Here is a 144,179-nt window from a genome sequence, read left to right on the forward strand (position 1 = left end):
ATCATGATCCAATTGCACTATTAAATTCGTTGCAATTAAATCTTTAAAACAAGACTACACATGGATATATTCCGACGAAAACTTTTTTAGCTTATTATTGAATTATTTTTAAATGTTGCACGTTGTTGCACCAAGTATATTGAAATTGTTTTAAATCGAAAATATTTCAATCATTTAAATCGGGCGCCGTTTCACCTTATATAAAAATAATGTTTCATCAAATAGCGAAATAATGTTTCAGTTCACTACAACATTTGATCCATACATAATGAAACATTATAAGTACACTAGGTGAAATATTTTTTGTGGAAAAAAATGAAATGAATTCGGTTTCCATAATATGTGGGTGATTTGTTGCAAAAGAATGTTTCAATCCACTGCAGCATTAGATCTATACATAGTGAAACATTGTAGTACACTAGATGAAACATTTTTTGTGGAAACAAACTGAAACGAATTCTCTTAATAGATGGTTTCTAAAATATGTGGGTGATATATTGCAACGGCGTGTGTGCTAGGGTGTGTGGTGGGGGCGGCACCTGAGCTAGAGGCTTGCAGCGCGCGAGCTGGAGGCGCGATAGAGGCGCCCGATTTTTCCTGCTGATTCTCCAATAAAATTGCAATAACTACTTATAATTTGCAGCGCACTATATAGGAAAGACCACTCTTTTGAGTATTAAATCAATATTTATTAATCTGAACCATGAGCAGTTAAACTATCTGATTACATGTTGTTATTACTAGTAGAATGCATGTGCGTTGTAACATGCGAAAATAATTTTTACGATCGATAAAAACTCTGCTAATTTAAACGATAAACTGAAACAAGAGAAACAAAATAAAGACAAAACAAAATCAGAAATTATATATAGTATTGAACTAGGTTGTGTTCGCTGCATGCGTCATTGTGTACACGTTTCTATAGCCTCACAAATCGATCGGATGACTATTTCAAAAGTTGACGTATGTGTATTCCGTTATACGTCATTGATCAAATATTAAAATTTTGATTATTCAATTAGTAAATGTTTTTACATGTAGGTGAAAAACATTTGCAAAGAAACAAACTTTCCCACATACACATCCGTGTCAGCTCTTTGCTGCTGTGGTCGATGAATAAGATGGAGAAAAGGAGCCGCTGTCGTCATCCCTTCCTTCCTTGACCGGCGACGTGGTCGGGTCCAGTGGCGGCGGAGCAGGAGGCTTGATGATGAAGAGTCATGTCCACAGATCCAACACATCGTCTCAACGCCCAACGTTGCATCCTCTCAGGATCCGATCGACCACCCTGATCCACAGCGCCGTGGATCCCTGCATGTGCCGTCAACGGCCGCTGCCGCATCAGCCTCTCTTGGGAGGAAACATGTGGGGAGAAAAGAACTTGCCGGTGATTGCTCGAACCTCGGATACGACTGACCACCCGATCCGAGGATCGATCCGACGCGCATCGCGAGTCCGACCCCCAACGACAATAAATAATAACCACGTTAATTAAAGACTCGTCTCGACTCGATAATCTATGTGTTTAGTTTAACGTTAAAATTAGAAGTTTGACTAAAATTAAAAGTTTGAAGAAAAAAGTTGGAAGTTTATAAAAGTTTGAAGTTTATGTATGCAGGAAAGATTTGATATGATGGATAAATTAAAAGTTTAAAGAAAAAGTTGTGACCTAAACTAGGGCAATACCAAATACCAGAGTTACGTCTCCAGCCGACGCCGACGCCGATCCATCCTCCCCTCACCGCGCCCTTCTTCGCCTGCACAAAGGGAGAAGCTACGTCTAATCCCCTAATTCGCCGGTGTCCGATGGATTGCAGCGGTGGGATGGAAAAGCGACCAGCCAGCCAGTTCAATAAGTCACAATCGCCGCGGGGAGCTTGCGCCTCCACCGAACCAGCGAGAACCCAGGCGAAACGCTCCCGCCCCACGCCAGCCGGCGGCAATGAGCAGGCGGTGGCGGTGGTGGTGCCCAGGCGCTCGCTACCAAGCTCTATCAACCACAATAGCAAAACTGGCACAAGGGACTGGACGAACCTCGGGGACGGGCCGGCCGGCAAGATCGCGGAGCTCACCCTCGCCAACGACGTCGCCGATTACGTCCGCTTCCGTGCCGTGTGCCGCCCGTGGCGGCTCTCCTCCTCGCTGCACCCGCGCCCGCAAGATGGTGGCCTAGACAGCCGCTTCCTCCCTCGTCACTGGATCATGCTCGACAAGGCCCACCACAATAAGGGCACCACTGCCGCCGCCACCCACCGCCGCCACCGCTTTCTCAACGTCTCCACCGGCGGGTGCATCCACACGGACGACATCCCGGAGCTCGCCGACCACACGATGCTGGCGCTCACGCCGGAGGGCCTCCTGCTGCTGCTCCACGAGCCCAGCCTCCGCCTCCACCTCCTGAACCCGCTCACCCGCCACCGCACCGACCTCCCGCCGGTGACAGCGCTCCTGACACCGGAGTGGCGCCGACGAGCGAGCTGGCGTTTGGGCGCCCATGGCGTGGGTCTTCGCGTGAACGCCGCCGGTTTTGTCGTCGAGGATGCCTCCACAGTAGTGGCAGTCGATTTCTCCGATCCCACGGTGCGCGCCATTGCCAAGCCTGGCGACGAGAGCTGGACCGTCATCGACGACAGGCTCAACACGATAGATTGGATTATCACATATGGTAGAGTACATATAGGCACATGCCTTCCATATCTAGCAACCGATTTATAGAAACAATATCGGAGAAGATTAAGGAAGGATGGCAAGGGATAAACACAATCTAACACCCCCCGCAGTCGGAACGTCGTGGGAACGGACATTCAGACTGGACCGAAACTCCAAGAAGATGGCACTGGGCAACCCTTTGGTGAAGATGTCGGCAAACTGTGACGTAGTAGGTACATGTAGCACTCGAACAGATCCGGCAGCGACGCGATCGCGAACGAAATGTAGATCGATCTCCACATGCTTAGTACGCTGATGTTGCACCGGGTTAGAAGAGAGATAGACAGCACTAACATTGTCACAGTAAACCAATGTGGATCGGCTCGGAGGGGTATGGAGCTCATGAAGAAGCTGTCGAAGCCACCACCGCGTTGGCCACGACACGATATTCTGCCTCGGCACTGGAGCGCGATACAATAAGCTGACGTTTGGAGGACCAGGAGACCAAGTTGTCGCCAAGGAACACAGCATAACCCGAGGTGGATTTCCTGGTGTCCGGACAACCTGCCCAATCAGCATCAGAGTATGCACTCAAGTCAACAGTGGAGGAGCGGCGGATGTGAAGACCATAATCAACCGTGCCATGGACATAACGCAAGATGCGTTTGAGAGCAGCAAGATGAGGCTCCCGTGGATCGTGCATGTGAAGACAGACCTGCTGGACAGCATAAGAGATATCTGGCCTGGTGAAAATCAGGTACTGGAGGGCGCCAGCAAGACTCCGATAGTTCGTGGGATCATGAACTGGGGCACCATCAGCGGCAGAGAGCTTGGCGTTGGTGTCAACAGGGGTAGCACATGGCTTGCAATCTGTCATGCCAGCACGCTCCAGAACCTTGAGGCAGTACTGGCGTTGACTGAGATGAAGGCCAGAGGACTGCCGAGAAACAGAGATGCCCAAGAAATGATGCAAGCTGCCAAGATCCTTCATCGAGAACTCCGACTGGAGAGCACGGATGGTCCATCGAAGAAGTGCATCAGAGGAGGCTGTCAGAACAATGTCATCAACATAGAGGAGCAAATAAACCGTGTCTGATCCTCGATGGTAGATGAACAAAGATGTATCTGATTTTGCCTCAACAAAGCTGAGTGTAAGGAGAAAGCTGGCAAACCGGCTGGACCATGCCCGTGGGGCCTGCTTGAGACCATAGAGCCGCATAGGCCGGCGGGAGGAAGGCTTGCTGCTGGGCCGGCGCGGGCGTGGTGGTGAAGGCTGTCCCGACGAAGTTGGGCCGCACGCCAAGGAGGCCTAGACCGGCCTGGCCCGGCCACATGTGGATTCTCCCTGTCCATGGGTTGTAGGCCGTGGGCCAGGCCTGGTTGGCCCGTGGTGCAGTCTATGCGCCAGGGTTGCCCTGGGCGCCGCCGCTGTGTGCTTGTCCGCCGCCGCCACTTGCGCCGCCGCTGCCATTGCTCCCGCCGCCACCACCACCGGAGCCATGACCACGGCGTCGGTTGTTGTTGCGGGAGTTGTTGTTGGAGGTGTTGGTGGAGGTCGCCGAGCGAGCGGTGGTCGAGGAAGCAGCGAGGAAGGCCGTGGCAGTAACGGGCGGCCGGTGGCCTTTCGTCAGCTCATCGAGGAGAAGCTGTGCGCGAGCCTTGGCGAACGTCGGGAACAGGACTTGCAGAGGCAAGAGGGACTTGAGGTTGTCGAATTTGTCGTTGAGGCCGCCGATGAGGGTGAGGATGAGAGACCGATCCTTGACAGGTTCACCGACGTCGGCGAGGTTGTCGGCGAGGACCTTGAGTCACCGGCAGTAGTCGCCGATGGAGAGGTCACCCTGCTGCAGATGATGGAGCTCGGCGGTGAGGTTGACGGCGCGCCGCTCGCCGTTGCCGAGGAACTGCAGCTCGAGGTCGCGCCAGACGGAGCGTGCCGTCGCCGTGGGAAAGAGCACCTCCTGCATAAGAGTAGAGGAGATGGAGCCGTAGAGCCAGCCGAGGACGATGCAGTCCATCTGTGTCCAGTCGGCGTGATCGGGGCGAGGTACGTCGGAGAAGACATGATCGGTGAGGGCGTATTTTCCAAGCGCGATGAGGAAAAGGCCTCGCCAGCGGGAGTAGTTTTTGGCGTCGAGGTCGAGGGTGACGGGGACGAGCGCCTTCACGTTGAGGACGGCGACGGCTTTGCTGTGGAGGTTGGCAACGGCTTCGGCGTCAAGCGCCGCCGGTGGCGCGGCGGCGTCCTGCGTGGGGGCGGCCGGCGTCGTGGTGATGCCGAGACGGGCGAGAAGCGCCAGGATCTCGGGGGGAAGTTGCGCCGCGGGAGCCGGAGTGGAAGCCGGTGGCGGCGGGATGGCGGTCGTCGAAGGCGCGGTCGTCGGAGGAACCGGTGGAGGCACCGTGGAGGAGTCGTCGGAAGGAGACCGAGGATAACAGGGGCGAGGGCCGCCCGGGCCACGGTCGCGGCACGATCGGTGGCGTCGCCAGCGACGGCGGTGGTCAGGGTGTCGTCGTCCTGACCAGAGGGAGCCTTGAAGGAGGAGCGGACGGCATCGGCGATGATTTTGATGGTGTCATCAAGGACGGCGTCGGCAGTGAGGGAGGAGGGAGGAGAAGCCATGGCGGCGGCAGGGTGCGCCGGCCGGCGGCTGGGGTGGAGAGGAGGCGGAAGCGAGAAGGAACCTAATCTGAGGACGCCCCCGTCGATCAACCCCAGGCCAGGAACGTCCCCTCTTGGCCACGTCCGTGTGTCCAGTGCCAGCGCATGTGCCATGCTGTATGACCACTCCCGGTCCACACCAACCATACTCCCGTGAAACCGCGAGAGTCAGCTCTGATACCATTTTGTAACGACCCGCCTTTCCCAGGCTAGGCCCACTTACATCTGGTAGCTTTCATAGGTCATAAGACTGTCCTCACAGACCAACACAAGTCTTTTCTACGCACTTTGTCCTCACTCATGCGCACTCGGGAAGAATTTTCTGGTCGGTCACCCATCCTTAAATTGCTCCAGACCAAGCACGCTTAACCTCAGAGTTCTTTAGAGATCGGCTTCCGAAAAAGAAGTTGCAATTTGTTGATATGAGTATTCTAGTAATCCTATTAAGCCCTAGACCGGGATGTTACACCCTCACCCCTTACAAAGAATCTCGTCCCGAGATTCGGAACGGCTAGAAAGAAAAGGGCATTGGTCAACTGCAGTCTATCTTATTCCATAACTATGATAATTATTCTAAGGCTTTAAAGAAAACTACTGCTGCTTTGAGACTGGTGGCTGAGCTGTAACACTTGAAGATGCAACTGGCACTACATTGGCTCCTGTGACGACAAAGATGTCGATGGGGTCTACTTATGGAGGCCAAGTCAAGTGGATCGAGGGACATGAAGATGATGGTCGAACTAAAGTGTCCAGCTGTCAAGATGGAATGAAGTTTGGATCCTAGCTTAGAACCTAAACCACCAAATTGACTTTGAAGAATAGTTAGTAGGGTAGAACGTTTGTTGCTTGCTTGTGTGTAGGTAAGGTTGCATTCCCATCATTGGTGTAGTTCAATGATGAGCGTGTAACTATATTAGGTTGCTTGCTTAATCAACTTAAACAATATAATGGTTTACACACACTAGATCAATGTTAACATGGTTAAGGTCTTGTCTTTAGTGTCACCCCTCTCCTTCTATCTTCTCCAAACCTATAGCAGATGGTGAACACTTGCGCTAGTGGAAGTGGAAACAATAACAATGATGAGAACCCAACTCTTGCTCAAGTTCTAGCTCAACAGACTCAGTTAATGAACATAATGATGCAGCAGATGCAGAACCAGCTCAACCAAGGGAACGACAATCCTCCAACGCCACAGAACAAGTTAGCTGACTTTTCTTCGTGTGAGGCCGCCTACCTTTTCTAGCACCACCAACCCAGTGGAAGTAGGTGATTGGCTATACACTATTGAGAAGAGGTTGGAATTGCTCCAGTGCACAGATCAGGAGAAAGTTGTTTTCGCTTCACATCAGTTGCATAGACCTGCTTCAGAATGGTGGGATCACTTCCGGATGAACAGAGCAGAAGGACAACCAATCACTTGGGAAGAGTTTACTGAAGGATTCAAGAAGACACACATACCTACAGGAGTAGTTGCTTTGAAGAAGCGTGAGTTCAGGACATTAAAGCAAAAGGATCGTACCGTGACAGAGTATCTTCATGAGTTCAACCGTCTAGCACGTTATGTTCCAGAAGATGTGCGTACTGACAAGGAAAGGCAGGAGAAGTTCTTAGAAGGCCTGAAGGATGAACTATCAATTACGTTGATTTCTCATGACTATGCTGATTTCCAAGAGCTGGTTGACAAAGCAATTTGACTTGAAGTCAAGAAGAACAGGATGGACAACCGTAAGAGAAGACTGATTGTTTTCAAGGAAGCACAGGGTACTAGCCAAAGGCAGTGTATCAAGCAATCCCAAGTTGATGAATCAAGTCTAACATCTCAAGAACAGTCGCAACAGTTGAACATCGGTGATGAGATCAATTCAGAGACTAATGCAAGCAATGAAGTTAACATCAAGCAAGCTACTCAATCAGTGCCAGTTCAGCAGAACCAGTCTCAAGAAAATAATAGTAGTGGAATGGAAGGGAGCAGCAGGTATGTTTCAACTGTTACAAGCCATGTCACTTTGCAAGAGAGTGTTCGAAGCCAAAGCATCAGCAGCCGCAAGGTCAAGTCAACAACATTGTCGTCACAGGAGCCAATGCAGTGCAAGTTGCGTCTTCAAGTGTTACAGCTCAACCACCAGTTTCAAAGCAGTAGTAGTTTTCTTTAAAGCCTTAGAATAATTATCAGACTTATGGAATAAGATAGACTGCAGTTTACCTATGCCCTTTTCTTTCTAGCCGTTCCGAATCTCGGGACGAGATTCTTTGTAAGGGGGGTAGATTTGTCACAGCCTGAATTTTCGTTTCAAGATTTATAAATTATTTAATAAATTATTAATAGAATTTATATTAAATGTTCATTAATTTACAAGTGAAGTGAAATGTGGGAAATCAAATTTCCTAATTATAAAGCATGGGTGGATTTAATTTTTATTAAATTCTCCATGATTAATTATACTCTCTGAAATTTTCTCGGATTTTTCGGAGCTCAATTATTAATTTTAATAATACAAAGAACATTTCAGTAATTATTCACATATTAAATTAATCATTAATGAGCTGGTTTCAATGTTTTTAAATACTTAGGGTGTCCAAGTATGTTCAAGATTTTTCTTGGAATTATTTGACCATTGGAAGTATTTTTAACAATCGAAAGATCATCTTATTGGTTAATTTATTTGGAAAAGTAATAAAATCTTCATCCTCAGCTTGGGCCCTTTTCAGCCCATTCTCTCCCTTCCTCTCAGCCCGCAGACAAGTCTGCTTTTCGTCCCTCTCGCTACAGTGTTGTCTTCAACCCCTAGACAGAGCCGACTGTCTCCAGCCCGTGCACAGTTGCCGCCGCCTCCTCCTTCCAAATCCGGCCTCTCCGTTGCTCCTTTTTCCAAATTAGTTGTGGGAATGGAATCCTCTCAATCTCCTCTTCCTTTTCCCCAAGAAATCCCCAAAATTTCTATGGAAATCCTTTCCAATTTCGCGGATCAATCTTTCCTTTTTCCGGCGAAGATCCTAAACTTTCCCGAGTTTTTCCCGTCGATTTGGGCCCGAACCCGAGCTCCTGTGCCTATATAAAGGACCCCCTCGTCGTCCTCTACCTATCCCCTCAAGTTCCATCTTCCGCCGTCGTCGGAATCGCTCTCCCCGCGCTCTTCTTCTCTCTCCAAGCGCCGGCGCCGCTCCAGCCGCCCCTAGCCGTCGCTTCGGTCGTCGCCGTCGGTCGCCGTCTCCTTCATCAGCATCGCGAGGTCGTCGCCGTCCTCGTCCCGTCCTCCGTTTCCGCCGAAGATCGCCAGAGCGCCGCTGACACTGTCAACCCGAAGCTCGCCGCCGCATTTTGATCTCCGGCGAGGCCACTGCTGCTCCTTCCGTCGTCGCCAAGCTTTGCCGTCGCCTCCATTGGATTCGCAGCTGCGAAGTGAAGCCCGGCCACCCCTCCGTTGTTGCCGCACATCGCCGGAAAGTCGTCGCCGCCGTGGACAGTACCTCGCCGCCCTTCGAAGCTCGTCGCCGGCCATCTTCCGTCGCTGTCCGTCATCGCGTAAGTGTTGGTAAGGACCGTCGTCTCGTGCTCTTCCTCCCGGTGCCCTCCGTTTGCATTATTGTGCCGTGGTTCGCCGGCAACCGCTGCCCCTATGCCGTTCACCGGTGTAGGTTTTTCCCTAGGGTCTTAATCCAACATAATCTAATCCGTGATTTGTCTAGCGTTGTCATCTCCGTGTGTTGTAGCCGGACCGTCATTGTCGACCCTTTCTCTCTGATCGCTTTGGTTCGGTGAGACTTCTATCCGTTCTCTTTTTTCAGTGGCATATTATTTCTTTTTAATATATGCCATCTACTAAATATAACCTAATCTTTTCTGAATGTTGCTTTAATCTTTTCTTAATTATAAATCATTTGTAAATTGTTTAATTAATTTGGAATAGTTTTTTCTTTAATAGGTTTAATTGGAATTAAATCTTATAAAATTCATAAGTAATTTATATGAAATCGGAATGAGGCCGTTCAAGTCTCATAATTCATCTAAAATCATGATCTACATGTTTATTTACTTTATATGTATTGTTTATTTGGTTTTTATTAGTCTTTTTCCTTGTTTTATGTGTTAGCTTGTCGTTTCGAAGGATCGTGAGTGCGTCGGAAGTGTTCAAGAAGATTAATTGAAGACCGAATATTGCAAGGCAAGTCACATAGATCCCAAACACAATTCCTTTGAGCATGTTGATCCTATATTTAAATTCTCTATTTATTTCAAGTATACATCTATTTTCGAATGTCACCGGGTGGTGTGAACCTATTTCTTTGTTATGGCCAATTTACATTGATTATCCTATTTCTTGATTACCTCGGGGTATAATTTGACTAGTTGTATTTATATATTGGTTCAACTAGATACATTAGATATAATTGCTTAGCCATGTTTAGAAACATTAGCACACTATTGGGATAACTAATGTTTCACATTTACTTAATGATAACTAATGTTTTGCTATTACTTAATGATTGGTTAATTAATTAATGTGCCAACTAAAACTTGATAATGGTGGGTTGTGAGCACATGATTTTGATGGTCGTGCTCATGACAATTAAGGACCGGTTCACGAGTTTCGGTTGTGAAACATTAACCGTGCCAAACACAAGCCAGCATAGGCAACGGCTGGACACTTTGTATAGCAAGGCTCATTGTGGTGTGCCAGACTGAGAAGTGGCGGAGATAAGCCCACGGGGGTCGCTGGGGAGTCTATGCCTTTGGTTTTTGAGGGGGTGACTACGATCCAGGAAAGGTGCGCTGCTTTGAGTTGAGCTATGCGAGGGGTCTTGTCACAACTACACAAATGGTGACATGTTCAGCATGGGCACATGATGATATGGTGACATATTATGGAGTTGTGTCTTGTGGGTACAGTGGTACACCTCTGGCCAGAGTAAAACTATTCGAATAGCCGTGCCCGCGGTTATGGGCGGGTCTAACAATGTCTTTCGTGATTAGTCTCACACTACTCATTAATAATAATGTGGTAATTGATGGTAATTAATTTAGCTCCTGGTTTGGAATGGTACATTCCTGGTTTAGAGATAGATCTGTACAGCCGTGTATAGTTGTTCAGGATGGTTGGGCCTGTGCAGCATGGGTGTGCAGTTCAGTGTTAATTAATATTGATGATTAATTACTCTACTGTTTTAGAATTCTCAAATGTTTTGCTAAATGCTGCTTTTGCAAATGAGCTATATATTATGCCATTCTTTGGTATCCTTGTGCACTTGCATATTTGTTGTGTGGCTTGCTGAGTATGTCATATGCCCACATTGCAATAATCAATCGAACCTCAGTTGAAGACAAGTTGCGAAGGAGAAGACGTTTGGCTTGTACCCCAGTTGAGCTACTTGTGGTAGTGGATGTCACGCCCTGAAGTTTCCCCCTTTTTCCTTGCTTTAAAAATTTGTTAAATAAATCGTCCGAAGAAATTGTCTTAATTAACCTAGAGCTAAATCCCTAATTAATAAAGGCATTTAATAATTGGAATTGGCAATGTGGGATTTTCCTTGAGTTCCACATGTCACAATACATTAACAGGATTGATTTTTAGTGAAATTTTCAGAGCCTTGGAAATAATTTTAACCAATTAAAAATCACCAAAGTGCAATTTTAAATCCCAGGAAAAATCCTTTCCCCTTTTTCCCTTTTTCGCTTTTCTTTTCCTCTTTTTCCATCTTTTTGGGCCGTCGGCCCAGTCCACCCCCCCTTTTTCTCCTACCCGCGCTCGGCCTTCCTCTTGTTGGGTCAGCCCATGCGCCCCTCCCTCCTCTCTCTGGGACGCCGATAGGTGGGCCCCACCTGTCGGTCGTCTCCCACCTCCGGCCGTTGGAGCCGGAGCTCCAACCGCTGCCGCCGAAACCGCCGCGCCGCCGCCTCCTCCGCTCCTCCCGTGCCCACGCCGCGTCGCTCCCGCGTCCTCCCCACGTCGCCGCCCTCTCCCCCGCATCTCCCGGCCCGCGCGCGCGCTCGCTAGGGGCGGGATTCGAATTTGAATCCCCCCATTCTCTCTCTCTCCACCCCCACGTCGCCGGCCAAATCGGCCACCTCCCCGGCCACGTCCGCCCCCTCCCGCACCTATAAATCGCTCCCCGCGTCCCCCTCTCTCGTTTTTCGCACTCGCTGCGCCCTTCCGTGCTTCCTATCCTCGCCGCGCCGCTCGCCCCTTGCGCCGCCGCCTACCGCCGTCTCCGGCCACGCGCCGCCGCCACTATAGCCACCACCGCGCCGCGCAGTCGCTGCCGTCGCGCTCACCGAGCCCGCCCGCACCTCGGCCGCCGCTTCGTTGCCGCAAATCACCGCCGGAGCTCCGATTCCCTCGCGTCGCCGGTGAGCTCTCCATTTTCATCCATCTCCGGCCGGCCACTTTGGCCGCCGTGGTCGCTCTCCCTACTCCTAACCCCTCACCTCCCCTTCTCTAGGTGCCGCCGCCACCCGTCCGCCGTCCGTGTCGCCGGTCGTCGCCGGCCGCCACCGCCTCCTCTGGTGAGGACTCCCCTCCTCCCTCCTTCCCTATGTGCCGCACGCGCCGCAGCTCTCTGTGCTCGCCATCGCCTTCGGCCGCCGCCGCCAGCCTGTGCGCCGTCCGCCGCCGCCTCCCGCACCGCCGCTTGTTGTTGCCGGCGCTCGCGCGCCGCCGCCGGTCGCCATGGCCGCCGGTCGGCTTCGAAGCCGAGCCGAGCCAACCGGGCACCCTTCCTCTCCTCTTGTGCCGCTGCCCGGTGGGGCCCACCAGCTGGTGGACCCCCCTTTTAGCCGCTGCCGGTGGGGCCCGCGTGCCGTCGCCACCTCCCCCCCTTTTAGAGCCGCTGACCCATGGGGCCCACTTGCCGGCGCCGCCCCCCTCCTTGGCTGACGTCAGCCCTGGGTATTATTGCGCAATAAATTGATTAAGGACTTTTTCTTTATTAGTAAAAACACAGTTTTATCTTCTAAAATTCATAAGTAATTCATCCGAGCTCCGTTTAAGTCCATTCAAGTCTCAGTAAATTCATAAAAATGCAAAGAATCCATTAAAAATGGTTTTGTTTCCTGTTTCATTAGTCTTATAGCATGTTTTGCTTGTGTACTTTGTTTGTCGCGTAGATTTCGGCCGTTTCGTCGATCCGCGGTTTCTCGAAGACGTTGCTGAGGTCTCATCAGTGCGAGAGCAACGCAAGTCATGCATTACAATTGATCATATTGTACCCAATTTACAAATATCCCGCATTTCTATTAAATGTCGCATTCTTTTACAATGTCATATGGGATGGGTCCTATTACTCAGCCATTTATTGTTTACCATATGCCATTAATAACTTGGGTATCAAAATGATTAGATGTTGGTTTAGGAAATGCTTAGCCATGCTTAGCTCCACTAGTACACAAATGGGGATCACATTATTACATAGACTTTGACTATGAGCATAGTTTTGGATTGGTGCCACCGCAATGGTGTTAGTTAATTAAAATACACTGAATGGTGGGCTGTGGGTGCATGGTTTTGCTGGTCGCACCCATGGCAATTAAAGACCGGTTCACGGGAAACCCTGGGAGACTTACCGTGCTTACCACAAGCGAGAGTGGGTAACTGCTTGATCTGAAGTATAGCTCGACCCTTTCCTAGGCACCGGTGGCGAGGGTGGGCGTAATGGAGTTGGGTCGGCCAGGGTGTCCGGTTGTCCAGCTGCCAGATTCACCGCGGCGCAAGAGGGGACCGCCCACTGCCCGTTGGGGGTGGAGGTGAAACCTTAGCGTGGTGTGGATGGTTAGGGGAGGGTTATGCGGAGGGTCTTGTCACGATTTCCCCCTTTGCAGTATTATGGTGATACTTCGGGGCATGGTGACATGTGTGGAATCGTGTCTTGTGGGTACAGTTGTACATCTCTGGACAGAGTAAAACTATTCGAATAGCCGTGCCCGCGGTTATGGGCGATCAACCAGATTCACCGTGATTAGTCTCACCCCTAGTTTAGCTTAATGAACTAGTGTAGTTCAGGTGGTTGGTTGGGCCTGTTGCAACGTGGTGTAGCGTTGGACAGTGATTGGTTAATATTGATTAATTACTACAGTTGTTTTACTGCTTTCAACTACTGCTTTTAAATGCTAGTTTTATGCAAAAGAACCCCTAGCCTCCTTTGGTTATATCCTGCATCATACCTCCTCTTCCGGTATGACTTGCTGAGTACAGTGGGTAGTACTCAGTCTTGCTCTCTTTTCCCCCACACCAGAGTTGAAGTTCTTCTCAGTTGGAGCTGTCTCAGAGGGGTTGGTTTCGTCGCTGCCGTCAAGGTTTGCCTATGGAGTGGAGTCGCCCGCTGCTGAAGTCAAGCTTCCAAGGCTAGCTCGTTTTATCTTTTCCGCTGCATTTGTAATCTTTTATATTTTTGTAAGACGTGGATCTGTATGTCAACAATTGTCGTTTGTGTACCCTGGCTGGTCCTGGACAGGGGTTTAATGCACATTCAGCTTAGAAATTCTGGTTCGTGAATTTCTGGGCGTGACAGTGGAGCCGGAGCTTCGCTAGATCGTTATTCCGCTGCTATTTTCTCTTTTCATTTGTAAGTATGTAACGTTGTATTATTGATGAATCTGTATATTAAATTGTCAGCTTGTGTACCTCGGCTGATTCCTGGACGAGGGTTTTATGCACAAATTAGTTCGGAAATTACTAGTGAATTTCTGGGCGTGACAAGTTGGTACCATAATAAATGGCGTCGTCGTCGTCTCCATGTGTTGCCGCCGGTTCACCGTCGTCATCTATTCCTCTCCGATCGCTTTGGTTCGGTGAGACGTCTATCCGTGTTCCCTCGGTTTAGTTTTTAATCTCTCGTTTGTGTCGTCGAGTAGCCGCCGCCGTGCCACGCTTAGCTGCTGCCCTAGCGTCGCCACTGCACTAGCCGCCTAGTCGTCGCTGTGCCGCTCCCTGCTACAGCCGTGCTGCTGCTGCTCGTGCGTGACAAGTCGCTGCCGTCCCGCTACCGTAGCCACCATCTGCCGTCGCTGTGTGTCGTCGTCGCTGTGATGTCGCCCTAACCCGAGCCGCGTGTCTCCGCCGAGTCACCGCCGCCTGGCCGAGCCAAGTCGCCCTAGTGCCGCCGTGTCGCAGCTGTGTGCCGCTTTAACCTAGCCGCCGCTTTAACCGTTGCTCGGTAGTCAAGTTGTCTAGCCGTAGGTGCATCCCTAAATTCCTACCGGCCTATCGTTTGCCGTACCGGGGCTTTACCGTGAATCGTTTCTAGCCCACCGGTTTAGCCGCAGCCATTGTTGAGTCGTTCGCTCGTTCGTTCGAACGAGGTGTTACCCGTGCTTCGTTCGTTTGTCCGTGTTGAGTCGTCCTTTAGTTTAGAGCCGTTTAGAGCCGCCGGTTCCGTTCGCCGGTTTCGGTTGATCATTTGGGTAATCCCGTGTCACGTAGAATTGACTCGTTGAGTCGGTATCTCGTGAGGCTCGCTTGCCAGATCAATCTAAGCCATCCGTTGAATCTTGGTCAACTCTATGTCAAGATTAATCTTAGCCCTCCAAAATCGATATAAATATGTTCTCTCTTTTCAGTGGCATATTATTTCTTTTTAATATATATCATCTACCAAATATAATCTAATCTATTTCCAGAGGTTGCTTTAATGTTTTATCTCAGTTATAAATCATTTGTAAATGATTTAATTAATGTGGAATAGTCTTTTTCTTTAATAGGTTTAATTGGAATTAAATCTTATAAAATTCGTAACTAGTTCATATGAAATCGGAATGAGGCCGTTCAAGTCTCATAATTAATCTAAAATCATGATCTACATGTTTGTTTACTTTATATGTACTGTTTATTTGGAGTTTCTTAGTCTTTTTCCACGTTTTGCGTGTTAGCTTGTCGTTTCCATCGTTTCGAAAGTCCGTGAGTGCGTCGGGAGTATTCAAGAAGATTAATTGAAGACCATTTATTGCAAGGCAAGTTACACAGATCCCAAACACAATTCCTTTGAACATGTTGATCCTATATTTAAATTCTCTATTTATTTCAACTGTGCATTTATTTTCGAATGTCACCGGGTGGTGTGAAACTATACCTTTGTTATGGCCACTTTGCATTGATTACTCTGTCCTTTGATACCTTGGGTTACAATTTGACTAGTTGAGCTTTATATATTGGTTCAGCTAGATATATTAGATATAATTGCTTAGGCATGCTTAGAAACAGTAGCACACGATTGGGATAACTAATGTTTCACTATTACCTAATGATGGATATTTAATCATAGCTCACGATGGCTAATCGTGATTGGTTAATTAATTAATGTGCCAACTAAAACCTGATAATGGTGGGTTGTGAGCACATGGTTTTGTTGGTCGTGCTCATGACAATTAAGGACCAGTTCACGAGTTTCGGTTGTGAAACATTAACCGTGCCAACCACAAGCCAGCATAGGCAACGACTTTACCTTTTGTATAGCATGGTTCATTGCGGGGCACCAGACTGAGAAGTGGCGGAGATAAGCCCACGGGGGTCGCTGGGGAGTCCATGCCTTGTTTATAAGGGGGTGATTATGATCCAGGAACGGTGCGCTGTGGTGGATTGTGTTGTGCGAGGGGTACTGTCACAACTCCTTTCAGAGGTACCGTGGTGGTATTGAGGCGCATGGTGACATGTCGTGGGGCTGTGTCTTGTGGGTACAGTGGTACACCTCTGGCCAGAGTAAAACTATTCGAATAGCCGTGCCCGCGGTTATGGGCGGGGTCTAACAATGTCTTTCGTGATTAGTCTCACACTACTCACCATAATAAATGATGCTATCACTGGTAATAATTCATGGTATCAGATTAGGTTCCTTCTCGCTTCCACCTCCTCTCCACCCCAGCCGCCGGTCGGCGCACCCTGCCGCCGCCATGGCTTCTCCCTCCTCCCTCACTGTTGACGCCGTCCTTGATGACACCATTAAAATCATCGCCGACGCCGTCCGCTCCTCCTTCAAGGCTCCCTCTGGTTAGGACGACGACACCCTGACCACCGCCGTCGCTGGCACCGCTGCCGATCGTGCCGCGACCGCGGCCCGAGCGGCCCTTGCCCCTGTTCTCCTCGGTCTCCTTCCGACGACTCCGGCCGCCGATGACGCCATCTCCTCCACGGTGCCTCCACCGGTTCCTTCGATGACTGCGCCTTCGACGACCGCCATCCCGCCGCCGCCGACTTCCACTCCGGCTCCCGCGGCGCAACTTCCCCCCGAGATCCTGGCGCTTCTCGCCCGTCTCAGCATCACCACGACGCCGGCCGCCCCCACGCAGGACGCCACCGCGCAACCGCCGGCGCTCGACGCCGCCGCACCACCGCCGGCGCTCGACGCCGAAGCCGTCGCCAACCTCCACAGCCAAGCCGTCGCCGTCCTCAACGTGAAGGCGCTCGTCCCCGTCACCCTCGACCTCGACGCCAACAACTACTCCCGCTGGCAAGGCCTTTTCCTCGTCGCGCTTGGAAAATACGCCCTCACCGATCATGTCTTCTCCGACGTACCTCGCCCTGATCACGCCGACTGGACACAGATGGACTGCGTCGTCCTCAGCTGGCTCTACGGCTCCATCTCCTCTACTCTTATGCAGGAGGTGCTCTCTCCCACGGCGACGGCATGCTCCGTCTGGCACAGACTGCACCACGGGTCAACCAGGCCTGGCCCACGGCCTACAACCCGTGGACAAGGAGCATCCACATGTGGCCGGTCCAGGCCTCCTTGGCGCGCGGCCTAGCTTCGCCGGGACAGCCTTCACCACCACGCCCGCGCCGGCCCAGCAGCAAGCCTTCCTCCCGCCGGCCTATATGGCTCTTCCTAGGCCGGCCCAGTACACTGCACCAAGCACGGCGCCTCCAACTCTTGTTGCCGCTGTGCAATCTCCATTCCAGTGGACGGGGCCCTCACAGTGGGACCCACGGGCCCTCGCCAACGCGTACAACACGGCCACATTAACTACTCCACCGTCCAATGAATGGTACATGGACTCAGGTGCTACTTCTCATATGACGTCTGACACCGGTACCCTCTCCACTTCCCAAAGCCCCACCCGCAATACTCCCTCTCATACTATTGTTGGCAATAGCTCCCTTCTCCCTATTACCTCCGTTGGTCACGCATATTTACATTACCCCAATTCTTCCTTTGTGCTTAACAATGTTCTCATTTCTCCTGAGATTATTAAGAGCCTTATTTCCGCACGCCGTTTTACTTGTGATAATTGGTGTTCCGTTGAACTTGACCCTTTTGGCCTCTCTGTGAAGGATTACCCAACCAAGATCGAGATCGTCAGGTGCAATAGTTCCTGTGCTCTTTATCCTCTCCCGGCAGATGCGTACTCCTCGGCGGCCTCCACTCGTGCCTTTGTCGCCTCCTCCACCAACACCGACCTATGGCATCGCCACCTTGGCCACCTCGGTCATGAGGCCCTCACCCACTTGGCGTAGGCGTCTGTTGTCACACCCCGAAGTTTTCCTCCCAAGCCAAATTGTAAATTACAAATGACCCCAAGAAAATGCAGAGGAAATCAGGATAAAACCCTAAGAAAACAATGCAAATAATAATCGGATTTGACATGTGGAATTTTTCTTGAATTCTACATGTCGAAATTCATTAACAGGATTTTTAGTGGAATTTTCAGAGCTCTAGAAATAATTTTAACCAATTAAAAATCACTAAAGTGCAATTGTTAATTCCAGGGAAAATCCTTTTCTTCTTTTTCTTTTCCCTCCCTTTTTCCTCCTTTTTCTTTTCGGATGGGCCGCCGGCCCATTCCCCTCCTTCCTTCCCCTCCCTTACTGGGCCGGCCGCAGGCCGAGGCCCAGCCCGACAGCCGGCCGCCCGCCTCCCTCCTCTCGGGGTCGCCGACAGGTGGGGCCCACCTGTCGGACCCGTCTCCCTCCTCCCGCCGATCCCGCTCGCGCCGCCACCGCCGCAACCGACGCCGCGCCCACGTCTCCGCCTTCTCCGGGCCACGTCGACCACGCCCGCGCGTGCGCCGCATTCCCCGCGCCCGTTCCCCTCTCTCTCCCGCTCGCGCCCGCGCCCGAGATGGCTGGGATTCGAAAACCGAATCCCGCCTCTCTCTCCTCCCCACTCCCCCACGTCGGCCGTCGAATCCCGCCGCTCCCGGCCACGTCCGGTTCCCCCATCCCCTATTTAAGCATCGCCGGCACCCCCTCTCGCTTTTTCCCCATTGCGCCGACCTCTCCCGAGCTCCCCAACGCCTCCGCGCCGTGCAACCACCCGCCGCCGCCGCTTTTGCTACTCCGGCCGCCGCTAGCCGCCGCTAGGCTCGCCGCCGTCTCACGCCGTCGCCGCCGTTAGCTTCGCGCGGCCGAGGTCCACCTCGTCCACCCCTCCTCCGTCGAGGTTCGTCGCCGGAGCCCTCATCTCCACGCGCACGGGTGAGCGCCACCTCTACCGCCGCCTTCGGCCATGGATCCCGATCGCCATGGTCCATCTCTCTCTCTCTAATCCCTCTCTTCTCCTTCCTTAGGGCACGCCGAAGCTCGTCCGCTAGCCGACGCCGTCCTCCCGTGGCTTGCCGTCGCCGTCCGCCATCGCCTTCCTCCGCGCCGGCCACCCTCGGTGAGGCATCCCCTCCCTTCTTTTCCCCTTCCTCTCCTCCTAGAGCCGCTAGCCGCCGCTTCGAGTCGTCGGCCGTCGCCTTCGACTGCCGCCGCCGTTTCCCGTGCCGCCGGTAGCCGCCGTCGTCGCACGCGTGCCGTCGCCGTTTAACCCAGCCGGCCGGTCGGCTTTGATGCCGAGCCGCGCCGGCGGCCGCATTTACCGCGCGCCCCGGCCGCGAGGTCCCCGTCGCCGTCGGTTCGGCCGCCACGTGGCGCCGCCGCCCCTCCTTTTCCCCGTGCCACTGACCAGTGGGCCCGCGCGCCGCCACCCCCTTTCTCTCTCTCCCGGTCGCTGACCGGTGGGCCCCGCATGTCGGCGCCGCGCCCCCTCGCTGACGTCAGCCCTGGTTAATATTGCGCAATAAATTATTTAAGGATTTCTTTTATAGTAATAAACACAGTGAATCTTCTAAAATTCATAACTAATTCATCCGAGCTCCGTTTAATCCCATTCAAGTCTCAGTAAATCAAGAAAAATGTGTAGAATCCATTAAAAATGGTTTTGTTCTCTGTTTCAGTAGTCTTATAGCCTGTTTGCAATGTTTGCTTTGTATGTCGCTAGATTCCGATCCCTCCGACGCTCCAGTGTACTTCGAGATAGTCGCCGAGGTCCCTCCAGCAGCAGAGCAAGGCAAGTCATGCTTGTCATTTGAACATGTTGATCCTATATTGCAAATGCTCTATTGTTTTCTTTCAAATATTGCATTGTTTTATAATATTACTATGGGATGGATACCTATTGTTACAGCCATGCTTTTGGATATCATGCTCCTTTGTTAGCTTGGGTTATAACATGATTAGACTTTGGACTAGGAATTGCTTAGCCATGCTTAGTTCAACTAGCACACAGTGGGGATCTCATTTAAAACCTAGACTATAGGTTTATATGATAATGTTGGTTTAATACCACCGCTCTGGTGTTGGTTAAATAAAATGAACCACATGGTGGGCTGTGGGTGCATGGTTTTGCTAGTCGCACCCATGGCAGTTAAGGACCGGTTCGCGGGATGCCCTGGAAGAATTTATCGTACTTACCACAAGCCAGCGTGGGCAACGGCTGGGCTTGTAGTGTAGCTTTCCTCTAGTCGACGCATCCAGGCAAGGGTGGGCGTGATGGAGCGGGGCGGGCCCTGCGACGGCCTCTGTCGCTTCCGGATTCACCTAGGCACGAGAGGGGACTGCCCGTCGCCCGCTGGGGACGGGGGTGAAACCTGAGGTGTGGTGTGCTTGGCTAGAGGGGGTTATGCGAAGGGTCCTGTCACGGCCTCTTTCCGGTATGTCGTGGTGGCATGTCGGCGCACGGAAACGTGTCGTGGGGCTGTGTCTTGTGGGTACAGTTGTACACCTCTGATCAGAGTAAAACTATTCGAATAGCCGTGCCCGCGGTTATGGGCGGTCAACCAGATTCACCGTGATTAGTCTCACCCTAGTGTAATCTGTTGAACTTGGATAGTTTAGGTGGATGGTTGGGCCTGTCGCAACGTGGGTTAGCGTTGGACAGCGGATGTTTAATACTGCTTAATTATTACAACCGTTTTCGCATTCAATTCCTGTTTATAAATGCTAGTTTTTATGCAAATGAACCACTCTAGCTCTTCTTTGTTAATTCCCTGCATCATACCCCTATTCCGGTATGACTTGCTGAGTACAGTGGGTAGTACTCAGTCTTGCTCTACTTTTCCCCCAACCTCAGAGCTCGAGTATGTGTCCGATGGCGGGTTCTCCGAGGAGTAGGCTTCGTCCGTGCCGTCGAGGATGCCTGTGGAGTGGTGTTCCCGCTGCAGTTCAAGTCAAGGCTTAGCTCCCGTTTCTTTTGTTTTCCGCTGCATTTCTGTAAGACCTTTATAATGTTTGTAAGACGTGGATCTGTATGTCAACATTGTCGTTTGTGTACCCCGGCTGGTCCTGGACGGGGGTTTTAATACACATTCTGCTTGGAATTCTATTCGGGAATTTCTGGGCGTGACATCTGTCATCCCACCACCTAAAGTCACTACATCTTTATGTCATGCTTCTCAGTTAGGTCGTCATGTTCGTCTTCCTTTTCCCACTAGCTCTAGTCGGGCCAAGGCAAATTTTGATTTAGTGCATTGTGATTTGTGGACATCACCTATTCCTAGTGTGTCTGGTTTTAAGTATTATCTTGTCATTCTTGATGATTGCTCACATTATGTGTGGACCTTTCCACTTCGCTTTAAATCCGACACATTCTCCACATTATCTCATTTTTTTGCCTTTGTGAAGACACAGTTTGCCACGACCATTCACAGCATCCAATGTGACAATGGTAGGGAGTTTGACAATTCCTCCGCCCGCTCCTTTTTCCTCACCAATGGAGTCTCCTTGCGGATGTCCTGCCCTCACACCTCCCCACAGAATGGTAAGGCCGAGCGCATGCTTCGTTCCTTGAACAACATCACCCGCTCCTTGCTCTTCCAAGCCAACCTTCCCGCTCCCTACTAGGTCGAGGCCCTTCACACCACCACACACCTTATCAACCGTCATCCCACCAAAACTCTTCAACACCACACCCCCTTTTTTGCCCTATATGGTGCTCACCCGTCCTACTCCCACCTCCGCGTGTTCGGCTATAAGTGTTATCCTAACCTCTTCGCCACCGCTCCCCATAAACTAGCCCCACGATCCACCCCATGTGTGTTCCTAGGCTATCCCTCCACCATAAAGGGTATCGGTGTCTAGACCTTACCACCAACAAGGTCATCACCTCGCGACATGTGGTGTTCGATGAGACATGTTGTAACGCCCCGATTTTCGTTCGGGAATAAAAATCAATTAATAATACATTTTCTAGAAATTAAATAAAAGTTAAACCAATTTAATCAAGTGGAATTATAGAGGAAATTTGAAATTTTCCTTTAAAAATCATTGGTCGGGAATATTTTGTAATATTCTTTGCGCCCTAATGTACTCTCCAGAATTTTCCGTGAATTTTCGGAGCTCGAGAAATAGTTTTAATAGCACAAAGATCATTGCATCAATTAAAATAAAAAAAAACAATTAAAATTCCACTTCCTCTCTTTGGGCCTTTTTCGGCCCAAGTCTTCCTTCCCTCCCGCGGCCCGCGCGCCCCTTTTCTCTCCCTCTCGGGCCGGCCTCCTCCCTCGGCCCGCTCGGCTCTCTCTCTCCCTCAAGTCTGCTTTACCTCCCTCGCCCGTTTTCCCCTCTCTCTCGTCCCACCTGTCATCTTCTTCCCTAACCTCCCGTCACCCCAATGGCCGTCATGGCCGCCGGTTTCGCCCCACGACGCCGCGGTTCCCGCGCTTCACCCCGCCCCACGAGCGCGTGGAATCGATCCCCTCCACCTCCTCCACTTTTCCCCCACTCTCCCCGCGAAAATCGGCGCCGGTTAACCCCTCCACCACCCCACGTCGGCGCCCCACTTCGCCGGCCGATTCCGCCACGTCCGGCCTCGATCCCGCCTTCCCGAGCCCATAAAAAGCACCCCCGTGCTCCCCTCGTCCATTTCCCCTTGTTTCCCGGGCCCGGCACTCTCTCCCTCGCTCTTCCCCACGCCGCTCCCGCGCGCCGCCACACTCCGGCGAACTCCGGCCGCCGTTTCCCGTCACTAGGGTCGCCGCCGCCCTGCTCCGCCGCCACCGCCAGCTTTGCCGCCGCCCGGGCAAGCTCGGCCACCGCTCCATTTCCCCTCTCCACCTCCGTAGCGCCGTAGCCACGCGAACCACCTCTCTCCGCTGCCGCCCCCGACTCCAGCCGCGTCGCGCCGCCGCTTCGGTCGACGCCGACCCGCGCCGTTGCCTCCCTCAGCTCCGCAAGGACGAGGAGGACCTCGGCCGCCGCCCCTCTTCGCCGGAAATCCGCCGGAGCTCCTCCTTCCTCGGTCGCCGATCGAGGCCGAGCCCGTCCGCCCCATCCCGAGCGACGCCCGTCGCCGGAGCTCCGTCGCGTCGTCTTCCTGAGGAGCCCCGTCGCCACCGTTCCTTGCCGTCGGCCGCCCCTTTGCCGTCGTGCATCTCGGTGAGCACTCCCCTCCCTCTCCCTTTTCCTCCCCTTCGTTGGCCGCTTCCCGGGCGTCCTCGCGACGCGCTGCCGCCGCCGGTGGCCGTCCGACCGGGTCGCTGCCGCCGCGCTCCGCGCTCCGTGCCCGCGCCGTTGCCGGTGGTGCCGGGCAGCCGGTTGCCGCCTCCCCCTTGCCGCCGCCGCGCCTTGGCTCGGCCGGGCCGGCTTCGTGCCGCGCCTGTGCCCCTGGCTGCCGCTCCCCTCGGCCGCCCGATCGGCTCAGGCCGATCTGGGCCATCCACGTGGTGGACGCGCACCCGAGGCCACGTGTGGACCATGTCCACCGTGCGCCCTCCCCCTTTGACTCGCTGACATGTGGGGCCCGCGTGTCGGCGCTGGCCGCCCCTTTGCTGATGTCAGCGAGGTCCATTTCCTCTGTAAAAATAAATAATAATTGCGCAATAAATCGAGTTTAATTCTAGAAATTCATTTAAATGGCTCAAAACTTCTAAAATTCATATCTAATTCATTCGAACTCCGAATTGAGCCGTTCAACTTGCAAAATTCATCTAAAATTGAGCTCTACATGTTTGTTTACTTTTTATGTACTGTTTGTGTCACGCCCAGAAATTCACTAGTAATTTCCGAACTTATTTGTGCATGAAATCCTCGTCCAGGAATCAGCCGAGGTACACAAACTGACAATTTAATATACAGATTCATCAAATTAACTAAACCGATAAATACTTACTTAAGAGGCACTTAGTCCTCACCAAGAAGAAAACTGCAGCGGAAAATAAAATCTAGCGAAGCTCCGGCTCCACTCCCACAGGCAGCTCAACTGGGGTATAAGCCAAACGTCTTCTCCTTCTGGATCCTTTTTCTTCAACTGAGGTTGATTGATTATTGCAAGGTGAGCATATGACATACTCAGCAAGCCACACAGCAAATATGCAAGTGCACAAGGATACCAAAGGATGGCATAATATCGGCTCATTTGCAAAAGCAGCATTTAGCAAAACATTTAAGAGAAGTAAAACAGTGGAGTAATTAATCAGAAATTTTAACCAACACTGAACAGCACACCCATGCTGCACAGGCCCAACCATTCTGAACAACCATACCCGGCTGAACAGATCTAACTCCAAACCAGGAGCTAAGCAAATTATTACCAGTTATAACATCTATAATTATGGTGAGAGGTGTGGGACTAATCACGAAAAACATTGCTCAACTCGCCCATAACCGCGGGCACGGCTATTCGAATAGTTTTACTCTGGCCAGAGGTGTACCACTGTACCCACAAGACACAGCCCCACATCATGTCACCATGTGCCTCAGTACCACCACGGTACCTCGGAAAGGGGCTGTGACAGTACCCCTTGCATAACACAATCCACCGCAGCGCACCATTCCTGGATCATAATCACCCCCTTATAAAACAAGGCATGGACTCCCCAGCGACCCCCGTGGGCTTATTTCCGCCACTTCTCAGTCTGGTGCTCCGCAATGAACCATGCTATACAAAAGATAAAGCCGTTGCCCACGCTGGCTTGTGGTTGGCACGGTTAATGTTTCACAACAGTAGCTCGCGAACCGGTCCTTAATTGTCATGAGCACGACTCTCAAAACCATGTGCTCACAACCCACCATTATCAAGTTTTAGTTGGCAAGTAATTAATTAACCAATCACGGTTGACCATCGTGAGCTACCATTAAATATAACCATAAGTGATAGTGAAACATTAGTTATCCCAAATATGTGCTAATGTTTCTAAGCATGGCTAAGCAATCATAGCTAATATCTAGTTGAACCAATATATATAAAGCTCAACTAGTCCAATTATAATCACCCAAGGTATCAAGGAATAAAGTAATCAAGAACAAAAGGGCCATAACAAAGAATAGGTTAATTCCACCCAATGACATTCGAAAATAAATGCACAGTTGAAATAAATAGAGAATTTAAATATAGGATCAACATGCTCAAAGGATTGTGTTTAGGATCTGTGTGACTTGCCTTGCAATAATCGGTCTTCAATTAATCTTCTTGAATACTTCCGGCGCACTCGCGAACCTTCGCAACGACGGAAACGACAAGCTATCACGCAAAACGAGGAAAAAGACTAATAAAAACCAAATAAACAATACATAAAAAGTAAACAAACATGTAGATCATATTTTTAGATGAATTATGAGACTTGAACGGCCTCATTCTGACTTCAAATGAATTTATTAAGAATTTTACAAGATTAAATCTATTTAAAGCCCATTTAAAAAGAATTAAATAAATTTAATTCAATTTATGGACAATTTTAATATGTAGATCTTTATTTTAAACAACTTTTGCAACTTGAACCACATTAAACTGAGTTAAGATGAATTAGATATGAATTTTTAAAGATTAAATCGGATTAAAACACTTAAATCGGTTTAAATTGAATTATGACGCAATAATGAATTATTTTTGAAAAGGAAAAGGGGATTATTGCGTCAGCGGCTAGGGTTTCGGTGGACCGGGCGCACGGGCGGCGGTTCACGCGAACGGACGGCCGAGATCGAACCAATCCAAAACGGACGGCCGAGATCGATCGGGTCCACGGCGGCTCACGGCGGACGACTCCGATGACGTCAGCGATGACGTCACCACCGGCGGCGGCGGCTCGGCGGCTCGGGCTCACACGCTCGCCGGCGAACGGCGGCGCGGCGGCGCGAACGGAAAGCACCGGGATGAAGCGGACGACAAGGCGAACTCACCGGTGACCAAAGGAACGGCGGAAAAGCAACGGACGACGCCGGCGACGAGGAGGAAGCGGCGAAGCTCTTCGGCTTGACGACGGCGACGGCGCTCCGGCGGTCAACAGCGACGGCGAAGCGGCGGACGGGGACGGCGGCGACTTGGCGATCCCGACGGTGGCCTTCCCGAGTGACGACGACGACCGTAGCGACGGCGGCGCACGGCTAGACGAACGGCGGCGACGGCGGCGCAAAAGCTCCCGAGGCTAGGGCGCTACACACGACGGCGGGCGAAGGCGAGGGAGGCGACGGGTAGAGGAGAGCTTGGGGGTCCTTATAAAGGGGCTAGCGAGCGGCGACGGAGGCCCACGGCGACCGGCGGCGAGAAGGAAACTTTAGGGTTTGGGAGAGAGAGGAATCCGATTCGATCTCGATTCCATCGAGTTTCCAAACCGAATTGACCGGAGATTCCAAAAGAGAAAAGGAAGAGGAGATCGAGAAGATCATTTCCCCTCTAAAGATTTCACCGGAGAAGGAAAGAATCGAGCGGATTTGGAAGGAGAAGGCGGCGGCGGCGCGCTAGGGTTCGCGGGCGGCGGCGGCGACGCGAGGAAGACGGATCCGACAAGCGGGGCCCACCTGTCAGCGACCGAACGCGCGCGCGCGGCTGCGGACTGGGCCGGCTGGGCCGAGGAGGGAGAGAAGAGAGGTTTTGGGCCGGCTTTCGGCCCAAAGCCAAAAGAAGACTTTTAAAACCTTTTTCAATTTAAATTATTTCTTAAATGCAATTCCATTTATTAAAAATACTTCCTTAGCTCAAATAAATCCCAGAAAAATCTAGGAATTATAGAATTAAGCAAAGTATTTAATGAAATTTTATCTAGCCCAATTTTATATTGAGATTTAACAAATTAAAATTAGATCTTCTCTTATAAGCTTTTAAAATCATTTCTAATAATTCCTTTTAAACAACAATTTATAATTTAAGGATTTTTAAACAAGAAAAGCTCTTAACAATTATAATTAGATCATTAATGATCAAATAATTACTGAACTGTTCTTTGTATTATTAAGAGTTGAGCTCTGAAAAATCCGAGAAAATTTCAGAGAGTTGACTTAATCATGGAGAATTTAATAAAAATTAAATCCATCCATGCTTTATATTTAGGAAATTTTATTTCCCACATTTTACTTCACTTGTAAATTAAAGAACATTTAACAAAAATTCTATTAATAATTTATTAAATAATTTATAAATCCTGAAACGAAAATCAGGATGTGACAGTTTGCTTGGTTTTTATTAGAGTTTTTCCTCGTTTTGCGTGCCAACGTGTAGTTCCCGACGTTTCGGAAGATCGCGGTCGCAAGGATAAGAGTTCGGAAGATTGTTTGAAGAAGCAAGGCAAGTCACACATTCCCCTTGAGCATGTTGATCCTAATTTACAAATCTTTTACTGTTTGCAAATAAATATGCATGTTTTGCTAATTACACGGGATCAGGGTTTACCTATCTGCTCGCTTGTGCCATGTTTACTTGATATCTATCATTTGTCAACCTTGGGTAATAAATCGACTAGCTCATGTTACTTATGTGACCCAGCTAGAACTATATGCTTAGCGATGCTTATTTAGCACTAGCTCAGTTGATGGGATAATTACAGTATTAGACCTTTTTAGTATCAGAGTGAGCTGCGTGCTCGAGACATCTGGCCATGCTTCATGGTCGTAATTATCCAACTAAAATGCGACTGAATGGTGGGCTGTGGGTGCATGGTTTTGCTGGTCGCACCCATGGCAGTTAAGGACCGGTTCGCGGGATGCCCTGGAAGAACTTATCGTACTTACCACAAGCCAGCGTGGGCAACGGCTGGGCTTGTAGTATAGCTTTCCTCTAGTCGACGCATCCAGGCAAGGGTGGGCGTGATGGAGCGGGGCGGGCCCTGCGACGGCCTCTGTCGCTTCTGGATTCACCTAGGCACGAGAGGGGACTGCCCGTTGCCCGCTGGGGACGGGGGTGAAACCTGAGGTGTGGTGTGCTTGGCTAGAGGGGGTTATGCGAAGGGTCCTGTCACGGCCTCTTTCCGGTATGTCGTGGTGGCATGTCGGCGCACGGAAACGTGTCGTGGGGCTGTGTCTTGTGGGTACAGTTGTACACCTCTGATCAGAGTAAAGCTATTCGAATAGCCGTGCCCGCGGTTATGGGCGGTCGACCAGATTCACCGTGATTAGTCCCATCTTAATAAATCGACCCAATACACTGTAGTTCAGGTGGGTTGGTTGGGCCTGTTCAACGTGGTGTAGCGTTGATCAGTGGAGTTTTTAATGTTACTTTAATTACCCAACAGTTTTACTGTTTTGCTCAATAAAATGTTTTACAACTGCCTTTATGCAAATAGCCACAAACCCCTCCTTGTATCCCTTTGCACGTCTGCATCGTTGGTGTGGCTTGCTGAGTACGGTGGTTGTACTCAGTCTTGCTATTATTCCCCCTTTTTCAGAAGTGTAGTGCTTCTGAGCTGAAGATGGAGTTAGAGGACCAAGGCTCAGACCCCAGTTGAGTTTTGACTGTGGAGTGGAGCTGAAACCCCGCTAGGATCGCCTTTTTCCGCTGCTGTCGTTCTGTTTCGGTGTGAGGACTAAGTGCCTCTTCCGTAAGTATTTTACGCTTTATTTACGTTTGGAACTGTATATTACTTGTCGTTTTCTGTACCCTGGCTGGTCCTGGACAGAGATTTAATACGCAAAATAGTCTAGAAATTTGGGTTAAATTTCTGGGCGTGACAAAGTGGTATCAGAGCCAACTTGACTGTAGGTTGAGCCAAATGGTCAAACCCTAAGGACAAGTTTTCTGAAAAACCCTATTTGCAAATTGTCTCCTCTCGCCCTTCGACATTTCTTTATGAAACGGTTTTTCAAAATTCTCCTCCCAGTCCCTCCAATCCTCATAGTTGTTAAACCTGGAGGACAAACCGTCAGCTTCACGCCTATTCGGAAGTCAAGTCAAGCTTCGTGCAAAGAGTGAGAAGATCAGCCCAGAGTCAAGTGAAGTTTTCCCGGAGTTTTCCTAAACCCAATCTTTCCCTGAAGAGTAGTATCGTTAGCTGCTAGATCGTGTGTTGTTTGCTTGTGTGTAGGGGTATGGTTTGCATCATTGGTGGGGATGCGACCATACTAGGTTGTTTGCTTAAGCAACTTGAATCATAAAATCCATTCACAACAGATCAATAGGCAAGTGGTTTAGTACCTCCTCTCTAGTAACCCCTCCTATTTCCCCATCTCTCTATTGCCTGCAGCAGATGGTCCGCATGAGGGACAATTTCATCGGATCAAGACCCCGTCAGTTTCATGGGGCAACTCAGTGCAATTCTAATAGTATTCCACGTCAGCCTCTTGAAGGTCAGCCTCAACCCCAAGTCATGGCTAATCAAACTCAGACAGTGGAAGAGTTGTTACAACAGATGCGACGTCGGTACCAAATATACTAGATGCAACAGATGCAACGACAATGTCAGGAGTCACGTCAATGTCACCCACCGCAGGTGCGAGATCAGATGCCAGCCCGGAACCCGAATCAGAGTCAGAGTCAGGAGTTCCCAATATCGGCACCGAAGACCCCTGTCAAAATGCTGTCCAGATTCCCGAAGATAACGACAGCCAAGTCAACGTCAGACCAAAGGAAAGTAAGTGCTACCTGTTATGACTGTGGTGAGCAAGGTCATTATGTAAGGAACTGTCCATGGAAGGTGTTCGCCAGGTCACCTGAAAAAGACGAGAAGCAGTGCCCAGGGAGTAACCAAGCTCCAAGTCAGTCTACCGACAAGAAGGATGGTACTTTGCAGCCCAACTCTGGAGCGAACAGGACAGTGATATGGAAGATGGATAATGGCAGGACCATGATCATCACCGGTTCAGAATTTACTCCTGAAGACGCAGCAAGGATACCCAAGCGTCAGAGAGGAAGAAATACCTTCCGAGGAGCGCGTCAGCTAACCCGTCATCTCATAAAGTACGGTCCGCCCAGACCCGAAGATGATGAATCAGGAGAACGGTTTTCTGCTGATGACGATGACGACAACGATGATGATAATGATGAGAATGATGATGCGACCCTTGACAGTTTCAGGGAAAGAGAGTTGAAGTTCAAAGCATGTGCTAGATGTGGGATAGTCGGACACACTGCTAGTTTATGCCTCCCCACATGCCGCTGTGGTGAATATACCCATTACTCAGATGCATGCCCTTTAAGGAAGGTCACATGTTTCTTGTGTGAAGGAACAGATCATGTGCCTAAGGACTGTCAGTTGAATGCGGTCATAGCTAAGACCAAGAAAGAACAAGGGACAACCGTGCAACCCATTCGTCAACCAATGACAATCGACAACAGCGGTCACAATCCTTCTGCTCTTCCTCCAACTCCAGCTCCAGTGGAAGCCAACCATGGAAGAAGCAACGTCACCAAGGATGTTCATAAGTCTCTGCTTGTTCCCGTTTCAGCTGCCAAAGTGCATAATCAGAAGCCTGCACCCTGGGACCAAGCAAGTCGATCCTGTCGCAACTGTCGTAAGCCAGGACATTGTTTCAGTGATTGCCCTCTTCCAAGAGCAGCAAAGGCAGTTCGTCGTGATTCACAAGTTACCAGCACTGCCCATGACACCAATCGACACCTAAATGTGCAACCTCCGCCCCAACGGATTATCGTCAAGGGCACCGTCAAAGGTCGCATTGTTCCACCGGCAATCGTTTCAAGCCTACAACACCAACGCCAGCAAGGTAAGCAATGCCAGGAGAATAATAGCTCGCTACAGCTACAAAGAGGCAGTACACTCCTTCGCCAGCACCCGCGGCAAGCTTCGTCAGCCCCAGGTCACCCAGCAGTTGTCAGCTCTAGCAATGCACCTCGTATTGCTCCAATCCAAAGGCCCATCGGCAAATCACCGCTCGGTAACCCCGCGAGCAAGAAGTTCCTACCTGCTGCAGCTGTCAAGAGAGTTGTTACTCCACCATCGAAGATCAACAAGCAGAGCAACATTCCCGGTGAGACTTCAGCCAGTAGGAATTAAAGAAACAAGTCGGTTAGGTTCGAATAATGGAAGCAATAGCAGTCCTAGCCAAGCCCCCTACGTTTCAAGTTCAGCAGCAGTCTACAAGTGTTTAACCTTATAGCACTTCTCTCTGTACATAGATGTTTATGGCAGTTATGTAATGAAAAGGGAATATTGAATAAAGTTTGAGTCAGTCAGTTTCTCTTCTTTTATGATTCATCTTGAGCATGCAAAAGCAAGTTAAAATGTGAATCTGTCGGTGTCACAAGAAACCAAGAGTTTCTCTTCTAACTCATCGCAATTCTGTTGAAGCTCCAAAACCTGTTTGCGAGCAAATAGAGGAATGGTTAACTAGCAGATTGAAAATGGTTAGACGCTCAACACCCAACATGATGAGATCTCTTTAAAGGCAGTATCAATGGTATTCGGATGAAAAGAGTGATGGAATATTTGAAAGTGACATCATATAAAGAATCTTGGGAACTCCTCTAAACCTTGGAAGCCGTTAGAGGATGGTAAGCGGAAATTTACACCCTAGTGGTGCGATCATGGATCAATTACATTTTTCCTTAGTTCAAGACAGCCAGTATAAGCTCCAGGAATCATCTCAATGTTTCTCAGAAGTTGAAAAAGAAATTGTTCCATACCTGGGTCAGAAGTATACAGAGTCAAGTCCAGAAATGTGTAGTTAGCAGGGTATATGGCATAGAATCCCTTTTAACGAATCATCTTTACCGAAGATAGGAAAGCGAAGTGGTTATGATCAAAAAGCAGAAACTCTCGGCAGTATCAAAGTCAATTTCCGGCAGTCGTTCAGATTGTAGTATTTTTGGGAAAACAATTGCAGGGCCTATAGTCCGTAAACCCAGGAAGAGTCAGCAAAGGACGATCGACGAAGTGTAATGTCATGTCAAGAGAAGGACTTTTGAGTTTGATCTGTTAAGTGATCAGTGGGTATGCAATCTATTTAGGCATACGACACCGAAGTCAGGCTAGAAGCGGGACAGTTATGCCAGCAGTTCAATTGTTCCCAGTCAGGCGAAATGTATGACTACTCCTGTAAGGGGGGTAGGTCGCAGAGATGAGTTCTGGCTCACCTCGTCGCTGTTTCAGTTGAAGGAGCCAATTGCAAGGTGTCATGCAGAATTACGCCGGTCCTAGGTCACTTGATGGAATTCTGAGGGACACCGGTGAGGCCAGGTCAACAGCTTAGCTTAGAGAAGCAACAGTGAGGACAGTTGCGGTTCAGACGAAAGACAGGTCAAGCAGGTTTCCTGGAATTACGTGTCACTCGAGTCAGAACCCGTTCAAGCGGACGTAGGATCAATGAGTTACAAAGGTCAGATGCAAGCTTCAGGAACAACTTCATCCTCTTCGAGTCAGCATGGTGAATTGTCAGGTTATCAAAATTGCTAACCTCAACAATTCAGTCCAAGATAAGTAAGTTCCTTAAGCATCCACAGCCCTGTCTGGGTCAGTTGAAGTAGAACCAGTCAGTCCAGTCTTGCAAAGCAAAGGAACAGAAAAGTTGAATCAATCAGTTCAGTCGTGCAAGTCTGGACAATCAGTCAATCAGTCAGTTCGAGACAGAAAGGGGGCAGTGCAGTATGCGGATCCGTCCGATCAGTCAAACCGCCCGCCAGCTCCAGCTTTCTTTCTAGCCATCCCAGAATCTCGGGACGAGATTCCTGTAAGGGGGGTAGATTTGTAACGCCCCGATTTTCGTTCGGGAATAAAAATCAATTAATAATACATTTTCTAGAAATTAAATAAAAGTTAAACCAATTTAATCAAGTGGAATTATAGAGGAAATTTGAAATTTTCCTTTAAAAATCATTGGCCGGGAATATTTTGTAATATTCTTTGCGCCCTAATGTACTCTCCGGAATTTTCCGTGAATTTTCGGAGCTCGAGAAATAGTTTTAATAGCACAAAGATCATTGCATCAATTAAAATAAAAAGAAAAACAATTAAAATCCCCCTTCCTCTCTTTGGGCCTTTTTCGGCCCAAGTCTTCCTACCCTCCCGCGGCCCGCGCGCCCCTTTTCTCTCCCTCTCGGGCCGGCCTCCTCCCTCGGCCCGCTCGGCTCTCTCTCTCCCTCAAGTCTGCTTTACCTCCCTCGCCCGTTTTCCCCTCTCTCTCCCCGACAGGTGGGACCCGAGGCCCCACCTGTCATCTTCTTCCCCAACCTCCCGTCGCCCCAACGGCCGCCATGGCCGCCGGTTTCGCCCCACGACGCCGCGGTTCCCGCGCTTCACCCCGCCCCACGAGCGCGTGGAATCGATCCCCTCCACCTCCTCCACTTTTTCCCCCACTCTCCCCGTGAAAATCGGCGCCGGTTAACCCCTCCACCACCCCACGTCGGCGCCCCACTTCGCCGGCCGATTCCGCCACGTCCGGCCTCGATCCCGCCTTCCCGAGCCCATAAAAAGCACCCCCGTGCTCCCCTCGTCCATTTCCCCTTGTTTCCCGGGCCCGGTACTCTCTCCCTCGCTCTTCCCCACGCCGCTCCCGCGCGCCGCCACACTCCGGCGAACTCCGGCCGCCGTTTCCCGTCGCTAGGGTCGCCGCCGCCCTGCTCCGCCGCCACCGCCAGCTTTGCCGCCGCCCGGGCAAGCTCGGCCACCGCTCCATTTCCCCTCTCCACCTCTTTAGCGCCGTAGCCACGCGAACCACCTCTCTCCGCCGCCGCCCCCGACTCCAGCCGCGTCGCGCCGCCGCTTCGGTCGACGCCGACCAGCGCCGTTGCCTCCCTCAGCTCCGCAAGGACGAGGAGGACCTCGGCCGCCGCCCCTCTTCGCCGGAAATCCGCCGGAGCTCCTCCTTCCTCGGTCGCCGATCGAGGCCGAGCCCGTCCGCCCCATCCCGAGCGACGCCCGTCGCCGGAGCTCCGTCACGTCGTCTTCCTGAGGAGCCCCGTCGCCACCGTTCCTTGCCGTCGGCCGCCCCTTTGCCGTCGTGCATCTCGGTGAGCACTCCCCTCCCTCTCCCTTTTCCTCCCCTTCGTCGGCCGCCTCCCGGGCGTCCTCGCGACGCGCTGCCGCCGCCGGTGGCCGTCCGACCGGGTCGACTTGCAAAATTCATCTAAAATTGAGCTCTACATGTTTGTTTACTTTTTATGTACTGTTTGCTTGGTTTTTATAAGAGTTTTTCCTCGTTTTGCGTGCCAGCGTGTAGTTCCCGTCGTTTCGGAAGATCGCGGTCGCAAGGATAAGAGTTCGGAAGATTGTTTGAAGAAGCAAGGCAAGTCACACATTCCCCTTGAGCATGTTGATCCTAATTTACAAATCTTTTACTGTTTGCAAATAAATATGCATGTTTTGCTAATTACACGGGATCAGGGTTTACCTATCTGCTCGCTTGTGCCATGTTTACTTGATATCTATCATTTGTCAACCTTGGGTAATAAATCGACTAGCTCATGTTACTTATTTGACCCAGCTAGAACTATATGCTTAGCGATGCTTATTTACCACTAGCTCAGTTGATGGGATAATTACAGTATTAGACCTTTTTAGTATCAGAGTGAGCTGCGTGCTCGAGACATCTGGCCATGCTTCATGGTCGTAATTATCCAACTAAAATGCGACTGAATAGTGGGCTGTGGGTGCATGGTTTTGCTGGTCGCACCCATGGCAGTTAAGGACCGGTTCGCGGGATGCCCTGGAAGAACTTATCGTACTTACCACAAGCCAGCGTGGGCAACGGCTGGGCTTGTAGTGTAGCTTTCCTCTAGTCGACGCATCCAGGCAAGGGTGGGCGTGATGGAGCGGGGCGAGCCCTGCGACGGCCTCTGTCGCTTCCGGATTCACCTAGGCACGAGAGGGGACTGCCCGTTGCCCGCTGGGGACGGGGGTGAAACCTGAGGTGTGGTGTGCTTGGCTAGAGGGGGTTATGCGAAGGGTCCTGTCACGGCCTCTTTCCGGTATGTCGTGGTGGCATGTCGGCGCACGGAAACGTGTCGTGGGGCTGTGTCTTGTGGGTACAGTTGTACACCTCTGATCAGAGTAAAGCTATTCGAATAGCCGTGCCCGCGGTTATGGGCGGTCGACCAGATTCACCGTGATTAGTCCCATCTTAATAAATCGACCCAATACACTGTAATTCAGGTGGGTTGGTTGGGCCTGTTCAACGTGGTGTAGCGTTGATCAGTGGAGTTTTTAATGTTACTTTAATTACCCAATAGTTTTACTGTTTTGCTCAATAAAATATTTTACAACTGCCTTTATGCAAATAGCCACAAACCCCTCCTTGTATCCCCTTGCACGTCTGCATCGTTGGTGTGGCTTGCTGAGTACGGTGGTTGTACTCAGTCTTGCTATTATTCCCCCTTTTTCAGAAGTGTAGTGCTTTTGATCTGAAGATGGAGTTAGAGGACCAAGGCTCAGACCCCAGTTGAGTTTTGCCTGTGGAGTGGAGCTGAAGCCCCGCTAGGATCGCCTTTTTCCGCTGCTGTCGTTCTGTTTCGGTGTGAGGACTAAGTGCCTCTTCCGTAAGTATTTTACGCTTTATTTACGTTTGGAACTGTATATTACTTGTCGTTTTGTGTACCCTGGCTGGTCCTGGACAGGGATTTAATACGCAAAATAGTCTGGAAATTTGGGTTAAATTTCTGGGCGTGACACATGTTTTCCTTTTGCTGAGATGACTAATGATGCAGTTGCTACTGACTTGAAGTTTCTTGAGGATTTTTCAGCTCCTCTCCCTGCGCCGATTGGCAGTCGCCGCCGCCCTGGTCACACTGACCCGGTGGCCTGCACGCCCACGGCCCTCACCGAGCATAGCCGCTCTCGGCCGGCCGCTCCACCAACTGGGCCGGCCACTCCACCAACTGGGCCGGCCGCTCGCAGCTTCCCCGCACAGGCTTCGGTGCGCTCAACCACTGCTGGGCCGTCGGGCCCAACCGTCACTCCTACTCGGTCGGCTGGTGTGCCGACCGGACCGCCTGCCCCTCGGTCGCCCTGGTCAGCTGGCGCACCGACTGGGCTGTCTTTACTTGCGCCTGCCTGGTCAGCCGGCGTGCCCATCGAGCTGGCTCCCCTACCGACGCCTGCTTCGTTGGCCAGCGCGCCCACCGAGTGAGCTCCCCTGCTACCACCACCGACTGGTGCTGCCACACGCGCCCGCAGTGCGCGTGTCCCCGGCATTCGATTGCCAACGCAGCTCGGCATCTCTCCCATCATCAATGAGCACACCATGACGACACGCGGCAAGCACGGACTTCACCAACCCGTCAAGCGCTACAACTTGAGTGCCACCACTCTCTCTCCAGTTCCGCGCACATATCGTGCCGCACTGGCCGACCCCAATTGGCGGTCCGCCATGGAGGAAGAGTTCACTGCGCTGCAGGCCAACCGTACATGGGACTTGGTCCCCCGCCCAAATGGCGCCAATGTCGTCACCGGCAAGTGGATCTTCCGCTACAAGTTCCAGTCCGACGGCAGCCTGGACAGGTACAAGGCTCGCTGGGTCCTTCGCGGCTTCACGCAGCGCCCCGGCATCGACTTCGACGAGATTTTCAGCCCTGTCATCAAGCCTGCCACAGTCCGCACTGTCCTCAGCTTGGCGGTCTCCCGCGATTGGCCAGTTCACCAGCTGGATGTGAAGAATGCCTTCCTCCATAGGACACTTCAGGAGACAGTCTACTGCACTCAGCCCGCCGGCTTTGTTGACCCCACCAAGCCCGACCTTGTGTGCCGTCTCAACAAGTCGCTCTATGGTCTCAAGCAGGCCCCACGGGCATGGTACAGCCGGTTTGCCAGCTTTCTCCTTACACTCGGCTTTGTTGAGGCAAAATCAGATACATCTTTGTTCATCTACCGTCGAGGCTCAGACACGGTTTACTTGCTCCTCTATGTTGATGACATTGTTCTGACAGCCTCCTCTGATGCACTTCTTCGGTGGACCATCCGTGCTCTCCAGTCGGAGTTCTCGATGAAGGATCTTGGCAGCTTGCATCATTTCTTGGGCATCTCTATTTCTCGGCAGTCCTCTGGTCTTCATCTCAGTCAACGCCAGTACTGCCTCGAGGTTCTGGAGCGTGCTGGCATGACAGATTGCAAGCCATGTGCTACCCCTGTTGACACCAACGCCAAGCTCTCTGCCGCTGATGGTGCCCCAGTTCGTGATCCCACGGACTATCGGAGTCTTTCTGGCGCCCTCTAGTACCTGACTTTCACCAGGCCAGATATCTCTTATGCTGTCCAGCAGGTCTGTCTTCACATGCACGATCCACGGGAGCCTCATCTTGCTGCTCTCAAATGCATCTTGCGTTATGTCCGTGGCACGGTTGATTATGGTCTTCACATCCGCCGCTCCTCCACTGTTGACTTGAGTGCATACTCTGATGCTGATTGGATGAGTGCATACTCTGATGCTGATTGGGCAGGTTGTCCAGACACCAGGAAATCCACCTCGGGTTATGGTGTGTTCCTTGGCGACAACTTGGTCTCCTGGTCCTCCAAACGTCAGCTTACTGTATCGCGCTCCAGTGCCGAGGCAGAATATTGTGCCGTGGCCAACGCGGTGGCTGAAACTTGCTGGCTTCGACAGCTTCTTCATGAGCTCCATACCCCTCCGAGCCGATCCACATTGGTTTTCTGTGACAATATTAGTGCTGTCTATCTCTCTTCTAACCCGGTGCAACATCAGCGTACTAAGCATGTGAAGATCGATCTACATTTCGTTCGCGATCGCGTCGCTGCGGGATCTGTTCGAGTGCTACATGTACCTACTACGTCACAGTTTGCCGACATCTTCACCAAAGGGTTGCCCAGTGCCATCTTCTCGGAGTTTCGGTCCAGTCTGAATGTCCGTTCCCACGACGTTCCGACTGCGGGGGTGTTAGATTGTGTTTATCCCTTGCCATCCTTCCTTAATCTTCTCCGATATTGTTTCTATAAATCGGTTGCTAGATATGGAAGGCATGTGCCTATATGTACTCTACCATATGTGATAATCCAATCTATCGTGTTGAGCCTATCACACTTTTATGGTATCAGAGCCAGAGGTCTCGAGTTCAAATCCTGGCTGGCGCGCAATTAAATAAAATAATTGCAGCACACTCCAATATTCCACGCTTGAGACTTGAGGGGGTCTCGCGTGAGGGGGAGTGTTGGAGTGTATAAAGTGAATTGTCCGCCTTTCCCTATCAGCTTAGGCTTCTAGGTGCAACTGGCTGGTGCATGCAACTTAATAGACGACAACAACAACAGCACGTACAACACCTCCCCCGCGGCTCTGCCATTCGTCAGTCGCTTCTACCGCGCCACCGACAGGGGAATAATGGAGCTCGATATCGCTTCGGATGATCGCCGGAAACCGCCGCCGCAGATGCGGATGGCGATTGAGAGTTCATTGATCCATTCCAGCCGAGCGCTGCAGAGCACCCTTCACTTGGTCGACAATGGCGGGGAGCTGATTCTGGTGCAGCGGATGCTTTGGCCAGACCATTATGCTCATGACGATGGTAGCTACAGAACAAAGCGCAGCAGGAAGTACGAGGCGTGGAGGGTGGATTTCGATGCCGGGATCCTCGTCCCGGTAAAGGGTTTCAACTGGCGCGCCCTGTTCATCAGCATGTCCCGCGCGATCTCCGTGTCGGCGGAGACCTTACCATTTGTCGCTGCTGATACCATCTACTTCGGATACTGTGGAAACTTAGAACGGTATAGCCTTGCAGATGGAAGCATCGAACGTACACGGTTGGACCGTTTTGAGCCGTGTACGATCGTGGACTGTCTCTCCTATTGCATCCAGGGCTTTGGACTTATACTCTGAGAAGGGTGCAGTGCAATATCCTACCTAGAGAATGGAAACAACCAGAGATGAAAGAAAATTGGCTTCGAGTCTCTCTATTCAAGAAACAAAAGAAAGGTAAAATCGCAGTAATTTGCAAGATCGATCCTATAGAGGAAGACCACGCTTAATTTGAATATCAATGCTTATTAATCTGGATCGTGAAACAGTTTGATTACATATTGTTATTATAACTGATAATTGTTAGCTTCTTAATATGCATGTTGTTCGTTCATTATATCCCGCAATGAAAATGTCGGAAAATAATGTTACCTCAAAGCACATCAGTACAAGTTGCCGTAGCAATGTTAGAGAAGAATATGTATGCAGTATATCAGCGTTGGATTCAGTGCAAATATAATCTGCCGCCTGCTCTGCAGAAAGGGCCAATATGCAGAGAAGTTTGTGTGGATATAGCGGAAAAAAATACAAAAGCGATTTTGCTATACATTTATCGTTGTCAAATGTAATGTTAGGTCAAAGCACATCAGTACAAGTTGCCATAGTAATGTTAGAGAAGAATATGTATGCACTATGCAGTATACCAGCGTTGGATCCATTCATCCAGCGCAATATAATCTACCGCCTGCTCTGCAGAAACGGCCAATATGCAGAGAACTTTAGTATATCAGCATTGCAGAAACGGTGTGAAGTTTGTGTGGATATAGCGGAAAAAAAATACAAAAGCGATTTTGCACATTTGTCGTTGTCAAATGTAAATACAACATAATTCTGTAATTATATTGTAACTATAATATAACTTTCATATAATTTTAAATCGGATTTGTTTCAAAATTTTGAGAAGGGAAAAAAATCATTGCACACTTATGGGTGAGGGGATTCGGTTCCACGACAACCGCTTCGCGGAAATAACATGTTATCACAGAAATTTGGAAAGTTATATACAATTTCACAAATTATAATTACATGTAATTACGCTAATATTATATCATATTTACATCTGACAAATTTGTTTGTCAACAAATATATATAGATAGTCACTACAAACATATAGCCTTAAAAAACTTACACGCGGCTAAGGTTGTCGAGCAGACATCATCACCGGGTCTGATGCCGATTGCCTGGTGGCCTTCTGGTTCAGCCACGGCGATGTCGCACGGGTGGACGCCCACCAAGAGAGTTGGCGACGTCGCATGAAAATATATAAACAAAATAATTTAGAGTGTGCCATATGGAAATTTGACTCCAATCCAAATTTGATTTCGCTTTTCATACACACGACACTACATATAAGATATATGAAAACCTTTACCTGTATTGTTCTATAGCTTGAGCATCCCATATAATATCCTTGACGGGCTAAACCTTAACTTTTTCAAGTTCAGTTCTAATCCATCGCTGGTTATACTATTATGGCCTCAAGAATCTGCACCTTAATCAGAACCAAAATGGGACATAGAGTATGTATCCTGAATTAGAAATAGCCGGCGTTACTGAATATAAAACATATTCTAATGAAGTTAAAATAAAACAAAAGACACCGTGTCATCTTTTATTTTGCTAAGGTATGGATTAATTTGATATCCTAGCCCTGTGGCTTGGCAATCCGGCAAAGACGAGTTTCAACTGAGTCTATTATAGTTTTTTGAGTAAATTGCACTCACAGTGCAACAACTTGGTAGGTGGGTGTAATTTGGTATAATAATTTAAAAAATGAGCGTTCTAGTGCAACCACTTGGCAAGAAGGTGCAATTTAGTATAAGAACTTTATAAGTGATCGTATAAATACAATAACTTGTAAGGTAGGTACGATTTTGATACAATAAATTAAGAAGTTGTGACAACTTAATTATTTGGAGCATTTTTTATATAAATTCAAAATTTTAAGTACTTGACAATATACTAGCGTGGATTTGTATAAACATATTTATATTTTTATCCTAATAACTAATAACTCTAATAGCTAATAACTGAAAGTCAATTAAACTGGATGTAGAAATTATTATATTTCGGTTGATATTTGAGAAGGTGAAGAAAACAAAAAATTCTTAAAGGTAACTGAATGTAAATTGTATGTGCAATATAATTCTTAAAGATTAAATTCAATATTATAAGGTAATATCCATAGGATTAATGTGTATTGGCATATTGACATCGTGAAAAACCTCACCTAGCATATGCTTAGCTAAATTGATTCACCAAAATACTAAATTGTCAAGTTCTTGTACTAAACCGCACCCACTTGTCAAGTTGTTACACTCGGACGTTTAATTCTCAAGTTCTTGCACTGAATCGCACCCACCTGCCAAGTTGTTGTACCGTGGGTGCAATTTACTCTAGTTTTTTTATGACTAAGATATAAGAAGATAAAAAAACCTCTACCTAATTCTAAAATTTAAAATTCAAAATACATTTATTCGTTGTAACATGCTGATGTTTCATATAAATATATTTTTTTAGAAATTTGTTCCATACCATTGAAAGTTTTCAAGTTTAATTTTATACCATCGAAAGTTCACGATGCTTTTTTAATGGTAGTAGTAGGAAGAGTAACGGTGGAAACTCTAACGGTATTAAAGTGCAACACGAAATTTCAGTGCTATCAAACTAAAACTGGAAACTTGTGATGATATGGAACACTTTTTCCCATTTTTTTCTTAATTCCACAACAAATTAGAGGCATTTCACTAGCTGGGGTAAAAATCTAGACAGACGAAGAGGTGAGATTAGAGCAAGTTTAATAATATAGCCATCTACTAGCTCCCAAAATTGAAATATCATATATAGCCAATCTAATAGCCACTTATACAATAGTTAGTTATAGATATATACTGCATCATTAATATCTAATCCACCCATCTCTCTTACATACTATATTGGAACTCGTGCTACAATTAGTCAACCGATAGCCGATCGACTGATAGGCCAATAGGGTATTGTTGGTGGTCTCAGCCGATATAGTTAGACCAGATCGGCTATGGACTTGGTAAGATAGAACATAATAAACCCTAAACATGTCTCATCGGCTATAATATCATTTGTTTGGGTTTGATAAATAGACTTCAAACGGTATCATGTAAATAGCCGATAGAACAACATTTAGAGCAAGAAAAATATAATGTACCAGCTAATACTCTAGTACAAACTTATATAGGCAAATCAATCTATATAAAAATATCAAACTGTGATCGGTTAATAGTTTAGATAGCACAGCCGATACCGATTTACCTTGATATAACTATATAGAGTGATCTATCTATATAAGTGATAAATTACATAAAACTTGGTAAAGAAGCATGTATATTAGGTAGGATCGGCTGAAACTCCAATACTATCCTTAATTATAATTGTTTCTAGGTTAGTTTCTAGGGTTCGATAAAAGACTAGGGATGATGCATCGCAAAGTAGATAAAAAAAACTAGAGTCTAAACAATCAAGTAAATATTTACTTTTCAGGATGGTAGATGTCTTAACTAATATAATCTAATAGGAATATTTAGCCGATACCGGCAAGAACCCTAAAGCGAGAACCACCCGATAGAGATAAATCTAGATACTAAGACTAGATTAGCTAAGACATATGATAGAAGATGATCATGATAAAAGGATTAAAACATCTAAAGGGACATAATAGCCCCAATAGCACAAGCCATTGAGACGTGTTACCTCTTGCGAAGCAAAGTCGTCGAAAAGTAAAAACAAAAAGGGTGGCAATGTGCCGAAGTTGTATTAGATTATCTCCTATATTACATAGCTATGGGGTTCATATTTATACCCCGAGTACAAACTTAGTCCATTATGGACACGACTCAAATTTTCTAAAGATAAAATACAAACAAGACCATATACAGTGGTCTCTTACCAAAACTAATCACAACCGACTTAAACTAACCTAACTAATAGATACAATTGCCTTATTTAAGCTCTATCTCTAATTGGCAATGACTGTTACCTCAATCTAGGCCCTGCTGAGCCCAAGTTATATCTATCGTCTACTTGCCATATCGGCCAAGTTAAGCCTTTGTTCTTTTTCCAGCCGATACGACACTCAGCCGATGTGCAGCCTGACTTGGAGATCAACTCGATTCCACACCAAATCCGTCTCGATCTTTCTTCTTCCTCTCCAAATCTTATGCAAAATTCTGTCGTTAACAGTTACCCTTTTTTTTAACATACGCATGGATCATATCTCTCCTTATCTTGCCGCTGCCCTTTCTGACGACACTGGCTCCTGCTGCCACTAGAGAATCTCTTACCAGCCACAGTGGTATTGACGAAATATTTCGCCTCTAATGTGGAAAAACGGAAGACTTAGCTGATCCTCTGCACGACCGTATCATCAATCTGCATGTTAATATCCTAGGCGACCCTCATGTTAGGACTTTCTTCTTTCAACCATGTCCCTTTTTTTAATTTGATCCGACAATTTCGCTAGGGGAAAAACTTATTTTTGTTGTGATGAATAATGGTTTGGCAGTTGATTTGATCCATGATGAGTAGTCCTTGCTTCTCGTTTCGACGGCTTGTGGAGGAATCATCTCCGACAACGACGATGAATTTTTTTTGGCCGCAACGCAAATTGTGCATAGCTATTGGCACTCTGTCAATGCACCAAAACATGGCGGTTCTATCATGGGTCATGAATCGATTGATCGCAACAGAGAAGCACACACTTGAGAGGATAATCCTACCTACGGTCCAGTTTTATTCAAGCGCGGAATTGTATTAAGCCAATTTTTTTTGATTTATCTTAGCTATATGCTATGTCTCTCATTAGTTATACTTGGTAGGAATAGAATGAACCGACCTCTATTTCTCTGCACAATGAATGCAATAAAGGATCACGATGACTATTTTGTGCAGAAGAGAAATGCAGCTGGTATACTAGTTTAGGCAAAAAAAAATGTCAACTATACCAATACAAAAATAAAATCTCGGTAAAGTATAGGAAACTAGCATGTACCATTTGTCTAGTTGAATAAAATATAGTTTCAGTACAATTCATTAATAAAACTTTAGGGTGTAGATTAAGAACAAATGATTTTATCATTACTTCTTTTTAGCACCTACCTAGATCATCACAGCAACACTTGCACTGCATCATTCAACAAGAAATGACTACTGTGCATGATGCACTACCTATATATATATGAGTCAACCTCAATTGAACTCAAAGGGAGTTAGATCCATGGAGAGAAAGAGAAAAGAAATGATCTATTACTCTGAAATTACCTAAAAATTCAGTAGCAGCACACGTCATCGAGGTGGCCGAAGAGGCAGAGACTACCGATGATGCCAATGAAGTGGATGATGATGGCCCCGACGGCGACTTGGATGGGCGGGCAACGGTGTCCTAGATCGACGGACGGTGGCACCCTAGATGGAGGGTCGGCAACGCCCTAGATGGACAGTCGATGGCAACCTGGTTAGAGGTCGGTGGCGCTATGGATGTCGGGCCGACAGTGACCTAGATGGAGCTGACAACGGAGCTGGTGCGAGGAGGGGAAGGTGACGTGGCTCCTCTCGACCTAGCGGGCGACGAACGAAAGAGGGCGATTTGTTTCGGGGAAATAGCTGTCGCGGTTGGGGAAAGCATGGGGAGGGAAAGAAAAATTGGCGCGACCACACACGATTTCTGCGATTGGGAGCGCGTCAAGTTGCCCAACATCTAGTTATGATTGGTGCTGGTTTTGGGTGTGCGTAAATTTTAGGAGCCATGTTTAGAGCATCACCAACAGTTCCCCCATACTCTTCCCAATATCAAAATTTCGGTCTTTTGTGTAAAATTTGACCTCCAACAGGATCCCTACTCTTCCTCCCAAAAATTGACATTCCCTTCTCCGCATATCTCGTTCTCCACAAATCGGGCATCCCTCTCCCTCCCAATTTCCTCCACCGTCGCGATTTGGTGCGCGCTAGGGGAATCCTGCCCGTCAGAAGGTCCTCGGCGAGGTCGTCCACCACCGCATTGACCTGTCCAGCAGCCGCAGGTGACCCCAACTCCCTCGCCAACGACCGGAAACGTGATGCTATTCCCAAGCAGCCGGTGGCTCCATCTTCCACGCAGCTGGCTAGACATTCGCCGGTCCCGTCCATCGCCGTAGGTGACCCCAACTCCCGCCTGCTTTCCATGTCGGCTTGGCACCTCCCTGTCCCGTCCATCGCCGTTGTTTAGAGAACTGCTGGCGGCGGCAGCAGCGGACTCTCGGAGTAGCCTAGGAGTCGGTTCCCATCGACCACACCTAGGGGCGATCTGTTGTAGCTGGGTCTACTGATCGATGTTGCTGTGCTGGTGCTAATGTTGATCTGCTGGCCTGCCGCTGCTGCTTGTTGCTTCTGCTACTGTGTTGAACTGATGCTGATCCTAGAAGTAGCCATTGCTCGTAATGGCTGGCTGGCTGCTGCTTACTGGTTATGTTGGTTTGCTTGCTGCTTTATTGGACTGAGATAATTTTCTACTAAAATGTTGTTGGTGTGATCGCATTGAAATACGGATGTTGTACTAATCTAATGGTTGATGTTGTACTGAGATGTTTTCTTACAAGTACAAATTTAGATGGTAGTTTACAAACATTGCAGGACAAAATATGTAGAAGTACAGTCGTGGCGGGGGAGAGCAACGTTGTGGGATGGGAGGTGAATGCAATCGTGCTGACAGCAAGTGTCGAGGCTGATCATGATCACTGCGGGAGGAGGAAGGAAACATATTTCTGATTGTAGTTTTATAGGGTCTACTTTTCAGTCTTAGAGAATTAATTATAGGTCATCTCTTGGAGAGATGATTATTTTCACACCTTAAATTTCTTTTAGGATTCTGAAAAACCAAATTTTGGGATGCTGTTGGTGATGCTCTTATAAGTCTATTGGAGGCCTGGTTTTGATCAAATTCTCAAAATTTATGTTTTTAGGAACCTATTTTGGAGATGCTACCTTCTGCAGCCAACAGATACGTAGACGCAGTCGTTCCGGTGTGACCAAGCCGTAACGGTAACATTATGCGTCCGCCTTTGGTCCGGTGTGACACTGTGACCCCGCCGTAACCCCGTAACGGTAATATTATGCGACCGCCAGGTGGGGGGCCAAAGGTCGTTCCGGTGCGACCCAAACCCGGTGGAGAGTCCCACACGCCAAAGCCGCAGCAGCAGCCGCAACTTGCGGCGGTTCCAACTTCCAAGCAAGCAAAGCAACCCACCCCCTCCGCCGCCTCCTCCCCCTTCCTTCCTTCCTCCCCACTCCCCCCCCCCCCCCCCCCCTCTTCCTTCCTTCCCCCACCTCGCCGCCCGCCATGGACGCCGACCTCGTGCAGCGCTGCCTCGAGGCCGGCGGCCGCGACCTCCTCCTCCACCACCCCTCCTCCCCTCCCTCCCCCACCTCCGCCTCCGCCTCCGCCGCCGCCGCCTCCTCCATCCTCCAGTCCCTCCCCCTCCACGTGGTAACTCCCCCTCCCCAACCTTCTCGATCCTTCCTCCATTTTGCTGTTCTAATCCGCTGTGCTGGCTTGGCTTGGATTCCATCCCCAGTCCTTCGACCGCGGCTTCTACCTCCTCGTCAAGGCGATCCAGGAGCTGCGTGAGCGCAAGGACGGCCTCGTCGTCACCGTCGGCATCGGCGGGCCAACCGGCTCCGGCAAGACCAGGTACGGGCCGCTCCCCTCCTTCCCGCCGCGCGCTGGTTGCTGTTGCTGATTGGTGGTGGTGGTGTTGTGCACTTTGTGCCGGGCGCAGCCTGGCGGAGAAGGTGGCGTCGGTGCTGGGGTGCGTCGTGATCGTCTCCATGGAGGACTACCGCACGGTGGCCGGGGCCGACGACGGCAGCGACGTTGACGCCATCGACTTCGACGCCCTCGCTCGTAACCTCCAGGTCCGTGCCCGCACGTTCCTTCGATTTTGGGGATTTTTTTTGGAGGGGTGGGGATTGGATACGTGCAGGGTGCTTGCTTTAATGGCAGGTCACTAGGTCAGAATGGCGTGACAAATGGTGGGCTTGAATGCTCTGTTCCATTGTACTACTACCATTGATAGGGTGGGCTAGTGGTTGTTGTTGGAGAATAGAGTTGATGGATGGATACAAATGGGGGAAGTAGAGTTATTTTCAGAAAGAGAAATGTCCAGCTTCTTGTCTCCGTGCCACTTTATGTTCTAGCCCTCTATACAGCCGGATAATTTGATCGCAGTCCATTTGGTCCAAAACCAAAACAACAGTTTCTTCTTGATAACTATTGTCAATTGATATCCCTCTGTTAATAATTATTTTTTACCAAGCCAACTTTACATGACATGGTCAAATTATAAAAAAAAAATGTTAAAAGATGATCAAGTCTAGTGGTTTGATACTATGTAGTTGCAAGGAGTCAAATGATACAGGAATTGGGAAAGTGGGGTAAATGGGTGTTCCTAATCTAGGAGGAGCATTCAATTTGTGCTTCCATTGTGCCCTCTACATCTGGAGGTTGCAGAACAGTTTACATGCACACCAATTGTATTGGAATATTTATTTACCTTTTCTTTTACCATGTTTTCAAAGGGAAAACCGAAATGGTAGCAAAATGCTAGTATGATGACGATGTGTAGGCGTGTAGCTATGCTGGTGATGCTGTTGAGTGTAATTACTGTGTCAAGGTCTGTGCATTCCAATGGAAAGTTGGAATTATAAATAGCTTCTGGAAAAAATGGAGCCTCTACTAGTGAAATCAACTACTGGTCATAATATCTGGAAGACGTGCAATTGAGTTGCTAGTATGCCTTATTCTCGTCTTACAGCCTTTTCCTGTGTTTAATGCCAAAGCCATTCGAGCTGCATATGCCTGCATAACTGATAATTGTAGGTCCAGTGCTTTTCTATGACACTTTGCAGCGGTATTCATCATGTTGCACAATTATCGAGTATTTTTGCCGAAATGACGAAAAAAATGCTGCATAAACTTGTTTGGTTCATGGGCCCATGTGCTTGTAGTATTTTAGTCCCTAGAGCCTTTCTTCTGCTATTATTGTTTTGATTTATTACCCTCTGATATTATTTATGTATTTTCAACAATTCTTAAACTGTGTATAAATTCTATTTTTAATGAGGCCTTGAAAAGTTGTCTGAATACATTAGATGTCTAAACAATTGGATAGGTTAATATTGTGATTGCATTGGAAGAGAGAAACAACAACAATAAAGAAAATGTTCATTGTGGAGGTTACTAGTGTGTTCCTCTATGTGTTCAATTGGTCATTCATGCATACGACCATAATGATTAATGAAGAGATCAGTAGTAGTATTGTAATACAATTCAAGTACTTTCTCTTTTGGAAACCAAATAATCCAAATTTGCATGGGTTCTACCCTGTTTATTTTGAAATACATAATGGACCTAATTTCCCACCTCGTAGATTTGCTATGAGGAAATATGCTGGTCATGTGTGATCTGGCATATTTTCTGGGCTTAGAAATGCCCAATCTCTCTGCTATACTGTTGCTGGTTTTAGTGACAATCCAGCCGATCGTTTTTGGTCTATAAGGGTTGCTTGCTTTACTCCTTTACCTGCTGCCTGCTGGAATGCACACATTTCTGCTTTCTCCAATGTTCTAAAAGTGTCATGCTTGTTGTTTGTAATTGATGCATCTATTTGGATCAATATCCAGACTCCTTTGAGTAATCTATTTGTACAAAATTTTCTTCATTTGTTTGCCACCTTGACAATTTTCTGCTTATTTAGGTGTATTACAAGTATCCTTACAATCATGTCTGCTGAGCAGGATCTTGTAAAGGGTAAAGATACATTGATGCCATTGGTTGATTTTCAAGAGAAGAAACGTACAGGATGGAGGCAACTGAAGATTTCGCCATCTGGAGTGGTGAAATATCTCAGAAATACATGCTATGAACATTTGGCAACCTTAGAATCAGATATCTTTGCTAGTTTGATACAACATATCCTTGTAGGTGATTGTTGATGGTGCTTATGCTCTTCATTCAACACTGAGGTCACTGCTTGATATTCGTGTTGCTGTGGTAAAAATTATAATTGCCCTAAATATTTTTCATTATAGAACAGTTATTTTATCTCAATAATTTCACCCATGAACTTCAGGTTGGTGGTGTTCATTTTAGCCTTCTGTCTAAAGTCCAGCATGATATTGGAGATTCTTGCTCGTTGGACTATCTGATTGATAGCATATTTCCCTTGTTTAGAAAGCATATTGAGCCAGACTTGCATCATGCTCAAGTATACATCTTGTACCTTTTTTGCCTTTTTATAGTCTGTAGGTACCATTTGATTCTTTTTTATTTGAGTTGCTACTTGCTAGTGCAGATTAGAATCGACAACAGCTTTGTCTGCTCATTCCGAGAACCATACTACAAGCTTAAATGCAAAAACGAGGTCAGCATTGGTTTCCGGTCGGTAGACAACATATTATGTATCTAACTGAAGCTTTGTCTCCTTTTCAACTGTTTAAGCTTTATGTTTGTTTCATGGCTGTAGTTTATTTAATGCAACAAGTCAGCAAGCAACCACACTTAATGCAAAATATGCCAAAGCTTTGAACAGGGATATATGATTTGTAGTTTCTTGAAATCTACATTTATATTTGTTTGAAATGGAAGCATGTGTTTTTATTATTTGAAATGGCTCCAAAATGTATGAGGTCACTTCGTGTCAGCATAGTTTGCCCCAGAAATTAGCGTTGAATGAGGCTCTATTTTACTTTATTTTAGTTTTTAGTATTCCAACAAAGGAGGTTCTGCATAAGAGTTGACAATCAAGATATGCTGTTACTAATGCTTGTTTTTTGCACCGACTATTTTCACCTTCTTTTCTTCTTTAACTTTGCTTATGTCTTTGTAGTTACCAGATGGACATAATTTGTATTTTTTTAATCAAAATGAAGGAGAAACTGAGAAGTGAGTCATATATATCACTTAATACATTTCTTCATGAATGTTCATATATACTTCTAGATCTGATTGGTTGATATTCAATCCCCTTATACTTTTATCAAGCTTATGTGTGTGGATATGTCCATTTTCATTTTTTTTGTGGGGAATATGCCCCTTCAATTTGTGATAGTTTCTTTCTTATGTATTTTCAGCTTTATTGAGATGTACCTTAGGCCACCTTTTGCTTCCGAGGAAATAAAAATTGATGATTGGATTAAAGTTAGGCAATGTGGAATAAGATATTACTTGTCTCTTGGGGATCAGAGGATTGTGGACAAATACTTTATTATCCGTCCAAAAGCTGAGTTTGAGGTACACAAGTGATCTTATTATCTTGAAATTTGGGGTTTTACATACAAGTGTAATGTTTGGACGTAACCAAAAACAATAAGGGTGTGCTGATGTGTTTTGCATATGTACTTTTAGTTTCCTTGCATTTCTCTGCTACTACATATTCATTGACTACAGTACAATTCTTACTCCATGTTGCTTTTACCTCCTTAAATATTAATATTTTTTATATTCTGATACTTTGGGGATAAATCAGCTACTATTGCATAATGTAAATAAACCTATTCGACTTTTCATCATCATGAATCCATTTGTTTCTGATCTATCATCTATGAAATTCTTCAAACTAATTCTATACTGATGATAGCGTGTAGGATCGAATAATTTTCCTGCATTGTAGTTGAAGTGCAGAACCATGCAGTTTATTTCTGTTAACAAGCAAAAACTGGTAGACAATTCTTTGGTTATGTAATGAAGCTGAAGTACTGCTGGAAACACAAATTACAGGGCCAAATACCTGGTGTTCATTGTTGTAGATCCTTTTCAATTTCCCTAGAAACCAATGCATTTAATCTGTATCTTATGGGGCTTGATGTTACCAGTTGAGCTCATTGCATTTGAAACAAAAGATCATACACACAAGACTGTAAGATGAAATCTGAATATTAGTGTTCTATTGGAGTCAAGTTTGTGCTAGATGTCCCTTTTCCATGGAGGCTGGGTGGGGATCATCTTCTGATAATGTCACTTGGGATGTACTACTTCAGTACCTCCGTCCCAAAATGTTGCTATTTCTAGCTATTCACTTGGACAGGTGCATATCTAGAAATAGGTACATTTTGGGATGGAGGTAACCTTGTGCTACACAAAAAGTACAATACTGACAGGTTTAAGTTTCTGACCTGCTTCATATATTTGAATTTGTCTCAGGTTGGACGTACAACTCTGGGAGGATTGTTGGCCTTAGGATATAGTGTTGTTGTTAGCTTCAAACGTACATGCACATCTGTCAGCAGAGATCAGTTATTAATTGCAGCAGAGACTATTGACACCCTAAATGAAACATTTCTGGTGCTAAAAGGTCCAAGTAGGAAGGTATACACTTTCGGATAGCACATATTTACCTATATGTTGTGGCAAGAGTCAAATTTTTATGATGACCCAGTTCTCTGTCTTGTACTTTAGTTTACTCTGCAATATTTAAACTGTTAAATTTAGTTTCTAAGTTAACTGAACGTTGTCTCCAGTTCCTGTAATTGTTCACTCTATCTCCTCGTCATTGTAATATGCATATGCACACTTTTCTATTGTACCAAAAGATATTGTTTTGCTATTGCAATGATGCAAACTGTTGATTTCCAAGGATGTGGATGAAGTTTTCATAAACAACTTTGGTTACTTCTGGCTTCTATTGAATGTGCACTAACGGATCAGTGTTCCTCATTTTATTTTCACCTTTTCATATAAAGCATATTGCAGACTGAGGTGTATCAGATCACCCTTCTGCGACATTGATTAGAAGAATTGTCTTCAATTCATTCAATTCATTAACATACAATGGAGTTATGTAGGTTGCTGGAGTTTTACCAAGAAAATTTTGAAATTGGAGTTGAAATTGTTTTTTTTTTAATTCAGTTGAGTTATGTATTTGCAGTGAAATTGACTGATGCATAATTTATATTGATCTTGGTTGATAAGTTTATAGCTATGTAAATTTTCTACCCTTATCTTTTGAAGTGAATAATATGTTTATGAATTCCAAATGATCTTGTTCTGTTCTCGATAAAACTTCTATGTTGCAACCTTTAGGTTTATTTTGATGTTTGTTGTCATTGAACTTTGGAAAAAAAATGAATATGTAACTGGCTTGCATAATTTAGATTGTTGCAGCAGAAGCTAGAAAGCTCGGTATAAAGGGGCCATGGATTACGAAGTCATACCTTGAAATGATCCTAGAGAGCAAAGGTGCAACATTTTTGTTTTCATGTTTTTTATTTTCAATAATTTCTATCCACTAATAAGTTTCATGTTGGTTGTCAGGGGTCCCACGACTTAATACGCCACCACCAATCTCAAGGAAATTACTGACTGAAAGTCAAGAAAAAAAAATTGTTGCACCAAAGCCAATTCGTGTTTCGACCGAAAATGTTGCAAATTTTGATGACTTTGCACAACCATGGACGAGGTCTCCACCCAAAAAGTTTGACCAGGAGCCTGTTATGGGAAAATGGCAGTTCAATCAAGGTTTTAAACTTGTGCTTTCATTTATGATTTTTGCCTTGCATATTCTGTTCTTTAATGCTAAAACAAAGGGCATTTTCTCTTGTCATTGGATATCATGTGCAGCCCATTAGGGCCCATAGAGTGGTCTGCCTCTCTAGGGCTGGTGGTACTGTGCATTAATAGTACCTACTTGGTTAATTTTCGTGCGTGGATAGTTCATGTCAGGTGGTCTTATTAGAGATAAGGTTAGACTTATAAGTTAGTTATTTTCTTAATACTAGGGATAGGTTTCTTAATGGTCAAGCTAACACATCTATATGACGGGGTTTGTATTTTACTCATCAAGCAAGTAATAAACAAGAGTATTTAGTCTTCCCCTTCTCTCCTGCCCTTGTGGCGTGGCTGCCTCAATGGCACCGCTGCCACTTGGGTCCAGGGATACACAACTAGAAATAGGCGCAAGTGCCCTAATCCCAACCATGCCTATTACGGAGTACATTGGAAACCATATTTATTTATTATTTTTTCTGTAGAAAATCCATTGAATATATTCTTACACTTTTGCAGATTCTTCTTCAGGAAGTAACATCCAGTTAGCTCCACTGCCAGACTCCTATGACTTAGATAGGGGTCTTCTCCTATCAGTTCAAGCAATTCAGGTAAATGAAACCACATTCTATTTTTTTCATCACAGTTACGCATTACTGATCTGTAACATATTCCATTAATTGTTGTCTTTCAGGCATTGTTGGAGAACAAAGGATTTCCTGTCATTGTTGGGATTGGTAATAACATCTTTACCGTTAATAAAGTAGCAGTAGTTTTGTGTTTACTAAGACCAAGCATCTGCTTGCTGTGAATGATAAATAACTAAAACAACTCACTCTACTTTGCTGGGGCAACTTAAAATCATTTAGTCAGACATCTGCACCAGATATCCCTTGTGACAAGTCTCACTTGCAATGACTACCAGTTTCATTAAAGTGATATCAGAGCATCTATATCTCCAAATTTCACATGATCCAGTTTTTAATGTGCTATAATGGTATGCTTGCTGTGCAAAAAAGAGTGCCTGATAGGTTGTGCCTAATCTATTCCTATACACCTGTTATTTTAGGATTAACTTGTATTACAATTCTCTGTGGGTTTGTTGTACCAGTTGCTGGGGCTACATGTCATGCCTTTTTTGTAATATATTTAAGTTATGGGGCAATTGCACGTTTGACGCTGTTTTGAAAGCTAACTACCAGTTTGACTATTTTCTCAACTTTGCTTATTTGACCCCGCTTTTCAAAAATGAACATTAGCTATGACCCTATTCTATCAGGCCAACCTAACGGTGTTAACTTAGGGGCCAAATGCCGTTTATACCCCTGCTCATTTTGAGTATACTCTCTGAGTTTTTATTTATTTGGCTTAGTTTTGTGTACTCGGTGTATGTGATGAAAGTTTTAATAAATTTGACTTGGAATTGACAAATTGTGTGTGAATTTGAGTTAGATTTGATAACTTAAGCAAAGATGACTGAATTTTAATAAAACTTTGGAAATATATTATCCATCCAATTGCACGCTGAAGAAAGAAAAGCATATATGCTATTTCACATCCAACAATTGCCCCAAGCAAATCACGAAGCTCAAATTTGTGTCGACCCCAAAGCAAAAAAAAAAAAAAGTGTGAAATTAATACATGTAAAACAAGAGAGATTATTCAATCAGATCAGCAAAACAAGAGCAAAGCAACTTCCAGATCTAGTAGAACAAGGTATAGAGAGGAGGTGTGGGTAGAGCAAGAGCGAGCAAGGATGTGGGCCACATGAGCGCCTCACGCAGGACCTGTGCCTCCGGCTGAGCCAGGCAAGCGTTGCACGCTTCCGTCCACACGGCCACGCACTCCATCCACACAGCAAGCGCCGGCCCGCGCGTTTCCCCATCAGCGCCGCACCATCCGCTGCTTATCCACGCATCGCCACCACCGCCTCTACACGCGCCCGCGCCGCTGCTCCTCTTCCCTCTGTGCGCCGGCGTCGCCGCTCCTCCTTCCGCGCGCCGGAGCTGGCCCTCCCTCCCTTCCTCCCTCCACACGGCAGCAGCCGTCGCCGCCCATCCCTCCTCCCTCCACGCGGCAACAGCCGGCGCCAGCTCCGCTGCTCCTCCTGCCACGTGCTGGAGCCGTCCCTCCCTCAGCGCGGCAAAAGCCGGCGCGCTGCTCCTCCGCGAACAGGCGCCGCCGCCTGTCCGCGCGCCGGCGCTGCCCCTCCCTTCCTCTCTCTGTGCGGCAGAAGCCGCCGCCGCTGCTCCTCCATACGCTGGCGCCCACTGCCGTCCCTCTCTTTGCTTGCCAGCACCGCTGCTCACCTGCTCCTGGTCCCTCCACGCGCCGGCCAGCCACGCCAATGTGGGATAAAGGTTGGGATGAGGGGTATTTTGGTCAGTTCATGCGAGTAAAATTATTTTTTTTTCTTTTTCTAACTGAAACCCTAACGGACTAGTAAAAACAGGGTCAGATGGTGGCTTCGCTTTTGAAAAACAGGGTCAAATGAGCAAACCTGAAAAAGTAGGGTCAATTTGGTAGTTCGGCTTCTAAATATAAGCAATTGTCCCTTATTTATGGCGAACAACCATCTATTGTGAAAATGTGTGCTAAAGCAGACAATAAACATAAATGGGCCTTCTGGCAGATTACTGAGCGATTATTTGCGCCCCATCTGTTTTTTTACTAGTCCATGTATGTGAATACAAGAATTCTTCTAAGAATTTTATATTGTATGGAATAGATTGATTCTGTAATAATAATTCTGTTAAACTTGTGCAAAAATGATATGACCCACACACCCAGCAAATTACATTTACTGACTATGCTGTCGCTGTTTAAGTTGATACACTGTTTATTTGTAGGTGGCCCTAGTGGATCAGGCAAGACAAGTTTAGCTCAGAAGATGGCCAATATAATTGGTTGTGAAGTTATAAGCTTGGAGAGTTATTATAAGCCTGAACAAGTTAGGGATTATAAATATGATGAGTATAGCTCATTGGATATAGGTTTGCTTACTAAGGTGATTCCTTTTTATATTGATTCCTTTTCTGTATTATCATGTGAATTACAAATTCCTGTGCATAACTACTAGAATCTTAAATATTTCAAGCATGCTTCCAAATTTCTATCTTGTTCTAAAAGTCGATGCAAGGCGCCGCCTAGGCACTTGGTAGCTGCCACGATTAGGCATTAGATAGTGCATTAGGAGGCTAACCTACTTTGGGCGCTATTGTGTTGCTATTTTTCTCTATGTAATATGCTTGATAATTTCTTGGATTCTATGATTGGTATGTCCTAGGTGCCCGCTAGGCACTAGGCACCAGCTCTGCTGACCCTCTAGCACCTAGCGCCTTCTTGAACCATGTTTCTATCTATACGAGATCACTTGAATTTAGGGTTCAAAATCTGGTGGTGAACAACCACATTACCAGATAATTCTTGTATTTACAAAACTGATTTTAATTCAACAGAGACAGAAAATTATTATGTGACATTAATTTGCCAGAAATATGTATTGGTTATATTAAGCATTCAATAGTGGTGATAAAATTATTCTTACTCCACAGCATTTTGCATGCTGCCTTTTCTTTTCTGGAATCATATGGTTGGGTTCTATAGTGCCTGTTAAATGACGATTCTCTTATCGCCCCGCAGAACATTATGGAGATCAGAAAGAATCACAAAGCAGAAGTTCCTTGCTTTGACTTTGAGAAGTGCAAAAGAAAGAAATTCGAGGAGCTTCAAGTCTCTGAGGAATGTGGAGTGGTAAAATACATAACCATCTTTCTCTTTCATATTTTCATTGACATACATTTTGTTATGGTTCAGAAGGGACCCAGTATTTTTCATTTCTGGGTAATATTCTTGGTTTGGTAACTACCATGTCACATATGGAGGGGGGTTATTTTTATACTACAATATTCGTTGTTGCTTAAGAAGCTGTAATCCCACATGATGTAATACATACTATGTTACTTGGACTGTCCATTTTTCTGTCCCCTTTCTCCTCCCAACTCATCATCTCCTTCACTGTCTATTGAAACCATACCTCTCCTCTTATGGTGTCCTAATACTCTATCAGCCTTCCTCAATCACTTTTGACCTCACTAGGGATCACCATGACTCCATGAGAATGTACACAATCAAGGTGTGCGAAAGCAGAATCTTGTGATGGAGTTCTTGGGCTACTTGGAAACATCAATTTAGCTCTGAGATCATTTATTGGGTTCAACAGAAGTCAGAATATCAGAGCACGCCGTTTGAGCAGGATGCTGGTGCATAATAGAAAAAGGGCGGACCGGCTGACCTGCTTTGCCAGTCAGCTGGATACTGCAGGACTGGATGTTTATGTTGTATGCATATTTCCTTTGAACACATCAGCGTAGTAGTTTAGATGGCCATTGAAACAAGTGGGAAAACCATTTTTTCGCATATATTTGGAACACTGTGCTCTTGAGCCTTAGCAAGAGGCGTTTCTAGACCCAACGGCCATATCTTAGCTGGACTCCAAGAGAACTGCGGCCTGTGTGTTCTCAATAAGTTGCTGGAATTCCATCGGAAAACGTCTGTTTCTTTTGGTTCAATTGCGTGAACAATTCTTACAGTCAACCGAACCACTAAGGTTGTTGGTTCCGGCTTTTTCCAGTTTAACCTCTGGCCTGGACTGGTCTATTATACTATGTGCCGGTGGCGGCGTTCTCTGATTCACACCAAGTCACTCTCTTTGGTGCTGTAAGGCGAGCATCCGCCTTTGTTCACTTGTATGGTGCTACAGGCACTATATTTTTCATTGTCTCTGGTGGGCAGAAGATCTTCAAAGTGTGATTAGGTGTCCTGTGGCCACTCTCAGATATGGGGTCTCACTGGTCATTTCATGATTAGCTTATGATGGTCCATAATGCCTTCCCCAACCTTCGGCAACCCGCTTCTCTAGTTGGTAGTCCAAGGTGGTCAAGGAGACGAAGAAAGGATTGAACTCCTTGATTATCCTAGTGGCATGGGAAATTCGGAAGCACCAGAATGATTGTCTTCAATAAGGCCATGCCCAGCGCCGTGGTTGTCTTGCAAGCAATAGCAAGAAAGAGTGTTCTTTGGTGTACGGCTTGTGCCAGGGTTCTCAATGAGTTCCTGTATCGGTCACTTCCTTTGGTTGGTTAGCTGCTCCTAGGAGTAATCTGTTGCGCGTCGCTTTTTGTGATGCCTTTTTCTTTCTAGAGGGTTCCTTCTTCGTGGACCGCTTTGTTGTACGTATTTCTGCTTCTTAATGAAATGAAGCATTTTCGAGAAAAAAAAATGAAGAACTGGGAGGGAAAATCTAGTGCCAACTAAAAATAGTGGCATATAGTCAATGGAATTCCACCTGTTTGGTGAATAATGTTGTTTTGGTGTTGTGACCTTTTCCTAAATATGCGATAATAATATCTTATGTTGAATCGCGGTGTTAAATGAATTCCATATGCAAAATATTCTATACGTAGCAAACAGAATATCAGAGTGAGGTACATGTTTAAAACTTCAAACGGCTTCTTCAAATCAAGAATTAGTGAGGGCATCTTTCTTTTTGTAGTAAGCAACTCTATTGAAGATAACATAAAATTGTAAAAACAGGGTATTGTAGTTAGTTATTTTAATTCTTCTACTTATTCTGTACTGGAAACTATATGATGTGGTTGATAGCTGTTATACTTGACTGTGAGTGCTGTACAAGAAAAAAAATCAATTAGATTTGATGTAGCGAATACACATATAAAATTTGATTTGATATTAACCTTTATTTTGGGTATTTTGAACCAATCAACCTCAAATTTCAGTGATAACATTGTTTCTTATCTTACTCTTTTGGACTACTAGGTAATCTTCGAAGGTGTCTATGCTTTGCATCCTGCTATAAGGAAATCACTGGATTTATGGATTGCAGTTGTAAGATTTTTTACCCTCAAAAAAAAGTTGTAAGATTTTATTCAAATCTTGAAAAAACTGTTTATCTAGTTTGATTTTTTTTTACATCATAAATATCTCCCTGGAAATTTACTGCATTCTGTCTAGTAGGTTGGTGGAGTACATTCTCATCTTATTGCAAGAATACAGAGAGACAAGAATCGTGCAGGCTTTTCTATTTCTCAGAGTGAAATTATGACTACCGTGTTTCCGCTATTTCAGCAATACATAGAACCACATCTTATCGATGCTCATGTTGGTACAAGAAACATGAATTTGACCTATTTGATATATATTTATCATTTATGGCTTTCCATTATCATGTATTTAGTAACTTGTTTGGACTCACGCAATGTTCCTTCTCCACGTGCTTTGCAGCTTAAGATTCAAAATGACTTTGACCCTGTGCTCTCTCCTGAAAGCTCACTTTTCGTACTAAAAAGTAAAAAACAGGTAAGTTTGAGCTTTATATTGTTCATCTTATTATTACGTTGGTGATTATTTATCTATTTTTGTTTCATGAATAGGTATCTTATCAAGACATATTGAAAGTACTCGATGCTAGTAAAGCCTGCAGCTGTGTCCAGAATTTTACTGATGTGTATCTAAGACTTCCTGGCATACCGTTGAGTGGACAGCTGACAGAAGGCGAGTGTATTAGGGTCCGAATATGTGAAGGAAGATTTGCACTGTTAATACGAGAGGTTAGTTTACCTTTTGCATACCATTTATCTTTGTGTTTTCATGAGACAGTCAATGACAGGCTACGTTTTTCCTTTGTTCATTTAATGGTAGCCTATAAGGGAAGGAAATTTTATTATCCAGCCAAAGGTTGATTTTGACATTAGTGCCAGCACTGTCGCAGGACTTCTTAAGCTTGGGTAAGTGATATGCTTTATGATGTTAATTATTAATTTAGCTGATTTTCTAGAGGTCTTTTTATTGAGATTGTATGTTTTATCAAAATGTGTAAGTCATTCTAGCATTTCCCACATTCATATTGATGTCTATCTAGATTCATTAACATCAATATGAATGTGGGAAATGCTAGAATGACTTACATTGTGAAACGGAGGGAGTACATGGCAACTTCTGTCTTCCAACACATTGTCCTCACTCAGGCTGGATTCAGCAATGGATTACAACTGATGCTTTATCATGATTGATTCTTGCTAAAATCATACTAAATCATGTCAGAAGCATATCGCCTGATAAAAGTTTCTCCTTGCATCATCAATCTGCAATTCAGAATAGAATTCATGAGTTGACTTTTGAAGCCTTGGATTAGCAAAATATCATCAATATTATGCTCAACTCATGGTCTTCTGTTCATAAGAACAACCTCGAGGAGAATCATGCATGTCAACTAGTGTTCTACCCCCTGTCCCAAAATGCAAGGGATTATACCATTTTTTTTTAACAAATAAGTAGGAAAAGGACAAACACATTCCTCAAACCCATGAAAAGGTGGTACAAACGTTGGTAGCTGGGGAAATACACTAGTACAAAGGTTGGCATATGGAGAATAAACGACTAAACAAGTACAAAAGCTAGTAGGTGAGGATTAAACTACAAAAAGCTATTGTATTATATGCCTCGGGATCTCAAAATCCCCTTTTTGGACAAATGAAATGGGCATTATCCATTATATTTTGGGATGGAGGGAGTAATAAATAAGCACCAAGAAGGCAAGTGCACATACCAGAGCACAAAGCATTGTATTTTCTCCTAAAAACCTGCATTAGTGTCTAATCAAGCCCTGGCATCGTTGGTTAACTTCACAGAAGAGATATTAAGCTTCTTGTGCTACATGATTTTAGTTGCTTACTGACTGGGCTACACTGCTTCAACCTCTCTAGCACTGAACCTGATCCCTCCTGTTAAGTTGTGACACAATTTGAATATTTTTTCAAGCTTATGTGGTCCATCTAGAAAACTCTGAAGTATAGGGATTTATGTGGTATCTCCACTCTAAGTTTATGCGCAATTTACTCATCATTAAGTTTTACCATTGTTACAACTATTTAATCCTCCTGATGGGCAACTCTATCTCAATACTTCTGTGTCCAACACTAAATGATGAAGTCCCTAACATTCTTTTCATGAAGTCCCTAACATTACGTGTCCAACACTAAATGATCAAAGAAGTTACCTAGTTGGATCAAGTAGGAACTAATTAGTTCTGTATAAATCCCTAGCATTTTTTTGATGAAGTCCCTAACATTTTTTTTTATTTATGAAATCCCTAACAACTTTACAAAACATAATATTGTGGTTTAACTAATGTTTGGGCGACCCTCCAAGAAACATCAAACTTGATAAATAGGTGTGATTGTAGATTAGTCATTAGTGACTGTCTGCTGATACTCTGAAAGATAACTTTGATATATAAGAAAATTTTCATGCACTAGGGCATATCTTGAAATTTGCTCATATGCTTACTTCCTTTTCTAATAGTTACCGAGCTGTGGCATATATTGAAGCTTCTGCAACGATTTACCAAGATGGAAAGGTTATTATTTCCATCAAATCTATATTTCTTTTCATTCTTTCTGTATAATAAGTTATGAGTACATGCATTTCATATGATCAATGTGTGATGTTTCTTTATGAGGCTCAGTTCCTTTCAGCTACTGGTTACTAGATTATCATGGGCCCACTTTTCAAACTGCTAAAGTTGTCACAGAATAATTGTATATCTACCATTCAAATTTTGTCCCAAAAAAATTGTATTTGTAATAAGGTGATACCCATCCAATTAGTTAGAAGGAGATATTCTGCCTTCTGCCCTCCCATCATTCCTTCTCCATCTGCCTCAACCTTTCTTTTGTTCTATGCATGTAGGGTTATTGTGGCCATTTGTGTAGAAATACAATTATTTTGGGACGGAGGTAGTATATGGAAGTTCCTTCAAAAATTTAAGCAAATTCATTTTTCATGTTTGTAATGGTTAAACTTAATTAATCTAGCACTCATTGGGTGTCTTCGCTGGTAAGCCAACGAGCTAATTGCTCTACCATCTGAATAGAATGAAGCGTAAGTCTTATAGTAATTGTTGGGCAAGTTATTATAAATGAACCATGGGATGTGCTGTTATAGGTGCATTTCCTTGAACTGTGGGTAGTGTCCCCTCCTCCGGTAAACTCAAAAAGGCAGGATACAATCTTTGCGCTGCTGCCGTAGTTTAAATAATGTATCTTTGGAGACACTCTTTGTCTACTTTCTGATGTTTTGGCTGATATGGCCAAAAAATTGTCAGCAAGTGCTGGGCCTGGGCTGCTGGCTAATATTTTCCTCAAAGATATTGATATATAGAAATCATGGAAAATTTCACCTAGTTTGATGCATTTTTATGAAATTTTAGACATAGTACCTACCAAATATTCCTTCAGAAATTTTTGAGTGCTTCCTCTGTGTGTATGGTTGGTTCTGATTTATATTGTGAAACAGTCAAATGAATGGAGTTTAAGTTACTGTTGTTGACTCACTATATATAGTATAAAATGATGCGGTTTGAAGTATTTGTAAATTAAAATTGTTTTGGTTAACAGTTGTGCCTCAACCTGTACTCTACCTGTATTGATATCTATGCAGAAAACTATAGTCCCTCTGTTTTTAAATATGACACCGTTGACTTTTTAAGATACATTTAACTATTCATCTTATTCAAAAAAATGTATGTAATTATTATTTATTTTATTGTGACTTGATTTATCGTTAAATGTTCTTTAAGCATGACTTAAATTTTTAATATTTGCACAAAAAAATTGAACAAAACGAATGATCAAACGTTAGTCAAAAAGTCAACGGCATCATATATTAAAAAACGGAGGTAGTAGTATTCATATCTGTTGAATTGTTGAAAGAAAAAGTTTATTCAATGAAAGTTCTGGTATGCTTTAGGAATAGTGACACTCTTGTATATGAATAAATTTATTATGTATGTTTGGGTCGATGGAATAATATTTATTTGCATTGGAATAATTTTCACCACTTTTTTTTGAGTGTTCTCATACTTGTTGGGATTAGGACATTGTTGAGTGTTCTCATACTTACTGGGATTAGGAGTCAGATCAGGACATTGTTGTTCCCAGTTGCACAGAATTTGAACAGCTAATATTTTTCTGATTTGAAGCTGCTTTATGATAATGCCTACTTTTTCCCCATATTTCTCATTTCATAATTGTAATATTTTTACAGAAGTTAGTTAACATTATGATGATGCCAGCGGATTTCCTGTTTTTGCAATTGTCATTGGTTCTGGAACCACTAACTTCTAAAACGTTTGTTTACTTGATTGAAGATTCTTATAGAGGTTGATAGTCTACAAGGTGAGACAAATCCGTATCTTCAGATTAAAGGAACGAACAAGGAAATAGTTTCCTCTGCTGCATCTGCACTCAGCTTAGATGATTCATACACGACAAAGGTCTCCTAGAAAATCCTAGCTAGTTAAATTGATTAATTTGCACACACATTATTGCATATCAGTTTCATGATTTTATTCTGCTCTGCAGAGCTATCTTCAAATTATTCTGGAGAGTTTGCCAGCGGATGAAAATGTTCATACTGGTATTCATAACCAACAAGCTGCTAGGCTACAAGAACTTGTTGAGTTTATCCAGTCACAAGTATGTTAATTCAAACCAACTAGTTGTAAATACTACTGTTACATTATGGGATATTTTTTATGGCTATGATTTAGGGTAGTCAGAACATAAGTATTTGTTCTTTACAACTGTTTGTGGGAGAACATACTAGCAAATTGCCTTTTGTGTTGGACGCGGTTATGTTTCGTAGTGTGGTCACCTGGTCGGTGGTTTAAAATAGGCCATTGAGCATGGTTGCTTGATTGGTTCAAGTCCATGTAGCATGCTTATCCATACATTATTTACCAAACATCAGACAGTTAACAGATGATTTTCCAAAGGCTGTATCATGTTTAACTGTAGCTATTTTCATCTAAAAAAAATGTCTATTGGTCCTTTAAAAGAAGTTAGTGTCAGTGGTAGTATCTTCCTCTCCACATCTTATACACTTATTTTTATGAATTCAATGTTACTTTTATTGTATGTTGTAAATGTCTCCATCAGCTATATGTATGAGTATGTGCATGTATGCTATGACGTGCACCTTCCTATATCAAAAAGTTATGTTACTTTTAATCATTTAATGTATGCTGTAAATGATTCCATCAGCTGTGTGACTGCATGTCATGCGCTAGTTTTGATTTGAGGATTCTAGTTACTTCGTTTTGTTTAGTTTACAACTTGTAGTATACTTATTCGAGATTTTCCTCGACGGAACTGTAATAGCAGATGTGTTTGTATGATCAGATTCTATGGCTAATTAGCTATTGTTCTTTCTTAACTTTATTCTCATATATTGAATAATTCTGTGGTGCAGGGAGGTAGCTTCAATTCAGATTTATCTTCACCTACAAGAGAAGTTTCTTCTACAGATAGTGTGCTTGATGATGTGCAATCTAGGTTAAGGAGGCTTGAGAGATGGAATACAATTAATATGGTAATTTCTCTTTATTTTCAGATGCTGTTCAAGACCCATATTCTTTCTCAACTGCCTTAAGATTTAATTCAGTTTGCATGCGTTGGCATTATGTTCGATTAAACAATTAAATATTGCATATCATGGTTCATCAGTTAAAACCCCTTGTGTTCTGCAGGTTTTATGGACTATATTACTGTCTGCTCTTGTTGGATACTCACTCTTCCAGAAAAAGACGACGCTAAGGCGCTGACAATTCATACATTTGACCCCAACTTGACCTCACTAGTGCTGCTTTCAGCACTAATCCTAATAAGGTTTGTTTTCACGCAATACCTGTGACCGGTCTTTCAGAAAATGTGCTGTCGACATTTACTTTGATCATTTTCAGGACTTTTCGCTCTTTGATGCGATGTGATGAGAAGAATCCTCTTGAGTTAGCAGGTGGACTGACTTGTTCAATCATGCATACTACAGGTAACCGCAGTTTTAGTTGCAAGTTACTAACGAAAAAGAAAAGATGTATATGATACAGTTGAATGTTTGCTACAAAGTCTATTCTTGGGAGGGTACCGGTTTCTACTGAGCTTTGATTTGTTGAGTCCCATGCCACAGTTTTCAGAATGGACTTGTATCGATACGAGTACCACATGGTTAATTGGCGATGGAAAAACAGATGGGATATGTTGCGTCCGTAGGAACCAGGATCCTCTAACTTATTACCCTCTGACTTAACTATAACTTCAAGTGACTGATATATGAGCCTCAGTTCGTGGGAGAGGCTCATATATCAACCCACATGAGAGGAAAAATGATATCATAGGAGCTTCTTGTGGCGTGGCGTCTGTATGCGGCGTTGTACAAGTCTTGCTCAGTTTTCATCGTGAGTCATTCGTGTATATAGTTAATTATCACCAAGCTCGTCGGTCCTTTTCTGCGTGGCCCAACTATACGGAAATAATGTAGAGCTTGTTCACTTTGATACCAAAATTTTGGTAGGATTTTTTATATAATTACCAAAATTTGGCAGCAAACTAAATATAGCTATTTTTTTTTGGTAACTTTACCAAAATTTGGTAAGGTTTTTTTCGCATCAAAGTGAACAGGCCCGTAAATCCATTCGCAGCCTAGTACCGCAAAGGCACCCGTGGCGCAACAGTGCTAGCTAGTTCAACTAACTATACATGATAGCAAGTTAGCAACTGCAGTGGAAAGGAATAAGTTCACTTAGGTCCCTCAATTGTTGAGTCTAAAATTCATCTTGCACCGTAGAACTAGATATGACACACCCTTCCCAAGTCGATTTGGATGACGGTTTCTGCTAACGTGGTGCTGACAAAATTCAGAAATATTGTGGAACTCACATGTCAGTGAGTCGGTTACCCTCTCTCTTTGCCATCTTCTCTCCCTTCCTCTTCTCTCGCATCGTCGGCGTCGTCTGTGGCGACAATGGATGCACCTGTCCCGTCGAGGCGAGTGAGAGAGGTGGCACCAGGAGCTGAGCTCGTGGGCGCACACGGTGGCGTACTTGAACCATGGTGCTAGGTCGGTGTACAACATGAGCAGGTGCCACCTCGCTGCATCCAGGGTGGCTCCGCCACGACCACCCGCTCCTCCTCCCCAATCCCGCACCTGTGTCACCGTAGCGCACCTGGACGATGTGGCCATCGCTCATGGTTAGGGATGGCAACGGGGCTGCGCCCGTCGGGTGCGACCACCCCGTACCCACCCCCGCAGCAGAAAAAATCGAACGCCACCCTCCCCATCCCCGCACACGAGTGTAGATTTCCCCCGTCCCCGTCCCCGTCCCCGCAACGGGTACGGGGCACCCACCGGGTCTCCACACACAACAGCAACAACCACGACAGCAAGCCGAGCAGCGCAGAACAAGAGGAAGCGGCGTGGTCGAGCACGCAGTGCGCCTGGGGCCGCCGGTCGTCGATCTATTGGCTGGCATCGAGGCGCAGGTGCAGCACGGATGGCGGACAAAATGGGGTCGCGGCAGGCAGGCAGGCGGCGCAGTGCAGAGGCGGCGGCGGCATGTCCGCGTGTGGACTACAGCGAGATGAGAGAGGAAAGAGGAGAAACGAGGAAGGGAGGCGGCTGGTCAGGACTTAGGAATGAGATTAGGGTTGCGTTGATTTTTACTGGAGAGCTCTTCTCCGCATGGGCCTTGGGCCAAACAATGCATGTGAAACGAAATTCTGATGGGCCACCTATTAAACAAGAACTGCATATCAGCCCCATGGGTTAACGGGTACGGGGGCAAGATAACGGACCTGCACCCGCTCCACCCGACGGGTGACACTTTTGCCCGCTAAGAGACCCATGGGGACAAAAACTGAACCACAAACAGCCCCTAATAGAGTAATTACCCGTCGGGTTCCGGGTTTCGGGGCCCATTGTCATCTCTAATTTACCCCAACTAACGGCAGCAAATATATTCAATAAAACCAGTGAAATACACAGAGAGAGAGAGAGAGAGCACATTATACAATTTGTTAACAGCTTTGTCATTGATCTTTGATCGAAGTCTCTACAAGTAACAACAATATATATTACTCCCTCCGTCCAGGTATATAAGGTATTATTGCCTAAAATAGCATAAATTAAGAAAGAGTAAGCAGTACAACTATGAAGTTTGAAAAAGCATCTTTGGCACAATAAACAAAGTAGTACTGGTAAGTAGTACTTTCAAGTACATTCTTTGTAATTTTTTAAGTTTTTGGCATGGATGGTACTCCCTCCGTCAAAAAAAAAAAAGAAATTTACTGGATGTGACATATTCTAGTAAAACGAATCTGAACAAATGTATGTAGCACTAGGATGTGTCACATCCAGTACTAAGTTGGTTTTTTTGGACGGAGGAAGAATGAAGTAGTAGTAGTAATATCAGACCTTTTCAGCAATTGATTGATGGGTGGCTGGCAGTCCTGATTGCTTTGGGAGGAGACAAATCCACTATGGGTGTGTTTAGTTCCACGCCAAAATTAAAAGTTTGACTAAAATTGAAAGTTTGAAGAAAAAAGTTGAAAGTTTATGTATGTAGGAAAGTTTTGATGTAATGAAAAAGTTGGAAGTTTGAAAAAGTTAGGAACTAAACCAGGCCTATATTTGTGGGCATAGCTAGGGGGCAAAATCCCCTATACTTTTAGACAGAGGGAGTAAATTTTAGTTAGTTACATGCTTCAAGGCCAAAAGGCTTTAACTCATAAAACTCATAAAAGTTATATGTAGATCATAATATTACGCCGACTGATGAACCCCTAAAATTAATTATGCAGGTTAGATTTTGACTTAGTCTAAGCTAGATGTGGATATATATAAAAGTTTGGGTTATCCGAAGTGACACAAAGGTAAAAATTACCTTAGTACAAAGTAGACATATCTATCTATCTATCTATTATATACTAAAAGTCCATTAAACTTCCTACAAACGCTCTCAAGACGCCACATGGGATTCCTACAAACGCTCCTAAATCGTCACGTGGCAATCTAATAAATTGGTGGACCCATTATTTCTTACTATTTAATTTATCAAATCTATCTTAACAAAAAAAACATAACCCACCTCCCTATCTTTCCTGCCCGGCCCACACCTACAAACGCTCCTAGATCGTCACGTGGCAATCTAATAAATTGGTGGACCCATTATTTCTTACTATTTAATTTATCAAATCTATCTTAACAAAAAAAACATAACCCACCTCCCTATCTTTCCTGCCCGGCCCACACCTTCCAATGTGTACCGTACGACGTACGTAAGGTACTTACATGCCTCCTCCCTCCCCTCCTGCTCTCCCCCTTCTTCTTTTTCTTTAGTTATTAAAATATTAAAAAATTAATAAATTTAAAATAACCATAATTTATAAAAAATGTGGTTAATTTTTAATTACACATAAAACTTTTTATTCTTCCGTATTATTCTATCCATTGTGGTCCATTAACGATTCAAAAGGCAATATAATCTGTAATTTAACTTGTAAGAAATATTTAGTTTTTATCATATCCATGCTATTAAAATTATTATATAAAATAGAAAAACATGATAATGTATCATTTCACAAAACATGCATAAATAAATTAGATCTACTATACGAAAAAATAAAAAACTTATCCATCACATGGTATTCTAATAAATTAGAGAAAAATTCTGAAAAAAAATATATAACCATCAGTTTTCATTTAAAATGGTGGACCCGATAATATTAACCATTAGATAAAAAATAAATCTCCTTCACCCTTCCCTCCTAGCCGGTACTAAAAGTCCATTAAATTTCCTACAAACACTCTTAAGCCATTATGTGGCTTTCTACGAACGCTCATACATCGTCATGTGATGCGATAAAAAATTAGAGAATTCTAAGAAAAAGGTAAAACATCTAATACTTAAACTCTGGATTCGTTATTTTGGACCATTAGATTATTATTAGATCCATTAAAATATAATCTCTCACTTCTAATATACATTTCTATACGAGAGAAAATACGTAAGTACTATCCATCTGAAAGAAGATCGAAATAAAAAACATAAAAAATCAGAAAAATTACAGATTGAAAAGAAAAATTAACAGCTAACATATAAAACGTCCAATCCGGTAAAATCTGCTCACTGCTCAAGCATGTATATGCAGCATCTGTTCTTTTTTTTCGTAAGTTGTTGAGAGCTAAAGCATATATAATAAAATATTAAAAGCATTTGATCTATATCACCAATTAAATATAGACTTCTATGGTTACATTTATCGATGTCCTCTTCATGGAGAGTTACATGCATGCGTGCATCCTTGCATGTATTAACTTTTAAAAAATATATGTTGGTTTTATGCTCAGGTTAATTCTTTTTATTCCTGACAATCTACCCATCTATCTATCAATTATATACTGAAAGTCCAATAAACTTCGTATAAACGGTACTAATCCACCGCATAGCATCTCTATAAACGGTTCTAAGCCGCCACATAGCATCTCTATAAACGCTTTTAAGCTGCCACGTGACGCTATAATAAATCACATAAATTCTAAGAAAAAAAGCATTTAACTATTGATTTTCATTTATTTTGGTAGACTATTGTTTTATCCATTACATCTATCTTAAAAAACTACCAATTAAATTTATCTCTAAAAGTCCCCACTTCAAGGTGCACATAAGTATGTACCCACGCCGGTCCGATGTTCCTCTCTTTCATTTTTTTTTGTGAAATCCAAAAGGCAATACACCGTTAAAAAGTTTGTACTCAGCTCAAAAGTATAGTTGGGATTTAAAATTAAAATTCAAAGCTCCTTTAGATTATAGGAAAAAAAGTATGCGATTGGGATTCCTATTGATTGCATCTTTTGATTTGCACGAATACATTATAGTAAGTCTGATGAAAAATTCAAATCCTATCGATACCATGCAAAAATAAACATAGAAAAGTTAAAGTCCATTAAACATCTTATGAACACTCTTAAATTCATACATGATACTATAATAAATTAGATAAAATCATAGAAATTATGAGAAAAAGATAAAATATTACATGTTTAGTAGTCCGGGAAACGTTCTCACTATAAACTAGATGGGTACCCCGCACATTGCTGCGGGAGATTTGTGTGATAAAATAGTAGATATGAGCTGTAGAAAAAAAAATCTTATTTACTATATGATTTTCTTTCATGTGCTTGTATATTTTGTACTTTGATCAATTATTGAAAAGTTATAAATGGTTGAGTTGTATGGTGTGGCTTTTGGGGAGAAGAAATGCAATTTGCACCCTTGATGAATCATCCAAGGGCTAAAAACAATTAAGATGATGTGGCTTCATGAGAGAAGAGAGAATTAGCATTAGCTGCACTTAGTGGGATGAACTTTACAGATATATTGGACAAGGGAGTAGCCAATCCGATAAGCTATTTAGAAAGCTACTAAAACGCTTAAACGCTTAATATGTATACTATCAATTATAACTTATGAGGTATATCCACACTACCACTATCTGCTAATCCCCAAATCATATTGCTTACGAGGTATCCATGCACGGTGCACCTAACGATTAGCTGATATCCAAAAAGTTGCGGTATATCTCAATGGCAATAAAATTAATAAAATAGAAATAAGATGCATGCGCATGTTTTTTTCCTTCGCATGGGATCGAGAAAATCAAGCTGCTGATGCAAAGGTTGTTTGGTTAACTGCAGTTTATTTATGCAATGAAAGATGATGATTTCATCTATGTGGGTTAACAAATTTTAACATTCATATTATTGCTGTACTCTGTAAAAAATTCGTTTACTGTCCAAAATTCATTTATTCGTTGTTTCACACATGCATTTCTAACATGTTTCTGACTTATATATTTTTTTCAATCATGTGTTGGAAAGAACCTTCAAATTCTTTCACCGAGAGACAAAAGTCATGATATTCAAAATCCTAATAACAAAAATTATGATAGTTTAAATAAGATGCCCGCGCAACTGCGCGGGCTACCTTCCTAGTTGGATAAAAAATGGTCGAAGCTGAAATTTTAGTAACAAAAGTTGATCCAAACCATAATTCACTATATATATATATTTAAATAAGGGGTATTATTTATACTTCTTTGAAACAGAGGAGTGGTGGTGGTTTCGCCACCCCCAACCTCACCAACTGCCTACTATTTGCTATACTATTTTTAAATGTTGGTAATAGTGGTGACACTGAATCTATCACCATCACGTGTTTCACCTTTGTATGGACCCTATAATGTTGGTGAAACTTTTTTGCTTCTCCTATGATTAATCAAACAGAAATAGCTCTATGCCTCTACTCTAGCTAATTCAGTAAGCATCAAAAACTCATGGTGAAGTATAGCTTGATAGGTAGATAGTTTTAGGATTTAAAAATGAATGCAAAAGTTTATTTTCTAAAAATTCAGTAGTAACGCACGAGCAAATCAGCTAGTAACATACGGGGTTAGAGAGCTTACATGTGGTGAAATTGTGGGTAATAAACAGAATGCATCACATCGTGGAGATGGTTAACAACTAGCAAATATAAACTTACTACCATGTATTAGCACTTTATGTCTGGTCCCATCTATTTTTTAATTGTAGCATGACTCATGTTTGAAGAATTTTTCAGATGGGTCCCACCTTATTATCTACTTTACACATATATATATTGTGGTGCCTCTTCATCCTACTATTACCACATGGCACGAGTCTACCTTACTACCTAGTTTACAATAAACATTGAGGATGTCTAAAGAAAAAAAAAGTCATGGGACCAAAGAATCGACATGTCAGTAATAAATATATATAAAAAGAAAATAATGGCAACAACATACTAACATTACTTCTCTTTTACATAAAATTTTGTTGCAAAACACAGTGACACGGATAAAAAGGAGTACACCATAAGTATATAACCTAACATAGAGTTACTTTCTCCGTTTCACAATGTAAGTTATTTTAGCATTTCCTACATTCGTATTGATGTTAATGAATCTAGATAGATATATATGTCTAAATTTATTAACATTAGCATGAATGTGGGAAATGCTAGAATGACTTACATTGTGAAACGGAGGGAGTATTAGCTAGTCATCATTTGTTCTCTTCACCGACCGACCGGTTGGGTCAACCTTTCTATGTACGCTCTTATACACGATGTCGTCATTATGTGATTAACACAAGAACGCTTGTTCGTCCCTCGCCTACAATGAAAACAGAAACTACAGGACGCAGGTGACTAGCTCTGCGTGTCGCCATGGTCGCGACACCATGTTATTTTCATTACCACAGAACAAGCATTTATATGCATATATATGCCCGCATTTTGCCATTCATCCTCCACCTCTCGCCGCCAAGCAGCTTCAACAACAGCAGAAGGGCAGACGTGAGAACGATATATACATATATCCAACATGCAGAGGAAGTCGAGCGGCGGCGGCGGCGGCGGCAGCGGCATGTGCGACCTGCCGATGGACTGCATCGCGTGCATTGCCTCGCTGACGTCGCCCGGCGACGCGTGCCGGCTGGCGGCGGCGGCCGCGGCGCTCCGGCCGGTGGCCGACTCGGATGACGTGTGGGGGAGCTTCCTCCCGCCGGAGTGGGCCGGCGACGGCGACGCCCTGGACGGTAAGCCGGGGGGCCGCGAGGGGGAGAGCAAGAAGGAGATGTTCCTCCGCCTCTGCGACTTGCCTGTCCTTCTCGACGGCGGCAAGCTGGTAATCAAAAGCCATTTAATTCCTTATCTGCGTTGTTTGTTAATTCTTTTTTTTTACCTTTGGTTCCATAATTATTGAAGTTTTGAACACGGTTTGGTCAAACATTTATAATTTTGACTATCAATAATTTTATAAATATTTAGTTTATAAAGGCACTTGAGCAATATATATAGTAGTACTATATAAAAATAAAAATGTATTTATTTATTCTATATAATATAATAGAAAAACATAGTTAAATATATATTTTAGAAACTATGTCATTGTTCAAAACATTAGGCCATTTCCAATCCAATGACTAGAATGGTGTCATAGCATTAAATAAACTGCCACCTAGGATAAAAAATGAGGTGACAAGTGAATAAATGAGGAAAGAGAAGGAAACCACGTCTTGCATGGGACATAGTTTCTACACAACATCCAAGACATCATGTGAGATAAGTAGCATTAAACTTAAGTATGGAATAGTGATGTTTGGAAGAGTAGTGTCTAGTATTAGTTTCTTAATTATGTGAAGTTTATGGAAACTATATCTAGTGTCTTGGGTTGGGAATAGCCTTATGGAACCAAAACTAGAGGGAGGAAGTACTATGTACTACTATTGCCTCTTTTGTAGGGCCTGTTAAGATCAATTTGCTGTGGTAAATTTTTTTGGTAAAAGTTTTGGTGGCAAAAGATTTGGCATTGAAGTTTGTTAGTTGGTGTCTAGATGACTTAGATGCATGGTAAAGTTTTACCATTTTACTAGTAAAGACAGATAGAGCAATGCTCCCAACGTATTTTTTGGTAAAATTTGCTACTCTAGACTTCCAAATGATAAATGCTAAATTGCTAACTTTTGATATTAGTGTTTAGATCCATTTTGACAAAAAGTACTCAAAAACAGCAAAACTTATGCCATTTTAGAGGAACTAAACAGTGCCTTAATCTCGTTCTATGAAATGTTTAAACTCTGAAGCTCCAAATCTTAACTGACCAATTATAAGTAAAAATAAAGGGGTTGACAGGTAAATATGGAATTAATAGGTTTGTCAAAATATATTAATAGGTGGATACAATATATTACAAAACTATTTTTATCCATTTGGATTTTATTGAAATTCTATGTAAATTGTAATGATTAAAAGGAAAATTTTCATAGCATATAGTAGTTATGGGTAAGTTTGTCAAGGCTATTATTTAATAACTGTTATTTATTTAAAACTGTATTCAAAATTGTACGTAAAAAATTATTGAATATTTTTATTTTCAACACATACTTGTGGACAATTATTTTTTCTAGATTAATTTTGTGAACCTTAATATATGTTTTCTATTGATAAAACACAATTACGGAATTTGGAAACTTTTCTTGATATGATCTGTTCTTTTAATCTAGACCTTCGTAATTCATTTCACTGACTGATAGCACATAGATAGATAGATAGATAGATAGATAGATAGATAGATAGATAGATAAGAAGAATAGCACAACTAAATACATAAATAGATAGATACTTCCTACATTTCATATTATAAGTCGTTTGTCTTTTGTTTCTAAGTCAAACTTTATTAAATTTGATCAAGTTTATAAAAAAATTAGCAACATCTAAAATATTAAATTAATTTTATTAAATCTAGAATTGAATATATTTTGATAATATGTTTGCTTTGTTTTAGAAATACTACTATATATTTTCTATAAATTTGATTAAACTAAAAAAAGTCAAATGACCTATAATATAAAATGAAGGGAGTAATAGACTAGTTCATACCAGTTTTGCCTTCACACTAACAGTACTGGGCATTCAGTTCACTGATATCCCTGCTCTCATTGCACCAGAGCTTTTCGTTGGAGAAGCGTAGTGGTGCCAAGAAATACATGATGCGAGCAAGAGCTCTCGGTTTTGGATGGAGCGGCTATCCCTACGGAGGTCTCGTCTGGATACAAAACCATCCGGATTCCAGGTTTGTGGTTGGTGCACAAAACCAATGAAGAAATCCCACATTATATGTGTTATTTTTGCAAGGCTTTACGGAATTAAATTTAGAAATATATTGTTTACCTATTTTTTATTTAAATTGTTCGGGGTGTAATTATTTTGGGAGAAATATATTATCAATATCGCTTCGCGAAAACGAGGACGTGGACAGTACGTGGCGGCGCGAGACCGAGCGGTCTTGCGCAGCCATACCGCGAGACCCCGCTGAACCAGTCGGCGATCCCGGACTGCCATGCCAATTCATATGGTTAATTAATTAGTGATTAATTATCATCATAAATCAGGTAATTAATCACTAATTAGACGGCACCGTTGGACAAGAAGTTCGGTCTCGTTGGTTCCTTATGCGAGACCGTTCGGTCTCAGCTGTTTCCTCGCACAAGACCGTGCGGTCTCGCATCTTTGCCGTGCGAGATCGCCCGTGTCGTTACGCCTACATCATTTTTACGCAACGGTTATGCGAGGTCGACGGTATATTTCCGCCAAAACATTTACATTCCGAATATTTATAAGAAAAAAACAAATCAACAGTATGTTTTCAAATTTAATTCTGGCTTTATGTAAATATCATTTACTACTATCTCCGTCCCAAAATGTAACACCTTTGGCTATGAATCTGGACGCACGGTCATCCAGATTAATAGCTAAAAATGCTTATATTTGGGACGGAGGGAGTACAAAATATCATGCATTTCCTTCTTGAATACTAAGAGTATTATCATCCGTAGAAATGATCTTAAGTGTTGATTTATGAATTCTGCTATCAGTAGATATGGTCCATATTGATTAGAAAATCTAGATTGGTTCTACTACCACAGAACATTGTAAACATGTCTTTTTTTTTGTCATGGGATGTACTCCTTGTTGATTTTTCTCTCCCATAAATAGCAGACAACCCTTCTGACGATTATATGTCCATTATTTTCCCTTCTTTATTTCTAGGTTTTCTGAGGTGGCCATCCTCTCCCACTTGTGTTGGTTGGACATCTATGGTATCTTCAACACAAAGCATCTCTCAAACGGTACATCCTACGGAGCTTATCTTGTGTACAATGTCCAATTCTTGCACACAGAAGATCAAAATGGAGGCTACAAAGAACAAGATGCAACAGCATCTGGGTCATCATCCACCTCCAGCATTTGCAGTCATGAATGCAACCATCTTATGCCGCAGAAACATCTGCGCTCACTGTTGTTCAACATGGATTATGATGGATCATCATTTGTAAAAACCAACAATAACCAGAAGAAAGAACTGAAATATGTAGGCATTTGTGTAAGAAGTGATGGATGGATGGAGCAGGAAATTAGTACAGAGATATCAGTGGTAAAACAGAACAATGAAGAGAATGGAGACATTTCTATTGAGTTTAGGGGCTTAACCGGATCGCACCAATGCCAAATTATTGTAGAGGGGATCGAAATTAGGCCGAAGAACTAACGGTTCTCCAGTTCATGGATAATCATGTCAGCTTTCCTAGTTGGCGCAGACGCCAAAAATCTTGGGTACTTTCTTATATATCATGAAAGGTTTATATTTGGGTAATCTTTGGAAATAAAACAGTTGATGATCTAAAAGTAGTGGAGTATTCATTTTGATGATCTCTACCTTTCTCTCTTCTTTGTTCTTCCACCGCTGGAGAAGTGATCTTCAGATCTAGTTTACAACGCCTTTAGTCCTAGGTTACAAACCGAGACTCCGATGAGCATTTTTTAAGTACCGGTTGAAATAACTGGGACTAAAGATTCATCTTTAGTCACAGTTGGTGGTGCTACCAACTTTAGTCCAGATTGGTGTTACCAACCGGGACTAAAGTTCTTTTTCTTTCTTTTTCTATTGTTCTTTGCTGCTTGCATCTATTGATTTTGAGCCGAAATCACCGACGCCGTCACCCCAAATCCCCACAAATCATCCACAATTTATAGGCCCATCTATAAAATCATCCACAAATCACTGGCCCATCCACAAAATCTTCCCAAATCTAAAAAAATCTATAATAAAATCTAAAAACAAATCAGTCATAGCCAGCAGACGGGGGTGAGGAGGAGGAGGGCCCCGCCCGGCCGCCGCCGCCGCCTCCTCCACCGGGCTGCCACCCGGCCACCCTCCCATCCTATCGCCTCCCCTCCCGCCGGATCTGGCAGAGGGGAGGCCGCCGCCTCGTGCGCCGTTGCCCGCCTCTCCCGCCGGCTCCTCTCCCGCCCGATCCGACGCAAGGGAGGGTGTCGCCGTGGAGATGGGAGAGGGAGAGGGGAAGGGGAGGAGGGGATCAGACGAGAGGGGAGGGGGAGGAGGAGTGGAGGAGGAGGAGAAGAAGGCGTGAAGAGGGGAGGAGGAGGAGGAGGAGGGGATAAGGCGTTGTTGCCGATGCCGAGATAAGGAAGAGAGAGAGAGGGGGAGAGAGAGTGAGAGATGCCAATGACGTGGGAGAGAGATATCTAATCCCGGTTACCAACCGGGATTAAAGATATAATTTTTTTTGTCCCGGTTGGTAACGAAACTAGACTAAAGATGGACTTTTGAACCAGGACTAAAGATGAATTAGTCCCAGTTTGTTGAAACCGGGACTAATGTGATTGTGGAGATTATGGATATCCCATATCTACACGGCGATGATATTTGGGCTGAATATAGGATACCGAATATAGATAGAATATCTTATTTGTATCTCGGGTTTGTTTCTCAACTTGTACATCAAGGAAATACCTTGAGACTTAGTCGGTTACGACTGTATTTTATCTGTATCTGCATATTCCGTTAGGGATATAGATTATCTTTTGTAACACGGACTCCCTCCCATATATAAGGGGGGTCCGGGTGCCTCTAGGGGCAGAGGTTGATTTTCTCCAAATTATACAATCAATAAGACACTCGGCGGATTCATCCCCGGACAGGAGTAGGGTATTACTTCTTGAATAAGAAGGCCTGAACCTGTATAAATCTTTTGTCTCCAAACCCATACACTTCTCCAGCTTGATAGCCACCCCCTTTTATTATTGCCGAAATCTAGTTTCGACAGTTGGCGCGCCAGGTAGGGGTTGCGTCAAGCTTTTCGCCGATCAGTGCAATGGGTTCCGTCTCCGGCATCGACGACCTCGTCTTCCCACCTGGGCAGACGTTTCGGTTCGGCAGCCTCGACTTCGTCACCAACAACTTCGGCAAGATCTCTCTCCTTGACTCGGTGTCAGACCAGTCGGGAGAGAACCGGATTTCAGTCCCGTTTGGACTCCCAAACGCGGCTGAAAGTTACTTCAAGACCATCTCAATCGAGTTGGCTTCAAACCACTTGGGTGAGATCGCATCTTCTCCAACGTCACCAGATCAAGATGATGGGGCTTACCCACCGATCCTGATGAAGCTCCCCGACGATTTGGCGGCCGTCTCCATCACGACAGCGTCTCCATCCCGTAGGCCTAGGCGGAAGTCGGCTTCAACACCGATTTCGCCTAGCTTCAGGGAAGTCGGCGTCATCCTCCAACCACTCGGCACGGTTTCGACGGATCAGCTGGATGGCTACTACAGCTCTCCCACCGTCGACTCGCGCCCCACCGACATCGTGGAGTACGACGAGTTTAGCTCTCGCTACAACGACCCGGATCTCGACGACTTCGACGGAAGCCTAGATGACAACTACACCCCTCTCTACTTCGGCGTCTTCATGGCCGATGACGAGACGGAGGAGCAACGCCAAGCCCGGGAGACCGAAGCACGTCGCGAGACTGAGCGTCGCCGACTGGAGGAGGAGCATCAAGCACAAGAACAAGAACGGCTACGGCGTGAGCAGCAGGAGCGTGAGCGGACCGCGAAGGAGGCTGAGGATCGACGGCAGCGAGCTTTGGAAGCAGGGCGCCGAGCGCGTGATCTCATCGGCCAACAAGATGTTGAAGGGACACCGGTTTTCCGCACCCCTCAACAGAATGCGGTTGCCGCGATCACCCTCCTCGACACCCTTCTCAAGGAAAACGAGCTCAATCAATCTGATCACGTCGTCAACATCTTGAACCAGACGAAGACCATGATTGCGGCTTCGGTCCCAGTTAACTCCGAAAGCGTCCATACGCCGACCGGCAGCCGAGTCCCCCACTTCCGATCTCATGACTACCGTCATCCAAGCCTCAGCATCACCGGCGCAGGATCCAATCGCAGGAGCAGGGGTCACGACGAGCGGTCCGTTCACTCACCTCCCGACCATCATAGGGAGCGCCGAGTGGAACGGCCTCGCTCACCACCTCGTCGCCGCCCCGTCGATCTTCGCGACACAATCATACAGCGCCGAGCAGCTCGAGGCCATCATCATTCGCCGGACCGCCACGACGACGACCTTGACGGAGTAGCAGCCTTCACCGACGACCTGCGTCGAGTGGATTGGCCAGCCGGCTTCAAGCCGACTGGAATAGAGAAGTACGACGGTACCACTAACCCAGAATCGTGGCTTACCGTCTACGGTCTCGCAATCCGCGCAGCAGGAGGAGACAGCAAGGCCATGGCGAACTATTTACCAGTGGCTTTAGCGGATTCCGCCCGATCTTGGCTCCATGGATTGCCCCGTGGTACAATTGGATCTTGGGCTGAATTACGCGACCACTTCATCGCCAACTTCCAAGGCACCTTCGAGCGTCCCGGCACACAATACGACCTCTACAACGTTATTCAGAAGTCCGGAGAATCCCTTCGAGATTACATCCGACGATTTTCCGAACAACGTAACAAGATCTCCGACATCACCGACGACGTTATCATCGCCGCATTCACCAAAGGGATTCGCCACGAAGAATTGGTCGGCAAGTTCGGGCGTAAGCCTCCCAGGACAGTCAAGCTTATGTTTGAAAAAGCCAACGAGTACGCCAAAGCCGAAGACGCCGTCACCGCATCAAAGCAGTCGGGTCCCAGTTGGAAGCCAAACAAGGGTACGCCGGCTACGGGAGGAGGTGGAAGTAACAACCATAAGGACCGCAAGCGTAAGCCTGAGGAACTTGTCGCAACCGCCACTCACTCTTCTCGACAGCGTTCGCGCGTCAACACGTTCGACAAGATCATGAACTCCCAATGCCCGCACCATCCTAACTCCAACCACGTGGCCAAAGATTGTTTCGTCTACAAGCAGTTTGCGGAGCAATACACCAAGACTACACGGAAAAACTCTGACGAAGAACAAAGCACGTCGAGGAAGAAGGACGACGGCGACACCCCGGCAGGATTTCAAGACCACCGCAAGGAGCTCAACCATATCTTCGGCGGCCCCCTGGCTTATGAGTCTAAAAGGAAGCAAAAGTTGACTGAACGGGAGATCAATGCTGTTCAGCCCGACACGCCCCAGTATCTTCGATGGTCAGAAATTGCAATCAAGTTTGACCGCTCGGATCATCCTGACCGAGTGGTCCATCCGGGGCGGTACCCCCTGGTACTAGACCCAGTGGTCCGTAATGTCAAGCTTCGCAGAACCCTCATCGACGGTGGCAGTGCACTCAATATCCTCTTCGCTAAGACCTTGGATGATATGCAGATCCCTCGCTCCGAGCTAAAACCAAGCAATGCGCCTTTTCACGGAGTAATTCCAGGATTATCCGCAACTCCACTCGGCCAGATCATCCTCCCGGTCACTTTTGGCACTCGGGAAAACTTCCGCACAGAGAATATCAGCTTTGAAGTCGCCGATTTCGAGACAGCATACCATGCCATACTCGGACGCCCGGCGTTAGCCAAGTTTATGGCCGTCCCGCACTACACTTACATGATGATGAAGATGCCTGGTCCCCGAGGAGTCCTATCCCTACGGAGCGACATCAAGCAAGCCGTCACATGCGACAAGGAGAGTTGCGACATGGCCCAAACCCGCGAGATGGCGTCAGCCCGAGAGGATATCCGACTGGCTGCAGCCACGGCGAGCGAAGGAGAAGTGCCCGCTACCAAGATCTCAAAAAGTGGAGAAAGCGAAGCCAAGACTAAAAAGATTCCCCTAGATCCTTCTGATTCTACTAAAACTGCTGTAATAGGTGCCGAGTTAGATTGTAAATAGGAAAGCGCGCTCATCACCTTTCTTCAGAACAATAAAGATATCTTTGCGTGGAAACCATCTGATATGCCCGGTATTCCTAGAGAGGTGATTGAGCACTCCTTACATGTCAAACAAGATGCCAAGCCTATCAAACAACGACTCCGCCGATTCGCACAAGACAGGAAGGACGCGATCAAGGAGGAATTAACCAAGCTGTTAGCGGCAGGCTTCATTAAAGAAGTCCTTCATCCCGACTGGCTGGCAAACCCGGTTCTAGTACGGAAGAAAACGGGGCAATGGCGCATGTGTGTTGATTATACTGACCTCAACAAATCTTGCCCTAAAGATCCTTTTGGGTTGCCTCGCATTGACCAGGTAGTCGACTCGACCGCTGGCTGTGAGCTTCTCAGTTTTTTGGACTGCTACTCGGGGTATCATCAGATCCGACTGAAGGAATCCGACTGCTTGAAGACTTCATTCATCACGCCCTTTGGAGCATACTGCTACGTCACCATGCCGTTCGGACTAAAAAACGCAGGAGCAACTTATCAACGTATGATCCAGAGATGCTTCTCAACGCAGATCGGCCGCAACGTTGAAGCCTATGTGGATGATGTAGTTGTCAAGACCAAGCAAAAGGATGATTTGATCTCGGATCTAGAAGAAACCTTCGCGAGCATCCGCGCTTTCAGGATGAAATTAAACCCTGAAAAGTGCACCTTCGGAGTACCGTCAGGGAAGCTGCTTGGTTTTATGGTGTCTCATAGGGGCATCCAAGCCAACCCGGAGAAAGTTACTGCTATCCTCAACATGAAACCGCCAAGTACCCAGAAAGATGTTCAGAAGCTGACTGGATGCATGGCGGCGCTCAGCCGATTTGTTTCAAGACTTGGCGAGCGGGGGATGCCCTTCTTTAAGCTACTAAAGAAAACAGACGATTTCCAGTGGGGACCCGAAGCACAGAAGGCCTTCGAAGATTTCAAGAAACTCCTCACCGAGCCACCGGTCTTAGCCTCACCATACCCGCAGGAGCCGTTGTTGTTGTATGTAGCAGCCACCTCCCAGGTTGTGAGCACAGTCTTGGTCGTTGAGCGCGAGGAAGAAGGCCATGTCCAGAAAGTCCAGCGACCGATTTACTTTGTCAGCGAGGTCCTAGCCGACTCCAAAACGAGGTACCCTCAGGTTCAGAAGCTGTTATATGGTATTCTAATTACTACCAGGAAGCTATCTCACTACTTTCAAGGTCACTCGGTAACGGTGGTCACATCATTTCCACTCGGTGATATACTGCACAACCGCGAAGCAAATGGACGGATTGCTAAGTGGGCTTTGGAGTTGATGTCTTTGGACATATCATTCAAGCCCCGAATTTCAATCAAGTCCCAAGCGTTAGCTGATTTTGTCGCCGAATGGACCGAGTGCCAGGAGGATACCCCCGCGGAGAAGATGGAGCACTGGACCATGCATTTTGACGGATCAAAACGACTTTCGGGCACTGGAGCAGGAGTAGTTTTGATTTCCCCAACTGGAGAAAGATTAAGCTATGTGCTTTGGATACATTTTTCGGCATCCCACAACGTTGCCGAGTATGAGGCGCTCCTTCATGGACTGCGGATTGCAATTTCCCTAGGGATAAAGCGTCTAATAGTTCGAGGCGATTCACAGCTGGTTGTCAACCAGGTTATGAAAGAGTGGTCCTGCCTTGACGACAATATGATGGCATATCGACAAGAGGTACGCAAATTGGAAGACAAGTTCGATGGACTCGAGCTCAGTCACGTTCTTCGACACAACAATGAAGCCGCCGACAGACTTGCCAACTTTGGATCCAAGCGCGAGGTGGCGCCCTCCGATGTTTTCGTCGAACACCTTTATACGCCGACAGTACCTCACAAAGATACTACTCAAGTTGCGGGCACTCATGATGTAGCTATGGTTGAAGCCGATTGGCGAGAGCCCCTCATACGATTTTTGACTTCTCAAGAACTCCCCCAAGATAAAGATGAAGCCGAGCGGATTTCAAGGCGGAGCAAACTTTACGTTATGCATGAAGCTGAGTTGTACAAGAAAAGCCCTTCAGGGATTCTGCAACGCTGCGTATCTTTAGAGGAAGGGAGACAATTGCTGAAAGACATACATTCTGGGATATGCGGAAACCATGCTGCCGCACGCACCATTGTCGGCAAAGCTTACCGGCAGGGTTTTTTTTGGCCTACTGCAGTGTCCGACGCCGACAAAATTGTGCGCACGTGCGAAGGTTGCCAATTTTTCGCCAGACAAATTCATCTACCAGCTCAAGAGTTGCAGACCATCCCACTGTCTTGGCCGTTTGCGGTTTGGGGGCTCGACATGGTTGGCCCGTTTAAAAAGGCAGTCGGCGGTTACACGCACCTCTTTGTGGCCATTGATAAATTCTCCAAGTGGATTGAAGCTAAACCGGTTGTCACAATCACAGCAGATAACGCTCGAGACTTCTTCATCAACATTGTGCATAGATTTGGAGTGCCCAATCGGATCATCACTGATAATGGCAGATAATTCACTGGCGGAGTTTTTAAAGACTTTTGTGAAGACTTTGGAATTAAGATCTGCTATGCCTCAGTGGTGCCTCCCATGAGCAATGGACAGGTGGAGCGAGCCAATGGCATGATACTTCAAGGGATTAAAGCGCGTGTTTTTGACCGGCTAAAACCCTATGCCGGCAAATGGGTGAAACAGCTGCCATCAGTACTTTGGTCTTTGCGAACTACACCCAGTCGGGCCACAGGCCAGTCACCTTTTTTCCTTGTTTATGGGGCAGAAGCAATGTTGCCGAGTGAAGTTGAATTCGAGTCTTTGCGCTTTCGAAATTTCCGTGAAGAACGCTACGAAGAGGACCGAGTGGATGACTTGCACCGATTGGAAGAAGTCCGCGAAACGGCTTTGATTCAGTCGGCTCGATACTTACAAGGGCTGCGACGTTATCATAATCGCAATGTTCGATCCCGTGCCTTTCTAGTCGGCGACCTGGTTTTGAGGAAAATTCAAACTACACAAGATCGGCACAAGTTATCTCCTCTATGGGAAGGGCCATTTATCATCTCTGAAGTCACCCGACCAGGTTCCTATCGACTCAAGCGCGAAGACGGTACACTTGTCGACAACTCTTGGAACATTGAACATCTTCGTCGTTTCTACGCTTAAGCTTATCATTGTACTTCCCTATCTTGACTGTCAACATCAAGTTTTCTTCTTGACGTTGTCAGTCAGGGGCTATCATCATAATAATGGAGTGTGATTTTTTATCACTTTAATTTGCTTACTTGGTCTATCATTGCCTTGTTTGGTTTTTCTACTTAGTCTGCGAGGACTGAAAGTTTTTAATAGCTTATTTGGGTTTTAGGCTCAACAAAGCTTGATAAAAGCTTTTAAGAAATCAAAGACTTGGCTAGATTTATCAAGCACAGCATAAATACACCAGTATTGTACAAGTTATGCCTCCATTTGCTACATTTATACTCAGTCAGAATCAGTCTTTTCATCATCAGAGTTATTACTACTTGGCTGAAGGTCGGTATTGCGGAATTGATCTACAACGTCACTTGCAATCTTGTCAGCCGCGTTTTGAGCATTGCTGATAAGATCAAGAGCAGCTTCTTCGCTTGTCCCGTCTGCAAAGCCATCAATGGCGTCAATTTCAATCCTTGGGTACAAGGATTTGGTCATCGCCAATGCCATGCTAGCTCCCATACTTCCAGCTTTCTTGATATTCTTGAAATATACATCCGGAGCAACTCTCAGCTTGTCGAAGATTTCGGTTGCGTCGAGTGCACTCGGACCACTGTTATTGAGGAACATAGCTTGGACGAGTGGTGTAGCGACATTAGCGACTTCATCTCTTGCTCCTTCAAGCCTCTTGATCTTACCAACCAGGACGTCAAATTGAGCTTGAGATTTGATTTTGCGGTCTACAAAACACATTTATGATCAAAATCTACTGCATTAAAAAGAGAGAAGTTCAGATTGTTAGCTGGCAGTACCTTCAACCTCCTTCAAGGCCGAGTCCCTTTGCGCAGCCAGTCCTACCTTGTCTCTTTCCAGGGCTTTAATTTGTTTCTCCATTTGAGCCATTCTGGCGGCTTGCGCTGTTTGAAATCCAAATGGTTGAGGATACAGTTACGACAGCGTAAATTAATGGGGCAGATCTAGAGATTACCTTTTGATGAACCACTCAGCTCGAAGTTTGAATCCTGGAGCTGAGCAATTCGGTCCCTTAATTCCTTCTCTGTCTTTTTGGCGAGCTCCTTGGCCTCATGTAGCTGATCCCTAACTGCTTCAAGAGTTCCCAAATGAGGAACCAGCTTTTCTAAAGTTACGGTCTTGGCCTCATTGCGAAGATGGATTCTCTGCATGATGATTCATGGTTTAGTTTTGCTGAAGAGAAAACAAAGTCATCAAAGGCAGTCACCCGGAAGATTTACATTCACAATGCGAGTGGCTTCTCCAAGTGCCTTCTTCAGCTGGCACACTTCCTCATCTTCTTTTTGACGATTTATGACGATGCCGGCAGCTTGTGAGTTCTCGTCCCACCATTTGAGCAAGATAGGAGGACGAGAGTCATCAGTCACCTTTATGCGAGGAATTTCTTCTTCGTCATCGCCTGGTGGTCCTGATGTATTTCCAAGACATTAGACAAATAAGCTGAAGTTATTTAAATCGGCATCACTTGAGAAGATGAGTTACTTGAGGATGTTCCTAGCTGAGCGTGGGGAGATCCTTGTTCTTTATCTGGAGACCCGATCATCGAGTCGTTACCAGCCTCCGGTTCTTGAGAAGTTGTCGTCTGCGCTTCAACTTCGGGAGTTTCTTGATCTAGACCTACATCCGACTGGTTTCCAGTCGGGGGCTCTTGGGTTGTTGTAGTTTCAGTTGCTGCCGACTGGTTTCCAGTCGGAGGCTGGTCACTCGGATTGGCATTATCACCTGAAGTATGGGCGCCAGTCGGCTGGCTTTCGGCAGTCGGCTCAGAATCCTTGGATGAACTTGGTTCTGTCACAGTCGGATCAGGATCTTTTCCAGTTGGATCTATGTCGGATGGTTTCCTGCAAAGTGTTCTTTCAATATTCAGTATTATTTCCATGAGAGAAGCATGTCGAAGTGAAATGGTACCAAGAGGTTTATACCTGGAAGATGTTCTAATCTTTGGCCTTGGACGACTAGCCAGTTTTTTCCTGGGAGTGGTATGCTTTGGGAGTTTATTGGGCGAGCCTTTGTCCCCAGATTTGTTGCCGTCATCACCTTCGTCGTCATTAAGCACCAGCTTTCTCTTGCGAGAACTTATCTGCCCAGTCGGATTGGAGGTTTGAGGTTGCGGATCTGATCTGATTGTCGGCCCTCCACCTCCCTGAACGGTGTGCTGGCGAGGAGACCGGCGCTGAGTGATTGGGGGGTCAGACTTCATCAATACATATTCCTGAATGAGATGCCTCCACGGTTAGTTAACTCAATATGAAGACAAGATTATGTTTTGGTCATGAGTTGAAGATTTCGGATACGTACCTGCGGAGGCAGATTGAATGCGTTATATGGCACAACTGGCAGCTGATGTGAGTAGCTGACGACGATAGCGTTTGAGAAGATTTTATACATTCTCTCCTTCATGATTTTAAAATCCAGAGAATCTGGTTCTTCACGATTAGGATCATGATTGCCATCAAACTCGAATGCTGCACGGGATCTTTCTTTAATTGGTGCCAGTCGGCATTTGATGAAGTGCCGAGTAATCTGCTCTCCTTGTAAGCCTTGTTCTTTGAGTTTTAGCATGCGATCCATCAGCTCCAAGGCTTGGGCTGCTTCATCCCCAATCGGAAGCGAGTTCCAGGTATCTTGGTACACCGGAGGAAGACAAGAGTACTCGGGAAGAGCAGGCTCAGGATTCTGAATATAAAACCAGTTTGCATGCCACCCTTTGTTTGAGGTCTTGAAGGGCATAGAGAAATACTTCTGGCTCAGAGTCCCCCTCAGCTGAAATCCGGCCCCTCCGACTACACATGGCTTACTCTTGTTTGGTTGGGGCTTGAGAAAGAAGATTCGGCGAAACAGAGCGAAGTGGGGCTTAATTCCCAAGAAGGCTTCACAAACATGGACGAAATTGGCGATGTGGACTATGGAATTTGGGTTTAGGTGATGCAAGCTGATTCCATAGAAGCTTAATATCCCGCGGAAAAATTTTGAGGTCGGAAGAGCGAAGCCGCCATAGAAGAAATGGGAGAAGACCACAACCTCGTGTGTATCGGGGGTCGGAAAAGCCTCACCACATGCTGGCCGCCACCCGATGATTTCCTTGGCAGGGAGAACGCCGTGCGCCACCATCTCCTTCAGGTTCTCCTCCGTGACGTCGGATGGCGCCCATTGGCCTTCAAAGCTTTCCTTCTCTTCCGCCATTAATTTCACCCGAATGTGCTGATTTGATTCGAGGGATGGCTGGGGAGAAGTGAGGGATTGAGGCGGTGGATCACGGGAAGGATTTTGATGAACTTTTCGAAGGTGGATTCGAGTGGAATGGTGAACCCTAGTTTGCCGGCGCAGCTTTGTACTGTAGCAGGGAGTGGGGAAAATGGCGAGAGTTCCGGCGGGGAAGATGAAGAGTCGCTTGGATCTTGGGTTTTCTTGTTAAGGGTATCGGAGGTGCAAATGGGCTTAGGCCTGAACAGTACCTCAGCCCAGTACTTTTAACAGCGTGGCCCATTGTGCTCCTTAGGGACTTAGGCATTTTTTTTTGCTTTGGCAATTTATGCGCACAATAGTGTTGCCCAATGCTGATAAAATCCTTTTTACGCGGTCATATAATTCTTTGGAATTATTGCAATGCAAATTAAAATGTGCCCGACAGAAAGGTGTTATGCTGTTTTTGTAAGCTTTTTTAGGCTACAAAAGCTGTCTGGGTTAACTTGGAATGGCTTGTTTTTACCATAGTCATTTCCCTGGTATGTTATATGCCTGTTTTCATTATGGTAAATAGTCATAGCCTAGGCTATTAGACTTATTCATTACCATAATTTTTATAATATTTGGTGGGTAATCTTTAGAGTTTTTTATTCGGATGCCTGTCAAGTGTGTTCATTCGTGAACCTTTTAGAGTGTTAACCACTCGGATTCCTTTTAATTGTGGCTAAAAAGCAGTCGGCTAAGAATGCCTCTTTAGGCGCCGTGTATGCTTTTGTCATATGATGCATGATTGTGCTATTATTTTGTTCTCAACTATATGTTTAGTTTGTTAACTAATCACATAGTTGGGGGCTACACCTAATTAGGTGCATCTATTCGATGCACCATATTCTTTATCTTTTCGCCCTTTACAGTCTTCGTCTTCGCTACTCGGCAGGCCTTGGCATGAAAAGTTTGAAGCACTCGGATTATTATCTTTGAGAAGGCTATGATGGTTGACTGCAAAGGTCTCGGGGGCTACTGTGGAGATTATGGATATCCCATATCTACACGGCGATGATATTTGGGCTGAATATAGGATACCGAATATAGATAGAATATCTTATTTGTATCTCGGGTTTGTTTCTCAACTTGTACATCAAGGAAATACCTTGAGACTTAGTCGGTTACGACTGTATTTTATCTGTATCTGCATATTCCGTTAGGGATATAGATTATCTTTTGTAACACGGACTCCCTCCCATATATAAGGGGGGTCCGGGTGCCTCTAGGGGCAGAGGTTGATTTTCTCCAAATTATACAATCAATAAGACACTCGGCGGATTCATCCCCGGACAGGAGTAGGGTATTACTTCTTGAATAAGAAGGCCTGAACCTGTATAAATCTTTTGTCTCCAAACCCATACACTTCTCCAGCTTGATAGCCACCCCCTTTTATTATTGCCGAAATCTAGTTTCGACAATGATTTTTGCCATCCAGATAAAGATCAATTCTCCAGTAGTGTTCCTTCCAAATATAAAATTCTAACTATCATTAACCTTTTTTTTATCATTTTCTTATCACACCTGATTTAATTTTTACAACATGAGATATCATCCCTTGAAACTAATTATCTCACAGATGCTCAAAACACAATTAATCGACAACACTACCCATCTCGCCCATATATGTATCCGCTCTCACTTCTCCTGGAGCTTGAAGAAGGCCATGAGAGGCGCATACACCCTCTCCCCGGCGTTCCGGGCCATGACGAAGTCGGCGTGCGCGTAGTCGGCGAGGTACTGCACGGTGAGCTTGTCGCCGTCGCGCGAGTGCGACTGGCCCAGGGCCCGCAGGAGGCGGCTCACGTCCTGGACGTCGGAGAGGCTGTCCCTGCCGCCGTAGCTGAGGAAGAGAGGGAAGTCGCCCGGGATCGCCGTCACGTCGTACGCTGGCGGCGTCGCCTGCCCGTAGTGCTCCCTGTTGTCGCCGGCATTGCCGTAGTCGTACTTGGCGATCGTGCCTCCTCTAATCACTGCTTGGCACAAGCATTTTGGTTTTAGGAAAAATGCGGATAAGATATTATATTTTTCAGCGTAAAATTTAATATCTCTATATAGCTATGCCAAAATTATTGCACATCTTTCTGGAGTATAGGTATTTGATTTTAGAAAAAAATAATATGGACACTTGAAATAAAAAGTATGATGATAAGTTTTTTTTAGTGCGAAGGTATTGACGTATCTAGTTAATAATTGTATGGTTTCTCAAGAGATATCGGGCAGTAACACAATTTTAATGTTGATTTGTTATACTACCTCTTGTTATCTTCGTCATATTATAGAGTGATGATTATGTATCTCGTGACACCCTCTCAAAGCCCTCAAAAATTCTCTAAATACTGATGCTAAAAGTGTGGTACCTTGTGTTACCTTCTCAAATACTACGGATGACTAAAGATGGGAAAACTGTCATATTCTTTCAGGTGGTAGGATTCTTTAAAAATCATTTGTACAGACTATTTGTCAGTTCTCATACTCACTCTGAGCCAGGTGGATCATGTTCTTGGTGGCTGTAGCTTGAGGCTCATGGGCAAGGAAGACCTGAACAGAGGAGTTGTCGAGGCAGCAGTTGTCACCTGCTCCAATCGTCAAAATGCAGGTCAATAACATATTAGATTTGAAAAAAGAACACAATTATATTCGGTCGTGACAACTTATGCATATAGCTACTATTACCTGTGAATGCTGACATCAGATTGTAGCAATCGATGCCTGGTTGCTTGCAAATGTCAGTGACCAAGCTGTGAACGTATTCTCTGCATAGAAATATAAATTGTCACTTGTCAGCAAGAAATGAATGAACAGTAATAAACACAATTCACCAAACCTCGTAAATATCGATATAAATAGGAATTCTGAAAACATCTTGGTCTGAAGATTGGAGAAATCGAAGGCTTGAAACTACCTTAAAATTCCACGGTACTTGAGAGGTAAAAAACTATCAATTGTTTTTAAAAAAATTGGTACCCATAATTACCGAAGGTACTGAGAGATACTAAAATTTTTTAACATTTAAAAATATGGTATCTTCTGGTACTTTATTAAGGACTGTAAAATCACTCAATTTGAAATTGTATTTTGTTTAAAATTTCTGATTTTTTTAGAACTTATTTCTGAAATTTTAGATCTACCGTTGGACCCTACAAGTGCCTGTAGCAAACAGAACTGCATTTGCTCGAATGAAGCCTATACTATTTGTTCAAATTTAGCAAACTAAACTTCAAACTTTATCTGAAAATTCCTTTCATCTCCTTGAATTTTTTGAAACTCGGTTTTCTGAAAAGCAATGGGAAGAAATTGAGCTTTACCCTGTAGGATCGAACTCACTGAGCCCCAGCCAGTAGAGTGCCTGCACAAGCAGAGAACACACAGAATCAATCAGCAAGCTAGCCCGTTTAATGGCCACGCCATTCGTCGTCGTAGTCGTCGGCGTCGGCGGCGTCAGCTCCGGCGAACTTACCTCAGCCAAGAAGACGTCGGCCGCCGCGCGCGCCAGCGGCGACGACATCTTGTCGAGGAAGGCGATGGGGCTGAGCAGACCGGCCGACCGCAGCATCCCGATCTGCTGCTGCTGATCGCTCAGGGCAGCCAACGCGATCAACGTGCCCTGCATCCACAGTTCAGAAGATCAACCAAGGGCAAAGGATCGATTTGTCTGTGTGCCTAAACTTGGTGGTTGATTATCGAGCGGATTATCTACTCAATCAATTATAGTGATAAATTTAATATTTTAAAAAATAAACTTGATATATAGTTTAAAATAAGTTGTCTAAGCAATACTGTAGAAGTACGTTTACGTTTAAGAGAACATATTTGTTCAGAACGTGAAGTACATAATCCGTTTAAATAAGCTGAAAAATAGAGTTAAGTTAAAAATTTTTTAAGGATGACCAAAATTCGTTTGGCTGCGGGAATTTTTACCCATGTGGTACTGAAACTGAAATGCATTTTTTTTTTGTTCCTAACGCCATTTCACTTACCAAAGAGTGGCCTACGTAGTGCATCTTCTGCTGGCCGGCTTGGCTGTACACGTACTGCACTACTGCTGATAGGTCCTTGCTGGACAGCTCGTCCCATGACCAGTTCCAGTATGCCTAGGTTTCATATGCCAATAAATTTGTAAAATTTCCCATTTTAATTAGCGGCATAAGCAAGAGCAAGTAAAATAAACACAAAAGTATTAGTCCTAAGACGCAACATAGGTTCAGACGATAAGGTGAAATAGAGAAGGGATGAGGGAGAGGAGCCGTGTCTACTAGTAGTATAATATTTTATATGAACAGGCTGATCGAGAGTTTTTTCTTCACGGGAATCCAATAATTATAATTTTCTTTTCTGAACAAACAACCAAATAATATTTCTATTTCCAAACAAACTAACCCGAACTGTCGAGCGCACGCTGTGCACTGAATCCTTGTAGTAGCAAGTATCCATAAAATTAAATAAGTGTACACCATAAGATTGGCATGATACGATCATAGATAAATAGATAAAGAGTAGCGTCCTCAAAATAAGGTACGTCTATATTGCATAATAAGTGAGTGAAGTCTGGACGGTAGAGAATCAGACTATAAAAGTATTAAAGAATTAATTGATAATAATGTATTGTATGTACTGGAGAGAATATATATACTATTTTCAGCTTAACTAATCCCTAATCAAAAGGAGCACGGGTCTTTGCCCGTGACCCATAACAACCTCTTTTTTTTTCTTATATAACAATACATTTTGTTAATCATGTGTATTATTTACATCATTAGATGGCTATCATCTCAAATTTCTAAAATATTACTTAATACTTTTAAGATAGATAGTTTGTTTCTCATTTTGCTAAGATCTACTCCCTCCGTCCCAGAATATAGCAACCTATGATCGGATGGGACGTATCCTAATACTACGAATCTGAACATCCCGGAGAAGTTTTTTTTCTAATTGTTGCCTATTTATTTAGACTTTTCGCCTAGAAGATATTATCACCGTTTATGATCCATTTGCACAGTATTCTTATCGCTAAATCTATTATATACTAAAAGTCCATTAAACTTCATTCAAACGCTCTCAAGTCAGCACGTGACACTCCTACAAACGCTCCAAGGTCGTCATGTGGCACTTTAAAAATCATAAAAAATCTAAGAAAAAAATAAAACATCTAGCCATTGATTTTCATTTAATCTGGTAGGACCATTATTTTTAACCATTAGATCTATCCTCTAAATTAACAATCAAATTTATATCTCCAAAGATCTAAATTGTTCCATATCTGTACGTGAGTACGTACATTTGTATCCCGAAACCCACACCCGACCCAAAAAAAATTGTACGTGCACTTCTCTTTCCTTTTTTTTTAATTTCTCACTTAGTTGAAAAACCAATCTAATAATTAGCACATCTTAACTATAATTTAAGTTGTAAAAATAAAAATATATGTTATTTCAAGTTATGTTCAAATAAAAAATATATCTCATGGAAACATTCATGAAAAATATAAATAAATTAAAATTATAGATATATCACTTAACAACATGTATAATTCTATTAGATTTTTATTTTTAAAAGTAAAACAACTTCGACTGTGAGTAGCATTCTCAAAATTTACTCAATACCTACTAGAAAAAAATATTGATATGTTAAAATGACATTACTAAATTTATTTTGAATAGTTTCTTTTCATATATTGCTAGAAAATCAACGACGAAATATATTCTTTTGATACCGTGTCGATGTCTTTTATCTCCTACCTAGGCTTTCAATGGATCTGGCTGAGTTTATTTAGGACACACAAAATGATGCACGTCATAAAAAAAGGATTAATTAGGTATTAAATATTACAAAATTGAAAATGGGTTTATTTCATGTTTTAAAAATACTTTTGTATAGAAAGTATTTAGAAAACACGCATCGTTTAGCTCAAGAAACTTCTGTAGTTTGGGAAACACGCTCATCTTAAATAACAAAGTAGCCAATCAGATAAGCACTTTCGAAGTCAACCTTACATACTAAAACACTTAATATGAAGTACATAATATACTTTGTCAATCAGGAACAAGCCAAATATATCAATCTTATGCTCCCACTAATCCTATGTATATAAGTTATATATAGAAACCACTGTCCACCAATCGCCAAGTCATAATAGTTATGAGGCATCCATGCATTGTGCAACTAATAATTAGCTGATAACCAATAAGCACATGTGTTATCAAGTACAAAAGATAAAGGAAGTACTAAGTGAGAACCATCAATAAATGATATGTAAGTAGAGATACACCAAGCTGGAACAAATAATAGTTGATTACAAGTAGACTACGACTATTATCAATAGTGTTCCTACACACCTGCATATACTTCTAAGATACCACAAAGACACTCTAATAAAATAGAGAAAATGTAAGAAAATTATAATAAATAGAAAAAAACATTTAGCCATTGATTTACACTTAGACTAGTGGATCCATTATTATCAACCATTAGAATATATCTATGTAATCCCTCACTCCTAAATACCGGCTAATCCCTCCCTATGTACGTACGTACACAAGAGATGTCAAAAAGAAGAAAAAGTGTGTATAATCAACTCATCAAGTAGTTTTCTCTTTCTTTCTTTGCAGCTCTAAGGTTTTTTCTGAAATTATGTATATATATAGTGACCACTTCTGGTGAGGTTGTCGAAGAAGCCACGCCGCTGCAGTGCTGCTTCACACCATCCCACCAAATCTCTTCAAAGTATTTATTTTAATAATGGTATAAAAGGGAATTGTGAGCACTCATATAAATACATGCACATCCAACTTATAAATACAATTACACACCTATCTTATCAGAGAAAAATATTTATCAAAAAAGGAAAAAGTACATTCGTACAGGTGACTACTATTTGCTAGAAAAAACATACATACTTACAATAAAAAATATCACATGGAACCACATTATATCCCATTTAATTATGACATTCTCATCCAAATAGTGTTGATAATTAGCACAAATAATTTTGCCAATAAAGATTATTCCATCGTATATTACCTATGAATATGCATAGATGAATCGGATGTATAATGAAAGAGAAAACAAACACATATTAACTCATACTTTTGTGAAGAATGATGATAGGCGAGTTCACATATAACTGGGATATAAATATTTCTATATTTACTATTACAATCTATTTTCTTATAAAAAATAGTGAGATCTGACTTCTTTTAGTATTCTTTTTACAAACAATTAAATAAATTTCCCGCGCATCTGCGCGGGTTTTCTTTCTAGTTGAAATAAACAAGTATATGCAATATGGCAATCTGCCTATTGTTCTTTTGTGTTATAATGTTCTTTTACATTGATACGATATATTATTACCTACAAAAAACCACTATTTTTGTTTATAATCGTGATTGATCAGTTGTCAAGTTGGCCCCTCATGTTTAAATCTTGGCTTCACCAATGCATGTTACCATGATATGGTACTCCTAACTTTTAAACATAACTTTGTATAGACATGTGTTTTAATTTTATAGCCAAATGTTGGTTACGTTAGAGAATAAATTGAAGAATGTACCGAGTCACTAGAGACGAGCGAAGTGTGGTGGCGGCTATAGACGGTGCCACGGCTATTGGCAATCCAGACATCGTACCCATTGTCCGCTAGAATGTATCCTAGCGACTCATTGGGCGAGTTCATAAGCCAAGTCACCCCATCCTGCAAAGCAAACAGTAATTAACTTTGGTGCAAAACATATAGGCTCTATCCATAACATTAATTTCCTATCTATCCCATCAACTGAATATATTTTTGTCGTAAAATCAAGACAAGTAAGACTAATTCAATATTTGGCTTCGAAAATTCTTTAAAAGATCATTTTTTAAAACAAAATTCTCAACCACTTGATTTAACTACTCACAGATTCTAAATTTATTCACACACCAATGTTTACGTGCTGTTAATTCCTCCACACGTACCATCATGAGTCCGTGCTGCAGAAGCACCGGCACCTTGCCTCCGCCGCCGCCGCCGGCTGCCGTCTCGCCGCGGCCGCTCGGGATCCTCTGCAGGCTTAGGATGTACCCATCTTCCGTCGTCACCTGCACAAATTATTCCCCCAAATCAATCGATTAATTAATTACTATAACACCCGATCATTCTCAATTTCTCATCACGATTGAGTGCTCCGATTACGATGATCACACGTATATACACCATCCGTCCCACAAAGACTAGATATTTGTGTTTAACATTTAACCGTTCATCTTATTTAAAAAACTTATGAAAAAAATAAAAAAAATAGCCACGCGTAAAGTCACCTAATAACAATCATATAAAATTTTTAAGTAAGACGAAGAAACAAAAGATATATCAAAAACAAAAAAATAGAGTGTCTGTGAAATCAACCCGATGCATTATAAATTAAGCAATTGATTAATTACCGTGTGCTCTTCACACGCGTAGCCAAACGGTGCCACCCTTGACTGGCACGTGCCATTGGCCGCCGCCACACGCGACGTCGACGACGACGTCCCGGCGATCGGAGCCAGCCATGCTGCAGCTGCTGCTGCTGCGACGGCGAGGATAATTGTTGCCAGAGCCTGCAGGAGGCTAATTGGCTGCAAACCGCATCTGTTGCCTCCTCCTGGCATTGTTTTGTATAGTGACAGTGTGTGTGATCAGTAAGTAGTATGGTTCGATGTGAAATTAATTTCAGTTTGGTTTCCTGCTGTGATAACCTTTTATAGCTGGATGACTAGGATTATATCAGGATTAATTTAGTTATGTACGTCCATATGTGTGTTCTATGCATGTATATTATATCGTCTGTCATTTTCTTCTTGGATTAACGTGCGGGCGCTTCATGCGAGATATTATACATACATATGTGTACATTGTGTCAGAGTCATATCTCAATCTATAATAAACTACTCCAGCTTGCAGGACGTTTGTTACAATTTATTTTTCTTACATGTTGATTTTCTTTTTAAGAAATGGGAAAATAACTATTTCCAATCAATAGAGATAACTAAAATATATGTCAATCAATTCTTTGGCTCTCTTAATAAAACATCAAATTTAGCCATTTTCTTAGTAATGTCCCTCCAGTCAAAAATTTCGCTTTAATTCATGCAAATTTTGACCCCTCCCACATGAGGATGTTAAGGTGGACCAGTGATTAGCAGGGAAGTTGCAAAGAAAATAGTAGTTAAAGCAGCTTTTTTATTAGAAACACTCAATTATTGAATGACAATTAATTAATTAGCTAATCCTATATATCTATATAGTTAATCCCCACTTAGTGCAATTAATATGATTTTCCTGCAATGTGGTTGTTCCACGTCACCTTGATTGCTTTTGAACTGTTGGATTGAAGTTATACGGTAGGATTAGATCGTTTTTGATTGGTCTGCTGCTGTAAAACGTGAGTTGAACCATGGTCCAGGCCCACCAGGCAAAGCATTGAAATTTCTCGCGTGCATGTGCGTCTCTGTGTCTTCCAAGCGCCTCATCTTTTCCAATACCGTTGATCTAGCTCGCCCCACTATAAATTCTTCATTGACGTGGTCTACAGAATCACAGGTACTATTTTTTTACCTCTTTTCCAGTTCTTGTGCTTTGCCTCTTCTGATCGACTGTTCATGTTCTTCTTTTTATTTGCTTTCTTAAACTGCCACATGCTATATTGCCAATCTTTGTTTCTTTTGAGATTATGTTTTCCGATTATTGCATCATATATCATGTAAAATTATGCTAATTATACTCTTCTCATATTAATCTTATAATATAGCTTTGTCATCATATATTTTCCATATGAATAGATGCAGAAATCTATTTGATTCCAGATTCAATAGTGAGCCAAAAGCCCACAGGTTAGACTACTAAACTCCCTGTTTATTAAGTTTGCATCATTTTAAGACACGGTAAGCATAATATAGGCCTACCATCTCCTTTCTTGACTTTTCAAGTTATATTTTGGTAAAATAGACAGTTTACCTGTTTATTTAGGTTGCAAACAAAATTAGAAAATCTCTTCAAAGGAAATGAAAGGATTGCCAAGGTAGCCCCTCAGCTTCATGAAGAAATAAATGTTAATTAAGAAGGCATATGTTTATTAGACAACATTTTTTTTTCCTCTTGGAGAGATGAACAGTGCCCATGATTTTCCTGCTCTTTCCTTGATTACCTAAGTAACATATGGGTACCCGCGCGTTGCTGCTCTTTCCTTGATTACCTAAGTAACATATGTGATAATATAGTATATGTGAGTTCTAAAATTTTCTTTCCTACCTACTATATAATTTTTTCCATGTGTTTATATATTTTTTTTACCTTTATCAGTTATCCAAAGGTTATAAATGATTAGGTTGTATGGTGTGCCTTTTAGAAAAAAAGAGATGCAATTTATACACCCTTGATGAATTATCCAAAGTCTAGAAACAATTGAGATGATATGAAGATATGCAATTTACAACCTTGATAAATCATCTAAAGGTTAAAAATAATTGAGGTGATATAGCTTCACGACAGAAAAGAAAATTAGCACTAACTACACTTAGTTGGGATGAACTAAGTGTTGCGTTTTCTAGATAAGTGGTATTAAATACAAAGATAGAGACTACTGAAACAGTCTAGTTAACTAACTTTAGAATATGGGTTGTATACTTTTTAGCACATAGCATTTCTTCTTTCAATTAGTGAACAAGCCACCTTACATTTCTTTACTGTCATACATTTATATAAATAAGTTTCCGCAGCAACGCGCGGAGTAATTTTCTAGTATCAATTAAGACGCAAATCACTAAATCCATATATATTGAATGGCATATGAAATAATCAAACAAACAACTTCGTATATATGCAGTAGATTTTCGTTTCTATTACACAAGAGACACACATGTATGTAGGTGAGTTGGTACATGTGTAGGTGAGTTGGTAAAGATAGGTGCACGTGAGGGAGATGTCTCGGGATCAAATCCCTACCTGACAAAAATTATATTTGACTTAGAAAAAAAGTTACTAGTGGTTGGGGCTTCGTATATGTTGAGATTATAGGCATATAATGATTTAATATATTCCATAAATAAATCATGGCATTGCAGATATATACTAGCATTAACGCATCATTAGATCTACACATGTAAACTAAGCAGTAAAACATGAACAGATCAAATATGCGCAACATATTGAACACGTACCGAGGTGGTAGAAAGACCGGCTACTCGGCAGGAACTTTTCGTGATTGCAGGCGTCTACGAAGGCGCGCAACACGCGAGCGAAGAGGAAGACGAGCCGTCGCGGACGAACAGGGAGCAGTCGCGCTAAGCGCTTCCCAAAAACCTTATTGTCGCCTTCTCCCGGTGCAGGACGTCGAAGGCAGAGGTTCCGGAGACCTGCTCTCCCGATTGCCGGTGCACGCCGGCGAGCGGGATAGAGTAATCTACGAGCGACGGCGTAGCACAGAGTAGGAGGCAAACCCTAGATTGATTTTGCGTGTGTTGCGTGAAGACGGCGGGTCGGTTTATATAGAGAAGGGTTGCTTGATCATGGCGCCCGCACGATCTCCACTGCGCATAACCGAACCGGATAAGTCGCGCGTAACTTATCCGGACTCCACGCCGTTTTCACGCACCGGATTTTTCGGAACATTTCCAAAACAAAAACGAATCCGAATTTGCAGCAAAATAAGACTGCAAAAGGAGGCTGCATCTGCGCAAGGTGAGGAACCAATTTTTGGCGGACCATTCGACGCGTACATCGTGCACGCGCGCCGCCTGCCCTGCCCGGCCAGGCGAGGTGAGCGAGCGCGCGTGTGTTCCCCCTCTTCTCTCCACCACACATGCTTCAAGTGGCTAGGAGGGCATCCTCCCTTTTAAGGAGGTCCCTCTCTCCTAGAATAAGCAAGGTGGTACTAAACTCCACATGCATGCCATTCCATGAGGTGGGCTTTTGTGATTTTCCAAAGAATTAATCTTCGAGTGGGCTAAGGCCCATCCATTAATTCCAACAATCCCCCACCAAATCTCAAAATCCCACTGAGATTTGCCTTTTCCAATGTACTGTCTATATACCAGCGGTTCGATGGAGACCGATTAAGGTTGAACTTCTATCTAGAACTCCAAGCTACACTTACTCACAACTTTAACAATGGATTACGCCTTGAATTGTAAGTCTTGTGCAAGCAAGTTTCACTCAAAGTCTTATCTGGTACTAGACCGTCTGTAGACTACCCCTCGGGTGGAGCGTATAAGTCATACTGCTAGGTCTTTAGTAAGCTTCCTAGAAGATTCACCCAAAATCTTCATAGACTGCGACCAGCAGTCAAGCTCACAAAGGTGAGTTCTTTCAAGAATGCTCTGCAGGACAGCATCTTCGCTAATTAAAGTCAACAGAACTCATTAAGGCATAGCCAACCTGCCTTGCAGCTCACGAGAGTACATGCATCTTCACTTAGAGAGGGTATATATCGGTACTCTCCTCTAGTTTACTAATGGTTTGTTCTTCCGAGGATCTAATTCACGGGATCTCCAATCACATAGACTTGGTTACCGCCATAGTATAACTCACATGGGTCTCAAACCCATCTCCTTCGATGCATTGTCTATCATATTTCGTGATAGTCCCTTCGTGAAGGGATCTGCCAGGTTTCTAGTTATTTGGATGTAATCCAACGTTATAACTCCGGAGTTTCTCAACTTCCTGACAGACTTCAATCGTCTTTTGACATGTCTAGACGATTTCATATTATCCTTAGAACTATTCACTTTGACAATTACCGTTTGATTGTCACAGTTCATAAGGATAGCCGGCACCGTTTTTTCAACAATAGGCAGATCCATTAATAGATCACGCAGCCATTCTGCCTCAACAGTAGCAGTATCCAGTGCCATCAACTCTGCTTCCATGGTTGACCTCGTCAAAATGGTCTGTTTGCAAGACCTCCACGAAGCAGCACCACCACCTAGTATAAAGACATATCCACTAGTGGCTTTGATCTCATCCACATCAGAGATCTAGTTAGAATCACTATATCCTTCCAGTACCGTAGGGTACCCAGAATAGTGAAGCCTCAATTCCATAGTACCTCTCAGATAGCGCATTACTCGCTCAAGTGCACGCCAGTGATCATCTCCTGGATTAGAGGTAAACCGGCTCAACTTGCTCACAGCAAAGGAGATATCAGGCCTAATTGCACTAGCTAGGTACATCAGCGAGCCATTGATTTGGGAGTATTCCAGTTGATTCCTAACAATTCTCTTGTTCTTGCGAAGCAACAAGCTAGGATCATAAGGCGTTGGAGAAGGCTTACTATCAATGTAGCCAAAGCGATTCAAGATCTTCTCCACATAATGAGACTGCAAGAGTGTAATCCCATTCTCACCTCTAATTAGCTTGATGTTTAGGATAACATCAGCTACTCCCAAATCCTTTATATCAAATTTTTGAGACAAGAATGATTTAACCTCATTTATCACCTCAAGATTTGTCCCAAATATCAGTATGTCATCAACATACAATCACAGAATAACTCCCTCACCCCCACCATGGCGATAGTATACACATTTATCTGCCTCATTGACTGCGAAGCCTGCAGATGTCAATGTTCTATCAAATTTCTCATGCCATTGCTTAGGAGCTTGTTTCAGACCATACAAAGACTTCAACAATTTGCACACCTTATCTTCTTGACCTTCAACTACAAACCCATCAGGTTGATCCATATAGATCTCCTCATCCAGCTCTCCATTAAGAAAAGCTGTCTTAACGTCCATTTGATGAACGAGAAGACCATGTGAGGCTGCTAGGGAAAGTAGCACACGAATTGTGGTCAATCTGGCAACAGGTGAGTAAGTGTCAAAGAAATATTCGCCTTCTTTCTGAGTATAGCCCTTAGCAACAAGCCGAGCCTTGTACTTTTCAATGGTACCGTCAGGCCTCAGCTTCTTTTTGAACACCCACTTGCACCCCATAGGTTTACACCCACTTGTCACCTCCCAAGTTCCGTTAGCGATAATGGAATCCATTTCACTACGGACAGCCTCCTTCCAGTAGTCAGCATCAGGAGATGCATATGCTTCTGAAATTGACTTAGGAGTGTCGTCGACGAGGTACACAGTGAAATCATCACCAAAGGACTTAACCGTCCTTTGTCTTTTACTCCTTCGAGGAGCTTCACTGTCATCCTCCTCAGTGACATGTTCATGTGTATATTCAGTTTGTTCTGGTGGTGTGATTGAACTGGGAATTATTTCAGAAGGTTGACTAGAACTACTATGTGTATCCTTCATTGGGAAAAAGCTCTCAAAGAAGATAGCATCACGAGACTCCATAATTGTACCAACATACATGTCAGGTACCTCGGATTTAACTATTAAAAATCTATAGGCAATGCTGTGGTGAGCATATCCTGGAAAGACACAGTCTACAGTCTTAGATCCAAGTTTGCGCTTCTTTGTTATTGGTACATTGACTTTCGCCAAGCACCCCCATGTGCGCAAGTAAGAAAGTGATGGTTTTCTCCCAATACATATCTCATATGGTGTTTTGTCCTTATTTCTGTTAGGAACTCTGTTTAACACATGATTCGAGGTCAACAATGCCTCCCCCCACCATGCCTTAGGTAGTCCCGCGGTGTCCAACATGGCATTCACCAAGTCAGGCAGTGTGCGGTTCTTCCTTTCGGCAATCCCATTAGACTCGGGAGAATAGGGAGGCGTCCTCTCATGTATAATGCCATATTCCTCACAGAATAAGTCAAACTCGTTTGAGAAAAACTCTCCACCACGATCAGACCTAAGTCTTTTTATCTTTCTGTCAAGTTGATTTTTAACTTCTGCCTTATAAATTTTAAAATAGTCTAGAGCCTCGTCTTTCGTTTTCAACAAGTACACATAGCAAAATCTAGTAGCATCATCAATCAACGTCATGAAATATCATTTTCCACCCTTTGTCAACACCCCATTCATTTCACAAAGATCTGAATGTAGGAGTTCTAGAGGTGCCAAGTTTCTCTCCTCAGCAGCCTTGTGAGGCCTGCGAGGTTGCTTTGATTGCACACAACTATGGCACTTAGAACCTTTGACAATGGAAAACTTAGGAATTAAACACATGTTGGAAAGCCGAGACATCAAGCCAAAATTAATATGACATAAACGTGAGTGCCAGACATTAGCCTCATCATCCACACTGGCACAAATATGGTTCATAGACTTATTGCAGAAATCAGAAAGGGAAAAGCGGAACAGGCCTCCGCACTCATAACCTTTACCAATAAAATATCCATGTTTAGACACGACTACTTTATTAGACTCAAAAACCAACTTAAATCCGTCTCTAGTTAGACGGGAGCCACTAACAAGATTCCTGTCGATAGAAGGGACATGCTACACGTTCTTCAGCTGCACGATCTTTCCCGAAGTAAACTTCAGATCTACCGTGCCAACACCATGAACAGAAGCATGTGACCCATTCCCCATTAGGACGGTGGAACCCCGTGCGACCTGATAAGAAGAAAACAATGAGATGTCAGCACAAACATGTACATTGGCCCCAGTATCAACCCACCAATTAGTAGACTGATTAACTGAAAAAACAGTACGTAAATTACCATACCCGCTTCCATCTCCAGTGTTGCCAATGGTCACATTAGCAGACTTAGAAGTCTGCCCTGCAGGTGCCTTCATCCCCTTGCGCTGTGGACACTTCCTAGCCAGATGACCAGGTTGGCCACACACAAAGCAAGTCCTCTCATCCTGATTAGGATTGTTGTTGTTCTTCTTCTGCTTCTTGAAGTTGGTGGTCTGCTGAGCTTTGTATTTCCCCTTGCTCTTGTTCTGGGCCTTGTGCACAACATTGGCACTGGACTGCCCACCATGGCCCTTAGACGCAGCATCTTTTTCCCGAGCTTCCTCCTCAACATCAAGAGACGCTATCAACCCCTCAACAGAGTATTCCTGTCTCTTGTGTTTGAGTGCAGTACCGAAACTTCTCCAAGATGGAGGAAGTTTCGCAATAATGCACCCGGCCACAAATTTGTCGGGTAAGACACACTTAAGGAGTTCGAGTTCCTTAGCCATGGTTTGTATCTCATGAGCCTGTTCGACTACAGAACGGTTGTCAGCCATCTTGTAGTCATGAAATTGTTCCATGATATACAGATCATTGCTAGCATCAGTAGCACCGAATTTAGTATTCAGTGCATCCTACAGCTCCTTAGCGTCGGTCATATGCATATACACCTCGACCAGACGATCGCCAAGAACACTAAGAATGCATCCCACAAAGAGAGTAGTGGCTTCCTCGAATTGCTTCTGCTGTTCAGCAGTAAGAACTCCTTCAGGTTTGCTAGTACTCACCCAGAAGCATTTCATAGCTGTCAGCCACAGAGTGACCCTGATCTGCCATCTCTTAAAGTGCACACCGGTGAATTTATCCGACCTCAGTGCATCGGCAAAACTAGCCATAGTAAAATCACATTGCCTATAATAAGGTTTTTGGATTGTTGAGATTATAGGCATATAATGATTTAATATATTCTATAAATAAATCATGGCATTGCAGATGTATACTAGTATTAACGCATCATTAGATCTACACATGTAAACTAAGCAGTAAAACATGAACAGATCAAATATGCGCAACATATTGAACACGTACCGAGGTGGTAGAAAGACCGGCTGCTCGGCAGGAACTTTTCGCGATTGCAGGCGCACGCGAGCGAAGAGGATCCCAAAAACCTTATTGTCGCCTTCTCCCGGTGCAGGACGTCGAAGGCAGAGGTTCCGGAGACCTGCTCTCCCGATCGCCGGTGCACGCCGGCGAGCGGGATGGAGTAATCTACGAGCGACGGCGCAGCACAGAGTAGGAGGCAAATCCTAGATTGATTTTGCGTGTGTTGCGTGAAGACGGCGGGTCGGTTTATATAGAGAAGGGTCGCTTGATCAGGACGCCACAGAGTTGGAGGCAAACCCTAGATTGATTTTGCGTGTGTTGCGTGAAGACGGCGGGTCGGTTTATATAGAGAAGGGTCGCTTGATCAGGACGCCCGCACGATAAATCCTAGATTGATTTTGCGTGTGTTGCGTGAAGATGGCGGGTCGGTTTATATAGAGAAGGGTCGCTTGATCAGGACGCCACAGAGTTGGAGGCAAACCCTAGATTGATTTTGCGTGTGTTGCGTGAAGACGGCGGGTCGGTTTATATAGAGAAGGGTCGCTTGATCAGGACGCCACAGAGTTGGAGGCAAACCCTAGATTGATTTTGCGTGTGTTGCGTGAAGACGGTGGGTCGGTTTATATAGAGAAGGGTCGCTTGATCAGGACGCCCGCACGATAAATCCTAGATTGATTTTGCGTGTGTTGCGTGAAGACGGCGGGTCGGTTTATATAGAGAAGGGTCGCTTGATCAGGACGCCACAGAGTTGGAGGCAAACCCTAGATTGATTTTGCGTGTGTTGCGTGAAGACGGCGGGTCGGTTTATATAGAGAAGGGTCGCTTGATCAGGACGCCCGCACGATCTCCACTGCGCCCTGCCAGGCGAGGCGAGCAAGCGCGCGCGTGTTCCCCCTCTTCTCTCCACCACACATGCTTCAAGTTGCTAGGAGGGCATCCTCCCTTTTAAGGAGGTCCCCCTCTCCTAGAATAAGTAAGGTGGTACTAAACTCCATATGCATGCCATCCCATGAGGTGGGTTTTCGTGATTTTCCAAAGAATTAATCTTCGAGTGGGCTAAGGCCCATCCATTAATTCCAACAGTATATACACAGGTAATAATGGGTGCCGGGTACAGAACATCCAACAGAGATGAGTTTTGTGTCGGATTCATTTTCGTACACCGATACCAAGTTACGAAAAAGCACTGATGCCATTTTCTGTCGTAGTGACACACCACTATACGGATGTCACTTGTCACTCACACATACCATGAGAGTGTCTCCCTAACACTTACTCACAGAGACACAGATCTAACGGCATATTCTTAGCCTTACTAAAAATTCCTACTGAAATCCCATTCATTTGTGTATAATATTTGTGGAACTGAAATTTGATTTTTGATGGATAATGTCATGCACCTACGACCTCACCACCTCAGCACCGCATCAACATGTGTAATCGGTGGACTCCGTCTCTCATATATCGACCTGTGTTTGTCACAGCATGGAGACAAGACAAAAGATTTGATGATTGCAATGAGAACGCTAACCAATCAGGTTCTTGATCATGAGTTCTTGTGCCTGTAGGAGTATTTTATTAGCAAAGAGGTTAACATCATCTTGGTTAGTTACGGCCTTATAGCGTACTCTATTACTACTGTTATTGCACGCACAAGTATACGTCGAATTGAAGCTTTTTATTCTGAGAAACAGAAGAACGCAAAAACAAATTTCTAGTTAATCTTTTAATTCTACAACTACATTTTCATAAAACCTAGACAAAAAACTAGATTATTTAAAGAATTTTTTTATTTTTGAATAAGTTACAGCAGTCAGAAACTCTACCCTATTTTGCAATATATCATGCGAGTGCATTTCTGGTATTGGTAATGCGCACGGTGAACCTAAAACACCCACAGAGTGAGCTTCACCAGTTTTTTAACGGGTGAACCCTCCCGAGAGCGGTGTATGCACTTTCGTACAATAAAAAAAAATGTCCAATCACTAATTACGTGCGTAGCCTTTTTCTAGGATTAAAGTACTCACGGGAAAGACTAATTGCCAAATTATTTTTGTGTTATTTCGTTGGGTGCCTCATCGTTTGGCAAATTCATATGCTTATCAGCCAAAATTTAAATTTTCAACGTTAAATTTGGAGCTGATTTTAGGGGTTTTTTTCATCGAAGTTTATTTTTCAGCCTTTGTTTTTAGATCGCTAAGAACACATATATAAAAGTTTTATTCACAAATTGATTTTCGTTTGCAAATATGCCATTTGGCATCTTTAGAAAATATTCAGAAAATATATCTAGAACTACTTTGATCGAATCTCTCTATATTTGATAAGAAATATCAAAATGTGTTTTAAACTTTTTTTAAGCAATGACAAACGAACAATACCCATAAGACTTGCGGCCTATCTTAAAATCACATATAGATCGTTCTTAAATTAGCCAAAGAAAGCAAAAAAACAAAAACTTATATCCGTTTTTGCTATAGTAATTCCTATTTTTTTAATATATGACGTCATTGTCTTTTTAGATACGTTTGAACATTCGTCTTAGTCTTATTTCAAAAAATTATGTAATTATCATTTATTTTTATTGTGACTTGATTTATCGTTAAATGTTCTTTAAGCATTATTAACTTAAATTTCTTCATATTTGCAAAAGGAATAAGGAAACGAATGATAAATGTTTATAAAAAAATTAATAACATTATATATTAAAAAAGGTAGTAGTAAATTAACGAATATGTGCATGCTAGTACCTTAGGTGTAGTCCTTGGCTCCTGGCTTCTTCATTGGGCCTAGGAAGTAAAACCTAATAACTTCTTTTTATTTATAAGTGATATGTACTTTAAATGAGCTTTTATTACCGAAGTTTTATATTAGACCACTATTTATCATTTTTTTACTTTGGACAATGTATTTCCTTTTACTTTTAAAATAAGACTTCATTACAGAGAAAATTTATGGTCCTTGAGACAAAGTATACCTCAGACTACCTAAACTTTGCCCTAAAAAAATTTTGGTACCTCAACGTATCCGAAGATACTAATTTTAAATAAAAAATACGGTACCCCCAGTACTTTCCCAAGAATGGTAAAACTACCCTTCATTATAAATTCATTACTATGCAAATGATTTTCATGGCTGAGCACCCTTTGGAGGTAGATCATAAGTGTTTGCGTCTGCAAAATTGACCCATATTTTCGCATACAGCTCCTCAAGAGACCCACATGTAAAAATCTATCTTCGCAGGCATACCTCTTAAGAAGCCTTATGCGAAAATAGGACTACGGACCTCTTAAAGGTCCGCCTAGATGTCTGACTTACCTCCTCGTGTCCTTCTTAGCACTTCAAATTTTTCAAGTCATTCTTGTCCCCTCTTGTCTGTCTCACCTCCTCTTCTCTCTCTCTCTCTCTCAAATTCCTCTCTCCCGGGAGAGAACTTTCTCTCCTCTCTCTCTCTCCCCAACTCCCCTCCTGGGTGGCAGCGGCCACTGGGCGCACGACGGCGGGCAGCGGTGGACGACAACGGCGGCCATCCCCCGCTTTGGTCCACGCGGATCTAGCGAAAGAGCACAGCGGACGGCGAGCGGATCCAGCGAGGGCATGTGGCAGGCGGACAGGCCTTGCCCGGATCCGGCAACAGGGTTCACAGTTCCGACGAAAACCAGTCGAATTCCGAGAAATTTTGAGGTTTCGACAAAGCTCGAAAGTAGAAGCCGTCTGAGATTTCGATGAGTTTCATCCAAATTCAAATTTGAATTGATAAAAAAAGAAAAAATCAAATAAAATCTTATAAAAAGTATGATATGCATATAGAACCTACTGGGATATAACTTTTTGAAAAAAATGATTCATTTCGTGTATTTACTGAAATTTATAGTAGGAAAGAAAAGAATAATGAATTAAAAAAAATAAAAAAAATCACTTTACCTCCTTTTCTAGTTACCGATTGAAATTTTGATGATTTCGCTCGGAATTTCATAAAAGCCGACTGGTTTTCGCGAGCGTATCGGTAAACTCAAGGAATTTGAATTCAAATTTTAGTTTATGAAATTTGTTCGGAATCTAGCAGTTTTCCACCGGATTTTGCGAAAACCGTCATTCTACCATAGCCCAAAACAGAAGGCCATCTCGGAATCGTAAACCCTGGCAGGGTTCACAATTCCGACGAAAACCGGTTGAATTCCGCAAAAATTCAAGGTTTCGACGAGGCTCAAAAGTAGAAGACGTCTGAGATTTCGATGAGTTTCATCCAAATTTAAATTTGAATTGATAAAAAAGAAAAAATCGAATAATATCTTATAAATAGTATGATATTCGTAGAACCTATTGGAATATAAATTTTTTAAAAAAATTGATGTATTTCGTGTATTTACTGAAATTTACAGTAGGAAAGAAAAGAATAATGGATTAAAAAAAGAAAAACAATTTTAGTTTAACTTTTTTTTAAGTTTCCGATTGAAATTTCGATGATTTCGCTCGGAATTTCGACAGTACACTCCAGTCTTAAGTAGGCTCAACTAAAACACTCGGTAGGTCCAAATTAAACATTCCAATCTTCAGTAGGCTTGAATAGAACAACCCCAAAAGACCAAAACCCAGAAAATGGGTCGATCCTGTCCCAATCCAGCAATCCTCCTCATTCCTCGATCTCCAAAATCAATACCAGTAACCCTAGCGGCCACCCAACGCTGTGGCTGCGTGCGTGGCTGCACCTCGTGCTTGCGCTCCCACCATCCTACCGCGAGCTCATGGCGACGCGGCCTCACCGCAGCTTGCCCGTCGCCGTCGGCCTCGCGGATTACGACCAGGGCCGGCCCTGGCCCTATGCAGCGAGGTGACCACCGGGGGCTCATGATGATGGGGGGCCCATAATGGTGAGGGGCCAACACCTAATACTAGTAATCTAGTACGTCATCCGATGTTGAGATCAATGATTTTTATTCTGAATTAAAGGTGTTGCAGGTGAGTTTGCTAGATTCTTTGATGTCCGCGTCTGAGATTCTGAAGTTTGTTATGGATGTAGATTTATATCCAAATATTTCAGTTGCCAATCGAATTCTCTTAACCGTACCTGTGACGGTAGCTTCAGCTGAAAGAAGTTTCTCAAAATTAAAGTTGTTGAAGAACTATTTGAGATCAACTATGTCGCAAGAAATATTAAATGGCTTGGCTATGTGCTCAATAGAGAAGGATATCTTGGACACTATTGATCTTAATACCGTTCTTGATGATTTTACATCAAGAAATGTCAGAAGAAGTATCTTTCCATAGGAAGCAATGGAATAGGGTTCTATTCTTCATTAAGTTAATAAATAATGATATTAGTTCCAAGTTACAAATATATTATTATTTTAGTCGACTTTATTTCTTGATAATTATCAAGCATGTTAAATTTAATATATAGATGTACTTGTTTTCGTTTTGCAAGTAAAATTAGCGTTTATATATATCAATAAATTTTATATGTAGCTTAGAGGGCCCATCACGATGAGTTCGCCTAGGGCCCTCAAAATCATAGGACCGGCCCTGATTACGACTCTCACAAGGTCGCGCCTGCCCCACTACACCCATGCGGCTGCTGGCCGTGCATCCTGCCATGGCCATGGAGGATGAAGAAGAAAGGAAGCTTTGTGCTCTCTTATTTTCCGTCGTCGCTCGACTTTCTACTCTCTTCGGGTTCTCCTTCGGTGGTTCAAACCAAGAAAGTACTGAACTGATGAATGATGTTGCGTTTGTTTGTTGGGGTGGTACTTAGATCATTTGCAAATTGACTTAGATTGCATATTTTCTAGCTGCAGACTTTTGATTTGAAGTCTTCACTCACGAGTTAAATGAGCTGGCTCGAGCTGAACAGGGTTTCTAGCTAGCTCATTAGGCCGACTCGTTATCCAAACGAGTTGAGCCGAGCTGACTCGTTATCCTAACGAGCCATACCGAGCTGACCTGAACCGAGTCAGTTGGATATTCACCCCTAGATATATAAAATACTGAATATATGGTATATCAAGTCATCTTTGTGTGTCATCACCGTTAGTCAAAATTTATTAAGTGAATCTGGTTTTCTTGTAAAGTCCAAAATGCCCATACTTCTCTTTACATAAACAAGCTAGTGAACCATAACAATGTACGTTACAATATCTGAAATGAGAATATCCGGTCAATTGAACATATATACTCCCTTTAAAAGATATTAATAGTTCTGACAGTGGATCTGCCATCACCTCATCAAATATGCTATTTTTTTTATTTACCAACTACGTACTCTGTCATGTTTTCTACCAACTACTCTATATGCTTTATTGTTATAAAATAATTTCTCTACACAAACGACTCTATCTTATCTTACATTTGCAAAAATAAAATTACAAAAAAATAATCATAATTTGTTTTAGCTAGTAAAAGGAAAATGCAACAATGGCAAAGTTCACACTTGGTTCCCGTGGCTAGCTTCTTCTTAGCGATTACCAACGGTCTTCAACTCTTCATGTTGCTGTTTTTTCTTTTAACCAAGCTACCGCAGTGGACTAGTAGTCTAGTACTGGAGGTCCCCGCAGTCCATGTGCGTAATTTATTCTCACATGAAAAATTGTCTCCTTGACCTGTCTCTCATTACAACAGTGAAGCTAGAAAAGTTACTATCAAGAGTAATTGAAATGATCAGGGTCGTCCGTCCCGGTGCAAATAATTAAGTCCATTTCCAGTAAAATGTATCATTTTTATGTTTTCAAGAGTATCACATAAATAATAAGGTATTTAATTGATGATTAAAATATCTTATACAACGTTGTTTCAACTTTGTTGTTTCGTACATAGTACATGCAAGAGATAAATAGTGTTAAAAACAGTGGAGACATAATTTCATCCAGATGAAACTCATTTCATCTCTTACTTCCTTAATTTCTTACAACATCATTAACATTGCTGACATAGTAACCTATTTAATGAGAATAAAACTCCCACTAAAAATAGCCCAAAACAAAATATAAGGATTTATATTTAGCAAGCTAACTTTAAAAAAATAGTCTATGTGTAATACGAAACACCCCCAACCATTCTTGCATAACAGAAACACACTCACATGTTTAAATCAGTGACGAAGCTATACAGTGTTTGGGGGTGCACATGAACCTCTAAATTCCTAATTTCTCACTTAAAAAGACTACAATATACAGTGTTGTAATAAAATGTTCTAGATTTTCAATGATAGTATACCCCCTTGTCTTCCCCCTTATCTTGATGCTAGCTTCGCCCCTGCTTTCTGCAACCCCCCCTCCCCATTAGGGCCAATGAACCTGTGAAGTTCAATTTTCGAATTTTGCTTTGGCAATATGAGCCCGGGCAATACTCAATCCAATTTTCGTCTAGGGCACTGCCTGCTGGCAATGATGCGAACGATCGAGCGTGGGTGGAGTCAAAGCCTTTAGTACGACGTGGGGGCATGGGCCGAGGCATGCATGGCCCGTTGGCCTGGGAATAGGATGATAAGCACGTGTGCTTTCATTGGTCTTGGTGCCAATCTAAAATACGACGATAAAAATAAATGGAGAAAGTATATAGAATTATTATTGAGGTATATGCATGTACGCAAGTATCGGTTCTAAATATGGCTTGACGAGGCCTACCAGGTCGTATACCAAATTCTATATGGAATCAAGCTTTATACATATGGCAGAGGACTTAAGTAGATAAGGAAAGAGTTCCGATAAGAAAAGAAAAACAGTCCTACTCGAGCATTATAAATTTATAAGATTTACTCGGATCGTATCTATATTTGCCTCCCTAATTCTATCCAGACAATGGAGCATCCAAGGGTGTAAATATAAAACCCCCAGAACTAGAGAGGACACACCGAGACTAAAACAATACAAGTCAACATAAAGCTACAAAAGTCAACACATATGACCACACAAGAACTATATGATCCACAAGTGCCACAAAAGCCTATATAAGTTCAATCGCACACTCTATATATGCTAATGTAAGGTCCTCATCAGTGGCGAAGCCAGCGATGCCATCAAAGTCCGGATGATTAATAGTGTTTTTCGGTGATCGATTAATCTTTATAGATGTCAATGGCTATTGATAGTAAAGATGGTACCGGCGAAACCCGGGCAGTCGCCCGACCTGCCCGAGAGATGGCTCCGCCACTAGGCCTCATACTTTGGCCTACCAGTTGAAGGTGGTTGTCACGTCCGGAAATTCACTAGTAATTTCCGAACTTATTTGTGCATAAAACCCTCGTCCAGGAATCAGCCGAGGTACACAAACTGACAATTTAATATACAAATCCATCATAATAATAACGTTACATACTTACAGAAGAAAAAAAACAGCAGCGGAATTAACGGTCTAGCGATGGCTTCAGCTCCACTCCCACAGGCAGCTCAACTGGGATATAAGCCAAACGTCTTCTCCTTCTGGATCCTTTTTCTTCAACTGAGGTTGATTGATTATTGCAAGAATGAGCATATGATATACTCAACAAGCCACACAGCAAATATGCAAGTGCACAAGGATACCAAATGATGGCATAATATAGGCTCATTTGCAAAAGCAGCATTTAGCAAACATTTAAGAGTAGTAAAACAGTAGAGTAATTAATCATCAATTTTAACCAACACTGTACAGCACCCCAATGCTGCACAGGCCCAACCATCCTGAATAACCATACCCGGCTGTACAGATCTAACTCTAAACCAGGAGCTAAACAAATTATTACCAGTTATAGCATCAATAATTATTGTGAGAGGTGTGAGACTAACCACGAAAAACATTGCTCAACCTGCCCATGACCGCGGGCACGGCTATTCGAATAGTTTTACTCTGGCCAGAGGTGTACCACTGTACCCACAAGACACAGCCTCAACATCATGTCTACCATGCGTCGCGATACTGGAAAGTACCCGAATAGAGGCTGTGACAATACCCCCTACACAACACAACTCACCACAGTGCACCATTCCTGGATCATAATCACCCCTCTATAAATATAACCATAGGCATGGACTCCCCAGCGACCCCCACGGACTTCTCGCCGCTTCTCAGTCTGGTGCCCCGCAATGAATCATGCTGTACAAAAGGTAAAGCCGTTGCCCACGCTGGCTTGTGGTTGGTACGGTTAATGTCTCACAACAGTAGCTCGCGAACCGGTCCTTAATTGTCATGAGCACGACCTTCAAAACCATGTGCTCACAACCCACCATTGACAAGTTTTAATTATCAATTAATTATCATAACACGATTAACCATCGTGAGCTACCATTAAATATAATCATAAATAATAACGTAGTATGATTCATCCCATTAATGAGCTAATGTTTCTAAGCATGGCTAAGCAATTATATATATTTATAGCTTTTAGCTGAACCAAACCAATATATAAGGTTCAAGCTAATCAATTTGTTACCCAAGATATCAAGGAATAAAGTAATCAATGCAAATTGGCCATAACAAAGGAATAGGTTCACACCACCCGGTGACATTCGAAAATAAATGCACAGTTGAAATAAATAGAGAATTTAAATATAGGATCAACATGCTCAAAGGATTTGTGTTTAGTATCTGTGTGACTTGCCTTGCAATAATCGGTCTTCAATTAATCTTCTTGAACACTTCCGACGCACTCACGAACCTTCGCAACGACGGAAACAGCAAGCTAACACGCAAAACGGAGAAAAAACTAATAAAAACCAAATAAACAGTATATAAAAAATAAACAAACATGTAGATCATGATTTTAGATGAATTTAGAGACTCGAACGGCCTCATTCCGAGTTCATATGAATTAGTTATGAATTTTACAAGATTAAACTGATTTTAAGATTTATTTTTAGAAGGGAAAAGGGCTTTATGACATCATCGATGATGTCATCAACGGCCTCTCGGGACATTACGGTCACCGGCGATCTAGGTCACGGCGGCGAGAACGGAGGGCACCAACGCGACGAGCACGACGCGGGGAACTCACTGAGGGGCGGCACGACGACGAACGAAGACGGAAGACGGCCGGCGACAAACTCCGAAGGCGGCAAGGTACTGATCGACGACGGCAGCGGCTTTTCGGCGACGAGCAGCGGCAACGGAGGGGTGGACGGGCTTCTCCTTGGTGCTGCGATGCCGAGGGAGGTGGCGGCACAAGTCGGGGACGACCGAGGCGACGGCACGGCGCGGATGGAGGCGAAGCAGATCGGTTTGACGTCGGCAATGGCCTTCCGGTTGTCTTCGGCTTCGGGGAAGTGGAGGCCGCTCTTCCTCTCTTCGATGCGGTCCCGATGGAGGCGACGGCGCTGACCGGTGATGGCGGAGCCGACGGCTATAGCCGGCTGGAGCGGCGGCCGGAGGAGGAGAGAGATGGCTAGCGTGGGGAGAGAGATCGGGCTTGGAACGCAAGGAATCGCGCCGGGAAAACCTGGGTTTGGTGGAGAGATAAACTCGAATCGAGCTCGATTCCGCGTTGATTTCTTCGGGATAAAGTCCAATTCTTGGGGGAAAAGATAGAGGAGGATAGGAAGAATATTTCCCCTCAACTAATTCAAGAAACGGCTCAGAGAATCGAGCGAATCGGGCGGAGGAATCGGCAGCGGTACACACGGCTCGGCGGCTGCACGGGTTATGTCCAAGCTTGAAGACGACACTGTAGCAGGGACGCGAATTAGACTTTGACTGGGCTTCTTTTTCTCCAGCCCGATTGAAGGAGGGACAAGAAATGGACTTCAGAGGAGGAATAAAGCCAGCTGAAAGGAAGGGAGAATGGGCCGAGGACTGAAGGTGAACTTTTCCAGTTTCAGCCGGAAAAGGAAAAGGGGATTTGAATTACTTTTCCAATTAAATTAATCACTGAAATGATCTTTGAATTGTTAAAAATACTTCCAATGCTCAAATAATTCCAAGAAAATTCTTGAACATACTTGGACACTCAAAGTATTTAGGAATATTAAAAACAGACCATTTAATTATTAATTTAATATGTGGATAATTACTGAAATGTTCTTTGTATGATTAAAATTAGGAATTGAGCTCCGAGAAATCCGAGAAAATTCCAGAGAGTATAATTAACTATGGAGAATTTAATAAAAAATAAATCCATCCATGCTTTATATTTAGGAAATTTTATTTCCCGCATTTAACTTCTCTTATAAATTAATGAATATTTAATATAAATTCTAATAATAATTTATTAAATAATTTATAAATTCTAAAACGAAAATCAGGATGTGACAGTGATCTAGTGAAAACATTGTCCTCGGGACTAGCCATCCATCTCCATCCTATTCAATGGGTTTACTAAACAGTCGTAATTATAGGTCCAAATGAGAAGACTAACAAACTGGAGGTTAATTTAATGTTGACGTACGGATCATATATCGAACCTCGTTGTATGCATTGAACTTGATCGGCTTCCTTCGATTCGAACTTTTATGACTTACTTCTGTTCGAGCAATTGTAAAAGATGAGTGACCATTGACCAGTTTTCACTCATCCTATAATTGATGTTACAGTATCAGTGTATTATCCATATCTTTCTGATCCTTAATAAGAAAAGGTTAATTAGATTCGTGCTATTATAATTTTCATGATTTTAAAATATATCATTATAATTCATCTATTTAAAACCATACGATTATAATTTGACAAGTATTCGAAATATACCACTGCTTACCCCTTCAACACATTGAAAGAGAATTTTGGACAAAATTACCCATTTCTTCTTCCTTAATCCATCCCATTCTCCTTCCAATCTTCCTCCCATCTCTCTCGGATCTGCTCGACTCGTCGCTTGTGTTGCAGATGGCTGCTGCTTCGCGTGGAGGTGGCAGGGGCCGGTGTTAGGGAGGATGCGAACGTGGTAGCTCACGCATGCCCCCGTGGAGGGTGAATCGCTTAGGGAAGCCCGGGGAGGAGCTAGTTGTGCCCAGGAGGACTTCAGTAGCTTTAATTCTTCTGTGCTGTGGGGTTAACTAGTGGCGGAATAGATTGCATTTACTAGATGCTTAATCGCAAGAAAATGGCAGGCATCCGTGCTTTGGAAGTGGTAGCGAAATACTGAAATAGCAGCTGGGGTAGTGGAACGGGAAAAAAAAATAAATAGTGATTCCACTGCTGCACCGTGGACGATGGACGTTGGTGGCGACGGGCCACCTGGCAGGGCTCAGAAGCAGGAAGCGGGGCTTCCGCTGCAGCTCCGGCGATTGCACGCTGTAACGAGGTCGCGCGTGGAGACCGGGCCACGGTAGACCACCACCGGTGCCGCCAGATTTCCTGGCCGACTTCATTTCTTGCTCATGTGCATCTTTATCCAGCTGCATAACTCTCATTGTATTCCGGAAGCTCGTAACATGGGGCCTGATAAGTCCCAATTTACAGTTTCTTCTCCGCTAATAAAACCAACTCCCTCAACTCGTTCAAAAAAATGAGATTCTGTATAATAAGTTGTTGATATTCAATAACTCCTCGTAAAAAATAATCAGAGAAATCTAAACATTTATCGATCCATCCATAAGGCAGATCGGCAGCAACTCCTCCGATGCGAAAGTAATTATGCATCATTCGCATACATGTAGCAGCTTCAAATAGATCATATATTAATTTTCTCTCTCTAAAAATATATAAAAAAAGGAGTCTGCGCACCGAGATCTGCCATAAAAGGTCTAAGCCATAACTCTCACTACTAGAAAAATCATTTGTTGCCACGAAAAAAATCGTGGCATCAATATTAAAATTATGACAATAGATACATGTTGCCACAATTTTAAAATCATTGCTAGCCATGGTAAGAAATAACGTGGTAATAGGTTATTGCAACTATTTTTATTTAGTGGTAATAAATTATATTGCAACACTTCACATCGTTATAATAAAAATTATTGTCACCACTCCATATGTGGCATTAGTTCTACGTACCAAATTAAAAGTTCAAATATTAATCTATCATCCTATCTATTTATTTCACGCGTGCTCTCCTTTACCAACTCACCTACGCATCAATTCTGTTAGAAAATGCATATCGTTCCATTTGAGCCTACCTAACTGAGATTTAAATCATAGATTTGAATATCTAAAAGATTTCAAATGAAAAAGTTATCACCTATAAAATTGTAGATCTCGTCGAGAGCTGTAATTTCCACCAACGAGATCAACCCCCCATGCATCCGACCACCAACGAGGTCGTCATACTCATCCTGGCTAGGGTGCTTTGCCATAGCTGCCGCATCCACTGGGTCGCTCGGAACTCGTCGAGCTCATCAGTGGGGAAGAGATAGGACGAACCAACGAAGAGAGGCACCAGGAGAGAATGGGATGAATGGAGGAAGAAGAAAGGGCAATCCAGTCCAAAATTTAATTTCAATGTATCGAAGGGTAAGTAGTGACACAATTTAAATACCTATCAAATTATAATGGCATGACTCCAAATAGGTAAATTGTAATGGTATATTTCAAAACAGTAAAATTTATAATGGCGTGGATTCAATTAACCCTAAAAATATTAGTTTTTCTAGCAAGATAGGTATAAACCAATGAAGACAGTCAAAGACTCAACGGGATAGGCTAAAATTGGTGGAGATGGGTGAACGCCGAGGAGAGTTAAGGAAGACTTGTAGATATGTGTGAAGACCAGGGTTTAAAGTTTCGGTTTGAAATTTCCAATATTTTCGAAATTTCGGTTCAAAATTTCCAATATTTCTGAATTTTCGGTAATTTCGCCCCCCCCCATGGCAAGCCCACATTTCACCCAAATTTTTTTTTTTTGCATTTTTTGTGAATTTGGTTAAATTTTATTCAAATTCATTCAAAATCAGTCAAAATTTCAAATAATGTAGGCCAAACAATTTCCAAAATTTTGAAATTGAAAACTCTGGTGAAGACTTGTGAGGACTTCATAGGAGTGCAAAGGTGGATGGAGAGAAGGTGAAAATTGGGTTGGGTACCCTACCAGCAATTTTGAAAGGGCGAAAGATGTGTAGATGCATTTTAAATGATGTCTTATAAGTGTTTTTAGCGAATTATCTCTTGAAACCAAGAGGTATTTTATAAAATGTCTATATAAGAAAATAGAGGCACTTTCTAGATACATGTGTGCGGCAACTTCTGAGTAATAATTGTTATCCCTTGCAAATCCTTAAACACATTACCTCTTGAGTAATATTTTTTTAATGCACTAACCATCTTAACCCATCTTAATCTCAGGTCATTATTATAAATGTGTGTCTTGCAATAGTTATATATAATTGCTTAGCATACGTTGGTACTTGAAGAAGTGTCTCTACTTATGTTAAAACACCTTTAAAAATACCTTTACATATGAGGCGAATTTTAACGTACCAAACTGACGCCTCTACAACAAAAATTTCATAAACATACTTAATAGTACCTCTAAATTATCTCTAGAGTAAAAGTATTCTAGACGATTTTAAAAGTACCTCTGATATCTCTAAGATATGGAACTTCTGATTTTAGTAGCAAATTAAAAACCGTTTTTACTAAAGTGACTTTATCTAATGTTTTTGTTGTAGTGGCCGCCTAATGAAATGTGACACTGAAAATATATTATAATTCAAAATATTTTTAAAAAAATTATGACTAAGAACTTCTATTCTATGTTTACTTTATGCTTATGATTTATCTAGTGTCCAGATATTCTTTTCCAAATTTGTCGATCATCTAAAATATTCTCATTTTCTTCATTTTTCACAAATAACTTTGCTGTGTATTTTCAAAGCAAAACCAACCATTTGATGAAGGATCGAAGAAAAAAAAATAATTGTAGGTGTAGAAAATTTACTTATGGTAAACACATCAACATAGTTAAACGCCCCTTCAAAACGATGGTTATTAACAATAATCTCCAAAATAAATTCACATTCATTAATGTATTTTTTTAATTACGTACACTAGCTCCATTTAACTCTGTAGTTAAGCCGACAACGGTTTATTTATTGTCGTGATTAATTGCAATTAATGCATTACCGCTGTTCCGTATGCAGTTGACACGTACGTCTCCCTGACTAGAACACGAAATCAAGGATCGAGTTCATGAGGGGAGCCGGTCGCCGTCGATCATTTTTCAAGAGACAGGCACGCATGCAGGTCGCTGATCGAAATTAAACCAGCTCTAGCTTCGTGTTTGATCTGTGACTAGTAGTTGTGATTAATCCGTCACTAGCTAGTAATTAGGCTTAGTCCTGTGCCCCTGTCAATGCATGTTTGCAAAATTGCAAGCGGATGGATATATGTACTATGCGAGAGAGCGACGCAGATGGATGAATGGATCATAGATCGGAGAAGGCTGAGGTCGCTTCAGAGTTTGAGGTGGTAATTTTTCTCTTTTTTCATTAGCACGCTTTGGCTGTGTTGGAGGGAGAGAGGATTGAGATGATTAGGAAGATACGTAAAACGAGGTGAGCCATTAGTGCATGATTAATTGAGTATTAACTATTTTAAACTTCAAAAATGGATTAATATAATTTTTTCAAGCAATTTTCTATAGAAAATTTTTACAAAAAGCGCACCGTTTAGTAGTTTAAAAAGCGTGCGCGTGGAAAACGAGTGATAATCTCCCCTATCACCTGTGAACGAACGGAGCCTTTGTAAGCTTCTAAACAAACTTCTAGACAGTGTGGTTTTTTTTAAAAAAACTTTTTTGTTTATAGAAGTCTTCTTAAAAGCAAATAGACTTATTTGCTAAATTTATAACAACTAATACTTAACTAATTATAACTTAATTATAGAAGTTGTCGTCTCTTAAGATCCAAACGAATTCAGCCTAAGATCAGGTACAATAACAAACTATAAATCAGCTATAAGCACATGCGGAGAAGATAAAAGATGGGAGAGAAGAGAAGCTGGGTAAATATTTGTGCTAGCTACAGCACGGACTGTTAGTGATATAGTATATATTTGTAGTTAACTATTGTATGAATTATCTATTAGATTGACTATAGATGATTTGGAGTTAGTAGTTGTGTGTATGGCATATGGGACCGATATTAATAATGTAGAAGTATATATTTGTAGTTAACTATTATATAAATTGGCTATTAAATTGATTATAGATGATTTGGAGTTAGTAGTTGGCTATACTATTAAACTTGCTCTAAGACCTTGTTTAGTTCCTACACAAAATTTTTACACCCTGTCATATCGAACGTTTGAACACTTGCATAATGTATTAAATATATGCTAAAAATAACTAATTGCACATATTGCGACTAATTTTGCGAGGTGAATCTTTTAAGCCTAATTACTTCATGATTTAAAAATGTTGTGCTAAGTAAATATTTGCTAATGATGAATTATTTAGGCTTAATAAATTTATCTCACTGTTTACTAACGAACTATGTAACTAGTTTTTTTATTAGCGTCCAAATACCCCATGCGACACTCTATATAATACCCGATGTGGTGTGTCAAAACTTTACGCCCGTGGATCAAACACCCCTAAACTGGTCAATTAAGCTAGCAGGTGGTCGTTGATTAATAATGTTTGAAGCATTAGTTGCTTAGTTGGGGAGAAGAGGTATGACCAGTAATAAATGGGATTTATTATCAGCATTTGTATCACACATTCGTCTCTCTCTTGATTGCTCCATCGATCTAGCTACTAGTAGTGGGCTAGTGGCTGTGGTCGCAGCGCTGATCGATGGTCCTAGGCATGGGGGGATATATGATGATGAATTGATGATGCGTGCCCATAGCGTGGAGAGAGACATGGATGGATCAACGGGTGGATGGTTAAGGGTGCTTTACTATTATTTTTTTCCCTCAGGCTCCACGTAGCCATGCTTTACTATTATTTTTTTCCCTCCGGACTTCAGGTCAAAATTGCCGGTGCGAGGTTTTTTAATCGAAGTTTATTTTTAGTCTTTGCTTAATAAGTAAGAATACATATATAAAATTTTTATTTACAATTTTTTTTAAAAATATGTCGCTTGGCTTATTCTCCGAATAAACTAAACGATAGGGCATTTAAGTACATGCTCGGTTAATTAAGAGAAATATCTCGATTCAAAACCCTGAGCACACCAAAATTACTACCTAGCAAACCTAATTAACTATTACAACAAGACTAGCAAGCTCAACACATAACGAGTTTGTTTCCTTTTACATTGGTAATGACCGTCATTGTCATCCCATCGTTGCACCTATGATCAGGCGGCTTAGCCCGTCGAAAAGAAGAACTAGGAATGTAACCCGACTTGCACCGAAGCCCAAGTTAATTGGATCCATGTCATCATTACGTACATTGCGCTCTATCAACACCACAACTCCAACTTCACAATCACCAGCTTCATCGAGGTAGGACTAGGCTAAACAAGCCCCGTCAGCCTATATAGTATAGTTGTCAGTCCTGCATCCCCTTAGGAAGGAAGTGCCGACTGAAAGGCGCTATCGTTGCTCCCATTTTGACCAGTCTAGCCAATGTATATATAGCTTGAGGTGGAAATCCAAAACGATGCTTAATTCTATGAAGATATATTAATGGTCCAATGTTATCGGTCAATCTAGTAAGCCAAATCAATCTATGTTTGGCAAAATTAAAATCGCCAAATTCCACTTGCAAAATTTTGTTTCCAAGGCGAGAAGCTTCAGGACCCCTTCGGGTAGAACTTTGAAAAATTCTACATGCTTCATAATTTGTCCATTTGAGCTAAGAATTTCTGTGGTTGGTTCCAGTGTGCTGTGAGTTGTGAAAAAAATATCAAAAAAAGAAAAATAAAAAGTCGCATTTCTCTCCTCAGCACTAGAGAGAGAAAGCAAAAAACAAGAAGAAGAGGAGCCGAACTTGTGTGAGCATTCCTGCCCCCCCCCCCCCCCCCCCAAATCCCTGTTGTCATCCCCACCTTCTTGTTATCATTCCTGTTTGGGCTTGTCTTGTGGCGTCCTTTGTGGTTAGGCTCTCGTCTCTACTTCGGCTAGCCTAGGACCAGCACTGTACCACCCTTGAGTGATTATTCAACTTCTTTGGCTAACGTGGTTATCTATTTTTTTTCTTGCGCATTACTTTCAGCCCACCGCCAGCTCCACCACAAACCCGACTACAGCTTGACAGGTCTTGTTGCTACGGCACCGATACACCTCGTTCTATGGTTGCAGACTTGTGGGTTGCCATCCCATTCTATGGGCAAGGTAAGAATTGGTAAGAGCTTGTGAGACAGGCTTCGAGTGAACTGAGAGTGAGCGCCTTGCAAAAGCTACATCCCAATAGCCGTAGGGCTTAAATTACCTCATATGTTGTTTTGTTGCTCTTGTTTTATTAACCATGGCAGGTCCAAGGATAAAGATGATGAGGGTGCGTCTCATTCCCCATGCACCAAAGGCATCATACAATATTTTACAAGGCAAGCAAAGCATCACACAGAAGGACTTGATGCAGATTTGCAGGTGACAAATGAGAAGATTGGGCAATTGGAGTCCACGCAGATCACCACCAACACCAAGCTTACAGGGTTGGAGACATTGATCGCCCGCATTGACATTAGCCTTGCTGCTCTTGTGAGGCATTTTGATTATCTCAATGCTAGAGGCAATGGTGGGCGTAATGAAGATGACATTGATGGTGAGTACGTCGATGATAATTTAGAGGATGAATATACTGGTGATACTGAATGATGTGACTAAGGCTACTACGGATACATCCGTTGCTCACATCATGGATGAACAACAAGATATCAAGTTCAAGTCCTCCAAGTGCTGGAATCCGATTCGGCCACCTACTACACTGCTGACTTCAAACGGCCGCCGAATCTCCATACGACCTCCGTTTTCGGCCCGTGAGTACTTGATGGAAAGCTCTCGGAGTCCTCTTTCCAATGCATCAAGCCTCATTACCAAATTCCATCTCAGTGGGCAGCAACTAAAGAAACAAGGTGCTGCGACACCTGTAATGGGCCTATGGGCTTGTAACTTCGTCTGGGACCCCGGCCCAAGTGGGGCCCATGTAGGGTGCGCCCCAATCAGGTGGCGAACGAGCTAGGGTCCTCCTATCTCTATAAATAGCTTGGTACCCCTTCAGGGTATCGCGGGTTTTGATAGATTAAAGTTTAGCCATTGCTACTTGCTTGCAGCGCGCGTGTCGGCTAGACCGTCCGTCTGCTTGTTCTTCGGAACCCCAACTTATCATTTGTATTAAATTCCTATTTGCAATATTAGATTGCTTTTATCTTGTTCTTGCTTGTTTCTTCGATTTGCTTGCAGGAATAGGGTTGATCTGCACCGGCAAGATCAACAATCCACGGAGAGGTGTATTGAACGCTAAGGCGCAACACAACGTCTCGTACGGTTGTAGTCGGATCGTCAACGTTTCTCCCAAATCGTAGTTATCACAACTCACCGAAAGATCGGGCCAACAACAGCCTTGAGTGTCGAGAGGAACTCAGGGTTCATCACTGATCAAGATGAGCGAGATGCTCGTGATTGTCTACCGCTATGCAACAATCGTAGAGGTATGGGCGGTCACCGCCGACACGAGGTATGCAACCATGATGATGTTTTTTCTAAAATTAAATTTAAGATACATCCTTTTGATGGAAATATGATCCTGATGCGTACCTTTCTTGGGAGATTGCTGTTGACCAAAAGTTTGCATGCCATGAATTTCCTGAGAACAATAGAGTTAAAGCTGCTACTAGTGAGTTCACTTAGTTTGCTTCGGTTTGGTGGATAGAACATGGCAAGAAAATTCCTAATTACATGCCACAAACATGGGATGCTTTGAAATGGGTCATGCGGGCAAGATTTGTTCCTTCTTACTATGCACGTGACTTGCTGAATAGGTTGCAACAATTGAGACAGAGTGCAAAAAGTGTAGAGGAATATTATCAGGAGTTACAAATGGGCTTGCTTCGTTGTAATTTAGAGGAAACAGAGGACGCTGCTATGGCTAGATTTTTGGGTGGTTTAAACCGCGAGATTTATGACATCATAGACTACAAAGATTACACTAATATGGCCCTCTAGTTTGCTCTACGACAAAGGATGCTCAGCCAGCAGCGAGTGCTTCTTCAATGGCATTCACGGGCAGAACAAGAGATGTTCAGTGCTGCCACCGTTGCAAGGGCTTTGGGCATGTGCAGCGTGAGTGCCCTAGCAAGCGAGTTTTGGTAGTAAAAAATGATGGTGAGTACTCGTCTACTAGTGATTTCGATGAGGATACACTTGCTTTGCTTGAGGCTGACCATGTAGATAATGAGCCACCTGAAGAGCATATTGGGGCTGAAGATGCGGATCACTATGAGAGCCTCATTATGCAGCGTGTCCTCAGCGCACAAATGAAGAAGGCGGAGCAAAATCAGCGACACACGTTGATCCAAACAAAGTGTGTCATCAAATAACGTTCTTGCCGCATGATCATTGATTGAGGTAGCTGCAATAACTTGGCTAGCAGCGAGATGGTGGAGAAGCTTGAACTCAGCGCCAAACCGCACCCACATCCATACTACATCAATGGCTGAACAACAGTGGTAAGGCAAAGGTAACAAAACTAGTGTACATTAATTTTGCAATTGGAAATTACCATGATGATGTTGAATGTGGTGTTGTGCCCATGCAAGCATGTAATATTCTGCTAGGTAGACCTCAGCAATTTGACAGGGATTCTATGCATCATGGTAGGTCAAACCAGTATTCTTTTCTATACCATGATAAGAAAATTGTGTTGCATCCCATGTCTCCTAAAGATATTTTGCATGCTGATGTTGCTAAAGCTGCCAAATCCAAGGGTGGGAGTCATAAAAATGCCCAATCTGCTGGCAAGAAAACTGAGATCAATTTGAAAACAAAGTGTTTACTTGCTACTAAATCTGATATTAATGAATTGATTGCCTTACCTTCGGTTGCCTATGCTTCGGTATGCAAAAATGCTTTGTTTTCACTTCACGATATGCAGTATTCTTTTCCCCCCTGCTGTTTCTAACATTTTTTAGGAGTACTCTTATGTGTTTCCCAAGGAAGTACCACCGGGGTTGCCACCAGTGCGTGGAATTGAGCATCAAATCGACTTGATCACAGGTGCTTCACTACCCAACTGTGCGCCATACCGAACCAACCCTGAGGAAACCAAGGAGGTTCAGCGTCAAATTCAGGAATTGCATGATAAAAGGGTACGTATGTGAGTCTCTTAGTCCATGTGTGGTTGCGGTGATTTTGGTACCAAAGAAAGATGGATCATGGTGTATATGTGTTGATTGTAGAGCTATTAATAATATTACTATTAGATTTCGTCATCCTATTCCTAGGTTAGATGATATGCTTGATAAATTGAGTGGCTCCACTGTGTTCTCTAAAGTCGATTTGCATAGTAGTTACCACCAGGTTCGTATGAAGTTGGGGAATGAATGGAAAACAACCTTTAAAACGAAGTTTTGGGTTATATGAGTGGTTAGTGATGCCTTTTGGTTTAACTAATGCACCAAGCACTTTCATGAGGTTGATGAATGAGGTTTTGTGTCCTTTCATTGGAAAATTTGTGGTGGTCTACTTTGATGATATTCTGATTTATAGTAAATCTTTAGAGGACCATCTTGATCATTTACATTTTGTTTTTAATGCTTTGTGTGTTGCACGTTTGTTTGGTAACCTTGAGAAGTGCTGTGTTTGCACCGAACGAGTCCCGTTTCTTGGCTATGTTGTTACTCCAAAGGGGAATGAGGTTGATCAAGCCATGGTTGAGGCAATTCAGAGTTGGCCGACTCCTAAAACGGTCTCACAGGTGCGGAGCTTTCTAAGACTCGCGGGGTTCTATCGCCGCTTTATGCGGGATTTTAGCACCATTGCTGCACCATTGAATGAGCTTACAAAGAAGGGAGTGCCTTTCACTTGGAGCACATCACAAGAGAACGCCTTCCACATTTTGAAAGATAAGTTGACCCATGCACCTCTGCTCCAACTTCCCGATTTAAAAAGACTTTTGAACTTGAATGTGATGCTAGTGGGATTGGATTGGGTGGTGTTTTGCTACAAGAAGGAAAACTTGTTGCATATTTGTGACATCCTGGCCCATTTAGGATAAGGCCTGTGTGGCCCATGTGAGCTGTGTGCGCATGTTTAGTACCACCTTGCTAGTTTAGCATGAGTGAAACCAACTTATATGGTCTCTCCCCTCCAACCATGTCACTTTCGGGTTAACCCTTTTACACGAAGCGAGGACGAAAGTGTAAGCGAGGTGGTATGTGTAAGTGAGCCCGCTCGTCGGTTGGGCTGGGCTACGCGGTTCTAGAGGGAGGGCTGTTACAAATGGTATTAGAGCTAACCCTCGCGATTGCACGCACGGGTCAGTGTGCAGGCATATGGCGCATGTGGGCTCTATGTGAGGCACATGGCATGGCATATGGCGTACAAATGTCGCGCCCAGAAATTCCCGAATAGAATTCCAAGCAGAATGTGTATTAAAACCCCCGTCCAGGACCAGCCGGGGTACACAAACGACAATGTTGACATACAGATCCACGTCTTACAAACATTATAAAGGTCTTACAAAAATGCAGCGGAAAACAAAAGAAACTGGAGCTTAAGCCTTGACTAAACCGCAGCGGGAACACCACTCCACAGGCATCCTCGACGGCACGGACGAAGCCTACTCCTCGGGGAAACCTTCATCTGACACATACCCGTCCTCTGGGGTTGGGAAAAATAGAGCAAGACTAAGTACTACCCACTGTACTCAGCAAGTCATACCGGGATGGGGGTATGATGCAGGGAATTAACAAAGAAGAGCTAGAGTGGTTCATTTGCATAAATACTGGCATTTATAAACAGGAATTTAATGCGAAAACAGTTGTAATAATTAAGCAGTATTAAACATCCGCTGTCCAACGCTAACCCACGTTGCGACAGGCCCAGCCATCCACCTGAACTATCCAAGTTCAACAGATTACACTAGGGTGAGACTAATCACGGTGAATCTGGTTGACCGCCCATAACCGCGGGCACGGCTATTCGAATAGTTTTACTCTGATCAGAGGTGTACAACTGTACCCACAAGACACAGCCCCACGACACGTTTCCGTGCGCCGACATGTCACCACGACATACCGGAAAGAGGCCGTGACAGGACCCTTCGCATAACCCCCTCTAGCCAAGCACACCACACCTCAGGTTTCACCCCCGTCCCCAGCGGGCGACGGGCAGTCCCCTCTCGTGCCTAGGTGAATCCGGAAGCGACAGAGGCCGTCGCAGGGCCCGCCCCGCTCCATCACGCCCACCCTTGCCTGGATGCGTCGACTAGAGGAAAGCTACACTACAAGCCCAGCCGTTGCCCACGCTGGCTTGTGGTAAGTACGATAAATTCTTCCAGGGCATCCCGCGAACCGGTCCTTAACTGCCATGGGTGCGACTAGCAAAACCATGCACCCACAGCCCACCATGTGGTTCATTTTATTTAACCAACACCAGAGCGGTGGTATTAAACCAACATTATCATATAAACCTATAGTCTAGGTTTTAAATAAGATCCCCAATGTGTGCTAGTTGAACTAAGCATGGCTAAGCAATTCCTAGTCCAAAATCTAATCATGTTATAACCCAAGCTAACAAAGGAGCATGGTATCAAAAGGCATAGCTGTAACAATAGGTAACCCTCCCATAGTATAATTGCAAAACAAATGCGATATTTGAAAGAAAACATTAGGACATTTGCAATATAGGATCAATATGATCAAGTGACAAGCATGACTTGCCTTGCTCTGCTGCTGGAGGGACCTCGGCGACTATCTCGAAGTACACCGGAGCGTCGGAGGGATCGGAATCTAACGACATACAAAGCAAACATTGCAAACAGGCTATAAGACTACTGAAACAGAGAACAAAACCATTTTTAATGGATTCTACACATTTTCCTTGATTTACTGAGACTTGAATGGGCTTAAACGGAGCTCGGATGAATTAGTTATGAATTTTAGAAGATTCACTGTGTTTATTACTATAAAAGAAAAACCTTAAATCATTTATTGCGCAATATTAACCAGGGCTGACGTCAGCGAGGGGGCGCGGCTCGGCGCCGACAGGCGGGGCCCACCGGTCAGCGACCGGGAGAGAGAGGAAGGGGGTGGCGGCGCGCGGGCCCACCGGTCAGCGGCACGGGGAAAGGAGGGGCGGCGGCGCCACGTGGCGGCCGAACCGACGGCCCCGATCTACCCAAGGGTAGATCGGACGGCGGCGCGGGACCTCGCGGCCGGGGCGCGCGGGCGCGGCGCGAGACAGCGGCGACCATGGCGCCGGCGGCGCGGCGCTCACACGGCGGCGGCGCGCATGCGGCAGCGGCGCAAAGCAACGACCGACGGCGATCGTCCGGCGGCGGAGAGCGGCGGCAAGCGGCTCTAGGAGGAGAGGAAGGGGGAAAAGAAGGGAGGGGATGCCTCACCGAGGGTGGCCGGCGCGGAGGAAGGCGATGGCGGACGGCGACGGCAAGTCACGGGAGGACGGCGTCGGATAGCGGACGAGCTCCGGCGTGCCCTAAGGAAGGAGAAGAGAGGGATTAGAGAGAGAGAGATGGACCATGGCGATCGGGATCCATGGCCGAAGGCGGCGGTAGAGGTGACGCTCACCCGTGCACGTGGGGAGGGGGTTCCGGCGACGAACCTCGACGGAGGAGGGGTGGACGAGGTGGACCTCGGCCGCGCGAAGCTAACGGCGGCGACGGCGTGAGACGGCGGCGAGCCTAGCGGCGGCTAGCGGCGGCCGGAGTAGCAAAAGCGGCGGCGGCGGGTGGTTGCACGGCGCGGAGGCGTTGGGGGGCTCGGGAGAGGTCGGCGCAATGGGGAAAAAGCGAGAGGGGGTGCCGGCGATGCTTAAATAGGGGATGGGGGAACCGGACGTGGCCGGGAGCGGCGGGATTCGACGGCCGACGTGGGGGAGTGGGGAGGAGAGAGAGGCGGGATTCGGTTTTCGAATCCCGGCCATCTCGGGCGCGGGCGCGAGTGGGAGAGAGAGGGGAACGGGCGCGGGGAATGCGGCGCACGCGCGGGCGTGGTCGACGTGGCCCGGGGAAGGCGGAGACGTGGGCGCGGCGTCGGTTGCGGCGGCGGCGGCACGAGCGGGATCGGCGGGAGGAGGGAGACGGGTCCGACAGGTGGGCCCCACCTGTCGGCGACCCCGAGAGGAGGCGGGCGGGCGGCCGGCTGTCGGGCTGGGCCTCGGCCTGCGCCGGCCCAACAGAGAGGAGGGGGAGGAAAAAGAGAAATGGGCCGACGGCCCATTGGACAAAAAGGAGGGAAAAAAGGGGAAAAAGGAAAAAGAAAAAGAAAAAGGATTTTCCCTGGAATTAACAATTGCACTTTAGTGATTTTTATTTGGTTAAAATTATTTCTAGAGCTCTGAAAATTTCACTAAAAATCCTGTTAATGAATTTCGACATGTAGAATTCAAGAAAAATTCCACATGTCAAATCCGATTATTATTTGTATTATTTTCTTAGGGTTTTATCCTGATTTCCTCTGCATTTTCTTGGGGTCAATTATAAATTGCAATTTTGACTAGGGAGGAAAACTTCGGGGTGTGACAACAAACGTGCGCTAAGAGGGGGCGTGTTCCTGGACATTTGCCTGTGTGGCTGGGTAAGTTGGACCAACAGGGATGTCGGGTCCTTTGAGGGGGGCAGGGGGGAGGGGTGTATGTGACATCCTGGCTCAATTAGGATGAGGCCTGTGTTGCCCATGTGAGCTGTGTGCACATGTTTAGCACCACCTTGCTAGTTTAGCATAAGTGGAACTAACTTATAAGGCCTCTTTCCTCCAACCATGTCACTTCCGTGTTAACCCTTTTACACGAAGCGAGGACGAAAGTGTAAGCGGCGTGGTATGTGTAAGTGGGCCCACCCGTCGGTTGGGCTGGGCTGCGCGGTTCTAGAGGGAGGGCCTGTTCTGAATTATTCGGTTCTGGAGGGAGGGCCTGTTCTGAATTATTCTACTTATTATAAGGAATTGTATGCTCTTGTGTGAACTTTAGAAACATGGCAGCATTATTTGTGGCCCAAGGAATTTGTCATACATTCTGATCATGAGTCTTTGAAGCATATTCGTAATCAAGGGAAACTGAACCGTAGACATGCTAAATGGGTTGAATTTATTGAATCTTTTCCTTATGTTATCAAACACAAGAAAGGGAAGGAAAATATCATTGCTGATGCATTGTCTAGGAGATATACTTTGTTCACACAACTTGACTATAAGATTTTTAGCCTCCAAACTATTAAAGACCGATATGCGCATGATGTTGATTTTAAAGATGTGTTGCTGCATTGTAAGGATAGAAGAACATGGAACAAATTCATCTTCAATGATGGGATTGTTTTTAGAGCTAACAGGCTATGCCTTCTAGCTAGCTCCGTTAGCTTGTTGTTGTTACAGGAAGCGCATAGAGGTGGTTTGATGGGACATTTTGGTGCCAAGAAGACGGAGGACATCCTTGCTAGTCATTTCTTTTGGCCAAATATGAGAAGAGATATGGAGAGATTCGTTGCTCGCTGCACTACATGTCAAAAGGCTAAGTCACGCTTAAATCCACATGGTTTGTATATGCCTCTCTCTGTTCCTACTGTTTCTTGGGAAGATATTTCAATAGATTTTGTGTTGGGATTGCCTAGGACTAAGAGGGGGCGTGATAGCATTTTTGTGGTTGTGGATATATTTTCTGAAATGGCACATTTTATACCATATCATAAAACTGATGATGCTACTCATATCGCTGATTTGTTCTTTCGAGAAATTGTTCACTTGCATGGTGTGCGAAACACAATTGTTTCTGATCGTGACACTAAATTTCTTAGCTATTTTTGGAGAACTTTGTCGGCCAAATTGGGGACTAAGCTTTTGTTTTGTACTACTTGTCATCTCCAAACTGATGGACAAACTGAAGTTGTGAATAGAACCTTGTCTATTATGATCAGTGTTGTTTTGAAGAAAAAATATTAAGATGTGGGAAGAATGCTTGCCTCATATTGAATTTGCTTATAATCGTTCCTTGCATTTTGCTACAAAGTTGTGCCCATTTCAGATTGTGTATGATTTGTTGCCTCGTGCTCCAATTGATTTGATGCCTTTGCAATCTTCTGAAAAATTGAATTTTGATGCTAAGCAACGTACTGAGTTGATGTTAAAACTGCATGAGACAACTAAAGAAAACATAGAGCGCATGAATGCTAAGTATAAGTTTGCTGGTGACAAAGGTAGGAGGGAATTGAATTTTGAACCTGGAGATTTGGTTTTGTTGCATCTGCAAAAAGAATGGTTTCCTGATCTGAGAAAATCTAAATTGATGCCTAGAGCTGATGGACCATCTAAAGTGTTAGCAAAGATTAATGAGAATGCATATAAGCTTGATTTGCCTGCAGATTTTGGGGTTAGTTCCACATTTAACGTTGCAGATTTGAAGTCGTATTTGGGAGAAGAAGATGAGCTTGAGTCGAGGACGATTAAAATGCAAGAAGGGGAGGATGATGAGGACATCAACACCATTGATACATCCACGTCCCCACAAGTACAACTTCATGGTCCTATTACCCACGCTCATGCACGTCAAATCAACTATCAGGAGAGTTCATTCTTGAGTTCATGTTCCACTTTTTTATACCCCGGAGATATGTGCACTCTTGTTTTATTCAGGAACAATGGAGAGGATACAAAGGGGAGAGGATTCACGCGGGTTGGATTCGGACTGCAGGACAGCGCCAACTTCTGATGGCCGCCACGACTTCATGCGAACTCCGATTTGGGCGTGCAAGTACTTCACGGAAAGCTTATCAAGTCTACTTTCAAATGGATCTAGCCACATGTCCATATCAGTTATGGAGCAGCCGCAATTGTCGTTTTACTACCGAGTATTTTTTGTTCACGGTGCTACGTCACCTCTTTTGGGTCGAATGGATTGTTTATAAGTTGGGCCCATTAGGGGCGTATCCTAGGGTTAGAGCACGACCCTGTGGTCATTCTCCCCCTCTTCTTATACCCTAGTGGGTTCATATCAACTAGCATGAAAGTGAGCTGTAAGCCTGTAAAAATCTTTAGCAATGATATACCAACATTTCTTCAAGAAATAACCATTAAACCCATTTGGCAAAGGGCTTTATCAGAAAGATTATGTTAATCAAGCTAGAGAAAGGATATACAAGACTGTCCAAAATTATTGGATGTGAGAATAGATCTAACAAATCAAAACCCATTGTGGAAAAAGTAGAGATCCTCATTCTATTCTTAAAACTAGACTTACATTTTGCTTATGCAAATAAATAACCTATCCAGACTGATCACAGATCTGCAAGATGATATTTATTCTAAATCTTTTTTAGCAATGGACTGAAAAAAATTAGTATTCTACCCTCCAAGCATCATCCATCTGTTATGCATCTTTTCTTATAGTAAAGTTTCTCGATTTTGGGGTTTTTTCATCGTAGTTTTTTTTTTCAACTGGTGCTTTTAGATCGTTAAGAACACGTATACAAAAGATTTATTCACAAATCATTTTTCATTTACGAATATGTCGTTTCACTTTTTCCTCCAATATGCCAAGCGATGGGCCTAAAAATTTGTCAAAAAAACAAGTGTGACAAAAAGAAGTGTGACAAAAAAAAGGAGGTATCTTATTAGCGCATGATTAATTAAGTAGCTAGAGAAGACTTAAAATATAAATTAATATGATTGTCGGTGATATGGGACCGGGAGTATCATGACCAGAGGCTTGAGGCAGACGCAATCGCCCACGTGGCCTGGCACCTTCGGGGACGTCGGGCCCGAGGGTGAGGTGTCCGCCCTCCTCCTGATTTCCCCCGAGGGGGGGGGGGGGGTCGGGTTGCGCTTGCCCCGGCCCCGAGGGCCGAGGCACCCCGACCCCTTAAGGAAGTCTGCGCCACATATATGGGATAAGTGAGCACAGCTGTGCTCACCTAACAGCATTTATTGCAGTCTGGTCAAGCGTGTCACGCTGCATGCAACGCAGTACAGCGCGTTCCTTTATCCGGTCTGTGACCAGTCACAGACCGGTCAGATCACGGGTTAGGTGGCGACTGGCGGTCTGACGCACGCCTTGCCCCATCCCGTCAAGACGAAAGCCTCTAGGCACTCGTCTCAAGCCGGAGCTAGCGTGTTATCTCTTAGAGATGGCACGTTAGCCCTGGTCAGATTTATACCAGGCTTCATCCTAACCATTACAGGCAAGGTATTACACGAAGAAGGGCAAACATGCACGTTGTTAAGCTGACGCGTGGTGGACAAGAATGACCGGTCTGGCACTGGTCGCGTCATCGACAGACAGCCACGTTCCCACGACGCGCCTGCCCCCGGCAGAAGTGGAGGTAGGTGTGGGCTGTCCCATCAGAAGGGCTCCCGGATGAAAACCGTACCGATCTCCGCCCATTAAAGAGAAAAAGAACAGTCCAGTTTGGAAAGGGAAGGGTGCATGTGGTATCCCCTTGAAGTATAAAAGGAGGACCTTGCCCATAGAGAGGGGATGGATTGATTCTTGCCAGATTCAGAGCCTAGAACGAGGGAGAGGTTGGCTCTCACTTTGTAGTCCCTTCATACACAGATCCACCAAAACACAGGAGTAGGGTATTACGCTTCTCAGCGGCCCGAACCTGTATACATCGCTTGTGTTTCATGTTCTCTTGAGAGCACGCAATCTTTCCACATACAGAGAGAGCTTGAGATCTCACCCTAAGCCCCCGGCCGAACTGGCAAAGGGGGGCCTGCGCGGTCTCCCGGTGAGGAGCCACGAGCTCCGTCATCTGGCGCGCCAGGTAGGGGGCTCAGTGTGTGTTTTCTGAGCTCTCAGACTCTTCCGTGTGCGCCAAGTTTTTCTTGTTCAGCCTAATGGCCGAGCAAGGAAAAGCGCACGACCTCTCTCCGAGTGTGAGCGGCGACGATGGGGAGCCGAATCCACGCCGTCGAGCTCGTACTCCCCCACCTCCTCCGCGCCAAAGCCCTAAGCAGGGGGAGGCGCTTGAGAGGGTCGACAAATCCGTGGCATCACCAGTCGCAGGTGATGCAGGAGAACGGCGAGATGGGGAGCGTCGCCTCCTCGTCTACGGCGACGGCAGCACGCCTCAGGGTGCGCTTCAGGCTGCTGGCGCGCTCCTACGACACCCGCCTGTCGTCCCTGACCCGGAGTCTCCAGCCCAGCGATGGCTGGACGACGTGGCCAACTTGGTCATGACGGCACAGCAGCGCCTGGGTGCTGGTGGACGGTCCGCCACCACCAAGACCTCCGGCGCCGCTACCACCGGCTCCGTGTCGTCAAGGCGGAGGGCGCGGCGAGCGGCGGCTGCTGCGCGCCATTCGGCCGCCACTCCCTCGTCGACACCTCCAACTCGGGAGGATCAGCATGGAGAGCCGGATGCCCGCATCGACATCGAGCGCCGGCGTAATAACCGGCGTACTCCCCGCGCAACGGAGGGTGCCTCTTCGTCCAGAGTGTCACCTCGACATGGACGTGAGGATCAGCCCTCCGTGCCCCCGGCCGGTGGTGTTGGCTGTAGAGCCTTTGTGGCGAGTCTTCGGAATGTCCGTTGGCCCCCAAGGTTCCGGCCCACCATCACCGAGAAGTACGATGGGAGCGTCAACCCCACCGAGTTTCTCCAGGTCTATACGACCGGGATTGAGGCCGCTGGGGGTGACGACAGGGTCATGGCGAACTTCTTTCCCATGGCCCTAAAAGGACAGGCGCGGGGTTGGCTAATGAACCTGCCACCCGCGTCGGTCCACTCCTGGGAAGATTTGTGCCAACAGTTCACCATGAACTTCCAAGGCACATATCCGCGCCCAGGCGAAGAAGCGGACTTGCATGCAGTACAGCGAGGCGATGATGAGTCGCTTCGCTCGTACATTCAGCGGTTTTGCCAAGTCCGCAATACTATACCATGCATCCCTGCACACGCGGTGATCTACGCGTTCAGGGGGGGCGTGCGGCACAACCGCATGCTCGAAAAGATCGCTTCCAAAGAGCCCCAGACTACCGCGGAGCTTTTTCAGCTCGCGGACCGAGTGGCTCGTAAGGAGGAAGCGTGGACATGGAACTCCTCCGGTTCCGGAGTGGCAGCTTCGGCCGCCCCCGGATCCGCCGCTCAGACAGGGCGGCGTGACAGGAGGAGGAAGAAGAGGTCGGACCGTTCCGGCGACGAGGGTCATGTCCTCGCCGTCAAGGGCGCTCCGCGGGCCACTCGAAAGGGGAGGCCTGCGAGCGACAAAAAGAAAGAGGCTGGTACTCCCAGCAGGGAGCGCCCCGCCGGCAGGTGGTGCTCCGTCCACAACACCTCCCTCCACGATCTCGCGGACTGTCGTGCAGTCAAAAACCTGGCTGAGCGAACGAGGAAGTGGGAGGAGGACAGGAGGCAGGAACGCCGTGAGGGCAAGTCCCCGGCGGTTCCTTCCAGCAAACGGCGAAGTGAGGCCAAGCAGAAGGCCCCCGCTGTTGACATCGATGATGGTGATGATGACCTAGGTTTCCAAGAACCTGGGGCCACCATTGCCACCGTCGATGGAGGAGCGTGTGCTCACGTCTCTCGCCGGAGCTTCAAGGCTATGAAGCGAGAGCTTCTGGCCATGGCCCCTACTCATGAGGCGATGCGTCGGGCGCGGTGGTCGGAGGTTGCTCTCACTTTCGACCAGACCGACCACCCACCGTGCGTTGCCCGGGGAGGGCAGATTGCGATGGTGGTTTCTCCCACCATCTGCAATGTGAAGTTGGGGCGTGTCCTCATAGATGGAGGAGCGGCTCTCAACATCCTTTCCCCCGCGGCCTTTGATGCTATCAAGGCCCCGGGGATGGTGCTCCAGCCGTCTCAACCGATCATCGGTGTGACGCCAGGGCACACATGGCCGTTGGGTCACATCGACCTATCGGTCACCTTTGGTGGATCAGCCAACTTCCGCACGGAGCGGGTGAACTTCGATGTGGCGGACCTCAGTCTGCCCTACAACGCGGTCCTGGGGAGACCCGCGTTGGTGAAGTTCATGGCGGCGGTCCACTACGCCTACCTCCAGATGAAGATGCCGGGCCCCGGTGGCCCCATCTCTGTCCGTGGCGACCTTAAAGTCGCGCTCGCTTGCATGGAGCAGCGCGCGGACCACCTCGCTGCTGCGACCAAGCCCGAGGGTGGTGACGAGAGGCTTGGCACCTCCGCCCCCACCGCCCCGAGGCAGCGGATTGCCACATGCGACGAGGTCCCGGTCAAGGAGGTTGCCTTGGGCGACGGCCCATCCAAGACCACACGGATCGGTGGTCTTCTGGATGGCAAATAGGAAGACGCGCTCGTCTCCTTCCTGCGGGCAAACGCTGACGTCTTCGCATGGAGACCAGCGGACATGCCCGGGGTCCCCAGGGAGGTGATTGAGCACCGTCTCGCCGTGCGGCCGGGCGCAAGGCCGGTCCGGCAGAAAGTGCGGCGGCAGGCCCCGGAACGTCAAGCCTTCATCCGCGAGGAGGTGGCGAGGCTTCTCGAGGCCGGATTCATCCGTGAAGTCATCCATCCGGAGTGGCTGGCGAACCCGGTGGTCGTTCCCAAGGCGAACGGCAAGCTTCGGATGTGCATCGACTACACCGACCTCAACAAGGCATGTCCTAAGGATCCTTACCCCCTGCCTCGCATAGATCAGATCGTCGACTCCACTGCGGGGTGCGACCTTTTGTGTTTTCTAGATGCATACTCTGGTTACCATCAGATTCGCATGGCTAGGGAGGATGAGGAAAAAACTGCGTTCATTACCCCCGTAGGAACCTATTGTTATACATCAATGCCCTTCGGGTTAAAGAATGCAGGTCCTACTTTTCAACGTACTACTCGAATTTCTTTGGGTAGCCAAATAGGACGTAATGTTGAGGCTTATGTCGATGACTTGGTTGTAAAAACGCGCAACCAAGAAACTTTACTTTTAGATCTAGCGGAAACTTTTGAGAATCTCCGCTCCGCCCGCATAAAACTGAACCCCGATAAGTGCGTGTTTGGTGTGCCTGCGGGCAAGCTTCTCGGGTTCTTGGTCTCTGCCCGAGGCATTGAGGCCAACCCCGAGAAGATACGAGCTATAGAGCGGATGCGCCCCCCCAGCAAACTTAGGGATGTGCAGTGCGTCACTGGTTGCATGGCCGCCCTAAGTCGTTTTATATCGAGGCTGGGAGAGAAGGCGCTACCCTTATTTAAGCTCCTCAAGCGCTCGGGGCCGTTTACTTGGACGAAGGAAGCTGAAAATGCCCTCGCCCAGTTGAAGGCGTATCTCAGCTCTCCTCCGGTTCTAGTCGCCCCGGAGCCAAATGAGTCCCTGCTACTTTACTTAGCAGCGACCCCCCAAGTAGTTAGTGCAGCGTTGGTTGTGGAGCGCGATGAGGACAATTCTCATTCTGCGCACCCCCACTCTGTGCCGACTTGGCCCGGGAGCAGGCAGGGAGGAGAGGCCCCCGAGTCGAACGGTGGCCTAAGGCCCCCGACGACCGGAGTCGGCCCTCTGCCCGCTTGTCAGACGGTGCTGGGTGCCCCCGACCCTCAGGAAGGCCCCGAGGCCACTGCGGGAAGGCCGCACCTACCACCCTTCGACCCCGAGGCTAACCCTGTGCTGATTCGACCCGGGAGAGAGCAGGGAGAAGAGGCCCCCGAGCCGAACGGAGGCCTGAGGCCCCTGACGACCGGAGCTGGCCCTTTGCCCGCGTGTCTGACGACGCCAGGAGCCCCCGACCCCCAGGACGGCCCCGAGGCCACTGTGGGAAGGCCGCACCTGTCATCTTCGGACCCCGAGGTCATCAGCGCAGGAGACGAGTGTGCCCCGAGAGGCCACTTGGACGAAGAGCACCCCGGGGATACGGCCCCTAGTGAAGAGGATCGGCCCCGCCGAAAGGTGCAGCGGCCTGTTTACTTTGTTAGTGAGGCCCTCCGGGACGCCAAAACCCGATACCCTCAGGCCCAGAAGATGCTTTACGCTATTCTGATGGCCTCGAGGAAACTGCGCCATTATTTCCAAGCGCATCGGGTCACTGTGGTTACGTCCTACCCCCTCGGTCAAATCTTGCATAATCGAGAGGGTACAGGACGGGTGGTAAAATGGGCAATCGAGCTTTCTGAATTCGATCTGCACTTTGAACCACGCCACGCTATCAAGAGCCAGGCCCTCGCCGATTTTGTGGCAGAGTGGACCCCGGCTCCAGAGACCGTCTCAATCCCCGAGGCCAGCACGAACCCCTCGCAGCTGCCTCACACCACCCACTGGGTGATGCAGTTCGATGGTTCTCTGTCCCTCCAGGGTGCCGGTGCGGGGGTCACGTTGACCTCCCCGACCGGAGACGTCCTTAGATATCTGGTCCGCCTCGACTTTCGAGCGACCAATAATATGGCAGAGTACGAGGGACTCCTTGCCGGACTCAGGGTGGCAGCCGGGCTGGGGATCCGCCACCTCCTGGTGTTAGGCGACTCTCAGCTGGTTGTTAACCAAGTCTGTAAGGAGTACCGGTGCTCTGACCCGCAGATGGACGCCTACGTGCGCCAAGTACGGCGTATGGAGCGCCATTTTGACGGGATAGAGCTTCGGCATGTGCCCAGACGGGATAACATGATAGCCGACGAACTCTCACGGCTCGCGTCCTCGCGAGCCCAGACCCCACCGGGCGCCTTTGAAGAAAGGCTTACCCAGCCGTCGGCGCGACCCGACCCCTTAGGGGAGACGGATGCGCCTGACCGGCCCCCGAGGCCCGTCGGAGTCCAGGCCTCGGGACCCGAAGGGAGCGCTCCAAGCTCCCTTAGATTGATTGCTTGGATCTCTGAGATCCAAACATACCTCACAGATAAGACTCTACCTGAGGACCGCGAAGGGAGTGAACGCGTACAACGCATTTCCAAACGCTATGTGCTGGTAGAAGGGACCCTCTATCGGCGCGCGGCTAACGGAATCCTCCTGAAGTGCATTCCTCAGGAACAAGGCGTTGAGCTTCTTGCTGACATCCATGAGGGCGAGTGCGGAGCCCATTCCGCCTCGCGCACCCTGGTTGGCAAGGCCTTTCGTCAAGGATTTTATTGGCCGACAGCTCTCAATGATGCAGTCGATCTGGTCCGGCGATGCAGAGCGTGTCAGTTCCACGCCAGGCAAATCCATCAGCCGGCCCAGGCCCTGCAGATCATACCACTATCATGGCCATTTGCTGTCTGGGGGCTTGATATCCTGGGACCGTTCAAACGGGCCCCGGGCGGGTTTGAGTATCTGTATGTTGCGATCGACAAGTTCACTAAGTGGCCCGAGGCTTATCCGGTTATCAAGATCGATAAGCACTCTGCTCTTAAATTCATTAAGGGCATCACGACCCGTTTTGGAGTGCCTAACCGTATTATTACGGATAATGGCACCCAATTCACTAGTGAACTCTTCGGCGACTACTGCGAGGACATGGGCATCAAGCTTTGCTTCGCCTCACCTGCCCACCCCAGAAGCAATGGCCAAGTGGAGCGCGCCAATGCAGAAATCCTCAAAGGCCTTAAAACCAAGACCTTCAATATTCTCAAGAAGCACGGCGATTCATGGATCGAGGAGTTGCCAGCGGTGCTCTGGGCAAACCGAACCACACCAAGCCGAGCGACCGGGGAAACGCCTTTCTTCCTCGTCTACGGCGCAGAAGCGGTTCTCCCATCCGAGCTCACCCTGAGGTCTCCTCGGGCCACCATGTACTGCGAGGCTGATCAAGATCAGCTTCGTAGAGATGACCTCGACTACTTGGAAGAGCGAAGGCGGCGCGCGGCTCTCCGAGCCGCGCGCTACCAGCAGAGCCTGCGGCGCTACCATCAGCGCCACGTCCGGGCCCGATCACTCTGCGTCGACGACCTCGTCCTACGCCGCGTCCAAACGCGTGCTGGATTGAGCAAACTCTCACCAATGTGGGAGGGTCCGTATCGAGTGATCGGTGTCCCCCGGCCGGGCTCGGTACGGCTGGCCACGGGCGACGGCACGGAGCTGCCTAACCCATGGAACATCGAGCACCTTCGTCGCTTCTACCCCTGAGGAGGGGGGGGTCGGGTGTCAGGTTTTGGCTCAGGCCAACCCCGCACCCCCCTCGGGTGTGCAGGGTTGGCCGGGGGCTACCACACATGCATTACATTCTTATTTCTCTTTTTTCAACATTTCAATAGAAGCAGTTTCAATTTCCTAAAGGTTGTGTCTGTGCTGTTATTTCCTTTTGAAGAATCTTGACTTAAAATAGGGTCACTCGTACTCAACCTTGTCCTCGGGGGTTCGGTTCGGTCAGCTAAAATCGCCAAACGGGGCCCAGAACCGAGCCGTGCCCCGGGGCGTGGTGAACTCCGGGGGGGAATCGGCAAAAACCCACAATCGGGTCACCCATACCCCTCGGTCACCACGTTCCCGGCCTGGCCAGTCTCGACATGTGGATCTCCCCAGGCACTAGCCCCGACCCGAGCCATTCGAGGACTGGGACTTGGGCACGAGCCCTTATTTCAAGCTAAGGCGCAAAAGGACCATGGCACAGATCATCCTCATCGCGTATGTATAGCAAAATAAAACTAACACAAAAATTTTTTCGTCATTTCTGATTGCAGATTAAGTTAATTTGTACACAAAAGAGGCATGAAGGCCTTAGAAGAAAGAAAAAGAAAAAAGTAAAGATTGGCGGGGGCTTGGGGGCTCATTCCGACGCGCCCGAGTCGACGGCCTCGTCACCCCCATCGTCTGCACTGCTGGTGTTGCCCTCCTCGTCGGAGTTGGGGGCGAACGCGAGCCGAGGGGCCGAGCCCTCGAAGCCGTTGACGATGTGGTCGGCGGCATCCCGGACGCGCGCGCGCGCGTCGTCCTCAGTCCCGGGAGGGAACTCCTCCAGCGCCATCCAGGGAGAGAAATTGGGGTCCCGGGCCTGGTAACTCGCTAGCACGAGTTCGACCGCCCCCCGGGCGAGGTCCCTCGAGGATGACTTGATGGTCTTCTCGAGCTCCTCGGGGAGTCGTTCGAGGACCCAGGCCATCCTGTTGAGGTGCGGAGCGAGGCCTTCCAGATTGATGGGGCGCATCCTCGTCTGGCCTTTCCAGAGGCCCGCTTGCCGACCAGCGCGATCCATGCGGGAGACCGAGTCCCAAAGCATGTCGGGCCCCATCTCGCCCGCCAAGCGGAGGGCCTCGGCCTCCCCGATGGAGGAATCTAGTGCGCGCTGCATGTCAGCGACGGTGTGTTCGGCAGCCGCGAGGCGAGCGGCTAAGTCGCTTTCGCCCGCAGCCGCCCCACCGACGCGCGCCCTTGCGTCCAGCTCTTTCTCCCGCGCCTCGAGGTCGGCAGCCCGCTGCTCCAGTGCGGCTCTCTCGGCGCGGACGCATTCCAGATTGCGGCGCGCCTGCTCCTCCTGCGCTGCCTCGCGGAGGGACAGGCTGTCCGCCAGCCGTTGCGTCGTGGCCTCGGCCTCCTCGAGAGCTCGCTCCCGCTCAGCGAGTGCATCCTCGCGGAGGCGGAGCGCGGACTCCTCCTCGGCGCAGGCGGCCTCATGCGCCGCCAGCGTCGCCTCTCGGAGATCAGCGGCGGCCTCGCGGTCCGTCAAGCCCCTCTCCACGGCGCCGGCGTGTTCTTCCAGCGCCATGGCACGGGCCTCAAGGGCCTCCTCGCGCCGCCGAGACGCCGCTTCAGTCTCCGTTACCCGCCGCTCTCGGGCAGCGGCGGAGTCAAGGACCCCTTGGGCGGCGTCGAGCTTTTTCTTCAGCTCCGCCTCCCAGCTTGCGTGCTGAAGGCGGAGGGTGTCTTGCGCCTCGACCATCGCGGTGGTAGAGATGAGGGCGGCCGCCCGCTCCTCCTCCACCTCACGGGCGATCTCCGCCAGCGCCGCTTTCCGGGCTTCAAGCTCCGAGACATGACGGCGGTGAGCCTTACGGCCCACCTCCACCATGGCGTCCACCGAGCGCCGCCCCTCCTCAACACGCGTCCATGCGGCCTCGAGCTCCGCTCGTTCCGCACGCAAGGCCTCCACTTGGGCGTTGAACCCATCCAGCACTGCGGTGTTTGCGCGCGGCCAGGGCCTGCAGAAGGGGCTCGGCGCTCAGCGGGGCGACAGAAGATGAGGAGAAGAGCCGCCTTGGAGAAAATGCGACGCGGCTTGGCCCCCCGGAGGATGCGCTGGGCTCGGGGATGTCCCCCGGGCCCGTTTGGTCCTGGGCGTCGCCCGGTGAGGTAGGCCCAGGCGATGCGCCCGCGGCCTCGTCGCGAGCCGCCTCGGAGGATGTCGCCTGAGGGCCGCCCGAGGGAGTGGGCCCAAGTGACGCGCCAGCAGCAGCTGTCGCCTCAGCCTGGCGAGCCCGGTCGGCCTCCTCCTTAGCAGCTTCCTCAGCCTGGCGAGCCCGGGCGGCCTCCTCCCGAGCAGCTTCCTCCGCTTGGCGAACCCGGGCGGCCTCCCGGGCGGCCTCTTCAGCTTCCCGAAGGCGATCTGCGGCTTCACGCCGGTCAGATTCTCGCCTCCGCTCCTCTGCGGCCGCTGGATCTTCGGCCTCGGACTGGCCGGACTTGGGGTGGCGGGAGGGATGCGACGGGACATCGCTGAAGCAGAAGAAAAAACCAGAAGACGAACAAAATGAGTAAGAAAAAACTTCCTTTTGGGAGAAAGATGGTTGCAATGAGAGTGAGACGAACCTGCGAGGGGGTCGGTTGAATGACCACCTTGGAGGGGAAATCAGGTTTCCCCGGCATGGTTCCGTCTCCCCCGTCTTGCGGAGCCGTTTCTTCTTGCGCTCCCCCTCGGGCTGCGACGTCGGCGCGGCCCCCTCCGGGCGCCGACTGCTGGCACGCACCGCCCCGCCCCCTCGGGGAGGAGATGGGGGAGGTGTTCCTCCTAGCTTCCTCTTCCCCTGGGCGTCGGCAGGGCGGCTGCTCCCCGAGCCCCCGACGCGGGGCCCGGAAGCACGACCCCCTCCCGGGGCAGATTGTTCCCCCCGGCGGCGCTCGCCCGCGCCGTCGTGGCCCTTAGGGGCTCTCTCCTCTGAGGCCCCGACCCCCATCATAATGGTTAGAATGGAGGCGCGGTCGGGATCGCTGCAGAGGGGGAGGATCTCCTGAGGAATGCGAGACGCCTCCACGGAGCTAAGATTCAGCACCCTTTGGACCACGATCTTGAAGTCCTCGGGAGCCCAATCCCATCTGGCTCCCTGGTGGGTCCGCATGTAGTCTTCAGACCCAGTGTACTCCCAGGCGCTCCGGGCGCACCGTTGGAGCGGCGCAATCCGGCGACGGAGGTAATCGCCGTACACCATGGCCCCGGTGAGCCCCTGGGATCGCAGGCCCGCCAGGCGGTCGAGGACGGCGTCGTAGTCCTCCCCCAGATCTACCGGCGCCCGCCAGCTGGAGACCTGCGCCGGGGGCTGGCTTGGAAGTCGGAGGCGCGCTTCGTTGGCGAGGGGGGTGTAGAACCAGTCGCTCTTCCAGTCGTCCCACTTCTTGCGGAGGACGCAGGGGATGTAGCGGTTCAACACCGGCCCCCGCGGCTGGAAGTAACAGCCGCCAACCACCGACGGCGGTGACACCGACTGCACGGTGAAGAACCACCGGAACAGCTGAAGAGAGGGGCGCACCCCAATGAACATCTCGCACAGGTGCGCGAAGATGGCCAATGTCATCACCGCATTGGGGGTGAGGTGCGCCATCTGGAGATCGTAGAACTCCAGGACATCCATGAAGAAAGAAGAAAATGGCGGGACCAGCCCAGCCATTGCGAAGGGGAGGAAGAAGATGGACCGCCCCGGGTAGTCTGGTGCCGGGCGTCCCTCGCCCAGCATCACTATCTCCCGACCGGTGGCGGACTCCGGCATGAAGCGGCGCGGCAGTCCGGCGTGCCTCTCGCTCACGATGCGGGAAGGCGGTAGTACACTGCCGTCGAGCAGAGCAGAGCCCCGTGCCATGGCGGTGGAGGAAGAGATGATTGAGAACGAGCGCGTGTGGCGAAAGTAGGGCGTAGCAGAGAAAGAGTTAGAGCTCAGGCGGCGAAGGCAAGAGGAACAATGGCGAAAGGAAGGAAGCAAATCCTTTTCTCGATGCTTTTATACCCTTGCCATCGCTGGGCCTGGCTCCTCGTTTCTCGCGCCCACTACCTCGCTCCCTCGTATCTCGCTATCTCGCTCCCTCGTTTCCCGTGCCCACGCTTCCACTAATCCCATTCGCCCGCATACGGCGCATGAAGTGGATATGCGGTTGTGGCAATCGAAATGGATTGTATCGTGCGCGCGTTAATTACGCTCGCCGACCGAAGCGGCGTTACCGTATCTCCGGGCGAGACAAATCTGCTCACCCAGATTCGCGCGCTGCTCAAGTGGTGTGGCAGTCTTGAATAGACCGCCCATTATGGACAACCAAAGTTACCAATACCAATGTGCATGGATTGAGACCGTTGGGTATTTTGCCCAACTACGGAGACCGGTCCCACCTGTCACCAGGCTTTAGGGGTGGCGTCACACCTGACCGCTTCCCTGGGGAAGGGAAATTGCTCTGGCATAACGCCGGGGGCTACTGTCGGTGATATGGGACCGGGAGTATCATGACCAGAGGCTTGAGGCAGACGCAATCGCCCACGTGGCCTGGCACCTTCGGGGACGTCGGGCCCGAGGGTGAGGTGTCCGCCCTCCTCCTGATTTCCCCCGAGGGGGGGGGGTCGGGTTGCGCTTGCCCCGGCCCCGAGGGCCGAGGCACCCCGACCCCTTAAGGAAGTCTGCGCCACATATATGGGATAAGTGAGCACAGCTGTGCTCACCTAACAGCATTTATTGCAGTCTGGTCAAGCGTGTCACGCTGCATGCAACGCAGTACAGCGCGTTCCTTTATCCGGTCTGTGACCAGTCACAGACCGGTCAGATCACGGGTTAGGTGGCGACTGGCGGTCTGACGCACGCCTTGCCCCATCCCGTCAAGACGAAAGCCTCTAGGCACTCGTCTCAAGCCGGAGCTAGCGTGTTATCTCTTAGAGATGGCACGTTAGCCCTGGTCAGATTTATACCAGGCTTCATCCTAACCATTACAGGCAAGGTATTACACGAAGAAGGGCAAACATGCACGTTGTTAAGCTGACGCGTGGTGGACAAGAATGACCGGTCTGGCACTGGTCGCGTCATCGACAGACAGCCACGTTCCCACGACGCGCCTGCCCCCGGCAGAAGTGGAGGTAGGTGTGGGCTGTCCCATCAGAAGGGCTCCCGGATGGAAACCGTACCGATCTGTCGCGTCCCAAATCGACTCTAAAATCTATCCTCGAAATTGTGCAAAGAATAATTAAAATTCATGTGAAAGCCTCCAACAATTAAAATGTGCAAAGATAAAAGTCAAATGAGGCTTGGAGGATTTTTGTATATTTCCTAAAAGCCTAAAATGCTTAAATAAATTTTAGTGGAATTTTCAGAGCACAAATAATAATTGAAAAGAAATAAACAAAGTTAAAAAGGTTTTATAAAAAGAAAACCCTAAAAGAAGTCCTTTCCCCCTCCTCCTCCCTTCTTGGGCCGGCTCGGCCCATTTCCCTCTCCCTCTCTCTCTCCTCTCCCGCGGCCCATCGGCTCCCCGCGCGCGCGCGCCGCTGACAGGCGGGCCCGCCCGCCGCTCTCGCTGACGGGTGGGACCCACC

The 144,179-nt window shown here is 45.6% G+C and overlaps 5 protein-coding genes and 2 long non-coding RNA genes across 12 annotated transcripts; 4 read left to right on the forward strand and 3 right to left on the reverse strand.

The window, feature by feature from the left end:
* The first annotated feature begins 1,806 nt into the window (after nt 1-1,806).
* On the forward strand, nt 1,807-38,615 carry LOC107276637 (uncharacterized). Its single transcript, XM_015779274.3, has 2 exons — nt 1,807-2,644; nt 37,931-38,615. Exons 1-2 carry the CDS (start codon nt 1,807-1,809, stop codon nt 38,470-38,472), a joined length of 1,380 nt encoding a protein of 459 aa, XP_015634760.1. The 3' UTR covers nt 38,473-38,615.
* Nucleotides 8,072-13,928, forward strand: LOC107280569 (uncharacterized). Its single transcript, XR_001545150.3, has 3 exons — nt 8,072-8,847; nt 9,002-9,070; nt 9,406-13,928. It is a non-coding gene; the product is annotated as an uncharacterized lncRNA (long non-coding RNA).
* A 7,014-nt stretch (nt 38,616-45,629) lies between the features above and the next one.
* Nucleotides 45,630-64,064, forward strand: LOC9268155 (uncharacterized). Of its 6 annotated transcripts, XM_066309714.1 has the most exons (27): nt 45,630-45,883; nt 45,972-46,087; nt 46,176-46,311; nt 48,193-48,291; nt 48,380-48,448; nt 48,528-48,662; nt 48,750-48,818; nt 49,284-49,339; nt 49,528-49,687; nt 50,597-50,761; nt 51,547-51,631; nt 51,707-51,910; nt 52,457-52,548; nt 52,632-52,674; nt 54,787-54,944; nt 55,580-55,690; nt 57,776-57,844; nt 57,974-58,117; nt 58,241-58,315; nt 58,390-58,566; nt 58,658-58,743; nt 60,320-60,374; nt 62,166-62,291; nt 62,380-62,493; nt 63,269-63,388; nt 63,546-63,684; nt 63,759-64,064. In XM_066309714.1, exons 1-26 carry the CDS (start codon nt 45,737-45,739, stop codon nt 63,618-63,620), a joined length of 2,886 nt encoding a protein of 961 aa, XP_066165811.1. In that variant the 5' UTR covers nt 45,630-45,736; the 3' UTR covers nt 63,621-63,684; nt 63,759-64,064. The 6 variants fall into 6 exon arrangements, with proteins under 6 accessions (XP_066165811.1, XP_066165814.1, XP_066165810.1 ...); XM_066309713.1 differs by having other exon boundaries at nt 45,703-45,883; nt 48,528-48,818; XM_066309715.1 differs by lacking the exon at nt 49,284-49,339 and having other exon boundaries at nt 45,703-45,883; nt 48,745-48,818.
* A 321-nt stretch (nt 64,065-64,385) lies between these two features.
* On the reverse strand, nt 64,386-65,466 carry LOC4335368 (uncharacterized). The gene has a single exon (XM_015780894.3). It carries the CDS (start codon nt 65,322-65,324, stop codon nt 64,728-64,730), a length of 597 nt encoding a protein of 198 aa, XP_015636380.1. The 5' UTR covers nt 65,325-65,466; the 3' UTR covers nt 64,386-64,727.
* A 5,701-nt stretch (nt 65,467-71,167) lies between these two features.
* Nucleotides 71,168-75,116, forward strand: LOC4335369 (putative F-box protein PP2-B12). The gene is made up of 3 exons (XM_015779916.3): nt 71,168-71,556; nt 73,379-73,503; nt 74,481-75,116. The coding sequence occupies exons 1-3, from the start codon at nt 71,254-71,256 to the stop codon at nt 74,977-74,979; spliced, it is 927 nt and encodes a 308-aa protein (XP_015635402.1). The 5' UTR covers nt 71,168-71,253; the 3' UTR covers nt 74,980-75,116.
* Nucleotides 75,117-87,625: 12,509 nt separating this feature from the next.
* Nucleotides 87,626-94,627, reverse strand: LOC107275667 (triacylglycerol lipase 2). Its single transcript, XM_015779865.3, has 9 exons — nt 94,418-94,627; nt 93,953-94,075; nt 93,552-93,692; nt 89,983-90,096; nt 89,463-89,609; nt 89,311-89,351; nt 88,679-88,758; nt 88,483-88,578; nt 87,626-87,975 (listed from the first exon to the last, which is right to left on the reverse strand). The coding sequence occupies exons 1-9, from the start codon at nt 94,625-94,627 to the stop codon at nt 87,641-87,643; spliced, it is 1,287 nt and encodes a 428-aa protein (XP_015635351.1). The 3' UTR covers nt 87,626-87,640.
* A 15,894-nt stretch (nt 94,628-110,521) lies between these two features.
* On the reverse strand, nt 110,522-113,292 carry LOC136355948 (uncharacterized). Its single transcript, XR_010740537.1, has 3 exons — nt 112,612-113,292; nt 112,219-112,299; nt 110,522-111,080 (listed from the first exon to the last, which is right to left on the reverse strand). It is a non-coding gene; the product is annotated as an uncharacterized lncRNA (long non-coding RNA).
* Between the last annotated feature and the right edge of the window lie 30,887 nt (nt 113,293-144,179).

This window comes from Oryza sativa, chromosome 4 (genome assembly GCF_034140825.1).
Source record: "Oryza sativa Japonica Group chromosome 4, ASM3414082v1".
Taxonomy (NCBI): domain Eukaryota; kingdom Viridiplantae; phylum Streptophyta; class Magnoliopsida; order Poales; family Poaceae; genus Oryza; species Oryza sativa.

Coding starts and splice junctions, on each gene's coding strand:
- LOC107276637 (XM_015779274.3), top strand. CDS start 1,807: ATGGATTGCAGCGGTGGGATGGAAAAGCGACCAGCCAGCCAGTTCAAT. Junction 2,645..37,930: donor CGACGACAGGCTCAACACGA/TAGATTGGATTA, acceptor CCTCCCCCGCGG/CTCTGCCATTCGTCAGTCGC.
- LOC9268155 (XM_066309713.1), top strand. CDS start 45,737: ATGGACGCCGACCTCGTGCAGCGCTGCCTCGAGGCCGGCGGCCGCGAC. Junction 51,632..51,706: donor AATGATCCTAGAGAGCAAAG/GTGCAACATTTT, acceptor GTTGGTTGTCAG/GGGTCCCACGACTTAATACG. Junction 57,845..57,973: donor TGGATTTATGGATTGCAGTT/GTAAGATTTTTT, acceptor TCTGTCTAGTAG/GTTGGTGGAGTACATTCTCA.
- LOC4335368 (XM_015780894.3), bottom strand. CDS start 65,324: ATGCCAGCCAATAGATCGACGACCGGCGGCCCCAGGCGCACTGCGTGC.
- LOC4335369 (XM_015779916.3), top strand. CDS start 71,254: ATGCAGAGGAAGTCGAGCGGCGGCGGCGGCGGCGGCAGCGGCATGTGC. Junction 71,557..73,378: donor TTCTCGACGGCGGCAAGCTG/GTAATCAAAAGC, acceptor TCATTGCACCAG/AGCTTTTCGTTGGAGAAGCG. Junction 73,504..74,480: donor CAAAACCATCCGGATTCCAG/GTTTGTGGTTGG, acceptor CTTTATTTCTAG/GTTTTCTGAGGTGGCCATCC.
- LOC107275667 (XM_015779865.3), bottom strand. CDS start 94,627: ATGCCAGGAGGAGGCAACAGATGCGGTTTGCAGCCAATTAGCCTCCTG. Junction 90,097..93,551: donor CGCTCGTCTCTAGTGACTCG/GTACATTCTTCA, acceptor TATGAAACCTAG/GCATACTGGAACTGGTCATG. Junction 88,759..89,310: donor AGTGAGTTCGATCCTACAGG/GTAAAGCTCAAT, acceptor ATTTCTATGCAG/AGAATACGTTCACAGCTTGG.